The sequence below is a fragment of the Phyllostomus hastatus genome, unplaced genomic scaffold, assembly GCF_019186645.2.
Source record: "Phyllostomus hastatus isolate PE091 unplaced genomic scaffold, TTU_PhHast_1.1 phas_contig_1162, whole genome shotgun sequence".
NCBI lineage: Eukaryota > Metazoa > Chordata > Mammalia > Chiroptera > Phyllostomidae > Phyllostomus > Phyllostomus hastatus.
In genome coordinates, this window is record NW_025333537.1 from 2,830,472 (window position 1) to 2,966,401 (window position 135,930).

The window sequence follows — 135,930 nt, forward strand, 5'->3', positions numbered from 1 at the left end:
TAAACTGTCCCGTGAGGTCAGCACGCTTCCCCGAGACTAGCTGACACCCTCAGCAGCACAGTCACCCTTGCCGCACTCTCTCCCTTACACCACGCAGCATCCTTCTCCCCAGTCATCTTGTGGGGGTGGCGCTGGTGTTCCCTTGCGTCGTCTGCATCACACAGACGGGAATCCCTGAGTCCAGGGGACAGTAGGCACCCCGGCCCGCCTCTCCCCCAGACGCCCAGACAGTGTGTTGCCTCTGTCCTCTTCCCTCTTTCTCTTCTGCGGGCACTCCCTCAGCCCGGCCGGTGGCCTCGCAGCTCCAGAACCTGGCTTAGGCCAAGAATGGTGTCCATGTCCCTGGGGGCCTGGGGTGGGTCTCTGAGTTGCAGATGCAGCCAACACCACCATGCGAGACTGGGTGCTGGGCCTCTCAGCCCCTCCTCTCCACAGCCTTCAGATGGGTGGGTTTTCTCCAGCCCTTTTTGCAGATGGGCAAACTGAGCTTCCTCATGGTGAAAGCCCTTTGCCTGAGGTGCCTGCTGGTGGTGGTAGAGTCAGGATTTGAACCCAGGACCATCTGAGCTCAGTGGCACCCTCCAGCCCCTCCAGCGGCCACCTTGCACTGCCCCGTGTGCCTCAGTCCCCTCACCTGTGACTCGGGGAGCCCTGCTGGCACCCGCCTGGATAAGATGGGGGCAGATTCTGTGCAGGGAGATTTATCCTCAAGTATTCAGTCCAGTCACAAGGGAAGAAGCACACTCAGAGAGGGGGAGGAGCCTGCCCAGGGTCACAGTCACAAGGGCCTGGGGTCTGATGGTCTTCCTGCCCCAATGGACAGCAACGCCCCAGAAATCCCATCTCCCCACCTTTACCCAGAAGCCATGGAGACAGGACAGAAAGCGGCTAGAGACGATCAGCTGGTTCATCCACCTGAGTCCTGCAAGTAGCTGACTTTGGCCCAGAGACAAAGGCCCTGCCCTGCCAGGGACCTTCAATGAGGCTCTTCTGGAATTCTCCCTGGGGCAGAAACCTGAGGCCAGGTGGAGAGGAGGCCCTGCCCCGCAGAGGACTGTTGTCATGGGCACAGCCACTCAGCCACTTGCCGTGATTGCAATCTGCCGGGCACCGGCCTGGTGGCCTGTGGGTGTGGCCAGACCGCAGCTGGCCATGGGCATTTCAAAGATAGCCTTCCTCTGAAGTTGTGGCCTAGAGAGGGAGGAGGGCACCTAGGCCTGGGTGTCAGCAGGGTCCCAGTAATTCAGCAGGGTCCTGGGTGGGCTACCGGGGGTCCTGGAGGACCCTGGAATGGTGAGTGGCATTGTAAGAGGGGTGCATGGGCCCTTTCTGGAAAGAGGCCCGTGACTTTCACAGAGGCCTGGGGTGCCCCTGCCCCCACTCGGAGGTAATGAAGGTCCAACCTTCCCAGCCAGGAAGAGGCAGACACTGGGTCAGGAGGGGGACAGCCCCTTTTCTGAGTCCAGGATCCCAGCTAACAGCTTTTCACACTGTGAGTTGGCTCTATCCCCCGCTACTCATAGAGGCTTATGACTTCCCTGCTCTTAGAACAGACACCAAACTCACACTAGCCTCAGCATCTCTAGGTCTCATCCCTTACTCTCTCTCCACCCCTTGATCTCCAGGCTCCATCCGCTCCGGCCTCTCTCTGTCCTTAGAACGTGCTGCTTTCTCCCCTGCCTCAGGGCCTTTGCACTGGCTGTAGCCAGCCTCTTTCCGTGCCCCGCTCTTTCTCCCCCTCCAGGTCTCAGCACAAACATCACCTCTTCAGAGAGGCCCTCTGGCCTGCCCTCTCCCATCCAAATATCTCCCAGGGGATCGTGAGCCCCTTGGAAGGCAGGGCCTTGCCTGTCTTGGCCCTGCAGGAACCCTGGGCCTAGCCCAGGGCCTCGCTCATGGCAGGTGCTCAGCAAACAGGGGCGAGTGACCTTATTGGAATTATGAGTGCAAACCAGGGGCTGGTTACAGTGACACGTGGTCCATGGTAGACTGTCAGAGCTGGGAGGAGCTTTAAACTGCCCAGTCCCCTGATGTTATCGCTGAGAAAACCAAAGCTCAGAAGGGAGAAGGGCCTCACCCAAAATCACCCAGCAGACAGACCAGGGCAAAGGGAGAAACAGCGGCCAGATGCATGACCTTTCCCGGGTTGCTCCCGTCAGTGGGTGGCATGGGCCCTGCCGGCACTGCGACAAGGCTAGGGAACTTGCACTTGGACCTAGAAAGTGTGAGGTGGTGGTGGTGATGGTGGTAAGGGTCCTAACCCAGAACACACTTTTGCTGTCCACACACGGGTTGGCTTGAAGTCGCAAGCCTACAGCACCCATTTGAGAGGCTCCAAGTTTTCCCACAGGGCTCAAACGGTGCTCCTCATTTAGCCCTTGGAAAACCACCAGTACGTTAATGGTGGGTAACACACTGCAGCCGGAGGCTGGGGATGCTGGGAGGGGCAGACTTGCAGAGGCCGCGGTCACGGCCGCGGCACAGTGCCGACAGCGCCACCTACCGGACTCCGCGGGAGCTGCAGGCGGTCGGCGTGCGTGGGCAGAGTGAACTCATCACCCAACGCGCAAACCCACAGATATGTTTCCCCTCCATTCGCCTATTCCCCCAGCCCCTGGGAACCATGGGTGACACTGAACGATTTGGTAGTCCACGCCTGCCCAGGCAGTCTCACTGACGCGGTGAGCTAGGAACGACTGGGGTTCTCATTGTACAAACGAGGAAAGAGGATCAGAGCCGAAGGGATTTGTCTGGGGCCACTCAGCTACTCGGCCGCAGAGCCAGAGCTCCAGGACTCTGTCAGTCGCCATGCACCCCACAGCACATGGATATACCCGTGCAGTTTCATTTAACACTTACGAAGGTTACACGCTATGCTTCAGACATTTCTAATTGCTTTACAAATAGTAACATTTGCCCTGGCTGGTGTAGTTCAGTGGATTGAGCACAGGATGTAACCCATAAGGGTCGCTGGTTCAATTCCCAGTCAGGGCATATGCCTGGGTTGTGGGCCAGGTTCCCAGTAGGGGGTGTGCAAGAAGCAACCACACAGTGGTTTCTCTCCCTCTCTTTCTCCCTCCCCTCCCCTGTCTAAAAATTAAGTCCTTTTTAAAAATAGTAACATTTAAGCCTCACAACCTGTAAGGTGGGTTATTAGCAAGATTCCCAAGTCATAAGAAAGAAAATGAGCCTTTTTTGCAGTGGAATGAACTTCAGTCACTTGTTTGTAACAGACGATTACAATGTTTTGAACGACTGCTCAGTGAGGGAGGTTTAACTGAATAAATCAACAGGTCAGTAAATGAGTCAACCCTTGTCAAGCCTTAGGGCTCATTCCGTTTCCGGGCACGATCAGACTCGCCTGGCTCAGTGAGGCTGCCCTGGCAGGAGGGGGCGCTAGAACAAACATGCACATGGCTGCGGGGAGATACAGAGTCAGATGTGAAACCCTGGTGCCCCTCGATCCTGGCTGGGTCAGCCCAATGAGTCCTCTTGCCCCACCCCTGGGGGGTTCAGTTTCCTCCTTGGCTACACTGGGCTCCTGATGCCCACCTCTCAGGGTGGTTGTGCAATGAGGTGCACTGAAGTGCTTGTGCAGGGCCCAGTGTACAGCTGGCACTCAATGTGTGTTCCTTCCTCCCTGCCCCAGGCAGAACTTTGGTGAGGATAAGATAGGGAGGGCACAGATGTCTGCTGGCTTTGTCTCTGGGGACCCGCAGTGCCCCCAGCGGCCTGGCAGGTACCGAGGAGTGAATGAAGGAGGCTGTCCTGGGAAACCCCCACCTTCCACGAAGAAATTGCCTTCCCGGTTGCATTAATGTTACAGGCCCGAAGAAAAGTTCTTTTTTAAAGGAAGATGCAGGATTCTGTGAATTTGTTGGCATAATTTTACATTTCTATAAAACCCAAAGGGAAAAAATAACCCTGCAGAGCAGCTGGAGCTTAGAAAGATCAGTAGTGTTGCTATCACTAGCAATATTAGATGGAACACATCACTGCATCCGACACAGTAAAAGCAGTGCAAATGCCCATCCCCTGGTCATAACAGAGGGGGCCTTCCACACTGGGTACTTGACCTGGTTGTGCACAAGACCCTTGAAGGTGCTCCATAATTTTCAAGGTCAAGTTCAAATCCCTTGGTAGCATATCTCACACACACACAGCCTGCTCTAAGTCAAGCCACCAGGTCTTTTGCCTTTGCCTTGAAGTCTCCCCCGCCCCGTCTCCTCGGCCGGCCTCCCGCCCTTCCATCAGGGCCTCGACTCCCTGAGATGCACTGTCCCAGGACATGGCCCCTCGGCCATGTCCCCAGACCCCCCCCAGGCACTGACCACTCTAAATCGTCACTGTGGATTTACTGCTTCATCTTGCCCACTAGACTATTAGTTCCGTGGGAGCAGGGATGAGGTAAAATGAATATGGCACCTACACTTAACCCTAGTATCAGAAAAAGCATCCGCCCACAACAAACAATGTGCAAGTAGCGACAGATCACTGGGTCGGGGATGCATCAGGGACTGGTGGGGACTGCGGCAAAGTGGAGAACACGTCCGCCCACTTATCCTGCCCCGCTGAGGTGGCAGCCATCTCTCAGGTCCTGCCAGGGAGTCTGAGTTTTCAAAGGAAGCCAGAAGTCAAGACTTGGAAACGAAATTTCCCCAGTTCCTCCGTGTGGCAACCAGTTCTACCTGTTTGTCAGCCACAAAAGCCAGAAAGCAGGTCCTTGGCTGGTCCCCGGCGACAACCTCTCATCCAGGAAGAAAAATACTCAAGAACCAAAATGGCACACAGATGTGATTCCAAAATAGAGATTTGTTTATTAAGAATTATTTAGTTTCTGCATAAAAATCACCAATTGTTCCTCATTGGGTTTTTAACACACATCAGTTCTTTGGGGGTTCTTCTATCTACCCCCAACACTCTCAAAAATACAGCTCTTTTTAGCGCCGGCAAGGAGAGTTAAGGCAGCGAGGTGTTTCCTGGGGTCTCAGCATCCGGGGGGCTCGTGGTCTCCCCCGTGAGAAAATACACAGGGCGGGCAGTTTCTCAGGTTGGAAGAGCTGTCCCTGAAGAAAACAATTATGCAGAAGAATGCCAATTCCGTCATCTCTGGTCAGTTGTTTGTGCCCGATAGCTCTGACATAAAGTCCCCTTGGCCATAGCTATCAGAGGCTTGCTGGTTGTTTTCAGCTATAAAAACCTGTCTGGAAAAAGACAGGAAGAGCAGGGTCTAGGATGACATGGCTGTGAGGCCGGGCCGCGCAGCCGTGCAAGAACACTCACCAGTTTGCTCAAAAAAAAAAAAAAAATAATAATAAAATCCACAACAGGGGTCTTGTATAATTTCAAATCAAACTCCTCGTGGTCCTTAAAATACCCAAGCATCATCGCGCCAGATCCTCATGTTTAAAGTGAGGTGTATGGTCTGACAGGACTCCCCCAGACAGGCACCCCATGGTGGGAGGGGGGGGACCAAAAACCCTAGGACTTGACTCATTAGCAACATTAATTGATTTTTACCACACTGAAATGAAGGCGCAGCAGTCCGTGCTGCCGTGGAATTCAAAGGTGATTCGGAAGTAGGGTAGTTACTTATTGCTCCCTCAGGGTAGACACCCCAAAAATGACGTGTACCGAACCGAGGCCCTCCCCTGCAGACCCCAGCCAGGCTCCCGGCCGCTCTGGGGGGCGCAGGCCGGGGGCGGCCCAACGGCTGGATTCACAGTGATTCGGGTTTGCCTGTTTCTGCGAGCGGCGGTGTGCGGGGCGGCGGGTGGCCCGGGCGTGCCCGCCGCTGGGCACGCCTACACCTTGTAGTTGAGCTCGGCATTCATCTTGGTGTACATCTCGTAGATGACGTCGATGGTGGCCGTGTAGTTGACCAGGAAGAGGCGGACCTTCTCCAGGCACTCCTCCTCCGTCACGTTCTGGCCCTTGGAGAGCGCCTTCAGGAAGTCGGACTTGTAGGGCGCCGCATACAGCGCCGCCTTGAGACGGGTGAGAGGAGAGAGAGCGGTGTTAGGGGGCCTGGCCCACCAGGGAGGGCCCTGCCGGACACGGGGCTGCGCTATCCGTGGCATTGGGGGGGGGGGGGGCAGGAAAAGGCAAAGGGCGATGTGTGTTCCTGTCTATACCCCCGTGAGGGACAGCAGGAAGCACTCACCAGCTGTGAGCCTTGAGCGAGTTACTTAGCCTCCCTGAGCCTCAGTTTCCTCATCTGTAAAATGGGGGTGATCATGGCACCCTTCTAACTGGGTGGCTCTTGTGAGGATTAAGAAGGCTGTGCAAAGTGCTCAGCACAAAGCCCAGCACACAGCAGGTGCTCAGGACAGCGCCGGCCCACCATCCCCCTGAGGTCCTCAGAGTCCAGCCAGGGTTTCTGCCAGGCCCCCCCGATCAGGCCCCCTAGGACGAGGTGACTCAACAGAACACCCCGGAGAACCTAGCATGGCCCCCCCCCATGGCTGCCGAAGGGGCTGGGCACGTGCTTGTGGCAGGGCCCCTCGGTGCACCAGCCCCCCCACGGGGACAGGGGAGCCCTTCCTGAGCCTGGGGGACAAACGCAGGCTCCAAGGGGCCACAGCTAAGGAGCGGCAGAGCGGGGAGCGGACCCCACCAGCTGGCGACCCTCTGGCCTGGGGACAGAGTGGGCCCCCCCGGCTCACCTGGAAGATCTTCTGCACGATCCAGCCGTGGTACTTCTTGAGCGCCATCTCGTAGGCCTTGGTGGCGTTGACGCGGATGAGATTGGGGTGGTTCTCGTCCCGCTCGCCGTCACAGATGCTCTGGAGGAAGACCTGGATGAATCGGAGGCCCCTGCGGCCCGGCCCGAGAGAAGACAGAAGGCTCTTTAGGACACCGCCCAGTGCTGCCTGTGGGCCGGCCAGCAGCCCTGCGCACGGCAGGCCCTGACTCCTCTGAAACGGGGTGCCTACTGGGCGCCAGGAATGCGTACACACGGAAGGGGGTGGAATTCCCAGTTTCCACCTTCACCCCTGGCTTCCATGCAATGTGACCGCGGGCTCAGCAGAGCACCGTCCAAGCTCCTTGTCTACACGAAGCCTGGTGGCGGCCACTGAACACAGCCCCTCCTGGGGTGTAGGGTCCAGCCTGCCGGCTCATGTCCTCAGACACGCCAAGCCTCTTCTGCCCTCCTGCCTCTGCCAGGCCTAGTCTGCCTGGGACCCTCCTGCTACGTCCTAGAGACTCTGCTCGGCCACCCTCCTCCAGGAAGCCCTCCTGCCCTCTCTGCTCCAGGCTCTGATATCCTGCTGTCGAGATCCACCCGCCAGCCTGACACCCTGCCCAGACGGCGACACCCTAGGGGGGTCTGCACCTCCTCTGACGTGGCGCCCCGCTCGGCCCGCACCCCGAGCAGCACACAGAAGGTGCTCACTACGCACTCCACTAGCTGGCGTCCGCCTGCAGCTGCCCTCCCCGCAGCCTGGCTCCGCCCACGCCCCCCCCCCCGCCCCCACCAGGTGGACTCGAACAATCTAACTGATCGGAATGTCGCCCTCTGCTCTGCTCCGCTCCTCCCAGAGACCCACACGCCTGCAACGGGCGGCCCGGGGCGTTCCTCCTTCCGGGTCTGTGGCTCTCCCTGCCTGACGAAGGGGGCAGCTTGGCGGGGCAATCCTAAAACATGCCGTACGGGTGTGGGTGACAGGCTACCCTCCCCGATGCCCACACGGCCACGCCCACATTCTACCTAAGAAGTGTATGTTGGGGGGCTAGTCTGTGGTGGGGGCGCAGACAGGGAGTGGCACCCCTCCCGGCTCCAGGCTCTGGAGAGAGGCAACACTGGGACACCTGGGGGGCAGGGAACGGGTCCCTGGCTGCAGTGTTTGCACAGCTAAAGGAGAACTCTGTGGCCGGTGGAGAGCGGTGTGAGCTGAGCGAGAAAGCTGCCCGGCCTCTCGGAGCCTCAGTGGCCTCATCTGCGAGGTGGGGACAACCACACGGGGATGCAAGAGTTTGCTGTCAGGACAGTACGTGTAGTGGCTACGAGCACTGTCAGCTCCGGGGTGAGGTCATCTGGGTGCAAATCCCTCACTGGGGACCCTGCCTCCAGCCCACAGGATGAACCCGTGCACAAGCTACACAGAGTTCCCTCTCCTCGAGATGCTGTATTTCTGTCAACAAGTTGTCAAAACATACAAATGTACCGGGGCATGAAGTGACCAGCCCAGACGGGGTGTCTCCTGCGCAACCAAGTGCACAACCTGCACGACTGCACTCGGTCACGTGCTCCCGGGGCTACCCTGTGACCTGGGCACGTGATTGGGCCTCCTCTAAGAGATGGGGGCCACACCACGCCTAAGTCACAGAACGTGAAATGCGATCAGGCTTACGAGGAGCTCAGCACAACCCTGGCCAGGTAGCTCAGTGGGTCAGAACACCAATCTGATACACCAAGGATGCAGGGTCAACCTCCCCCCCAGTCAGGGCACATACAAGAAGCAAACAATAAATGCGTAAATAGGTGGGACAGCAGCCCTGGCTGGGGTGGCTCAGTGCACAGAGTGCCAGCCTGCGAACCGAAAGGTCATCAGTTTGATTCCCGGTCACGGCACATGCCTGGGTTGCAGGCCAGGCCCCCAGTTAGGGGCATGTGAGAGGCAACCAACTGAAGTTTCTCTCCCTGTCTTTCTCCCTTCCTTCCCCTCTGTCTTAGAATAAATAAATAAAGTCTTTTTTTAAAAAAAAAAGCAAGGGAAAATTAAACAGAAAGATGTAACATTTTAAAAATAAATAAAAATATGTGGAAGAACAAACTGACCGCTCTCTCTCTGTGAAACATCAATTAAACAAACAAAAAGTGCCAAGCACAGCCCAGAGGGCGTGCTAGCCTGCTCTGCCTCTGACCAGGCTGGGACAGGGGGATGTCGCCAGCACGTGGGCCTCGGCCCCTGGGGTGCTTGTTCCCAGCCACCAACTAGCATCGGGCAAGAAGACCACCGCGTGGAAGGAATGAGGCAACCGTCCTCCCCACCGGAGCAGACCCCCGTGGGGCGGGGGCAGGGGCGGGGCCTCCTCGGCAGCTGGGGGGGCGGGCCCCAGGGACTGACAGCCACACACGCCCCACCACCCAGGCCCGTCACCTTTTCAGCCACATCAGCGCCAGCGTGGCCCCCACTTTGGGCCACTCCGCCCCGTACATCTCCTTCTCCACCTCCAGGATGTTCTGCAGCGTCCGGAACTTGGTCGGGTCGGTGTCGTACACAGCTTTGATTTTCTGAAAAAGAGCACACGGGGTTTCTGGTTGGACGGGCGGTGCTCGCAGGCGAGCAGCCGGCACGCTGGGTGCAGGGGCACTCCGCCAGGGCCGAGAACGGCCGCCGGGCTCGTCGTAACGGTAACTGCCGGGACCTCGCACACGCACCAGCACCTGCCACGCGCAGGGCGTGCAGAGTGCTTCACGGGCGCTGCTGTCCCCGATGCTCACGGCGGCCCTGACGCTGCTCTGTCACCGTCCCCATCTGCAGCTGAGGGAACTGAGACTCAGCGGGGCAGTGCGGTGCCCAAGGTGACACAGCTGGCACCAGCCTGCCACCAGTACGGGAGTGGTTCCCGCCCGGGCTGGAGCCAGAGCCCCCGAGGTGGCAGCACCTCCGACAGCAAGCACCCGAAGTTCCGCTTGTGCGGACCAGTGCAAAGGCGCTCTTAGGGCTCAGAGACGTCCAGAAAGAAGGCGCCTGAGCGGAGCCGGGCACTTTGGGTCTAAACCCCACCTGTGCTGCTTCCTTGCTGTGCGACCTCAGCTGAGTCCTTCAGCCTCTCTGAGCTTCCTCAGCTGTAAAATGGGATGACAACAGAGCCAGGCTCAAAGGCTGCAGTGCGGTCAAGTTGTAGGCTGGGCCCTAAGGGGGCCGTCACGGGGAGAGAGGCTCAGATGCCGGGGGGCAGCGCCAGGCACTCCCAGGACCCAGGAAGGGAAGGGCTGGGCCGATGCACCGTGGACTGAGAGTTTAGTTATTTGGGCGTGTGGGGGGTGAATACGAGAACCAGTGGGTTCCTTCCAGGCCAACCCTCAGACTCAGTCCCAGTCGGGCTGTGACTGGGTGCCCGATTCAGGGGACCTAGGGGCCAAGGCCGTCTCCCATGTCCCCTTCCCGTCCCTCAGCCCAGGGGGCTTACGGCAGGGGGCAGGGTCTCGGTGACTCAGGGCAGGTTTAGATTCCTGATGGGGTGCCAGGGTCACAGCTGCCGGGACAAGTACGTACCGTGATGTTGCCACTTATGTCCGACTTGATGGGCGTGAACACCGGGGACCCCAGGCAGTCTGGGGAGAAAACGAGACAAAGGATTAGATTCCCAAAAAGCGTCATGGAGGCCTGTGGTCAGGAGTTGGGGGGGGGGGGTCACTCGACGTGTTTAGGGAAAGGCAGAGCTGTGTATAGGCGTAAAAATGTCCCCGGGCAAGTACGCTTGGTGTGCTCGGCTCCCGGATTCCTACTGCAGGACTTGTCAGAGCCTTTGCAGTGCGACTGGGATTCCCCGGGGAGCGGCAAACGCCTCTGTCCGCAACACCCTCCGCACGAGCACAGAGCTGCCCCACGGAACTCACGGCAACGGCGGAGACACTCTGTATCTGCCCCGCGGGCTGCAGGGGCCGCGGAGCACTTGGAGCGTGGGGAGCGAGACGGAGGAACTGAATCTGTAATTTTACTGAACTCTCATTCATTTGAACTTGAAGAGCCACAGGTGGCCAGTGGCTACCGCATTGGACCGCACAGCTGTGTCGTGTCTCGCGGAACTAATGGTCCAAAAAACCCATCTTGGCCAACAGGGCGGATCACTGCGAATTAGCCGGCTGGCCCGGAGGCGGACTGAGGAATCTTATGAGGTGCAAGAAGAGGAGCCAGATTTATTAAGGAGGACCTTGGCAATCACCAGCTTACAAGGAAGAAATGGGCTGATGGCCCCAAGGCTCCGCGGTCCTGAGACTCTGCATAAAAGCCTGAGAGAACACACCAGCAACAGTGTCCATCACTTAGCAGAGTGTGAACTTGGCCTAGACACCCACCCCATTCTGCACGCTCTGGTCACGTGGGCTTGGGGGGGAATCCCTTCCCTCTCTGAGCATCAGCTGTCCCATCTGGCAAACGGGACAACAGAACCAATCACAGAGGTGCTACGAGGACGGTTTAAAACAATCTGCTCCTGGGACCATATTTTGTGCCTCTCTGCAATAGGAATGTTCTTAGTTGAAGGTATTTTTCATTTCTTTTTTTAATTTTGTGATTTTTAGAGAGAGAGAGAGGAGGGTGGGGGGGAGACAGGGGAAGAAAGAAAAGAGAGAATTTATTGTTCCACTTATTTATGCATTCATTGGTTGATTCTTCTCTTTTTTTAATCCTAGTCCAAGGACATTTTTCCATTGCTTTTAGAGAGAGAGGAAGGGAGAGAGAGAAACATCGACTGGTTGCCTCCTGTAGGTGCCCAGACTGGGGACTGAACCCGCAACCCTCCGATCACAGAACGCCACTCCATCACTGGTCGGTTCTGGCACGTGTCCTGACCGGGGGACCAACCCGCAACCTTGGTTACCAGACTGCACTCTGACCCACCGAGCCACCCCGCCAGCGCCCGGTCTTTATTCTTCAGCAGCTCACAGAACACCAGGGCATCCTGAAATGGGGGAGGGTTTGAGTGAATGGAATGTGGGCCTAGGACCTGGCCGTGCCCGGAACTCTTGGCTCCACGTGAAATGTGGACGGCTTGTCACCTGCCTTTGTTCCTTTGCGACCCACCAGGCTCACCGGGCCAGAGACGTCCCATGGGTCAGGGCTCCGGCTCAGGGCTCTATGCTCAGGGCCCAGCACGGAGGCGCCGAACAGGGAACGGCCAGCCCTCTCCTGGGCTGCTGGGCGTGGGCTCCGCCCTCAGAGCCCAACCACAGGCAACCCCTGCTCTCCGTCGTCCTCCCCACTGCACCCAGAGCCCAGGGGACACAGATGCCAGCACGGGTCCCAAACCCACAGGAGGAAACACCGGTGCCCACTTTCCCTTGCCCACAGGCCAGCCAGGGGCCCCAGTGTACGGGAATGGAGGGTGGAAGGACATCTACAGGCTGAATTCCATCCAAGGTGACCCAGCACACCTGGCCAGCCATCTGGAACATTCTAATCACTGCTATGAAAAGTATATTGGAGAAACAGCATCAGACATTAGAAATGAAATACCCCATAACTGAATGCAAAGAAGGCGGGTTAGGGACAGCCTGGGTTGGCCTCCCGGCCTGACCACTCCCCAGCGGAGCAAGTCTCCTTGCCTGTGTGCCTCAGCTTCCCCATGTGGCAAAGGGGCGGTAACAGTACTTATTTCACAGGCTTGGACAAATTAAAAATTGTGCACTAGATTCATTTAGCAGAGCGCCCAGCTGTGTACACTCAACAAATGGACTTTGGTCACTTTGGTGACTTCGTATTATGACTAGGCTCAGGCTCCGTGGTCCAGCAAATGTCACCCAGGTGTCAGCAGGCTGTGCATGGGAGCTCCCAGGTCCCCCAGTTTCCACCGGGTGGGAACACACTCGGCCTGCAGCCCCCGACACACCTCTGCTCTCCTTCCTGAAGCCCCCCGTAGGGACCACAGCTCCCAGCACAGAATCCTCTGCGGTGGGCTCTCTCCTCTCCGAGACTGGGAGCAAATCTCCATGAGGCCACGCTGGAGCCTCCCCCTGGGGTGGCCACGAGGAGCTGCCCCGAGGTGCTGGGCCATTGGACCCCGGGTGCCCTGGCCACAGTGGGCTGTGTCCCCAGGGGCTGCTTACTGTACAGGGCTCACCCAGCAGGACACCTGTGGCACGAGTGAGTGAATGGATTGTGCGGAACATGGCTCTGGAGGCGCACTTCCTGCCAGGCAGTCACTCGGTCCACTTCCGCACGGTCCAGACTGGCCCGAGGTGCTGCTTCTGACCACCCGCTAATCAGGACGGCAGAGGCTACGGGAAGGGGCTTGGGCCTCGGTGCCCCTGTGTGAGGGAGACCACCCACCCGTGGGGCTCTGGGGGCTGCCATGGTGGGGGTGTCTTATGCGCAGTGCAGGCGCTCAGAGCTCTGGCCGTGATGCTCCCCTCCCGGCTGAGTTTCCAGCGCAGCCCCGCAGCGGAGAAGGTGCGGAGCCAGCGCTGGGGAGCAGCCCGCCATCTACCGTGCGCGCAGTTTCTTAGCTCTTCCCAGTGACGGGGTCAGTCAGCGCAGGCCCGTCTGCGTCTCAGCAGTCAGTCTGAGACGCAGAAAAATGCTGTCTGGCTTTCCCGGCTCTGAAAACAGCTCCTCCGCAGTTCTGAGCGGCCGTGCCCCGGTGGCGGGGAGAAAGGCTTTTTGTTTTTTGTTTTCCTGACAGTGCACTACACGGGTCACGAGGCCACCGTGGTCAGCAGGAGCTGGCCGGATGGCAGCTGTAGTATGTGTTGTGGCCACCATGCAAGGACAGAGCTTCTGCTCAACTGTGGGGCGGGGGTGTGGGGACTAACGCGTACTTCTGGGGCTGAGAGTGGAGCAGAAGCAGAGAGGGGTAAGGGGGGTGGGAGGACCCCAGAATCCACCTCTCTGCTGAGTCCAGAGGAGGTCGCCGGCAGGAAAGGCAACCCTCTGCACTCACAAGCACAAACCCCTCTGCACTCACAAGTCAGAGTGGGAGCAGCTGCAAACAGGCCACTCGATTAGGGGAGAAGCCACAGGCTGCTCCCGAGTCGGCTGGGCCTGGGTTCGAATCTCAGCTCCGACGTGACTCTGGACAAGGGACTTAGCGACGCTGGGCTCAGGTCCCCTGCTCCCCCCGGCCCAGGGTGGGGCCGTGCAAACGGGAGGGGTTCCGGGTACAGTTGGGCCGACACCCATTACAGCCTGGCCCACGGAAGGTTCTGGACTCCTGTATGTCTTTGGTGCAGCCCAAGGCCACCAAGCCCAGAAAAGTCAAGTGACTTGCCCAGGGCCACAGAGCGAGAGCCAGGCACACAGACCGCGCCACGGCTGGTCCCGCTGCTCCCTCGCCTTCCTTTCAAGAATGTTGCCACCTGTTTGGGCAAATTCCATAAAAACAGGGAAAAGCAGAAGACAATTTTAATCCCTGAACCCACGGTGGCCTTTCTGATCACTTAAACTCAAGCTGGGCCCTGCTCCGGACAGAGTGTGAGGCATCTCTAGCCGAGTACCCAGCGCCCCTTTCCCCGTAGAGCACGGCCCGGCCCGCCCGATATTGCTTTTCCTGTTTGACCAGTTTTACAGTTTCCCCAAACCTGTCTCTTTTATTGCCAGCAAAACAGGCTCTTTAAAACGCCACCCAGAACATGCCGGGAGGAAGGGAGGGGACTTGGGCTTGGGCAGTTTTCTAGCTCCTCATCTCGCCCCCGGGACGGTCTCACGGTCTCGCAAACACAGACAAAGTGAACACAGAAAACAAAAGAAAAATCAGATACGATTCTACCATCTATGAGCTCTAATAGGCAGGGATTGTAAATACGGCTAAGCCTTGGTCGTCTGGAATGGGTGGCAAACGGCCCCTTCTGTTTAATACAGAAGGTTTTTCCAAGCCCGCTCCTCAGCCCAGGAGGCATAAGAAAAAGATCAATAAACCTGATTACAAACCTGAGAAACCTTCTATCTGGAGAAGTCCCGTCACCAATCAAAGCCAAACAACAAACTGATAGGGTGAGAGGTTGTAAAGAGCTCGAAAATCAGTAAGAAAAAAAAAACAACCCTCTAGAAAAACGGACAATCCACAGAAGAAATGGAGACACTTAACCTCAATACTGGAAAGAAAATAAAATTAAGACACATATTTTCCATCTACCAAATTTTATGAATGCACCAGCCTTCTCTAGTAGAACCATTCTGGAGAGAACTCATCACAGCAGAGTACAGCAAGCCATTTGCGGTTTTCTAAACAGGGCCGTCATCAGAAATAGGAATTATGATAAAGGGGTGACCCAGCGAGGTCACAGGCCGCCCTCAACCCTTCACTAAGTGGCTGTACATGGCACGTCTTCGGGTTTTTAGGAAAGCTTTGTGTGATTAAAAAAAAAAAAAAAAGGCCCTTGACAGCTGACGGTCACTTCCCCTTGCTGGGTTTCTGCTGCATACTTGGAAGTGGGAAAACAAAGGCCCACCTGCGTCAGCGTCACCTGCAGGATAAGAGGAGGCAGGCACGGAGCAAGCATTCCATGCACGACCTCTGTGACAATTCTGGCTGGTGGAGGGACACCTAGGACTTCCTGCCTGGATCTCTGCCACAGTTCACATGGCCCAGAGAACAGCACCCCGCCCCCAACGCCAGCAGTCACCACACACCACCCAGAACCCCTCGCTTCCCCTTTTTCTGGCTTCGGCGTAGTTGGGAAGCCCCGGCCGGCTACTCCCCGAGCCAGGCCACAGCGCACATCTGGAAACTCCGTGTGAGTCGCCCCCTCAGCACCTGCCCCTTCAGACGGCCACCCCTGACGACAGGGGATGCTCCTGACACTGGGCAGCTAACGAGGTGACCGAATCGCCCACCCTCTCATCTCACCTCAGGGGCACTTTTCATTCTAGAACAAAAAGCGTTCCGTTTTTAAGGTGCACAGCTTCACTTTCAGCCTGTGTGATTCGGGATGGGAACACCTAAACCAACCCTAAGTGCTTACCTCAGAAAGGAAGGCCGGGCGGCCGGCATCACACGCCAGGAGCCTGGTTGGGGGAAGCTCCACTTCAAATTCAACGCCCCCCCCGCCCCCCCGAAATAGCTGGGTAATAAGGTTTCATTATTAAACGCATGGGGGCAGATTACCTTTACAGTCCTGGGTTACGGGTTCATAATGGGAGGCACTCGAATTACCGCTGATGGCGATGAATCATTTATTAATCGGCGGGCATGCGGGGGAGCCGCGTGCGTGCACGTGCATCGCGGCTCAGTTTGCGAAAAGGCCTGCTTTGAAGGATGAGAGCCCTGAGGATGCCCGCCTTCCTCAACTAAACCCCCCTCCAAAGTCTCCCATCTAAAGGGGAAAGAAGGTTCACAAAACAGTCCAAAGTGTGGCTTTTAAAAATCACCCCCGAGACACACCAACTCTTTGCCCAAAAGCAGCCTTGGGTTGGGAATGCAACGGGGCAGTGATTTCTCTTACTTGGTGTGGCCTGGGAGAAACCAATCTCTCTGCAGCCCAGCTTCTTCATCTGTAAACAGAGACTAGAGATGCCCCCCCGCCCCCTGCATAGGGCTGCTGTGAGAATGGGGTGAGGTTGTTTAATTAAAGGGCGAGCAGTGTCTGGTGCCTAGTCAATGCTCAATAAAATAGAAGGTATTCTTCATGCTTATCACTATTATTACATCATCATTTTCATCTTTTTCAATAAGCAAAGCTTTTCTTTAGAAAGGAAATCTACAAAAGAATGATCCAGGGGTTAAGAAATCAAAGGGAAAAGAGAGGACGGCAGCCCTGGCTGGTGTGGCTCAGTGGACTGAGCGTGGGCCTGTGCACCAAAGGGTTGCGGGTTCGATTCCCAGTCCAGGCACAGGGCCAGGTCCCCAGTAGGGGGGCACGTGAGAGGCAACCACACACTGATGTTTCTCTGCCTCTCTCTCTCTCCTTCCTTTCCCCTCTCTCTAAAAATAAACAAATTAAATATAAAAAAAGAGAAAGAAGAGGATGGGAAGGAAGAGAGGTAGGGAGAGAAAATGGTATAAACGGACTGACATGAGTAAAATCAGCAGCAGTCCTTCTGTCATAAAATAATGACCTCAAATGTATCCCAGGCTACCAAAAAAAAAAAAATCTCAGAAGGGTGTGGAGTGAGAAACTTGGAGAAACAGCAATGCAGATAATGAGTTATTTCTCAACAGGAGGAAGCATGAGTTGACTGCGTAACCACAGGGTAGAAAGCAGGTTTTTATAGGACCCTGGAGAGGACTAATCTGCTGTAATGACTTTTAAAAGCTTGGATACAGTTAACACTGACAACAAATAAACAAAAAAACCCTGATACAAGTAACACTGGAAGAATGTAACAGAAGGAGTTAACATCCACCCACCCAGGCCCTTTTTTAAACTGAAACACTGAAACGCAGACTGGAGTCCAACCTGTCCATCCTAATAGGCAACTTGAAACACGCGCATGTCAAACCAGATGGCCCCTCCCACCATTTCCGCTCCCGCTTTCCTCTCTCGGAAGGAGGCTTCCAACATCTCCGGGGTGTGCTGGCCTCCCTGGCTGCAGCGTCACTTTCTGGCTGCGTGACCCGGTCACATCCCTTCACTACGCTGAACCTCGGTTTCTTCTTCTACAGGATGGTGCCAATTCCTTCTAATTCATAAGATCTTTATAAGGATTGGAACTGTGACATCAGCTGGCTCGATGCTCGACACGTGGGAACCACTCAAAACAGGAGATCAGCAGGCTATGACAGGGGCCGTGTGTATTTTGCAAAGCCCTTTGTCACGTGTCCTTTCCCTTCCCTTCCAGTTCAGCACTGGCTGGGGCTCTGCCAGGGGCTCTGCTCTGCCAGCGGCACTGCTGTGCCCTGACTTCTGCCTCTAAGGGATTCACATGGGTGGGCGGGGGGGGCACTGCGCCTCTAAGCAGCCCTGTGCGGTGGACGCCACGTGGTCGAGGAATGGAGGGAGGCAAGTGGCCAGATGAGCTAGCAAGTGACAGAGCAGGCGCCTGGGTCTTTCCCCTCCTGCACGTCCATCTGTTCCCTCCAGGAGTGGAGGCCAGACCTCAGCCCCCGACCTCAGGACCAGGCTTTTCTCAACACAGAGGATCAAGAGGATCCAATGCCCGTCACTGGGGACAGGGCGGGCAGGCGCCATTGGTCTGCACTCTGGCGCTGACCTTCGGACGTTGTAAATGAGGGCACCTAAGCTGGCCGCAGACTTCAGCAGCCCGGCAGCTCAGCTGGCAGCTGGCCTTTAAGACCCAGACCTCCAACTTCTTGGGGGATCCTTCTTTCCCAAGGGCTTGTGTGGCAGGAGGGAAAGTTTCTAACAGCCTGAGACCATGAGGTCTCCCCCACCAGCCCTCCTGGGAGGCCCAGTGTCCCCGGCTCACAGAAGGCTCAGACAAGGGCAGAACTCAGACGGGACACACAGCTTCGGCGCCACAGAACCAGGACTCCGGCTCAGCCGGGCTCAGCTTCGTGCCCATGCCCATGATTTCCTCCGCTTGCCTCTGGTGTTCCGAGCACGGGCTGCAGTGGACCACGGACCCAGGTTCAAAGTGACTTCTCCCCGTGGAGACGTGCAAACAGACGGCTCACGGGCTGTTCCACAAGCCAGACAGCCCTCTCATCAGCTGTCCCTCAGATCTTGCCCAGGCCAGAGGAGATCGTGAGCGTGACGCACCCATGTGGCGTCTGGCACACAGTAGGTGCTCCTAAAGGGTAATCCTCATTCACTACTTGCAAACGGACCTCCCACTGATGACGGGAGTCTGCAGGCAGTTTCCAAATCGCAGAATCCACTGCAGAAAGTGTGTATATGGCTTCTTGGCCCCACAGGACACCACTTCTTCCTCCTAGAGGTGGCCCTCCCAGGCACACAGTCCATACCCTGCTCCTCCAGACGCCAGTTCTCAACACGCACCCAACCAAAACGGTGCCTGGCCTGCTAAGGAAAGAGGGGTAATACAGGCTCTTGTTTCTCTTTCTTAGGATACTCCACACAAAATACAAAATAAACACGTGTTGGTGTAAACCTAAAAGCCAAAACACTGCCCAGGTGCAACCGGCGGCCCCACACCCTGGAACGTGATTGTTGCGGTGGGGAAGCCACTGCTCCCGAGGAAGGGGAGCTTCTCACTCACAGGCCACGGGGTGCGGCTGGGGCTGGTCCCAGGTGGTTCATGCAGGTGTCCCAATTAGAGGAAAACCTGGTCTGTTCAGGGCCCACCCACGGACGACTTCCACTCCCCAGTCGTTCACATTTGCATTCAAATAAGCAGGAGGTGTGGGCCCAGCCTGGCCGGCCAATTATAAAGCACACGCCTCAGAGGAAACCTGCACATCAGGTCTGGGGATCCCAGCAGGGTGCACAGGCGCCCTGGTGCCTGCACACGCCTCCGGGGGGCCCAGCAGGCCAGCTCCACTGGGGGGGTCTCCTTCTCCCCAGGAGTCGGGCAGCAGGCAGGCTCGGGGGCAAAAGCACTCCTCAGGAGTCCGGAGGCCTGAGTCCTCGTCTGGCTCTGTGGTCACGTGCTGGCTGTGTGACCCTGGGCGAGTGAGTCACCTAAACTCTGTGGGCTCTGTTTCTTTAAAAATATATATATTTATTTATTTTTAGAGAGAAGTGAAGGAAGGGAGAAAGAGAGGGAGGGAAACATCAATGTGTGGTTGCCTCTCACGCGCCCCCTACTGGGGATCTGGCCTGCAACCCAGACATGTGTCCTGACTGAGAATGGAACCGGCAACCTTTCGGTTTGCAGGCCAGCGCTCAATCCACTGAGCCACACCAGCCAGGGCTGGGCTGTTTCTTGGTTGTAAAGCAAGAAGACAATTCTGTGCTTCTGGGCTGCTGTTGGTGGCCCCAAAATAGAGCAAGCACTGAACCAAAGTGATGGAAAACCACTCCTGTGGGGGTTATTCTAGGACTGAGTGTCAGAGGCCTGTCAGGCCCAATTCGATGCACACCCATTTATTTGAGTTCAGAGGCCCCTGGAATCCCAATCTCAGGAACTAAGAGGTGAAGAATGTTACCCGCAGCCCCTGCATCTTTGGTCTCTCCGTAAACAGTGACAGCAAACAGGTGTCATCTCATATGACTCTAACTGACCCCGAGTGGTTGTGCTGAGACATTGAGGCCATGCCTAGACTCAGAGGGGAAGACAGTATCATGATTGATTAATAATGTCTGCCACAGGGGCAGGCTATGAATTATGCACTGTAATTCAGAAAGAAAAAGCAAAACACTTTTAGAAAGAACTCAGAAAACATGGGAACGGAACGCACAGCATTCGCTCCGCAAACCGGCACTGGAACAACCCCCAGTCTCAGAATGCGGTGGGTTCTGTGGCAGTCGGGGAAGACTTTCTAGATGAGGTGACCGCTCAGCTGACTCCCTCAGGATGAGGGGAGCCCAGCCAGGGAAAAGGACGGCAGCGGGCCGGAGAGACGTGGCGCGCCAGGCAGGGAGACGGACGCGAGCAAGGCTCCAGACGCAGGTGACGGCCTGGTACCTTTTGTGGAGCAGCACACAGACAGCAGCACAGACTTTCAGGTGGGGTACTAGAGAGCCACAGAGGCTCCCAGGCAGGGAGCGACGAGACAAAATGACATCTAAGTCTCTCCTTTCCGCTCCCTCTGCCCTCCAATCGTCGATGCTCCAGCACAGCTGGAAAACTGACCTAAAAGATGAGGAGCAGGCCTCACAGGAGTCAGCTGCAAGCTGATCGGTCCGAGATGAGATCCGGTTACGGGGTCAAGGTGGAGAAAGAAGATAAACAAAGACCTGGCCTCTAAGCGGACTGAGTAAAACCTGCAGGACTCCAGCAACTCAGGCCGGAGACGTGGAGGAAGGGCGAGCCCAAGATGGGGGCGCCCAAATGATCGGTAACCATCCAGCCCAGCCAACGCTACCACAAACCAGCCCAACGAAGCTCTAAGAAATGTGCTTGCTCCAGCGATTTCACTTCTAGAAATGAGAAATAACAAAAGATATGTGCAAAGAAATAAACATAAGGATGTTCGCTGTAGTGTTGTTTACTAGACGGAAAAGGAGAGGGAGAGGAGCAGTGTGAATGTCCCACCGCGGGGGACTGGGCACATGGGTCACGGCCACCGTCAAAGAGTGGGATTCGAAGCCGCTCTGGAGAAGATGATGACACGGGAAGATGACCGAGCTGTACTGTTAGGTGGAAAAAGCAGTGTGTACACTCTCCCTTGGAGACTGAGAAAAATGCATCTGGAAAGAAAATGCTCTAAAACGCCAGCAGAGATTTTCTCTTTAAAAAGCCCCATCTCGCCCGGACCAGTGTGGCTCCGTTGGATGGGTGTCGTCTTGCAAAGCAAAACCTTGCTGGTTTGATTCCCGGTCGGGAACATGCCCTGGATTGCAGGTTTGGAGCCCTGTTGCATGCATGTGAATGGCAACTGATCGATGTTTCTCTGTCTTTCTCCATCCCTTCCCCTCTCTCTAAAAATAAAAAAATAAAATCTTTAAAGAAAAAAACAAAGCCCTACCTCCAAAGGCTGTGAGAGGATTAAGTGAACTGACCCACTTAGAACACTCAGCACATAGTAGGTGCTCACTAAATGGCAGGGAGATTCCTATCTGTCACTTCTTCTTGTCAATTTTCCTTTGAGAAACAGATATGCCATGCAAAATTAAGTACTTCCTTAAAACACAGCTTTCAGCCCATTTCCCTATTTCTATCGAGAGCGGTGGTTCTCACCCAGGGGTGATTTTGTTTCCTCACAGATACTTTTGGTTGTCCCACCCTGGGCAGAAGAGGTACTACTGGCATCTGGTAGATAGAGGCCAGAGATGCTGCTAAACATCTTACAAAGCACAGGCCGGTCCCACCACAAAGAATGATCTAGCCCCAAACGCCAGCAGCGCCACAGGACGGAAACGGTGACTGGGAGGAAACTGTCGCTTCCCTGCCTCTCAGACGCCTTGCACCCAGTTTCCCAGAGCTCCTCCATTCAAGACACACCCACCACCCAGCTCACCCAGGTGACCAGACACTCCTAAGATCTTTCTAGACAAAGCCCCTGTGTTGGAGCTGACGGCGGATCTCACTTGACCCCCTAAGTCCCAGAGATGCTCCCATCCTCTTAAAACGTAAACCTTCAGGAGAAACTCTCCCCCCAGAAGAGCATAATGGTTCAAAATGGACTGCCACATTTTTTTTAGAGTGCTAAGTATTACCCTCTGTGGGCCAACCCACGGAGGCTTCTGTGTAAAAGGCGCCTTCTATCAACAGATGTGACAGCCCACAGCACGTGACTCGCAGCAAAGACAAGGGTCCTTTGAGATCAGGGAAAGGGGGGAGGGGATGCTCTTCGGCCCTGGCCCAAGATCACCGCTGGCTCCAGTTGCCACCATCCCCTTTCCTCTAAAACCAGCCAGATAATCTTATCAAATAAAGGCGCACTCCCCACCCCCACCACCACGCTTAACTGATGGGTGACCCTGCAGAAGGTAAGGGAAGAAAAGGCCACAGAGCTTAACTCAAGGCCTACCCACCTTGGCACTGCTAACATTTGGGGCTGCATCGATTCTCTGTGGTGGGATGCCCAGGGCATTGTAGGATGCTTTGCACCGCCTCTGGACTGTACCCACTAAATGCCAGTATCATCCCATTGCGTCGTTACCCCCAGCCCTCGGCTGAGAACCACTAGCTTAAACCGATTCCGGATCCTCATCTGGGGTAAGCTGGCTGTGCTGCAAATGTTCATGGAACCAAAGAGGGGGAAGCCGACACATAAACGAACAACTCCTTAAGGCTACAGCCAGTCAGCTCCCAAACCCTTGGCTGGAGATTCAGTGTTATTGCAACACTGTGATACCAGCAGTGAGAATGGTTCGTACACTTAACAAGTACCAACTGAGCACCTACTACGTGCCAGGCACTGTTCTGGCACTGGGGACACTGCGATGTACAAAAATGAACGAGATCCTGTCCTCAGGTTGCCTACTCAGGTCTGCGAATCGTATGAACCAGCAACTGCACTCATTCAAACATTGATCTACTGTATGAAGGAACTAGAGCTGGATCCAGGAACTTAAATAACAACACCTCCCACCAGCCCCAGCTAAGATCTACTCGACACTAAGGCCGCACACCTTTAGACACACCACTTCATTGACTCCTCGCAGCTAGCCCTGGAGATCAGCATCCCCATTTCACAGATGGGGACGCTGAGGCCCAAGAGGTGGAGGACAGGACTCCAGGTAACCAAAACCAGCTGTGATCAGCCCTGATCACCCACTAGGGATAAAGTGAGTGACTGCCCTAAGGGCCAAATCCCTTCAGTCCAAGTCAGTGCTAGGGTTCTGTCCATCTGTGTGTTTCAGCTGGACTCTGCCCTGGGGACTGGTATCATGCTGCAAGGCCACCAAATGAACCCACAGGGCAGGACACAGGGCAAGCCCATATGGAAGAGGAGAAAGCAGAGGCTCAGGTTGCATCCTGTACCCAGGATCCAAAAGGCAAAGGGCAGGGGCAGATGGTACTGTCTTCTATTTCCCATTTTCCATCCAGGGCCCGGCCTGGGCTGAGGGAACGCAGGAAGGAGGGTCTGAAAGTGGCTCAAGGAGCACCTTCCCGCAGCCCTTAGGCCTTCCTGGAAATGACATATGGGGGGGAGGGGGCTTCTTTTACAGCCCAAGCCAAGTACCCTGTGTCTGACATCACCCCACGAAGCAGCCCCCACCCCCAGTCCTAACCTCTGTTCTACATGGAGGAAGGACTTTAGGGAGTTCCCTCTAGGAAGAGACCCTAGAGTTTTGTGACTCATTTCCAAAACTCCCTTCTCACGCTGCCAGGCTTCCTGCCCTTGGGGTGTGTGTATGTGTGTGTGTGGGGGGGGGGGGGTCTTTGGCGTGCAATGGGGAGCATTCTGAGGAAAGAAGAGCTCACAGGTCCTCTGCGGGAGAGACTGGGAGAATTTAAGGAAAGGAAAGCGTTAGGAGGGGGAGGATTCATTTTAAAGGGAGGGAGTTGAGAGCCATCCTTAAAGGAAGGAAATGACGAGGCGAGGGATAAAGGGACTTGGGGGAGAAGCGGTGGGGGGCGATGCGGGGGCTGGAGGACTGCAGACCTGGCAGCCCCTGGAAGTCACCTGATGGATATGGTGGAATGTGAGGGGTTTGAGGAGACGGAGGGTTGGGATGTCTGGGAAGAGATGGAGGATGTGACCAATTGAGGAGGGAGGATTTTTGAGCAATCCAGAATAAGAAGAATTTGGGGGTGCTTGGAGAAGAAAAGGGGGTCTGGGGTGCCAGGGAAATAGGATTTGAGAAGTTCAGGGCAGGGATGATTCGGGGATGCTCGGGAGCAGGAGGGTGCGGGCGCCTCTGGAAGCGCTCCGGGGCAGGGCTGCGACCGGCTCCCCCCTTCACCCCGGCTCACCGAAGAAGGGCGGCAGGTGGGACACCGCCTCGAGGAAGGGCCCGGTCTCGATCTGCTTGTCCGCTGGCAGCGGCTTCAGCAGGTGCTCGGCCAGCAGCGCCATTTCGGGGTCGAGGCCCGCGGTGATGCCCCAGCCGGCGCCGCGGGCGTCCACGCCGCCCCCCCGGCCGCCGCCGTCAGCGCCGGGGCCGTCACTGGCCGGGCCGTCACTGCTGCCGGCCGCAGACTCCGGGGACGCCAGCGTCGCCACTTCCGCTTGCGCCGTGCCCGCGTAGCCGAGCGCTCAGCGCCGCCCGCCGGCCGAGCGTCTAAGGGGCCCGCCGCCTCGCCCGCCCCGCCCGGCCGTGCCCAATCCTCGCCAGCCGTCGTGCCCACCTGCCCAATCCGTGCCCATCGCCGTGGGTCTCCGCACCCCCATTGGTCGGGGGGCGGGACTGGTTCGTCTGGGCGCGGAATGCGCGAACTGGTGATTGATTCCAGCTGCGCCCAGGTGAGCCTCTGCTAGGTGCGTTTCCTGCCGCCCCCGGCGAGGTCTCCCCAGCCCGGGGGTAGGGGGGTGGGCAGGCCTGGGCCGGGTCCTCCCCTGGTGGGGGGCGGGGAGCTGCTCAGGTCCTAACTCACAACCCACACACCAGCCCAGGGCACAGCCCAACCCAGCCAGCGCCCCTCTGGACGCCTGTTTACCCCAACAGCCCCAAGTGACCTGCAGGACAGTTATCAGGTCACAGTTCTTTTTAGCTACAACCAGCGGGGAACCTTGATTCTTCTGCGTGAAGGATCACCCATTGCTCAAGTCACAGGCCAACTCAGCCATGCCTAACTGGGACTCCTGTTTCCTGAAATCTGGGGTCCAGTCTGGTCCCAACAGCCCAGTTTACAGTCCAACTCCACCACCCGCGACAGGGCGCCTGCTTCCCCGAACCTGACCTCACCCCAACCTCCCAGGATACTTGGAGCACAATTCACCTCAGCCACCTCCCACCTAGATGCTTGTGTCCTAAAACCCAACACCCACCCTCTCCAAAAATCTAGCACAAGGTGGTTGAGGGCCTCTCATCCATTCCAGAATAGATACTCGTTGCGCCAGCGTTTTGGGCCATGCTCTGGGCTGGGTAGGCATCGGCCATAAAGTGATGACATCACAGCAGAATCCCTGCGTTCACGGAGCCGACATTCTAGATGAGGACACAATATGATACACAAATAAATAAAGACAATTTCAGATATTGATGAGTATAAATGAAAATAAAACAGGGAAGTGAGGGCGGATGACTGAAGGCATGGCTGAGCTAGGATGTAGGGCCTTAAGAGCAGAAAGTACCTTTGAAGAGGTGACTACATTTAAGCTGAGACCTGAAGAAGCGGGAGACAGCCAGTGGCTGGAGCCTTTGCAAAAACCCTACAGTTCAAAAGAGCTGGGCGTGTGCAAGCAACCAGGGAGACGAGGGGAGGAATTGAAGTGGTGGGAGCCGAACTCGGAGAATTGAGCAGGGGCTGGAGTATGTTGGATTAGGCAGGGGGTGGTGTAGAGCTTGGATTTTATCCTAGCAGGGCCATGAGAAATCACTAGTGCCAGAAAAATAATGGCTAAGCCTTATTAGATATTTCCAATGTAATCTTTCAGGGTGCAGGTGAGAGAAGGGGGTGCCCCAAACCAAGGGCAGGGCCCAGGTACAGCCAGGGGGTGAGAGGGTCTGGGGTGACAAAGCTCTCATCTCTTCTTGCTCATAACCCAGACCCTGGCAGGTGCCACCGGTAGAGCTCCCACTGATAGGCACCCGAGTCATCAGCTTCGGCTCGTTCCCACCACACCCAGCCTCAGCACCTCAGGCACCCTGAGATAACATCTCCTTGAAGCATCCCCGGCCTGCCCGGCACCCTGACTAGTGTGCCAGGCACACTAGTGTGCCAGCTCCACCCGCCTCTCAGACACCTCTGTCATTCCACAGAGATCACAACCCACAGTGGGACCTCCAGCGTCAGGCACCCTGATTTCTCAACTTGCATGGCTGATACCAGAAATTCAAGTCTGGAAGAATTCTCTTGCCCTGGAACATAATTTGATAGGCCGAAATAGGTCATGGCTCTGGGTCTTGCTTTCTCATAGTGTATGACAGGGATGGATCCGGAACTGGGGGTCAGGCTGGCAGTGTCAATGGTCGCTGTGAGCGGGGTGTTGTACAGAAGGAGGGGTGGGACTGGGGAGGACCGGGGACCGCACGGCCCATCTGCAGGGCACTGTGGCTGTTCACCAGGCCAGTCAGTGCCCAGAGCCGCGAGCATTTCAGGTTTCTCAAGAGATGTAAGAAACCTACATCTGAGGGTAAAAATCTCCTGATTTTTAGATGTTGGCCACTAATTCAAATTTAAAAAAACACACACCAGGTGAACCACACAAAACATTGATTTCCTTTTCTTTTGACACACCAAATTTACAGAGAAATGATGAGGACCATTGAAGTAACTTTTTGTTTCTGAACCACTTGAGCATACGTTGCTGACACGATGCTCTCCTAGTCTTAGGCGTATTTCCTCCAGACGAGGGTGGTCCTGCAGAATCAGTGCATCCCTCAACGGAGGAAATGAACACTGATGCATTTTCACCCTCTAGTGCTCAGACCTCATCAAGTTTCACCATCTGCCCAAATGGTGTCCTTTGCAGCAAAAGGGTTCACTTCGAGATCTCATGTTGCACGTAGTTGTCCTGTTCCTTGAGTCCCCTTCAGTCTGGAACATTCCTTGGTCTTGGACTCTCAAGACCTGGACACTTTTGAAAGGGCGGTTACTGTGGAGACTGTCTCTCAGCTTAGGCTTGCTTGCTGTTTCCTGTGGATCCGATCATGCATTCAGGTCATGCCTCTTAGATTAGATGAAGATTGTGGATTCCGTGCACCATGAACTATCTCAGAAGCACTGTTCCGTCCTCATTGCATTATAACAGATGATACATGACTTCAGTTTGTCCCTTTATTAATGACATTAACTTTGACCACTAGAGGAAGGTGCTGTCTTCCAGGTTTCTCCACAGTCAATCTGTCTTTTCCTCTTTGAAACCAAGAAATATTTCACTAGGAGTTACTTTGAGGCTAGGTGATATCCTACCTCTCATCACAATTTTCATCTATTTATTTCCATCAGCACAGACTCTTGATTCCATGGATTACAATCCATTATTATTACCATGGGGGGGGGGCAAACTATCCTAGAACTGGCCTGGGACAGCCCCTGCAAGCTGGCTTCGTGTCCTTTTCAAGCACTTCCTTACTCTCTGGCAGGAGACATCCTTGCACGTTCCCTGCCCTAGTCCTGAAATCAGCCATTTCTCCCAAGGGCCCAGGTTCCTTTTAGTGGAGAATGCGATTTAGAACCAAGACCCACCTGTGCTTATTATCATCCTTGGGAGTCACTGCTCCCAGATGCTCTCTGGGTGAGTGTGGACGGAATTACACACGTGTGCACACGCACAGGTGCACATCTATATCCTGTGTAGTGTCTGTCTCTCGGGTCATCCGTCTATATTGAAAACCAGCAGTTCACCCGAACAGATCCAATTTCAATCCACATCACAGAGCTGATTGCAGTTTTTTCCCTTTCCACCGTAACAACTCCCTTCGCGGACAGTGAGAGACCGGGCATTCCCCTTGGTTTTAATCTGTTCCCTTATTTGACTAATCCCCAATATGTAATGATGTTTTATTGGTGCTGCTTTCTCCCCACTCAGGCTCTGACCCCCCCCCCCCACACACACACCTACCACCTTTCCATGAGGATGCCCTCCTCACTCACAGGAGCTCTGGCCACTCAGCCTAGGCCCCCCTCACCATGCTCTGCTTATCCTGTCAGGCCATGACACACCCCTGTGTGGATCGGCATGTACCCCTCCCCCCATTGCTGATGCTTACCTCACTGGGACCCACCTAGCGGGTTTTGGATTGAATTTTTCTTTTTTTTTCTTTTTTTTAAGATTTTATTTATTTTTAGAGAGGGAAGGGAGGGAAAAAGAGAGAGAGAGAAACATCAATGTGCGGTTGCTGGGGGTCATGGCCTGCAACCCAGGCATGTACCCTGACTGGGAATCGAACCTGCGACACTTTGGTTCACAGCCCGCGCTCAATCCACTGAGCTACGCCAGCCAGGGCTGGATTGAATTTTTCAATTGTTCAAGAAGGGAAGGGAGGGGAGAAGGGAAGGGAAGGGAAGGGAACGGAAGGGAAAACACAAACCTGTGGCAAGTTGGCTTTAGCAATGGGCCACGAGTCCCCACTTTTATAGCTCACGGTGCAGGGCAGACATTCACATTCAACGGATATTTGTTGCGTGTTTACTCTGGAGCAGGGAGGACAGAGGATTAGAGTCACTGGACAGTAAACAAAGTGTTGTGGGGGAGATGCCGCCAGACACAGAGAAGCAACTTCATCCGTTGGGACTGTTGGGCCATCCCACTTGCTCCATCGGTTGCAAACCCGCCCCCATAGGCGCAGAACCAGCTTGGCCGGTAGAGTTACCTCCACCGGTTGGAACTGACTCAGTGGGGATGAGGTGTTTACCCTTCAAAGTTGCATCATGTTCCTGAACCAGCTCCACCCACTTTTAATAGCTTCTCCCCAAACTGAATCATTAAACGCTGGTTACTCAGCCCGTCTCTCCCCAACAGCGTCTGTTGGAATGAACAAAGTAGGCCAGGTTCATGGTCCTTTTAACATGTCATCCTGTTACTCAGCTGCCCCACATGCAACATAGTAATAATGTAATGACAGGTAACATTTACTGAGCACTGCCCCTGTTTAAAGCCCAATGTCTCCACTTCCTAGCTGCCAGGCTGTGGGCAAGTCACTTCCTGTAGGAGTTTCCTGTGGCTGCTGCAACAATGACTACTGACTTAATGGATTAAAACTACTGGCCTATTCTCCCACCGTTCTGGAAGCCAGGAGTCCAAATCCACTTCACTGGAGCAAAAGCAAAGCATCTGCCGAGCTGACTCCCTTGAAAGACTCTAAGACTCGAAGAGGTGTCAAACTCACTTTCATGGGGCGGGGGGGGGGGGGGCACATCATCCTTGAGGTTCCCTCAAAGGGCCAGATGTAACTTTAGGACTGCATTAAGTGTGACTACTCCTTAACTAGGGGCAAGGAGCTCGGAGCTGCTGTTGGGTAGAAACAAGGTGCCAGGCCAGATAAAACCAGGTGGAGGGCCATGTGTTCGCCACCTGTGCTCTAGAGGAAAATCTCTCCTTGCTTCTGGCTCCTGGTGGTGCAGGTGTTCTTGGCTTGTGGCTGCATCCCTCCGGTCTCTGCATCTGTCTTCACGCGGCCTCACCCTCTGTGTGTGAAGCCTCCCTCTGCATGTCTCTAATATGGACACTTGTGATGGCACTGTGGCGTTTAGAGCCGCCTCGGATGATACTGGATAAACTCTCCATCTCCAGAGCCTTCACTTAATCACAGCTGCAAAGACCCCTTTCCCAAATGAGGTCACATCGGGAGGTTCCGAGGATTAGGACCTGACTTCCTCGGGGTCTTTTACTTAGGGGCCATTACTCAGCCCACCACACTTCTCTCGGAGCTCCCATTGTCTCACCTGTAAGAAGAGGGTGGTTACAATGGTAACTTCCCTCGGGGCTGCTGTGAGGTTTCAGTGGGTTCACGTAAATCAGGCCGCTGGCACACTGGCGGGCAGACAGCCCTCAATGAATGGTGCGGTTACTGCGCATTGATTGCTTGAGTTATTTCTACCCAGCGCTGGCAATTGTGGGGATAATTGATTCTGATGACATCATCCCTTTCACTGCCAGGTTTTCAGTGGGATTAAATGCGCCAAATGGGCTCTGTTGAGGCTGCTCCTCTGGGTGTGCAGAGCCGCGGTGCCAACCCACCTCACTGTTTCGCTGGGCCCGCCCGTCTGCTGCTTCTCCCGAATTAACGAAAAAGAGACTCCCACCCAGCAGGCCCGCAAGCTGCCGCCCCAGGAAAACAGAGCAGCCACTACAGCGAAATGTCTGAACTTTTTTTTTTTCAGTTACTGGATGAAAATTGTATGTTGGGCATTTAAACAGCACAGAGTAGAGAGAGATGAGAAGGAAATGCCACCTTGGCCTTGAACCTGCATGGGCAGCCTCAGGGGAAAAGCGCCCTAAGGAAACCCCACCGTGTCACAGCCGATGTGACATCGCAGTGACAACACAGACGATGTTGAACTGAAGGACAGAAAGGTCAAGAGATGGCTTTCTTTATTCCCTTCGGTTCCACAATCGCTTCTGGAGCTTCCCTCTCAGACCAGGCTTTGCTGGGCTCTTGTGGCTCAAAGACGGTGTCCTTCAAGGCGATCACAGCCCCCCGTAGTGTATTTTATTTTTTATTTATTGATTTTAGAGAGAGAGGGAGGGAGGAGGAAGAGGAGAGGAAAAACCCATTGATTTATTGTTCCACTCATTTATACATTCATTGATTGCTTCTTGTATGTGCCCTGACTGGGGATCGAACCTGCAACCTTGGTGCATCCGGACAACACTCTAACCAGCTGAGCTACCCAGCCAGGGCCGCTGAATGTACTTAATGCCACTGAGTTGCACACTTCAAAATGGTTAAAGTAGTGGATTCTGTGTTATGTGCATTTGACCTCCCCTCCTCCCCCAAAGCCACATACTGGTAAAAAAGAATCGTGCTTTCAGCACTGCTGCTCTAGAAGAGTTCATCCGTGGGAGTGCTTCCTGCTGGTTGAAAAATGACTTCAGCAATGAGACCCTTGATTTTATCTTCTAAAAAGGAATGCCACCATATGCACACACTACGTTTTCTTTATCCATTCACAATTCTGCCCCGGACACTGAAAATTTTGTTAAGAGGGTAGACATCAAGCAATGTGTTTTTTACCATTAATTTCTTTTTTAATCTTAAAAGGCAGAAGAAACCCTGGCTGGCGTAGCTCAGTGGATTGAGCACAGGCTGTGAACCAAAGCATCACGGGTTTGATTCCCAGCCAGGGCACATGCCTGGGTTGCAGGCCACAGCTCCCAGCAACTGCACATTGATGTTTCTCTCTCTCTCTCCCCCTTCCCTCTCTAAAAATAAATAAATAAAATATTTTTAAAAAATTTTTAAAAAAGGCAGAAGAGAAAGAAAGGAAGTCCAAGCTGTGGGATGGAGGTCTAGGGGTGGGTTAACTCCGTCTCGGCCATCACCATCAAGCACCAAATTCTTCTCTCCTCTGGCCCTGGGACGGTCCCAGCTTCATCAGGGGGCTTCCTCCTGTGAGGTGGCGGCTGCAGAACCAGGAGTCTCCCGCAGATGTGACAACACCTCAAAACCACCCCCCTGCACTCCTCCCCTCGAGTGTCAGGGGGCAGAGCTGGGCCCAAGCCCACCCCCAGCCCAGCTCGAAGGGTCAGTACCCCACTCCAATCGGGGTGTGACCTGAGGGGGAAGTTGGGGGGAATGGCTATGTGTTCGCCAGCTGGCAGGGAGCAAATTCACACTCTCCAGCTCCTTCCCCCTGACACTGGACAGAAGGAACTTCACTCCGCATTGACAGAGGCGGGTGCTATGCAGAACATCGTCAGTATCAGGGCAATTACAACACCCACACTTATCACTGATGCGGCCCTGGGAGTGAGCCAGGCACTGGGTCAAGGCGACTGGTAAAAACAAACTGGTACTGGGATCCTCCTTTTACAGATGACAGAACAGAAACTCAGAGATACGAGATGATTTGGAGCTCAACGGAGGCTCCCTCCTCCCTATCAGGCTGGCTTTGAAAAATAATATGAACCCCCAGAGCGTTAGTGCCATTCCATCCGACAAATGTATTCCGGCAGGTGGAACCGGGTTGGCTCCCTGAGGGCTCTGAACGGAAGGTTCTGGAACAGAATTCCATTTTCCAGCTCCCTCTGCACAAAGGAGCAGGCCTGTCAGACTGAGGTCTGAGGAGCCCACCTGGTTTACAGAAGAGGCGCCAATGGAGGCAGAGCGGGAGGTCCCGGCCACACGTCCAAAGAGGGCAGGCTGCCTGCACAGCCTTCTTTCAGGGCGGTGACCTCCAAACTGGGAGGGACAGGTGAGCGCCATGGGCCACAAGTGCTTGGAAGGATGTCACGGCCTCCAGCTGAAAAAAGAAATGATGGCATGACAGTAACTAGAAGTTAATCACGATGAAGGGCACGTCTCTCTTTCCTCCGGTGGCAGGTAGAATCATGGCCTCCAAAGATGTGCATGTCCGAAGCCCACCACCTGTGACTATGTTACCTGGCATGGCAAAAGCGATCTTGCAGGTGTGATTAAGCTTGAGATGGGGAGGTTATCCTGGGTTTCCCAGGTGGGTACCAAGTCCGTGAAAGTGGAGAAATGGTCCCGGCTGGGGTCCCGGAAGACACGGCTGGGGAAGAGCAGTCAGAGGAGGATGTTCGGGCCAGGAGCCAGGGCACTGGCAGGCTCTGGAGTCCAGAAGGCAGAGAAGCCCGTTCTCCCCGAGGGCCCCCAGAGAAGAAGGCAGCCCTGCTGACATCTTGAACTCAACCCTGTGAGACCCGAGTGGGACTCCTGTCCTACGTCATGGACACAGCATGTTGTTAACATGGGAAACCGGGTGCAAAGCATAGGGACCTCTCTGTATGATCTTTGCATCTTTTCCTGCAAATCTAAAAGCTATTGTGAAATTAAAAGTTTATTTAAAAATACAGATGCCGGGGAGGGGAAAGGGATAAGGGGACTAAATGGTGATGGGAAGAAAAAATACAATAAAGATTAAATTTTAAAAATGCAGGTGCCCAGGGCCCATCCCTGACCATTTAAATCAGCACGTCAGCCTCAGGGGTCAAGCAGAAGGATTTCAACACTCTCTCTAGATGATTCCCATCTGCGGCCGGGGTTGAGCACCACCCATGCTCTGAAGCACCTCCTAAAGCATCTGAGCGTGATGAAAATGCAGGTTGCTATGATTAACCAACCAAGGCACTTTTTTTTTAATTACACAAGTAATAGGGACCGTCATAAAATTGAAAACCCAGAAGGAGATTGAAATGAAAATCACCCCTAATCCTGACCCCTAGTGATACCCACGGTTCTTTGGCAAATGCCCTTTCACACTTTTTTTTTTTCAGGGAATCCCCACATTTACATTGTTCCCATCGTTGTTACTATTAGAACCCAAAGCCAGGGCCCTGAGAGGCAGCCCTACAGCCCCAGGGTCTTCGAGCTCGCCCGCCTCTCTCCTGCTGCACCCTTTGTTTGCGGCGAGGGTGGGGGCCCAGCCCGGGTGGGAGGCTGCGGTGGCTCGTGTTGAAATGCTTCCGAACCAGCGCGGAGTAAGTGCCCTGTGGCAATGCCACCTGCTAATTAAGGGAGAGCATTGCGCTGTCACGTTGCAGCTAATGGGGAGCGGCTTCTGCGTCATCTCCCCATTCCTGTTTTGCCCTCCTGTGCCAGGACACCCAAAGACACACATCCAAGCCCCTCGTAGCTGGCCCAGGGCCCAGGGTGCGCGACATCCACCTGGATGATTTCCTGCCAGGGTTTCCCCTCGCAGCCTCCCCGAGGGCCGTAGTCATCCACCTGTCACTAAATACTCAACGGTGCTGAGCTCTTTAAATGGCTCATTGGGTTCACATCTGGTGGCCTCTTTTAAGAGCTACACCTGCAAAGCATCGCAGGTTCGATTCCCAGTCAGGGCACATGCCTGGGTTGCAGGCCACGGCCCCCAGCAACCGCACATTGAAACCGCACATTGATGTCTCTCTCTCTCTCGCTCTTTCTCTCTTTCTCCCTCCCTTCCCTCTCTAACAATAAATAAATAAAATCTTTAAAAAAAAGAAAAAGAAATGGATATAAAAAAAAAAGAGCTACACCTGCAAGTCACAAGCTCCCGGGAAAGCAGAATGAGGAGAGATTTGAGAAAACTCTGGAGGCTGGGCCTAAGTCCTGGCTCTCGTACACCTTGCTGCGTGATCTCTGGAGAGTTGCTCGACCTCTCAAAACCTCGGTTTCCTCATTTGCAAAGCAGGGGCAGGAACCTCACAGGCCGGAGGGAGGTGTAAATGAGGGAATCCATCCAAAAGCACCTAGCACGTGGAGGGTATTCAAACAACGGTAGTTCCTTTTTCCCTTTCTTTTTGCTTTATTTTTTTTAGGAGATAACCCAATTTTACCCTCTATCCTTATTATTGTACGAAGATCTAGAAATACGAGATGTGTAAAGAAGGAACAAATGAATAGTAAGCCAGAGGGCAACAGAAAGAGTTTAAATTTGAATTATTTTCTGTGATATTAGAATGGAACCCCCTTCAAAGCCCAGGTCTGCCTTTGGAGTGGATTTTGTTCACTGGCCGAAGTCTGCTGTGAAGTTAAGTGTTCGGTGTTTTGTCTGCTCTGCTGGCTCTGGACAAAACCTCCGAGGTCTCCCAGAAAACGAATGTTAGTGGACGTACTGGTTCTTTAGTAAATAGTTGCCCTGGGAGGCCTGGGCTGTGCTGAGCTCCGCCAACTCATCCTCGGAAGTGTCATCCACCCCCGCCCCCTCCCCCGCTTTCGCTGTCAGTGACAGTTGAAAGTGACACTGACCTTTTCTCCAGCAACGGTCAGTCCACACTAAATTTGGCGTCTGTCCAATCAGCCTTAGCTCCCAACCTCCAGACAGCTTGGGGAGAGACTTTGCATCTGTATCTTCTTTTCCTACTTAACTTCTTCTCAGGAATTCAGCAAAAGCTGTGTCCCCTTTAGCGGGCAGCTCGTGCCGCAGTCTCAGGCGCAGGGCCCTTGAGGCGACGGGAGGCTGGGCCCCCGTGCGGGCCCTGCAGAGGAGCCCAAGGCGGCCAGGTCAGGGGTGGGTGGCACTGTGTACACCCCAGAACAACCCCAGGCCGAGGCCCCTTGGAAGGAGAAGGAACAAGTTGGGGAATCAACTCATTCATTCTCAACAAAAGTTGAATGAGCACCTACTGTGCCAGCGCTGGGAGGACAGCAGGGAAGAAGGGAATAATGCCTGCCCATGCGGGCTGCTGAGAGGGCCCAGGCCCTGGAAGGGGAGCTGGGTTCAAATTCCGGCTCTACCGCCTACAACTTGGGTTCCTCGGGGCAGGTGATGCTGCTCTCTGGGGTTCAGTGTAGGCAACTGTAAAATGGGGTTGGTAAAATACCTCCCAGCGTCCCTGGAAGGAAAAAGGGAAAGACATTTGTAAAGATGCTTGATGGGCTACAGGCAGGTGCGTAATCACGAGGCTAGAAGGTGAACGGTGAGGGGCTGGTGAGATGCCACCCAGCAGAAGAGGCCCAGAGGCCATAGCCTTCAGCCTCGGGCTTCCAGGACGAGGCCCATCAGGCCCTAGGCCCTTAACTAGTGGAGCACGTGTGGTCCTTTAAAGCCATTACACAGATTAGAAAACTGAGGCCCAGACAGCAGAAGGGCCCCATGCAAGAGGTATAAAATCAGGACCGGAAGCCTGGTCTCCCCGTGACCCATCTCACATAATTCGGAACTTTCCACCACACTCGGGGAGTCCCACCAACAATCATTTATGTGTTGGGCTCTTTCGTTAAGTGGGCAGCGCCGGCTGGGCCGATCACCATGGGTGGTGGATGCCTCCCCTACCCCCTGGGTACACAATATTAAAACCGGCAACGAGCTTGGCAAAAAGGGTAGGGGCTGTGAGGACGGTAACCCTGGGGAGTCCCACGCACCGGGCAGGGCAGACCCTGGGCAAACATGTGTCAGGTGACGGGAGACGGGAAAGAAAGCACGATTACCCAAGATGCACCGGGTGCTCTGCTGCTGTGTGCTCTCCGTGTAAACCTTCATCTCCTTTAAACGGGGCAGCCCTAGAAAGTAGCACTGTTGAATATCCTTGTTAAAAGGTAAACTGAGGCACATTCAATTTTTTTCCCAAGAGTTTATTTGAGCATACACCAGATTGAACTGAGCAGCAGCAAACTGATGATGGGGAAGAGGCTTTTGTAGAGAATGTGCAGTAGGGAAGCAACGAAATCATTTGATTGGCTACAGATTAAGCAGTTGCCTTATTTGGGCAAGGCAAGTTGGCCGTTTGTGATTGGTTGTTCTTCAGTTTAATTTTCTCGGATTCTAGGGCAATGATTCTGGCCTAGGCGTTGCTTTGCTTGCATAGGCTCCGGGGGCAATTGGAGCCGCCCCTGCCTAATGGCCTCCTTTCAGTTATTTTAACATCCTCATTTCACAGACGAGAATGCTGGGAGGTGAAGTGACCTCCCCCACAACCCCAAGACCCCTCCAACTAGCGTGGTGGAGGTTGGAATACAGGCCCCATTGTTCAAGGATACTATACTGCCTCCAGGAAAAACAGAGAAACGAATGACGGAACGGAGGAATAAAAGGAAGAGAATGGGAAAGTGAAAGAAAAGAAAGTGAATTTGTGGGTAATTTTTAACATCTTGTAAATGGGATGATTGATACATGAAATAAGACATATAGTACACATGTGTCATAAAATATACTAATAGAACACACACCCTTGAACCAATCTAAGGCAGTCGAAAGTTACCAGTAAAACCTATTCCTAGTTACGCCAGTGGTTCTCCCAGCTGGGTGCACACTGAACGCACCTGGCAATCATTTTAGGCAACCACTGATCCTCTCAGAGAACCTGATGGGATTTGCCTGGAGTTTGGTCTGGGCAACTGGATTATCATTATTATTATTTTTAAAGCATCTGAATTTTTAGAACCTCCCAGGTGATTTACGGGTGCAGTCAGGTTTGAGAACCACTGCCTTATACTCCTCTCCTACTGATCCCATTGATTTCCCCCCTCTTCACCTTATCCCCGAAGGTAATCATCCTGAATTTTGTCTACCCAATGGATTTCTTCCCTTCATCCTTTCTTGTTTCCAGGACTAGCGACGTTTGCGGCTGACCTCCCGCCCACCACGAGGCGGCGCCAGAGGAAAAAACACAGCCTCATCTCTCAGCGCGGTTCGGATCGCGCTGCTGGCCACTTGGCCCTCGCGGCGCCCCGTCGCGGGTCTGTCGCCGGGGCAACAAGCTGGGTAACCGCCGCCTTTGGGGTTGGCGGGTTTAGTTGGGTCCAGCGGGAGCTCGGGCCGTGGGGCTCTTTGGAAACTCCGGGGCACAGAGTAACGTGAGTCGGAGCGTGGGTTCAGCCGGGAACAGGCCTGGGGGTCGGGGCCCGCGGATGCCACCGCAGTGGCCTCGCGCCGGAGGGCAGCGTGGCGAGCACCCCGATGGACGTCCCGGACGCGAGCGCAGGGCACCAGTGCGGCCCGATCCCGCGCCCGCGCTGCTCCCGCCGCGCTCTGGGGCCCACACGTCCTTCTGTGACCCTTTTGTCATTATGTGTTTGTTGAGGTCGAGAGAGGGATGCTACTGGTTCAGGGAGCCGCCCAGCTTGTTGGTGGCCGATCCAGAACCGGAAGCCTAAGTTTCTTGACGCCTGGCGGGAAGATTTATCCACCGGCAGCACACGGGGCAAGGAAAAGAGAAGGTCAAACCTGCCAAGTCTCGAAACAGAGCTTATAAACAGGCAGCCGCGGGCTAGACTTGGCTCGTGGATGCAGAGTATTCCCCCCAGGTCTGGAGGACTCTGAATTTGAGGCTTGCTGGCGACCCAGGCCTTTTGCTGGTTCAACAGACGTTCCTTACGCACTGTAATAACCAAGTGCTTTTAGACCTGCACATGGGGACAGCTTTTGGGTCGGGGAAAAGGTACCCCAGTGAGACTGCTCCCTGCTTTCAAGTCTCCACTTGGGTCCCCAGACAGCTCCGTGACCCTCTCTGTGGTCGCAGTGTCTCCATCAGGACCATGAGAGATCTGTCCTCCGTGTTAACCCAGAACACTTCCCAGGTGTGACATCTGGGCCAGGCCTCTCCTGGGGGCCGACAAAGCCAGGGCATGTTGGTCCCAGCAGTCTAGAGCCTGGGTCCTGGTCTCAGACGGACAGGAACTGGGGTCCCAGCTCTTTTATTTCCTCATCCTTGCTTTGTGATCTTGGGCAAGTCACTTTACCTCTGTGAACTTAAGTTTCCTCCCCTGACAAATAATGGGGTGATGGTAATGCGAAAGGTCATACATATCAAGAGCTGAGTGCATAGACATGATCCTTAAATTACGTGAGAGCATGAAAGTCGCAGTGTGCCTGGCCCAGCATTGCTGGGACCGGTTCCCTGCCCCTGCCCAGTGCCCTTAGTGATGTCTCTACCACAGTGGGGTGCAGTACATGCTTGTTTAAATCTACGATTTGCAGCCCCAAGGACAAATCATTTAAAACATGCTGACGCTTGGGGCCTACACTAAGACTGTTGGATGTAGTTGGTCTGGAGTGGGGCCAGGCTCCCCTGCAAAACTCCAGTGCACGGCTGCAGGGAGAGGCCAAGCGTGAGGGGGTTCCCCAGGTGGCCACGAGCTCATCTTCCTATCACTGCTGCTCCTAGATGGCACTCCCCACACTGCCCTCCTACTGGTGCAGCCGGAGGCTCCAGGATCAGCAGGCGGCGCGACAGCGACACCGGGAGCAGGAGGCCCGGCTGCGGCGGCAGTGGGATGAGAACAGCCGCTACTTCAGGATGTCGACCGTCTGCAGCTCCAAACAGGCAGAATGGAGCTCCACGAGGTCCTACCAGCGGAGGTAACTGTGGGGTGACCATGATGGGATGGGGGCGGGTGGCCGCTCACTGGCCAGCTGTAAGGACCCGGGAAGATGTGGCTTGAGAGCGAGTTTTCTCGAGGGTGTTGCTGATTGGTGTGATTGCCTGCCAGGTGGTGTCTTTCCAACTGGAAACGGAAAAAAAGATCATCAGTGAAGTAATGCATTTGCACTGAATAAAATGATAAGAAATATATGTAGAATCTGGAAGTTTCCTGGTAACCCCACACCCCCAGCCTGACTGTATATCCTCACATTTGTGTTTGTGTATAAATACACATACACACTCATAAAAATACATGTGAAAACACGGAAATTAAAAGCAGAGGCTTTGGAGTCAGACAGATCTAGATAGAAATCCCGACCATGTCGCTTGCCGCTTGAATGAGCCTCAGTGTCCTTATCAGTGAAATCGGGCTGGAACAGAACCTGCTTTGTAGGGTTTACATGATGGACCATCCATGGTTTTACCTGGTACATGGTCATTGCTCAAATAATACTAATACTGTTATCATATGCACACATAGGTGTATTATAAATTTTCTTACAGCAAAAATAAGAGTCTGTTGTGCATAGTGTCCGGTGACCTGCTCTGTTAACTCTGGCTGGAGGACCCCTCTCCCACGCCGTCAGGCTGTCCATGCCGCAGCCTCTCTACCCACGTGGCAGAGTGGCTGTAACGTGACTGATTTGTGTGGGGTCCCCTCTCGCCCAGCATGCATGCCTACCAGCGGGAGAAGATGAAGGAGGAGAAGAGGAAGCAATTGGAGGCCAGACGGGAGAGACTTCAGCAGCTTCTGCTGGAGGAGCAGGACCTGCTGGCCAGGGAACTGGAGGAGATGAGGCTGAGCATGAACTTGCGGGAAAAAAAAATTCGGGAGCAGCACAGGAATCTCAAGTCAGCCCGGGAAGAGCAGCGGAGACTGGTATGTTCGTGTCGCCCGTAGGGGCCTCCCAGGCTGGTCGGTGGTATACACGTGGGCCACCCCTGGGTGCACTGGTCTGATGAGCTGGCAGCTAAGTCCAGAGCCAGGCAGGGAACGTCCTTACTCCATTTTTGTAGATTTTTTACATTTACTGATCTTTAAAGAGAGGTAATGGGGGAGAGAAGCATCCATTTGTTGTTCCACTTACTAATGCATTCATTGGTTGATTCTTGTATGTGCACTGACCGGGGATCGAACCCACAACCTTGGGGTATCTCGGGATGACACTCTAACCAACTGATCTACTCGGCCAGGGCCCAAGTTGTTCTTCATTTGTGTGTTTTGGATGCGTTTTCTTTGTTCTCCGTGGCCCTTTAAACCATTACATCCAGGTCCTTTTTCTCTCTTCCAGTTCTGTGGTCCCACAAGCCCTGGGGCTGGTGTGTTTTATCTTCCAAAGCAGTTGTGTGGAGCAGGGAGCCCAGTCTGGGTTTTTAAGCCTGCTATCCATTGTAAAGCAGATCTGTAACATCTGTGACCCGTCTGTAGCATCGATTTTGGCACCCTTTCGTCACAGAGTCATTTGTCAGTGCCACCTGGTTCCTCTCGGGTCTGGCTCCCGGAGCCACGGGCGCAAGGCTGGGGGGTTTGCGGGGCAGGCGTGGTGAGGAGCTCTCAATCTGAGCTGACATCAGATTGTGGGTTCTCTGAGGTACGAATGGGTTGGAAAAGTGACGTCAGGCTTCCCTCTTCGTGTTTTCTGACAGATTGCCGAACAGCTTTTGTACGAACACTGGAAACAGAACGACCCCAAACTGCGAGAGGTGAAAACCAAGGAGACCCCTCCGCTGACTCACCTAAGTGGATGAAATCACATTTCATGGCTTGTTTTAAACTCGCACCTTGTGCTGGGTTGAGACGGGCGGGAACACTTGAGATACCCGAAAAGAGCATCACGTAGGAGATCTGGTTCATTTCGCTGTTTAGTCACTGTCTGCTGAATGTCCGCTGTGATGTCCACCTGGGGGGCTACAGAGGTGCCCCCCCACTCCTAGGGTGCTCCCAGTCCAATGGGGGAAGCAGTGGGCAGCTCGTTACAGTGTGGGGTGCAGGGTGCTGGGCAGAGCTGGGAAGGTGGGCCTCAGCGCAGTGCCCCCCACTCAGCTGGAGGGCAGGCAGGCGTCCCAGAGGAGTCGCTGGGGTGGAGGAGGTTAGAAGGACGTGGGTATTCACTTGATGGTGTAGCAGTGAGGAGAGGACATTCTGGGCAGCGGCAACTGCGAGAATGAGGCCTGAGTCACGAGAACAGGACTCGTCCAGGGAGCTACAAGTGGCGGGGGGCTGGGAAGTCAGGGAGGGAGAGCCCCAAGAGCAGAGGCTGGTGAGGCAGGTAGGGCCAGACCTCAGGCAGCCTTGCATGCTTTCCCTGGTAGCTCGGGCAGAGCCTGGATGACTTTAAGCAGGGGTGCAATGGGATCCCAGCTGCGTTTTGGGGAACAGCCACTCCGGCAGCAGTGTTGCAGTGGGTGGGAAGAGGCAGTGCCAGTTGGGGGCTGCTCCAGCAGCGAGGTGAGCGATGGTGAAGGCTCGAACTGGGGGTGGTGGGAGAGAGAGGACACATCTGGGGTCTGGAGAAGGGAGGCTGGGCTAGAGGGCGATAATCCCCTCACCGATCTCAACCAACAGTTTGTGCACACGTTGGCTGGTGCTAATCTCCGTTTTTTGTAATTACGTGAAGAAACTGCCAGTCACCAAGTCACGGGGCATGTCGGTGCTTCTGAGTGCGGGCAGTCAGCACGAACTATGGGGAGACGCTTCTCCCTGGCCCCACGGTTGTCAGCTGAGTGGGCCCTCCAAAGGCATTTACTCAGAGAAGCTCATCTAGAACATTAAGTTGGTTGCAAAGGTCCATATTTGCAAGTTGAGAAAGAAAATTCAGTTTTTTACAGTTTTCCAAATAAAAACTTTTGGACAGAGTACTGTAGTTCACTTTTCTCATCTAAAAGATTCTCTAAAGCCCCAAGCTTGTTGCATCCACTAGGGCACACTGCACGTTTTCACAGCTGCTGCTTTGCAGAGGTTGTGGGGGCCGGCAGGGGCTGCGCCTGGGCCTGCCCCTCACCAGCTGCTTGCTGCTCGCTGAGGCCCCGCCTGCTGTGGACCAGCTGGATGGCTTCTGAGATGCTGTTCCCATTTAAGCATCTGCTGACCGTTCTTGCTGAACTCCAGGAAACTGAGGGGACAGTTTCTGTAAATTTGTTCCAACCCTTGAGACTGGTTTAGAACCCTGGTCCTTCGGTTTTCTGGCTGACTGGCGTTGGGGTCATCGTGTGCTCCCTCCCCAGACACGGGGGCCACTCTGGGTCCGCACACGAGGAAGCCACGGTCACGGTTCAGTGCGTGAACATCTGCTAGATGAACCAGTGCGGAAATTAATTCCCCGCCCCCTCTCACCCGCAGATTGAATCGGACCTTCACAAGAGGCACGTGACGGACGCTTGGGAGCTGCAGAGAGAGGAGAAAAAGCAGGTGCGGTGTATCGCCGGCAGTAGCCCCCTGTGCTGTAGTGGGGGCCTGTCTCCACGTCTCTGACTTTGGTTCTCGTTTCCAGTGCTCTTGACTGGGGTCTCGGAACAGACTCCCACACGCGCTCACACTGAAGGGTGGTTGCCCTTGCACACACTAGTGATCCCTGTATGATCACTGCCCGGTGACAGGCCGGCTCATGGTGGGGGGTGTGCATCTCAAAGGGCGTGTTGGTTGGGGGCGGTCTGTCTCCATAAAACGTGCATCGTAAGCTTCCAGCCTCGGCTTACACACCTCCACGAACCTGTTGCTTTGCTCCTGGGTTCCTTTTAGAAGGTATTTTGGGGAGCCCTTCCTCGGTGCCAGGCTGCATGCTGTGTGCTTCCCCAGCTCTGTGTCAGGGGAGCAGGAGTCGGTCCCACGGCTCCCACAGGGAGCACCAAGCGCAGGGCCACACAGCTGAGAGGCGGCCTGCTCGGGGGCGGGCGAGTCGGAAAGAGGAGCTGGGCCTGCGGCCAGCTGCATGCCACAGGAGCTGGTCTTCCCTGGCTGCGCGTCCCGGGTGCTCATCTCCCAGGTTCGTTTGGCCCCGCGTAGCAAGAAGCCTCGGAGAAGGAGGAGAACACGCGGCAGGAGAACGAGTACGAGACGGCCCGCAGGGAGGCGCTGGAGCGCATGAGAGCAGAGGAGGAGCGAAGGCAGCTGGAGGAGAAACTGCAGGCTGAGGCGCTGCTCCAGCAGATGGAGGAGCTGAAGGTGAAGGAGATGGAGGTGAGGGCGCGCCACGGCCACGCATGCCCACGCCGCGTGGCCTCCTCTCGGCTGCTTGCGGTTCTAAGGAGACCGTACTGGGGAGGTGACTCTGAGAAACACAGCAGGGTTGGGTTCTCCCTTCAGACACGATTGCCGTCAGTGGTTTTGCCATACTTCTGGCTCGTGTCATCTTCCCAGGTGCTAGAATGTTTGCGACATGGAGATAATACCTGTTCTCTCAGGTTTGTTTTGAGGCCTGCTGTCTGAGGGCCTCCTTAGCACTGGGGGTTTCCCACCAGCTGAGTAGACTTGACCTAGATGTTCGAGCACAGCTCTCTGGCCAGCGGGTTGTGAGTCTCACGGCACAAACCGTGAGGGTCTTCGGTCCAGGAGGCTCTTCCGGTTCCGTGAGGGGAGCACCCCCTCCCCCAGACCTAAAGGATTCACGAACTTGGTCTTAGTGCCCACCACTTACTCTGGGTGCTAAGCGCTGGGCTGGGCACTAGAGATACAGCCATGAGCAAGGCCCACGGACCTGGCCCTCACGGCAAAGGCAGGTCAGGTGGAGGCGGCAGGTGTTGAGTCACAGTCAGGCAGGGACAGTACAGGGTCCTGGGGAAGCACAGAGTGTGGGGCGCGTCCTTGTCGGCAGGGCAGGGAAAGGCTCTTGCAAGAAGTGGCTCGTCTGAGTTGGAGTGAGTGAGTGAGTGAGGCTGGGGCCAGGGTCTCAAGGGCCCAGCGATGGGGGGTGGGGGTTGTGGTCACCAGGGGGCCGGGCCAGCCCTTGCTGCAGAGGTCTGCTGACAGTGGAGCTGAGAAACGAAGGAAGCTCCGATTCTCACGGTCTCAGTGGGGGTTACTATCCTTGTAACCACAGGCCACCAAACTGAAGAAGGAACAGGAGAATCTGTTGAAGCAGCGCTGGGAGCTGGAGAGGCTGGAGGAAGAGAGGAAGCGGATGGCAGCCCTCCGGCGGAAGGCGGAGCTGGGGTGTGTCGGGCAGCGCGGCCCCTCACTGCTGTCCCGGGCCCCTCGCTTTCGCACACGCATTGGCGCCCCTGAAACCAGAGGGCACAGCCCGTGATAAGTAGCTGCCTAGCCTCTGTTTAAGCCTTGTAAGATGCTGACGGCAGCCTATATTTTGCCTGTTTTTAGACGCTTTTTGAGACATCAGTATAACGTGCAGCTCAACAGACGGGCGCAGCAGATCCAAGAGGAGCTGGTGAGTCTGGAGAGAGAGCCTGGCGTTCCTCTCACCCTCTTTCGGAAAGCACGTTTCCCATTGCTCAGTAACGAAGGAGTTGTTCCCTGGTAAGAAGTAAACATGAAGTGAGATGCCCCGGACCAGCCCCTGCAATCTCCGCCCTGCCCCGGGACGTCCGTTTTAGCAGGTACCCTTCTGGATACACGTGCACACATGTGCACATCCAGGGAAGTGCTGGTTCTTTAAAAAGTGCACCTGAAGGTGCACTCCTCCGCATACCTACCTAACAGTACATCTCACGCTTTGTGGCCAGGCTGCTTAGACTGAGCTTGTTCTGTGTCACTAGCTGCTCAGTATTCCCGTCAGGTGCTTAGATGGGCTCCCTCCCTGAGAGGGACGAGGGGGCGAGCCAGCAAACCCGGTTCCTCCTACCCCACCTGCTGGCATCAGGTGTCCTCAGGCAGCAGCGCCACGCGGCTTTTCCCGAGGATGGCCTCCCTGTCTCAAGGCCTCCAGCGTCCCCTTGTTCTCCTACAGCGTCCCACGGCAGAGATGTGCAGAACAGCCACTTCCCTGCCCACGCGTGTGGGTGGCTTCGGGTTTTCCCTCCTGCGGCGCAGCTGCAGGGAGCATTTGGGTGTCTGTCTCAGACCCCTGTGGTCTGTGTTCTTCGAAGTGCAACTGCTGTCAGATGGCATCTGACAAGCTCTGCCACTGGGTGCGTCTGGGGGCAGGGACGTGCATGCGGTGGCAGAGGGGTCTCCCTGAGGCAGAGAACAGCTCCCGGGCCTCTGTGGAGTCGTTCTAACCCATCCCAGCATCTCCCCGCCTCCCCTTGGAGAGCACCGGCAGCAGTGCAGGGTCCGGAGAAGGGTTGGGGCTGGCAGGCGTGGAGGCTGTGGCTGCCCACAGTGCTTCTCCCCCCTTCCTCCAGGAGGCGGACAAGCGCATCCTGCAGGCGCTCATGGAGAAGGAGGAGGAGAACCAGCGCGCACAATTGGCCCGGCGGGAGCAGGCGCTGGCCGACGTGGCGTGGATGAAGCAGGTCCTCGAGGAGCAGCTGCAGCTGGAGAAGGAGCGGGAGGCAGAGCTGCAGATGCTGCTGAGGTAGGCGAGGGGCGGCAGCTGTCCGGGCCGCACACGCCGGGTCTCTGCTGCGGTGCCGGGCACCCCTGCAGGGCTCCGGGAGGGTGCTGCCCACCGTTCACGAGGAGCACATCTTCGCTAGGGCCTGGCTTGTGGGGGTGTTTCCTTCAGGTTATTTAAGGTGAAAACTATTAAGGTTCAGAGAAAGGATCTATTTGTCTAAAATCTTAGATGTTTGAAAGGAAATTGTTATAAGTTATGGAGATGTTGCCTGCTCCTTAGGTCTGTATAAATGAGTCTGGACCCCAAAAATTAACCTAGTAGATTGAATTAACAGGTAACCGCCACTGAGCACTTACAGTGTCAGATACTCCAGCCAAGTGCTGGGTAGGCAGGTCGCTCATGCACACCAGGCACAGGGCGAGCTGGCCGCGGCCCCGGGAGTGTGGCCACAGAGCTCAGACCCTTGCAGTGGCCCCCGACCTCCGACCCCACAGCTCCCCAGAGTCCGGACAGTCCCATTCACGTCAGCATGCGATGGCCTGGCTGCAGGCCATCCCAAGTGCCTTTTGTGGAGACGGAGTGTCAGGGCACTTCAGGAACTTACTGTAGCAGCGCTCTCCGTGCACCTGCCCCTCACCTGTTTGAAGTCTGCGCGGGCGTTTCTGCGAAGGCCGGCCCCCGGATGTGTCTGCCTGATGCCGCGGAGCCCTGTTGGCCCTCTAGTTCCCTCCTGATGTTGGCGGGGGTGGGAGCCTGCTGTCACTGTTCTGTGCCCCCCAGGGAGGAAGCCAAGGAAATGTGGGCGAAGAGAGAGGCGGAGTGGGACCGGGAGAGGAGCGCGCGCGACCGGCTGATGACCGAGGTAATCCCCGCCGGGCCGGGCGTGGGCCAGCTGGTCCCTGAGCCGGTGACCCGGAGTTCGTGACCTCGTACTGACCCTGCCCGATGTTCTGGGAACAGAGTCCTCTCGTGCTATTCTAAATGGACTTTTCATATCATTATAAAAGTGTAATGGAAGCTTATTAGAAAAAAAATTCAGTAGAAAAAGTCACCCAGACCCCTGTCACCTACATGGACGGGGTCACTGTTCCCACCCGTGTCTCTGTTCCTATAGAGAACGCTTTTACCTGCGTATCCCTCCGTGCACAGTGCCGTCTGACTTGGAGCGCTCCAGCGTGCTCCCACGTCGTCGTCTTTGTGAATATTCTGACGGCTGCGTAATGTGTCATCGTGTGGGCATCTGAGAGTTTGCTTTTCCCTTCCCCTTTTGTGGGCGTGTTTGTTTGTTTTTTTCTAATTTTGAGCCATCACAAGAAATACGTCAGTGAACATCTTGGCGTATGAAGCTTTTCTGTACTTAGGGTTTTTTCTTGGGGTACATCACCAGGAGTGGACTAAGGAATGTACGTGTATTATTTGCCATATTTAAGTAATGTGTATGAGACACACACCAACTAAAAGGAAATCTTTTGGGGGAAAAAGGTCTTTGTTGTCCATGTATTGAAAGTTAGGGTAAAGCGGTTTTAAATGGAAATCATATTTTGTGCATGTTGGTTCACAGGATTTTGGAATCTGTGGGAAATCGGGTCCCAGTTGGGCTTTTGTGAACACCAGATATTCTCCAGCATCCTTTGATTTTCCCCATTTAAAACGTTCCTCCCAGTTGTCACCACTTTACGTCTCCCCTCCAGAGACCTCACTGTCGGGTGTGGCGGTGGCTTCTGGCCGTTTCCCGTTCCCGACTCCTGGCAGGGTCTGGGAGGGCGGCAGGCCGCAATCCTGCTCTGGAGCCGGGTCTCCACACACAGCAGGTTTCTTCATTCCAGGCGGCTGGAGGGGTGACCCAGGCCCACCCCGGCCACCTGTGTGGCTCACGGCTTGTGTCTGTGCTCTGGAGCCCAGTGACGGGGAGGGAGAGCCACGTGGCTGTTGTGGTTCTGGGCCCCTGGCCAGGGGGCCCCGTCCCACCTCCTTGGAGCTCCTGGTGCTCAGCTCTGTCTCCAGAACACACAGTCTGTGGACACTGTGTGTGTGACGGGGGTGGGAGGGACCCGTGGGTGACACCATTTGGACGGAGTCTGGAGTCTGGACTTGCCTACGTCCAGCGTGTTTGGGCCTCAGGCTGAGGATTAGGCTGGGGCTCGGCCAGGTGCAGCCGCGGCGTGGAGAACAGGTATCTGTTGGAGGCACACTAAAACCTTCCCTTTTCTGTGGTGCCGAGGCCAGGTCCTGACGGGGAGACAACAACAGATACAAGAGAAGATTGAGCAAAACCGACGGGCGCAAGAAGAGTCCCTGAGACACAGGGAGCAACTCATTCAAAACCTCGAGGAGGCACGAGAGTCAGCTCGTCGTGAGAAAGAGGAGAGCGAAGAACTGAAGTCAGCCAGGAAGCAGGAGCTGGAGGCCCAGGTGGGGCCCGGTCCGTGGGCGGCAGCGGGGTGAGGGCGGCGGCAGGCCCTGCCGCAGCTCCCACACCGTCGTGGCACAGGGTTCGGGGCCCTCACTGCCTGGCGCCAGCTGCCTGGTCTGCGAAGCCCACGTCGGAGAACTCCGTGCACCCGTTTTATTTCCGGCTGGAACCCTGCCCCTGCCCCTGCCCGTGGTGGGTCAGGCTGCAGTCCGGCTCTTCCCGCCTGTGGGGGCGAGGCTGCCGTCACTGCCCGCCATCTCTCTCCTGTCTGCACCGGAGAGCATGTCGTTCACTGGGCCGCACTTGTCTGCCTGTTCAATTCGGTGCCTACTAGGTGACACAAAAGAGCCTTCCAAGCACGTGGCCACACCCAGAGCTGTTTACGAGGCACACATTACCACGCACGTGACCTCTCCAGTGCCGTAGATGCCCTCCCCACTTATCGGCACTCCCATCACTGTTCCTTTCCCCTGACGCTCCAGCCAGGGCGGGCCCTCGGGCTTTCCCTCCCGACAGAGGCAGGGCTCTGCCTGGGGCCTGGTCTCCGGCTGACTCACTCTCTGTGCCCAGGTTGCAGAGCGCCAGCTGCAGGCATGGGAAGCGGACCAGCAGGAGGAGGAGGAGGCGGCGGCAGCGAGGCGGGCAGAAGAGCTCAGCGATGCCCTGCTGCAGCAGGAGGCAGAGATGATGGCCAGGCAGGGGTTCCGGCCCAAGGTAGGGAGTCTGCAGGGGATGGGCCGCTGCTGCCCAAGGACTGTTGAAAGCCTGGGCCCAGCCCTGCTTCCCTGCCGGCTTGGATTCTTCCTGTGGTGGTGCTTTCGTGTTTCCCTTTGCTCCGCTGGTGGGGAACCTTGACACGGGGTCTGTGCCAGCCGTGGGGGGGCCTCGAACAGCCCTTGAGGTGATTTTGCGTTCGCTTCTGTCACTGCAATCTGGGGGTCGAGGTGCCTGTTGACCCTGTCTGGGGACAAACAGCAGCGTAAGGAGAGTGCGGCCCCAGCTGGTGAGAGACGAAGGCGGTGTGTGCCAGGCCCTGACTGTCCAGCCGTCAGAGCCCCTCCCCGTGGTCTGACCCCTCCCCTCCCCATGGGCTGACCCTCTCCCCTTCTCCCCTTGTTGCCCTGCCTCTCGAAACTTAAGTGGCCCCTGTTGTAAGGAACTGATGGCCGAAGGAGCTGGGAGCTGACTGAGGGCACAGCAGGCGTGTCGCCTCTGCCTCTCCTTTTTGGGGCCACCCCGGTGCTCTACGCACTGCGGGACCAGGAGGCCGGCTCCGCTGTGGTCAGGCAGCTCAGAAGCCGATGAAACCCCCAGGGCCGGTGCTGCGCCGGCTGCAGAGCAGTAACGTCCTCACTGGCTGGGCTCTTGATGGGCTGGGGACAGCATTTTAAACCTCCTCAACCCCGGGCCAGTGAGTGTCTCAGGATTAGGTCGTCACGGAGCACAGGTGAAAATGTTACTTAGGGCTGGTGCTTTTTTAAAAAGTCACCAGGTGACTCCTTGGTGGCGTAGGGTCAGAGCTGTTCCAACTGTCCATGAAAACGGCCGTCTGTACCATGCTGTCAGCTCCTACTTAAAGTGGGTTAGCCCCACACCCCAGAGGCTGCTGATCTGATCAGTCTCGTGCTTCCTCTCTTTTCTCAGCCTCATGGACACCCCAGAATCGCTTGGAACTGACTTCCGCGGCACTGTGGGCACAGGGGACAGGATGCCGAGGCCTTCGCCATGCGGCCGCCGGACAGGTGGACAGCGTCCCGTTCCAGGGTGGGGTCACTGTGAGATGGTTCAGCGGGCCGCTCGGGTCCTCGGTTGCATGGATCGAGGGTCTGGCCAGGCCTCTGGGTGTTGTGGATGCGCAGCACCCAGCAGGGGGCCCTTTCCTGCCTTATCACTCAAGAGCGGGGCTCTTCCAGGCGCACGCTGATGGTGCCATGACAGTCCCGCGATGCATTTGTCACTAACGTAAGCTGCGGAATCTATGCCAGGCGGCCCAGTGTGTTCCACGACGGGCTCTGTGACCTCCCGTTGTCTCACCCTTAACTGCCAACCTCCAGCAAAGCCTCCGGCTAGTGATATAAGGGACGTTTTTTAACTTTTAAAATTGCCATTTAAATTTAACTATTCTGTTGACGACAGACACGTAGGTCTTCGTGTAAGTTTATTCAGGGTTAGTAATTCAGTGGTGCTGAAAGCGTCGCATCTGGTTTTGTGACGCAGAGAGCTTTGAACCTGAGACAGTCCGACGCGGTCCACGGACGCTTCCGGGCAGGTGGTGAGACACGCCCCTCCTCCTCCGGGGAGTGCCGTGTGCTGTGGGTGGGGGCAGGAGGAGTGACCCCGACGTGCGCTTTCCTGAGCCTCCAAAGGTGACCTCAAAGGGTCGTTTGGACAGCTGACCTTTTGGTGCAACACTTTGCACCTCTGGTGTGTTAGCAAGGTCTCAGCTCCCAACAGCCTTCGGGGATTTATGTGCCCAGAGGAAGGGGCATTGGACTTGAAGAAACTACATCAGACTGAGCCACAAATCAGCCAAAACTTTCTCTTCCCTCTGGTATGTCGCTGTGACGTGGCTCTAAGCTAATCTCTTCATAAACAGCTACGACGTCCTCGCAGCGGCAGCCACGCTCGCTTCCCACTCTGAAGGTTCGGTTTTCACTCTGTTGTGTTCAGGATGCCGCGTTGCACTAAGGCACAGCTAAGCACCGTCCCAGGTCATCGAAACCAGAGTTCGCTTCAGAGTCCTGCGTCAAGGGCTGTGAAAACAGATGAGGCTGCAAACTGCCTGCTCAGTCTGTTCCTCACTTTCTGGTCTCGCATTTCTTTGGATGCGACGCGCACTCCGCCACCCCGCCACCCCCAGCACCGCGTTCATTGTGCGCGCTCGTTTCTGTTCCTGTTTCGGAGGCTCACCGATCGTGCAGTGCAGTTCTGGTTTCACCACGTCACTTCCGGGGGTTCTTACCGTTGCTCTTACTGATGGCGGCGAAGCAGGCTGTGCAGTGATAGATTTTCACTCATTTAATCCACATCTACGGGTCTCGCTGTCCTCAGTGCCCGGTCACTTTTTCTAGGTCACATTCACTTTTCTTGGAAAAGTGGCGCTGTCTCCCCTCTCATTGCCCACGGAGCCTCTTCTCCACCGGGAATTACCATCATACGGTCTGAGCTCCAGCCTGGGGTGAGGCAGACAGAATGCCCGGTAAACAGGCACTCAGGTGTTTCCTGAAAATGCGTAATTTCTTCGAATTTCTTGTTTTTGAAGCCAGCCGGTAATCTTCCCTATCAGCATCAGGAACTGTGTTACACTGCTTCTCCATCCTAATATAGTTACATGTTATCTCTCTGAGATGTTTCTAAATTTAGAGCTTCCACTGTCCCACGTTTCTGGTACGGCCCACACTCCGCTTGTCTCGTATATGCTTTGATTATGTCATGGCTGTACATATGCATATTGGTTTGTTGTTTCAAGCACTTTTTTCTACTTACTGCAAAGTTAATGATTAATACTCTTCTACAGATTCTTCTATAAAGTTTAGTTCCTTTAGAAAAGATGACACTGAGGCCTATACTGACATAAAATGATTTGTATTTTGTTCTGTGAGTACAAACGTACTCTTCCTGCTCATTCAGCACCTGCTCCCCCTGGGGAGGTGCAGGGTGCGGCCTGGGGGGCGGGGCCCGGAGCTGAAAGGGACAGTGACAGCAGTGGAACCGGACAGGAGCGAGCAGACGGCGCCGGCAGGCACGGGGCTGGCTGTGACTCATGGGACTGAAGGGGCCACTTGTACAATAAATACATTCAGTGCATGCCTGTTTCTCTTACGGGTATGATGAGTGTTTTTTCATGATCTGGGTGTGCAGGGAGTTTTACAAAACACAAAGCCTCATACAGCCTCTGTTTCTAGGTAGAAACATTCCGGGCAGAGATTCCCCAAGCCAGGCAGCACTGCCCTTCACGCTGCAGACTTGGTACCCATGAGCCGAGCCCAGCACCCTGGTCACCATGAACACCTATGTTTCTTACCCCTTCTGGGGGGAGGGCACGCATGGGGCTCTCTGGGCACTTTGGCAGAGTGACTTGGGCCTTTGCCCATTAACAGCCCAAGGAGTGCCGGCCTTGAGGCCCAGGCCTCCTCACCACACAGGCCCTCCCCGGGTGACGGGAGCCAGGCCTCTGGCTCCCAGCGCCTCCTCCCCATCAGGAGCTCCTGCACCTGTGTCTCCAGGCCAGACTCCCATATCTCCACCACTCTGACATCTCCACTGTGTCTCAGGTGCCTCAAACTCAGCACAGGAAGGCCAGCGGATGATCTCTCCTAAACCTCCGTCATCAAACAAGCAGCAGCAGCAGCAGCCCCCCAGCCCCCTAGCCCCCTACAGTACCGAATGGCCCAGCGCCCTCCAGCCCACTGCATGGGCCATATAGGCCAGGGGCACTGCGTCCTGCCACCACGGCCTCCGAGATCTCCGAGCCCGTCGCTTGGTCCCTCTCACCGCCATCATTCCTGGCCACCGCCGACCGCTGTCCAAAGTCACACGTCCACCTCACTTTCCTCTCTGTCCTGCAGACAGAGGCCTTCTGCAAACGTACACCTGAAATGGGAATTTTCCGTCTTCAACGGTGCCCCCTGCAATTAGGCCCAAATGCTTCCCTGGCTCCCAGGAGCCCTCGCTGAGAACGCCGGCCTGCCTGCCTTCTGGCCCAGGAAATATGACTGACAATCAGATCAGTACAAAATGTTCCTCCCGGCATTAGTTACAGCGGCAAAAACTGATATAGCCCAGGTGTCCAACAGCGGGAGATGTCCCAAGTTTGCGTTTGGGATATTATACAGTGCATTAAGAAGAAATAAAGTGCTTAGACTTTTTAAGGTTCTAGAGAAATGTTCATGCTGTGTTAAAAAGCTCACCTGACCTGTGTGGCTCAGTTGGTTGGGCATGGCCCTGCAAAGCGCAAGGTCGCCGGTTTGATTCCCGGTCGGGGCACACGCCTAGGTTGCGGGCCAGGTCCCTGGTGGGAGCGTGTACGAGAGACAGCCAGTTGATGTTTCCCTCTCTCCCTTAAAAAGCTCAAAAACAATATTTTCATAATTCCATTTTTAAGGGAATAATATCATTTTGCGAGTATTTCTAAAAGTTGGGATAATGGCTGTTTTTATTTTGGGTGCTTTTCTATATTTTACACAGAGAATGTAACCTCTGAAAAGGGGGGAGGATATTATTTAAAAAATAAAAAGGCAAACAGTTACTTCCCACCCTCTAACAGGGCACGTTAGGGACCCGTCCCCAGGCTTGGGGGTGGGAGTCTTCAGTCGGGCACAGTGCCCCATGACGGTGTCTCAGGGCCTGAACAAGGTGGAGGGCACCACTGAAAAAAGCATATTTCAACAGGTCACACGTCATATGATTCCATTTCCATAATATTCCGGAAAGGACAAAATCTCAGAGATGGAGAAAGGTCATGGTTGCCAGGGGACAGGGTGTGACTGGAAAGGGACAGCCCCAGGGACGTGTCTGGTGACACAGGGGTCTGTATCTTCATTGTGGGAGGTGACAGGAACCTACACATGCGGTAAGTGGCACAGAACGCCCCTCCCCCATCACACACACACGCACGCACACACACACGGGCGCAGAGGACCTCTGTGACGTCAGGTCTGTGACTGCGCCGACATCAGGTGTGTCGGCGACACTTTGATGACGTGCTTCAGCCGTGGAAGATGTCACCACTGGGGAAAAGTGAGTGAGGGCACAGGGGACCTCTGGGACATGTGAGTCTAGGAAGATTCCAGAACGAAACACAACAGGGAGGTTCCTTAAGACACAACACACCACAGGGAAGAGAGTTGACCGACGGGGCAACATCACAAAAGCCTGTCTTGGAGAGACACCTGAGACGGGCAGAAGACGTGCCGCAGAAAGGAAAAGGACGTTGGTGACCAATGGGGAACACGGGACTGGGACATCTTCAAAACCTTTGTGAGTAATTTCCGGAAACCCCCGAGAATCTAATGGAAAAATGGCTCAACACTCAAACTGCCACTTCACAAAAGAGGAAAGAAATCTAAATGGCTAGTACACGTGGAAAAGCACACAACCATGTAATTAATCAGAAATGCAAATTCCAAGGAGACACTAGAACAATGCAAATGAAGGGCACTGGCAACACTAAAACAGCTTATTGCCCACTGTTGAGGAATGGGAAACCTCACCTTCCACGGGTCCAGCACTTGTTTGGAAACAATGTTACTGGTGTGAAGAAGCTCCTGCTCTATATCCCTGGAGGTCCCCGCACCGAGCTACAGACCCCACAGAAACACGGTTCCAAAACACAATGTTCACAGATTTTTTTTGTGACTAAAAAGAACCACCCAACAATAAAATACTAGAGAAATACATTGCGGTGTAAACAACGGAAGAATACCACACAACAGGGGAAACGCACTAACCAGAGGTGTACACTCAACGTCCTGCAGTCTCACGGTGTTGAGGGAGAGAAGAGGATACACCGGTCGGGCCCCGTTTACATGTCTGGAAACAGGCACAGCCAAGCCCTCGCTGAGGGGGAGTGGGTGCTCGGGCGGTGAGCCGAAAGCAAGGCCGAAATGAGCACTCAAGTCTAGGAAGGAGGGACCCAGGGGACCTGAGTGGTGGGGACACTGGTGGCCACTACATGGACACGTCCGATATGTAGATGTGTCTGTGTTTTGAGTTCCCGCGATTGGGGGCGGTGGCCTGCGCCGGTCCAGATTCTAGTCCTGACGCCCCACCTCCCCGGGCCCCGTTGTTCATCTGCGGGCTGTGGGCAGTGGCGACGCGCGGATGCAGAGAGACAAACACGGAAAGCACGAAGCTCACATGGCCCATCTGTCCTGCCAGGAGATGCCACCCGGCCCCGGGAAATAACCCGCCGGCTGTGGAAGCACCCTAGTCTCTGCCCTTGGACTTGGGCCATAGTTTCCTCTTGTTTGAATCGGAAGAAGCAGGTCAGACTCAGGCTGCACTGCTCCTTCTCCACTGAGTCAGGCTCTCACCCTCAGTGGGGGGAGCGCTCCCTCTACTCGGGGATGGGGCGGATCCCCCCAACCCTGCCAATACCATGCCCCGAAGGGGGCCCTCCTGCTTCCAGCACCAGGCACAGGCCTGCTGCTTCCGCGTGGCCGACTTGGGGTGAACCATTGAGTCATGTGGATGTGACGTCCCCGGATTCCTGAACTGGCTGAACCGGGCGGCGTCCTCCACTCACAGCGGTCTCCAAGTGCCTCCGTCTGAAGCAGACAGAAGAGAGGAGGGGTATCTGCGGACAAGACAAGGAACTGGAAGACACAAACTGGGCGGCCCAGGCTCTGGTCCTTTGAGCCCCCCGCCCCCCACAAGACCCGCAGAGCCCACACAGAGACTGGCACCCCTGCCGCCCTGCGCCGACACTCCCAGGCCAGAGAAACGTCCGGAGCCGGGAGCCACCACGTCTGTGCCTGTGTCCCTCCCACCTTACTTCTGCAGAGGCCTCGGCCATGGCCATCCCCCACCCTCTTCTGCTTCCAGAAGTTCTGCTACCTGCCTTGTTCCTCTGAGCCACTTGCTATGACCGCCCTGCGGTTAACACGCTTTACCACTGGGCTCTGAGGGCTACACCTCAGTTTCCTCATCTGCAAAATGGGGGTGGTTTCCGTTCCTACTTTATGAAGCTGTCCTTACCCCAGTGGCTGCCGACAGTGAGCTAGTGTTGCCGCAGCCCCTGGGGTCTGAAAGGAATAGGGCGGGGCAGGGTGGGTAAGTATTGTTGGAAGAGGGGCTCCTGGGAAAGGAGGGCTGGGAGAGGGAAGCAGGTGGCCAGGAGTGGCGCAAGGGGAGACTGGGAGGCCAACCTTAGGTCCAGGTTGGAGGTGGAGGTCTGCGTGAGATTCCAAAACTTCCCTGGTGTGTCTGTCCTGGGGGCTCCTCAGGAAATGACAGACCTGGGGGAAGACAGGGCTTAAGGGGCTAAGCCGAGAGAAGAGATGAGGGGTAATTATTTGGGGGTTCGGAAAGGGGGTGGAGAGCTGGCAGAGGGGAGGGGCAGGATTCAGAGAGGTCCCTGCTACAAGACCTGGGAGGGGAAGGTTGAGGAGGGATCCTGAAAGGGAAGAGAAAGAGGAAGATGAACCCCACGAAGAGAAGGGGTTGGAGGGGTGAGCAGAGGGAGTTTGGAGGAGGAGGAGTGTGGTCCTCAGGAAGGGGGCTGGGCAGTTCCCAGGGTGTGGGGGCAGTTGGGGGGCTGGGGAGGCAGCGCAGTCACCCAGTGCCCAGGTGTCCGTGTGTCGGAGAGGGAAGGTGGGGGTGGGTGGCAGGGGAAACTCGGGTTCACAACGCCTCTCCTGTCCCCAGGGGCCCCTCCCCTGGGGACCTGCTCCACGCAAAGCTGACACATTACCCCTGTAGAGCGATGGAGGAGTCTGACACACCGCACGGGGCTCTGGCTTCTGGCTCGGTGGCTGGCTGGCAGAGGTGGGGAGCCCTCGGCCTCCTCCACCTGGCACCTGCCGGCTCCTGGACAGTCTTGCTTGCCAGCCTGCTGGGCAGCGGGTCACTCAGGTGGTCAGTGAGCCGTCCCTGTGGCAAAGCCACCCCTGCGCAGCCCCAGGGACGGGGAAGGGCTGCTCGAGGTGCTTGGGAGCCAGAGGACAGTCCTTCCAGGTGGTCACTCAACCACTCAATGAACGCCACGGGGTCCCAGTGCCTGGGGCTCAAGGGGGAGACACAGCCTCCACTCGGGCCACCAGCAGCCTGTGCCCCATGTATCCAGTGAAGCCACGAATTCACACGGTCTCACGTCGCCCACTGGCCCCCTCTGATCTAGAGAGACTTCAGGGCCATGTGGGCCTCACCTCCCCGAGAGGCCACGTTCTCTGAGACTCATCACAGACTCTGCTAGGATCAAGAAAGCTCAGCCCGGCCGACCAAGACAAACTGGACTAACAGTGACTCACACGTGCCCTCCGCCCTCCATGCGGGGCTCCGCTCCTCGAGTGCACCCTTCACCTGTGCCGCAGAACTACCCCTCCTGCCCCACCGGGCTGCGTGAGGGTTTAAGCAGTTACTCCGCATACACAGCCCAGCACGGGGCCTGGCTGGTAACTGTCAGCTGCAATTAGAATGATTGTAAAAACATGTTTACAAACAGAAAGGCACGGAGCCGCGTGGTGGGGAGTGGGGCCCTGAAAATGGGTCCACAGCCCTGCTTCTGCGAGTGCGGTCCTGATCAGCAGCCTCTGTGTCCCCGGGGACCCTGTTAGAGATGCCACTCCCAGGCCCAGCCCTGCCCTGGGAGGTGCTTCTCGGTCCGAACTGCTGGACCACAGGGAGGACACTCCATCTTCCTCTAGACTTCCTGCTTGGAAAGGCACCTGTGAGGACCAGGTCCTGCCCCACCCCTTCTTCTATTTGCGAGTCAGAGCCCCAAGTCACCTCTCCAGAGAACAACTACTGGGGACTGAGGGTGACCCCGAGGAGCCCAGGTATAAATCTATATTCCACAGTCCCCCATGTGAATCTGCACAATGGGACCTGCTCTGAAAGATAAAAAGAGACCGATGGCCATAAGAGACTAAATTAAAGCCCTGGCTGGGTATTCAGTTTGTTAGAGCATCATCCCAATACACTAAGGTTCCAGGTTCCATCCCTGGTCAGGGCACACACAAGAATCAATCAATTAATGCATAATTTAGTGAAACAATAAATCAGTGTTTCTCTGTCCCATCCCCTCTCTCTCTAAAAATCAATAAATAAAAATAAAAAAAAAAAAAACAAAAAACAGAGGAGAGAGACTAACCTCATGACCAGATCACCTGGTAGGAGGTAAGGGCACCTGTGCTCGGCCAGCTTTCAATGAATTAAAAAAAATTATAGTTAAGGCGTGAATACATCATGATTAGATACCTGCGACTGACACCCTGACTGACACAGGACTTCCTTGAACAAAGCTATCGGCTAACTGCACAGGATGGGAAAGGACCTCGTTCCTGTGAACCGAGAGGGCGTCCTGGGCAAAGCATGTTCAGTGCTGTCTCAGTGAAGATGGGGCTGGGGGGGAGCACTTTCTCGGAACTCGGACAGAGTACCTGGGAGCTTCGACCAGCTGATGGGAAGCACCGAATCACTGCAGAGACACACGTTATAGAGCCTGTTTATTGCATAACTAGCAGGCACAAGTTCCGAAACAATTTTACAACGCTTACAGGGTTGTACAATAATTACAGGAATAGAATGTACAGTAAACATGAAACACAACTAAAGAACAAAGGGGGACACAGATAAAACACATTTGAATAAAAGGCATTTCGTTTTTCCTATGCAGCATTTCCTTTTGTAAAGACGAGGGTGACCTTCAGCTGGGACAGGGGAAGAAGGGGAACGGCGTGTTCGGAAAGCTCACGGCTGCCGTGGACAAGCACGTGCTGGCCTCACTCTCGGCTCTGCAGCTTACACCGCCTGAGGAATCGGACAGCAGCTCCCGAGTCGTGCATTTACAGTCCCAATTACATGAAATGCTGTACTTGATCTTTGGGCCCGATTGTTCTTTGGCAAATAAGAACTATTTGCATTCTGAGGCAGAAAATGACGTCAGTTAAAGGAGCTTAGGGGTGGAGCTGTCTCCTCTTCAACAAGTGAGAGTTTTGTAAAGTGCACCTCTGTCCTACCAGCTTTGGGGGTGGGGTGGGGATGGGAGAGTAAAGGGTAAAAAAACGACGTTAACGGACACTAGTGCAAGCCTATGGAACCCGTGTGCAAAAAGCAAGTGAGCAACCGTTCAGACAAGGTGCGACCTGCCCAGGGGACCAGAGCACCCCCGATACTGGATCTCAGATGAGGATGGGGAAGCGTGAGGCTGAGGAAGTGTGTGGGGCACTCAGGCAGCAGGAAGCCCTGCGGCCCTCCGATCCCCACGCGCGGCTCCACCCGGGAACTCCTTCCCCAAGCCGTGGTACTGTGGGTGAACAGCAAATTCCGTGCTGGTCTTGCAATTGGAAACGCTTTGTTGGTCCCCACGTTCCTTGATTTCTCTAGGGCACGGGTCCTTGAGTTCAGGTGAAGACCCCGCTTCCCCCGCTGTGGATGACTCATTAGGCAGCAGTCTGTCCTCCCCAGGAGGCCACGGTCACCAACTCGAGAAGGCTGCGGGCCCTTCCTGAGGGCTCCGCATGTGGGGCAATAGGAGGGCGGGTGTTTGCAGGAAAGATGAGGGACAGCTGAGTGAGTGCAGCACGCAGGAGGTTTGCAGATGGAGCTTACACTGAAGTTAGAAGACATCCTTCGAGCAGGTGTCCCCTCAGCCTCCGACAGGAGCATGGAACTTAGGGCTGTGCAGACGAGCCAAGTGGACGAGTCTTCTCGACCAAGGAGACGCAGGCCCTTTCCCGAAGTCACCCAGTGTAGCAACGCCCGGAAAAGGCACCCATGCACAGTTAGTTAGTGAGCCACACACCAGCACGGTGCTCCTTTTGTGACAGTTTACGGTCAAGCTATAAAGGTGATTGAATCAAACAGTTTTGTGAAAGGACAAGATTATTTAGCACATTTTTAGGCAACTAGGATTATCCTGACTTTTCTTCGTGTGTGTGAATGAGCACTACGGGACAGAACACCTGGGTGAAGGGAGGACTGAAAGCAACCTGACACAGCACAGGGTGGCCGCACCACGGGTAAGGCTCAGACATTGAACCAGGCGTGACCAGGGAAGCCAGGACTCACACTACAGTCTACAGGACCCCAGGGCAGAGGCTGTGAGCCTGGCGACCGGAGCTCACCCACGTGTGCTGAGAGAATGTTTAGCTCAGTCGCCAACACTTAGAAACTGAGAGATGGCACAAAAGACATCCGGATTTCTGGAGTCTCTTGAGAACGGAAACTCTGGCAACCCAGGCCCACCTTCCCACATGGCAGCCTGATGGGGCAGGGGCGCTGCTGTGCCCACTGGGTGTGCCCTAGGCCCCCCCGCTGCCCCACCCGGCTCCTGGCCCGGCTCCTGGCCCGGCTCACTTCCTTCGCCTTCCTCACTGCTGCCTGGCCTCCGGTCCCGGGCAGGGTCTGAGCCGCCCCACACAAAACAGCTGTAGTAAGCAGGTACAGGAAATACGTGTTAGCATTCAGAACAAGAAAGAGCTCTTCCGCAACTTAGAAAACAATCTCAGCATGTTCTAGAACTTAAACCTGTACTCTTTCATAGCCTTGGGATAGCTGGCAGTCAGCCAGAACGTACTCTCTCAGGATATCTTGAAAGCTGATGTCCAATTTTTAAGTACCGGCAAGATCATGGAAAAGAAATAAACTCAGATGATTGTATACATCTTACAAGAAGTCCTTAAAGGCGGCAAGCTGTGCGAAGCCGGTCATGCGAGAAAGCTTTAAGTGCTGAAAGGAGTGACCGAGTTTCGGGTGAGAGGCGAGAGGTACGACACGAGGTCAGGGAGCAGCCTGCCCCTCTCCCCGCGGTGTACGGCAGTGAGAGAGGAGTGCGGTGGCACAGAGCGAACCGCGGCCCTCGGGGCCGACGAGTGCGACGCCGGCCCCCTGTGGTGAGGGTGAGGCTGAGCAGCAGACCATGTGGGGTGACACGGCGGTGCTCCTCCCTGGACATGGCCAGGTGACACGCGACATGGAAGACGAGTGCTTATCTGACGCCACGGAGACTTCGGGATGACAGTAAGATAGAAACAGACGGAGGATCAAGACAGAAAAAGAACATCTGATAGAATAGGTCAAAGGAGTGGGGCAATGCACTGTCTCCTTCAGAGAGAGCGTCAGCTGCTTAAAGCAGCGGCACAGCCCTGTGCCCGCGCACGTGCCTGGAGAGGCTCCAACCTCAGCGAGTCTGCGGTAGGTGGGAAAACGCACTCATTGCACAATGCTTGGTAGGGGACAGATAATGTCGGGTTTTTTTAACCTAACTCTCTCAAGAAAATGTTTTACTAAAACATACCATTTAGTTTTGACCACAGGCGGGGAGTTTGAAGGACTGGAAAAGTTGTAACAAACTTGCAACAATGAAGCTACGCTTTTGGATGTCTATGATCATGAACTCACAGTCACGAAATAAGGCAAGTGGGTTAAATTAATAGTTGAAAATTTGTTAGAAAACATGCAAAAATAATACTGAGTTTTAAAAAAAGTTTTAAACTTTCATTAAATGAAAGTTTCTGGTAAAAATCCAACAGTTCCGTGTCTCAATCTGTAGCCGGACCCTGAAACGCCTGGAAAACAGCAGGGCCGGCGCCCCGCCCGGTCAGTTGTTGTTCTCTTTGGTGGTGATGGTGACCAGCTGCTTGGCGGCCTTGGCGATGTCGTACGCACACTGGATGACCTGCTGCGTGACCAGCTGGATGTCCGTGGGCGGGCCCGAGTCCCCCGGGAGGGTCTTCTTGCACTCGGACTGGAGTCGGTAGGCACTGGACGTCAGTAAGCGAAGGGAAGTCCTCACCATGTCAGACTTGGGTTTCTAAACAGAAAACACAGCCGCGGGCCGTGAAATGCAGGCGGACACCCAAAAGCAGGAGCAAGCATTCTTCTGGACACCACTTCGGCTGTTCCGTGGTGGACAGCGGTTTTGCCGGGCACTTTTTCAATGGGGGTTCTCAGAACACCGCAAGCTCTGCAGCCCACGGTGCGAGACGCTGAAGCGCTCTGCCTCAAAGGCCAAAGTGCATGCGGTACTACTTTAGTAGTATGTGCTATTCTGAGGTAGTTTTTGAAAACTATTCACCCACTTGAGTGAAATATTCCAGATAAAATTTTATTCTATTAATGCTTGGCTTTTTAGCACTGGGCTCAGACATTCTTGTCTTATTAAAACCAATATTCATGTAGAACAAACGTATTTCAATGTCCCATATGACTGTTTGCAGATCTAAGACACTTTGTGCTACAAGTTTAATGCAATATCGAGGCCATAAGGAATTTCTTGTACTTCATGTAAAAGGGTCTGAAACAAGTAAGTAGGAAGTGACTTACTTTGGGGAATAATGCTGCCATTTCTGTAACAGCCACGTGTATCCTCTCCGAGCAGGGAATATAACTGCAAGAATATTGAAGAGGTTATTCAAAAACAATAAAATAATTCAGAGGCAGAGAATACTCAGGGGCTAGTCACAGGTTCCATTTATATTCCCTTAATGAAGGGGCTGAGGCCTAGGCTAGCCCACTGTGGATCCCACACCAACAGAAGGCGTCTGGTTTTATCAGGGTCCCCCCATCCTTCCTTAAAGTTTATTCAATCTTCCCTGGCTGGGTAGCTCAGTTGGTTAGAGTGTCATCCTGATATGCCAAGGTTGTGGGTTCGATCCCCAGTCAGGGCACATAAAGGAACCAACCAATGAATGCATAAATAAAGTGGAACAATAAATCTCTCTTTCAAATCAATAAATTAAAAAATAATTTTTTTAAAGCTAGTCCAGTCAGTGTGACAGAAGCAGTCTCTAGGTATGAAATGGACAACACACACTCCCAGCCAGGTGTGGCCACAAACAGCCTGTGAGGATATTTCTACCTCCTCAAGCTGGTCATTTATTTCTCATCTTCCCAATTTCTTAAAAGCAAAAACAAGGATTTCCACGCAAGAGGCCACAGAAGTCAACAATAAAGTATAAAAACAATCTTTAGAACTGAAGCTTATTCTTCCACAACCACGAGTCTTTTAACCACAGGACATTTCTAAATTCCTTCCATCGAATGCGTCTGAACTGTTGAGAAGTCTGAAGCCTTACTTTGGATAAAGAGGAAACACTGACATCAGCTTCATACACTAGTTCACTCACTCACCCACTTTCCCGCAAAGCCGCCATGACTCTGTAATAAAATGCTATGAGCACATTCAGCACTGTGCTTGCTGACAAGCTCGAAGATAACAAAAAAATCTGCAGGCCACATCCTTTCTCCCGGGCTGCCTGGCTCCCGAGGGCCCCCGAGGTGGCAGCACAACAGATGATGCTTCAGGAGCACGACTGCACGCCACGCTCCATCCTCAGTGCTTTGCAGAGGCTCCCGCCATCCCCCAACAGCCCAGTGAGGTTGGCACTACTGTCACACCCATTGTTCACATGAGGAAACTGAGGCCCGGAGAGGCAGAGAACCTGTCCAAGATCCTACAGCTGCTGAGAGAACAGAGCTCAACCCTGGCCGTCCAGCCTCCAGCCCGGGGCCCTCACTGCCGTGCCACAGGCTGCTCCTGGCATCAGAGGCAAGGAAGTCACACTTTTTTTCCTTTTTTGAAATAGCAAGAAGCCTCTTTCCAGTGATGACTGGTGATTCTAACTTCTTAGGTGATGAGAACTGGAAGATTTGAGACTTGGGTTAAGTGGCGGTTCTTAGACACCACACTGCCACCGGACCAGAGCTTTGCTTCGAGAACCAGCCCACAGAACCCGTGAGGGAATGGATATGGGAAGAGCACTTAAGGAGCCTGCTTGAGCGCTTTAGGAAGCACGGTATGAATACAAAGGTTTGGCCTTACACAAGAACACGGCTGTTTTAAAATTTCCCTTCTGAGAGACAGGGCCAAATGCCAGTCAGCATCTACCCTCACACTCAAACTTTCGAGTGACTTTCTCCCCCATTTGTTAAGTCAGGAAGTTGGCTTCTGCTTCAAGATTGTCATTAGCAACCTCTGTACTTCATCTTTGTAAGAAATCTAGTATCGAAGTTATTTTAATAAAGACTGCCTACATTTTAGTTACTACGTATGGTGCCAGGTTGAGTGCTACACTTATCGGGGGAATCACTTAGTAAATGAACTAAATGTCTAATCACTATGCTGTATATACCTCAAGCTAATATAAATGAGATTAAATGTCAAACTGTAACTGAAAAAACAGCTTATTAAGAAAAAGACTTCCTACATTTTAATGAAACCATCATATTTCCAGAAAATGGTTTATATCATCCCAAAATGCCTTCAAGTGGGAAATCCTCACTTCCACCTTTGTGAGCAATTAGCACCACACGCCACGTAGTAACAAAAACGCCCACGCATGAGGACCTAGTTAACTTGTAAACTTCAAGGAGCAACAACCCGTCTGGTCACAGAGACGCTCAGAGAAAAAGGCAATGTCCACAGCGACCCCTGTATAAATGTTTCTTGAAACTACGTCTGTTAATATCACATTAACTGAGGACCGTGTCTAAGAGTTTTATGTTTTGCTGGTTAGGATTTTCATTTTGATCCAAAAGTATAATTCACCTTTCCCCCTGCTACATAGAGAAGAAATTTTCCCTAAGGACATCTCTCAAAAACTCACTCACTGTAAGATAGTTTAGAAAGTCCTCAATAAGCCACTAAAAAAAGCACACGCAGGTTAAAATGAGAAAAGTCCTCTTCCTTCATCAGGAGTTCATGTTCACAACTTCAAATTGTTACCTTTCCTCAAAAAGGCTGTTGTGTATTATATGTAGTAATCCTGAATTGTGTGTAACTGTGTGAGTGTGAGACAGAGAGACAGAGACACAGGCAGAGAGACAAACAGGGAGCTAGGCGGGACGCCCCGGGGACAGACCCAGCCTGAGGAATGGCAGGGGCGGAGGGAGCTTGCTTGGACCAGGGGACCAGAACCAAGCCTGAATGTGCCTGCGTACATGGGCTACTGGTTGACTTTGGATAAGCACAAGCAACGAATCAACAAGAGGAGAAAACACAAGGAAAAGGCATGGGTTTATTTTGTACAAAGCAAGGTTATAAATAAAAGTGTCTTGAGTATGTAAGTAACCAGAGATTTTAACAGAACATCAAATAATTTGTAAAATATAAATTCTCTAGACCAATTCTGGCTTAATATAAAAAAATGAGCTAATGATTAAAATCTCTCATCATTCTCTCATGGTCTTAAAAAAGAAATCAGCCCTGGCTGGCTGGTGTGGTTCAGTGGATTGAGCACTGGCCTGTGAACCCAAGGGTCACCGGTTCGATTCCCAGTCAGGGCACATGCCTGGGTTGTGGGTCAGGTCCCCAGTAGGGGGCATGCGAGAGGCAACCACACATTGATGTTTCTCTCCCTTTCTCTCTCCCTTACCCTCTCTCTAAAAGTAAATAAATAAAATCTCAAAAAACAAAGAAAGAAATCAGATCATAACATTTCTTGAATAAATTTGTACATTAAAAAAAAAAAACTTCCCAAATTACCAAGCACCATATTGTGATTTTTGAAGCCAAAAACGGCTGCAGGGCAGATATTTATATTTTTGACAACTACCAAGGAGAACAATGCAACCAAAGCACTTTTTTTTAAGTTTGAAATCCAAGCGTGGCACTTCTGAACTGGAGGGAATGAAAAGTGAGGCCCATTGTTACACGGAGGCGGAGCACTAGGAAAGGAGTCCACCTTGGTACCAAGACTACTTAACCACTGGACTTGGAGAGCTGTGAGGCATTTTGCATTAGTAATAAGACAGAGGAGTTGGGGAGGAGAGGAACTGAGCACCTGTGGCACGTGAGGCGTGCAAGCGTGCGAGAAAGAGGATGTGCTGGGAAGGAGGAAGGTGAACAGCTATGAACTTATTGTGGAAGGAGCCTGGGAAACTGCAGGTTCCTCCTTTTCTCTCGGGACCCTCCAGCGGTCCAGCCATAAAGACTGATCCTAACTCCGATCCTCTGACAAACACTGACCCTTCCTCTCCTCCCGAGTGGGAAACGCCGGCATCGGACAAGTCTGTGCCGTGTAATAGGTGGTGGGGCAGAAAAAGGGAAGGTCAGCAGACAGAGCCGGGAGAGCAGAGAGCGCCAGACGCGGCGCACCATCACGTGAGACAGGCGCGCAGAGAGCAGAAGGAAAGCGCAGGGCTGTGGCCCTCGAACAACCTTTGTCCGTGCAGGGCACGGAGAGCAGTTCGCCGCCGAGGGCCCTCAACTTCGCCAACCTGATAAAAAGGAGGAGACTGTTCTTGGGTTTTGACTAAACTGTTGCTTTCTTTGACCAAACTCAATGGGATGATAACAAACCACGTTTCATGAGCGAGTCCAGACCAGGCCAGCCACGTGAGACTAGGATGCCACCCCCCAAAATTAACCGCCTACTTTAAGTTCCCAGAGGAGAGAAGGATGAGTTAGAACGAGAGCCAGCCCCTTCCTACGGTGAGAAGCGACTCTGCCAGATATGACTCTGCTCTGAGTGAGCAGTTATTTGAAGGCGATCTCATCAACTTGCATCTGTAAACCACTTGTTTCTTAGACGTTTATACACGCATACATGTACACACACAAGCACATGCATAGGCAGAGATACAGGAAATCAGGTTCATTTCAAAATTCGTGTCACGTCAGCAAACTTCTTCCCAGCGAAGGAGCTCCCAGGGAGCAGCACCGCCGAGGAGAACGAGGCGCAGGCTCTCTCTCCCTTCTCCCCCCAGAACTGGGAACACCACGGCCCCGACCACGCAGCAACTCCATTTCTAGAGACATTTCAGGGTACTTTATAAGAATCAAAAATGGAAAACACCAAGTAAAAAAAAATAGTCAAATTTACAAATTTGTTCTCAAGCCTGATTTGTAAATCTGAAAATTTCAAAAACCTTTAAAATCAGGGCCTTGGAAAAAAAAAATCCCTGCTCATCACTGGAGCAGCCTCTCTTCCAGGGCATGCACACACTCTCCCCGGCAGGATTCTAAAGCCCCTTACCTGTCGTGTTTATTTTCCTGGGCTGCTCTTAAGAGTTCCTGGATGTTTTTGGTGATCTGTTCAGTTTTCCGGATGACGTCTTCGGTGCTGGGGAGGACGGGGCTTGGGGCTGTGGCAGGTTCTGCTAGATCGGGTACTGAGCCATCACCTTGCCACATCATACTCCTCTGCCTTCCCTTCCTGCTTGAGCTGTGAACATTAAAGAAGATGCTACATGTAACAGGTGCCTAGCAGCTCCTCCTCTGCTTCTAGGAGCCCCTGCATCTGCATCTGTTGAACGTGACAGCAGGCTGCTTCTGTGGTTTCCTTCATCCTGCCAGGCAGGGGACTCATGGTAGACTGTTTCAACAAGCAGCCCCAGCTCACATGGAGGCTACTGCATTTACCACGGGGCTGGAAATGATGGCTCTCGTAGAGAGGGTGCAGATGGGGAGAGGGAGGGAATAACTGGAATGGGGAGGTTGTGCCATTATAAAGTCATCCCTGCCCTGGCTGGGTAGCTCAGTTGGTTAGAGCTACTATCTAACCAAAGCTACTGTCCTGATACACCAAGTTTTGGGTTCGATCCCCAGTCAGGGCACATATAAGAATCAACCAATGAATACATAAATAAGTGAAACAACAAATCTATGTTTCTCGCTCTCTCCCTACTCCCACCCTTAAATCAATAAATAAAAATTAAAAACAACAAAAAAAGACTTTATGGGTCTGAAAATAGAAAAGAGGGTGCAGGTGACGAACTACATTTCCTGACTGCAGCCTGCCAGACCTCTGGTGTAAGAGCCCGACCCCCGGTGCATCCTTCCTGCAGATGTACCCCATGTCGTCTGGGTCCGTGTCATTGGGAGTGTTGTCGTAGTCACTCTCAGGTGTGCTGTTCTGCTTCTCCAGTCTGGACGCCTACAAGAGAGAAAAGGCGTCCCCCATTGGTATGGAGCACAAGACACTTCTGGGAAGTCTTCCCCAGGAATCATGACCTACTAGGCCACATGGCTTTTATGGCCCAGATCTCACCTGGGACGGGGGCCTATCCTTTATTGAAAAGTTAGTAAAAGATGAACAGTGGATACAGAAATGGTTTCTTTCCCTTTTTGTACCATTTTCTTTTTAGCTCGATAGCTACTCCATAAACAGATCCTTGGTACAAACTAACACAGACACACAAGGCAACATACCCACACTTAGTCCTCTCAGGAAAAAGAGTTTAACTAAAATATCCTGGGAACACATTTGAATAACAAACATGGCAGCACCTATATACCCACAGACCCGCAGTGCCAGAAGCTGCCTGCAGATGGTCTAGTCTAACACCAGATGAGAAAATGGAGGGCCCATCTGAAAACGATACGCCCAAGGCCAGAGTCAGCAGAAAACAGGACCAAGAATCCAGGTCTCCTGTTTTCTCCAGTGTTCCATCCAGGGGACCTGAGGGTCACCACTGCTCAAAGCATGTATGGCTTTCTAAGAACAACCCTCAAGAGTCTGTATGCGCAACACCAGAACCAGTATTGCTATTTCACCGCCGCATATTGTTTCTGAACCAAAATGGATTAACCCAGTGTGATACTTGGTTTCCAACCCCTTTTATCAGTTTTGCAAAAACACCCAACCCTGAAAATATAAAGATCTGATGCAACTGAGATTTAAAAGAGGAATGCTAAACCTGTAACAATCCAAATGGCAGCACTAAGTTTAGGACCTTGCAGGGTGACAAACTTTGAAGAGCACCACATTCCCTTGAAGGGGACTATGTTAGTGCTTAAGTGTTTAATAAAAGCATTTTCCCTTAGTATTTATTTTACCCATAATATTTGAGAAGTTCTTTATCTAGAACAGAAATCAGTGGAAGCTGATTTAAAACCTACACTGACCTGGCTGGTGTGGCTCAGTGGACTCAGTGCCAGCCTGAAAATCAAAAGGTCGCTAGTTCAATTCCCAGTCAGGGCACATGCCTGGGTTGCAGGCCAGGTCCCCAACAAGGGGTGCATGAGAAACAACTTTGCATATCAATGTTTCTCTCCCTCTTTTCCTCCCTCCATTCCCTCTCTCTAAAAATAAATAAAATCTTTTTTAAAATAACCCTAAACTGATTATTTTGCAAAATACAAATCTAAGCTATTTCCAGCTCTATAACTTGAATTTATTCCAAGTTAATCAAACATGTGACCTAGGAATTTTATTAATGCTGCAATAAAATGTGGCTAAAGATATAGCTGTACAGTTGACCCTTAAAGAATACAGATTTCACCCCAGCTGGTGTGGCTCAATGGATTGAGTGCCCGATTGCGAAGCAAAGGGTCGCTAGTTCAACTCCCAGTCAGAGCTAATGCCTGAGTTGCAGGCCAGGTCCCCACTGGGGGGCACATAGGGGAAACCACACACTGATGTTTCTTTCCCTCTTTCTCCCTTCCTTCCCCTGTCTAAAAATAAATAAATAAAATCTTTAAAAAATATATAGGTTTGAACTGCATGGGTCTACTTACATGCAATTTTTAAAAAATATTTTATTTACTTTTAGAGAGAGGGGAAGGGAAGGAGAAAGAGAGGGAGAGAAACATCAATGTGTGGTTGCCTCTTGCACTTCCCCTACTGGGGACCTGGTCTGCAACCCAGTCATGTACCCTGACTGGCAATCAAACTGGTGACCCTTTGGTTTGCAGGTCAGCACTCAGTCCACTAAGTCACACCAGCCAGGGCCACTTACATGCCATTTTTTTAAATTGAGCTGCACAGTTCAAACCCACGTTGTTCAAGGGTCAACTGTAAATTAAGGGCCTGTTTAAACATATGGAGATCCTATAATTCATCTAAAAGAGTGGCCACTTTAGAGTTAAGTCAGTTTTAAGAAGGTCTACATAAAACCTATTTGCCCCTTACTGGTAATGCTGCCTGGCCCTCTGAAGGCCCTCATGTGAACAGGCAAGGCAGTCAGCCCCCAGATGGGGAGACCCCTTTTTCACATTACATTTTGCTTACTATCCCCACGGCCTCTCCTTCCTTTCCCAGGGCAAATGCTGTCTTTCTCTGTTTGCTGAGATCTTTCACATTCCCCCGGAACGCTGTTTGGTCCCAGCCACTAGACACCTGTGCTGGGCCCCTAAAATTAGTACTTTACCCACTCAGCTTCATCTGGCAAATGATTGTAAGTGTTAGCCTGGAGCCACAGGGAGAGTTTCAGTTCTGTAGAATTGACTGTAACTTCTAAGATCCCTTTGTTTATGTCTCCTACAGGCAAGCAGGTCTGCTTCACTTGCTGCCTTATTTTGGCCGGGCTTTATGAACCAATCAGTGAGCTACTGGCTACGTGAAGTTTGGACGGAAGATGAAAGGCGGGCACTGCGTCCGGTGCAGGGAACAGTGAAGTCAGGCTCTTCGGGAGGTAATCTCAAAAACAAAAACAAAAGCCCAGCTTACCTTTCACAGGGAATGTCTGACCAATCTTTACATTTCTTTTCCTTTAGTTTTTATATACACATACACATGGCTGAGTGTGCACGTGCGCACTCATACAAATACGTAAATGCAATGGAAAAAATTTGCATTCAAATAATTATTCTGGAAAATCCACCCAGAGCTGCTCCAGTGGAAAAATCTAGGAAAGAGAATTAAGCCCAGAAAATCCCACATTTTTACAATGAATCTTTTTGTATTCCTTGATGGAAACTTGGCACTTATGAATCAAATGCACTCCCCCCACAATGATCACAAGCACTGAGTTTCACGTGAACACTTTAGAGGAGGGCATGCGTTATTCGGGTGTGCTTCTCGAACGCTGGAAACAAGGCACGGCAGTCACCACCCAGAAGACCGGGTACTTACAGATGAAGTCCTTCACTGTTGTCAAAAAAACACGCGTACAGGACTGCAAAGTAGCCAGCACTTAATTTTGTGAAAATCATGGTAAACATGCAGAGGTAAGATCCATTAGTTAAAAGTGCTGCTCTCCCAAAGCTGTTAATAGGAAAGTTACCCTATAGCAAGCTGGTGCTGGTTCAGTTTGTTTAGCAGATTTGCGATTTTTTTTAATAGACATGCCATAAAAACCTAAACTCATGTTGAAGCATCCAGGAACATTCAGGATTATCACTTTAAATGACTTGTTAATTTTGTAGAAAACTCCATCTCAGCAAGTAGTCCTTGCCATGATTCCCAAAACTACCAAAATAAATCTTGGGTTTTTAAAAAAATTTCAGTGGACCAAAGTTTACTTGACTCATTAAAATTTCAAATGAAATGTTTCATTTCTATTAACTGTCCTTAGCTTAACTGAAATATCATAATTTAAAAAATGCAGTTCCATTTAAGAACTTCTCAGAAGACTTGAAGTGTAACACATATCAAGAATTATTTTTAACAGACTACTTCAAAACTGCAGAAGAGAACCCCCAAAGGGCCTCGATGGGCCACACGGCTCTGACAGTCCTACTGATGCGCAGGAAGTGGGCAAAGGCCCACTGCACGTCCCCCGTCTGAAAAGGTGGCCCCACACCCACAGCCACCTTCCCTCTCCTCACCTTGTTACACTCCCCTTCTGTTAAAAAACAAGAGTGAGTGAGGGACCTGACTGCAGATCTTCAAAGCTTGTGCTCTTTCCACATCTCTCCCATCTTGCCATCATGTCCTCTTCATGCATGAAAGTATTTTTTAAATTGACAGCGCCTTTGGGAGCAGGGATGTCACCTAAGTCCCTTTCACTGACTTACCAAAAGGCTGGATATGGAGGAGGTGCTTAATAAATACTTACTGCCTGGCTCTCCTAAAAGGAGCTTGCCTAAACCATGGACTGTTGCTGGAGAATAAGTTATACAACAGAAAGAGGGACTCGACCAACTGGTAAAGAGAATAGCTTCACACCAGCAGCCACCAACACCTCCGGTTCTGCTATGTGCGCAAAGCTTACGTGAGATGCAGGGGCAGCAAAACCCTGGTTTGTCAAGCAGGGTGCCGATGTGAAATATGTTGAAGTTAAAAAAATAAAGCAGGCTTTAATGTTTCAGTTAGTCCAAATATACTAGTTTTGATCTGAAAACGGAAGCTCTGAACAAATCTGAGTTTGCCCTAGTACAGTATTTAACCAGCGGCCAGCTAATTTTCCGACTCTTTAACATGACAGCACACCCAGAGTAAATGTTACAGGGTAGACTGTGGATAGTTAAATAGTTAAACAGTGCACGGAACAGAGTAATGTGGAGTTAGACAAAAGGGAGGCTGCTTCCTACAGACGTGCGTGCGTGCGTGCCCATGCACACTGCTGTGCTCGTGACACACCCAGAGGGAAGCGCTGCCTCATGCGGGGCAGAAGGGCAGTTAGCTAGGGACGGGAGGGACCGGAGGGACAGGAGGACCAGAAACACAAAGCGCCCAAAAGCACGGCCCCTCCTCCAGAGAGCAGACCATTCAGAGTGTACTTAACCCTTCGGGTGCTTTCGTCCCTGGACCAGGACAGTGTGGAGGGGAAGGAAGGCAGAGACGAAGAGGAGGTCACAAGTGCACTCCTCCCAATCTGCAAGGGGAAAAAGAAACACACTCGGGAAAACACAAACGACAAAATCCCTACCACCTACCCTGGCTTCAGCCCAGGTTGCTCGGTCAAAGAGTCCTGAAAAGCTACTCGCTGTGTGAGACTGGTGCTGAAATTTCTCTACAGGCGGCTGGCTGTCCTGCTAGACTAGTCAATGACAGGTGACCAGCGATGTTTAATCCCTTAGTGAAATGTTTCCTGGAAATTGTTCCAAATTTCTAAAGCTATTTTTTCTATAAGGGCGAAGATAATACCTAGCATAATTTGTCAAATTTGCTGATAGTTTAAAAAAAATAAATAACTGTAAACAAATATTTGGTTTTAATCAGGACAGATAATATGTAATGAAAAACTATGAATGATTAAAAGTTGGTATATGTTAACAATCTATTTTTTAACAGACATAAAATTAATTTTGCAATATTATGACATTCTTATATTCTAAATGTTTCTAAAATAAAAAAGCACTCTATGAAAACTAACAAAGGTTGCTTTTCCTAAATTTTGTTTTGGTAATACAAAAATAGGGTTCTTAACTTAGTTCAATGACATTCCCACTAAACCAAATGTATCAAATGAATTGTTTTAGAATGTTCAGCTCAAACAACTTAAAAAGTTGAAGTAATGGACTCCCAATTACAATATAACAACACTGTAATTTTACCACACTAAAGCTGGACAAAATTAAACTATGGTTTAATTTATTAGGTCATATATATACTTTACTTTGGATTCACTCTGAGAATCTTTCAGAAACTCCTATAAAATCTGACTGAAAAATAACTGTAATATTAAAAAAGATAAACATTACTATTACTCTCAAAAACATAACATCAGTTCAAAATGTAACATTCTGTCAAAACAGATTTTTAAAATAAATCAATCTGAAAGAAATACATTGTTTGAAAACCTCACAATACTTATCCCATTGTGAAATAAGGTATTAGTCTCCTGTTACAGAACACAATCTTCAATCTTTGGAATACAAAACTTGTACAATCGATGTAGAGTTTTTACCCCTCATGCTTGTGAAATCGCAAAGCCCTGCTTTCTGCAGGGAGGGGAGGAGGTGGAGGCAGAAGCTAAGCAGGCGCGCCGGCCACACACGCAGAAGCTGTGGAGGCCCAGAGACTTCTATACCTACCCCGTGTGTCCAGACCACAGAGGCCACCTGCTACACTAGGAGCAGCAGAGAAGGACCTTGAATTCTAAGGGCTCCAGTTTATAACGTGGCACATACCTGTCTACCTCAAAGACGATGGCACTTATGCTGGTGATCTTTACCATTTGTTTTTGTTTTTGGAAATGAGGAAGCAAGTTTGTTATAAAAAAAGTCCAGCCCTGGCTGGTGTGGCTCAGTGGATTGAGTGCTAGCTCGAAAATCAAAGAGTCACTGGTTCAATTCCCAGTCAGGGCACATGCCTGGGGTCAGGTGGGCCAGGTCCCCAGCAGGGGGCGTGCGAGAGGCAACCACACATTGGTGTTTCTCTCCCTCCCACCTTTCCTCTCTCTCTCTAAAAATAAATAAATAAAATCTTAAAAAAAAATTCCAATACTGGCTGGCTGGGGAAGATATTATTGATACTAGGGAGAAAATGGGGAAGGGAGCTGAGCAAGAACCAGAGACCCCAGCCTTGTTGGAAAACTGGCTAATGGCCCTGTGTGCCTACGGTGCTCCCATAATCATCTGTAGAGACGTTAATACAGCAAACACAATGACAACTCTCATAGCCCAATTTGGCACAGCAAGACGTGGGCATCTGCAGGTTCAGAAGAGGCAATGCAGGAGTCAGGCTGGACAGAGAGTGAATAGCGCAAGCGCCAGTGGTGTTACTTACGTGTGCAGGGAAAGGCTGGAGTCTTGTCCTGTTCTCCTCCGGGTGGCTCACTTCTCCCATTGGGAGATACGGTTTCTGACCTGATCCCGTCTCGTACATGGACATGGGCCTACTGCCCCGGGCAGACGGACGTCGCTTTAAGGACGAGTGGTTGGAAGTGTCTGTGTACTCAGAACCAGTTTGCACCTGATATATATTGGTTGTAGCCTGTTTCCTGAGGTTCGAGTTTTCACTCTGGAGTGTTTGAAGCTGAAAGAAATGTTTGGCAGTGGGACTGTGTTTTCCAATAGCAAGCAGAAAGAGCAAACACCAAATAAACACACAGAATTACCAGCTTTAAACAATAAGAACAGTAACAACTAGCTGAGTTGAAGGTAAAAGGCAACTATAAACGAGAACTCTATCTTTTGGAATGAATGAAATGCAATCAACTCACTTCATCACTGAGGCATATTAAACAGCTTAATTTCTGAATGTGGAAAAGTTGCAGTTTGGTCTTTGTAAACATGAAACGTCTAACCACTTCAAGTTTGGTGATGGCGGGCCTGGGAAATGTATGCAGGCAAGCTGAACTCTGGATTATCCTAAAGCTGTTTCTAGCAAGAGCTTGAGATCATTAAGGCATTGCTAAGGTAACTTGCTTTTCAGATGAGCCCTATGCAATTTGCAAATGCCAAAAATGCCGGCAGACACAACGGAAGCAGCACAAAATTTACTGGAGTTGCTGTGCAAAGCAAGAAAGACAGTGAAGTTCAGCTTATGAAAAATCAGATCAACTACTGCTTCCCAAAACGCCAACAAGAAAAATTATGATCACAAGTTTTTATTACATAATACTCTTGATATTCCAAACAATGTAGCACTTTTTAAAAAATAGAGGGAACTGGATGATGGCACGTTTGCTATATGAACATATCACAAAGAAAACTGAAGACCTATTGAACTATGTTAACATCTTCATCCGAGTGCTCCACGCAGCAGGCTCGCTTCCCTCTGGTGATTGATCAGCTTCCAGTCACGGCCGGAGTGTGTGGCCTCTCTCTCCTTTGGCTTTGCCACCCAAAACTGCAACCACGGTGGTGTCAGCTTTAAACAAACACTCTAACCTGCCTGGCACCACCCGTTTTGGTTAGAGGCTGTCACTTGGAGACCCTGAGTGCTCTTTCCATTCCTCACATGCAGGCTGCTTCACGGTGTCTGATGAATTAGTTTAGGGATCAGCAAGGATTCGTGTTACTCTGTGGCGTCTGGCATTTTAAGTGCAATTAACTGAGTCCATTTTGCAGAGTGTCCTTCCCCTCTGGTGTTCCTTCATCTTCCGTGACATTTTATAAGTTGGGTGTGGTGTGAGTTCAGCTGTCTAGTCTTTGACAGAGATTGTAAAATCTGACCGAATTCCCCACCAAGGCCAAGGCTTAGGTCCGCACCAAACTTATATGCGCCAGAAGATCATTACTTTTTCAATAGCAAACCCATTCAGTGTTAGGAGTTACTTTCATTTTTATTTATAAAGCACCGATCTGTGAAAAAGACACCAATAGTGGCTGCTCCTCTTCATTAATTAGCATCTTTTCCAAGCAACTGTTAAAATGTGAAAGATCAGATACAAATCACGCTACTTTGTCAACTATACATAAAAAAAAGACTTTACCTATCTTTGAAGTAAAATCAATACATCTTTACTGAATAAACATTTCCGCATACTTTATATTAATAGTGCCAAGCTTTTGTGAAAGCTTGGCTTACAGCCTCTGCCAGAGAAACACCCTCATCCTCAGCTTTCCCGAAGAGTGGTCCACTAAGGAACGACGGATTGCTTCGGCACCACACGGGCTTTCGGGGTGTAACTTTTACCGGCAACTCCCCTTCCAAAGAAGGAGGAGCTGCCAAGTGACAGGCAGCCACTGAAAATTCCTACATTCCAGGACACAGACAGGCTTACGGTGCAGGTCAGACTGTACTGGGGAACCTGCACCCTCAAATGAAATGGTCGAGGTCCAAAGACGGAGGAGCATAACTGACACGGGCCTGTCAATCCAGGACTGGGGTGTCTGGTCACATATCTATGTGAAAACCTTCTCTTAGAGTTGTTTAGACAAGGCCTCGAAATCTGAAACTCTATCTTAAATCTTTGTGTGTCTCTGAAACATCCAGTCTGAATTTTGCTTGAAAGTTTTTTGATGAGCACAAGTTCCTGGTTTCAATTTTTAAGAATTTTAGTATTCTGTATTTAGAGAGATGTCCTCGGATAAATCTGAATGATGCTTATCTTAATAAGAACCAGGCTACACTTTTTTCGTTTGGGAGGAACGTAACAGGAAACGAAAAGTTACAGATAATTCAATATTTTCAGAAATCAAAAGCTTTTTCTAAGAACTGAGAAAATAATCATGAGCAATAGCAAATAATTTCACTCTGCATTTCTTAAAGACACTCAAGACATTTGCTTTCAGAGGTAGGTTATCTCTGGCAATTTCTATAAGTACTAAAAGAAGCATTAGAGAATTAAAAAAATTGATGCTTAGCAGGTTGATTTACAGTGGCAAAGTCAGCATGTTTCAGAAAAAGGCACCTCAACAAAATTATTAGTTCAATTAATGGGTCAAACTATAATTCAAAAAACAAAAGATAGCTGAGAAAAGACAAAGGAAGTGCAAACCCTGTATAACATGGCTCTCGGTCTGTGTCGTTCTCAGAGGCACACCAGCCCTAGGCAGGGCCAGCGCAACACAGACGGAGTGTTTGTTTAAAATCTGCCTGATCTGCAGGCACTCCTGTCCCCTTCTGATGTAGGCAGTAGAGTCATTTATCTCATAGGTCTCAAAAACCATCCAGAACTCAATGCTCCTAGGCCAAGCCCAGGCAGGGGCACTGCAGGGCGCTTCCCTGCCAGGCCTCGGGTTAGTGCCGCAGGCTTCCTGCAGGGAGCATCGCTGTCAAGGGCCCAGCCGCAAGGAAGTGCGCCGTGTCCTCTGTTCCTGACACTGACTCTGAAGCACTGCTCCTCAAATGACTTTGTTCTGTTTCTGTTTAAGGGAAGTGCACAAACTTTCATGTCGTAGAGAGCTGAATGATGGGATCAGTACCCACAAGTTTGGGGCAGAATTTAGAATTTTTAAACTTCCCTTTCTAAGAACCCTCATAAAAAATTACATATATAATTCCCACCTTAAGCAAATTACTTGCTACCATTAAGCATATATCTCTTACTTTCTTAAAAGGCAATGAATGAGAAAATGCTGAGCAAATGGGGTTGTTTCTTACTAGTGTACAGCTCTCACTAGTGCAAATAAAATGCTTATATTCACTGAGAGCCTGCTCTGGGGAAGGCCCTGCTCCGGACTCGAAAGACACCCTAAACTAGTGGTTAAGTACCAGTGGGAAAGTGGGGGAGTGGAACAGGGCTGCCAGGGCGGGGGTGAACTACTCAGAATACGATGAACAGGGACAGCACCCCTTGCACGGCGTGGGGTGGGGTACGACGTGGAATGCTGATAAACACATGTACCTGTCCAGGGCTTTCATCTGCTCTGTCTTTCCAGTACAATGAGCAATAGAAGACTCGCATCCATGGAGTGGCATCCAGGATCCCAGCAAGCACAGAATAGTGCAAGGGTTACTATGACTGATACAAATACTTAATAGGTTGTATGTTTCTTCTATTGGGAGGCTTACTCTGGATTTATTTCTTATCAAAACTACTTAATCTGAAATATCCGAATACACACTGCTTCCAAAAAGACAGCTTGGCCCAAAGATCTTTAGGTCTGTTGTAATAACTGTTTTTCTTCCCTCTGACCACAAGCATGGTGCCTGGGATTCTTCCTTATTCTATGGGGTTAAAGCGTCAATCATCCTGGCATTTATTAACATGTTACCTTTTTCTGCATAATTCTCAGCTCGTCACTCAAGTTGTTATTCACCTTCATTAGCTGTTGTATCTTGGCCTCAGAAGCCACTAGAGCGTTTTTGACCTCCATAAATTCCTGCACAGTGACTGGTCCATCTGATAAATCTGAATCTAGGCTCTAAAAATAAATTGGGGAAAATGTTCACAATCTGAGAAGATAACATTCAAGACTAAAAGCTAAAGAATTTCAAATTCTGACCATGCCAGCTGGATTGCAAAATTAATCAAACCAAATCAAGGCTTCTGAGGATAATGCAAAAATAAAACATGACGGTGGAGTTACTATAATATTTGAAAAAATTTGAAGTCAGCATTTTCTAACAGAATAGCCAGTGGGGCTATAAATCTACTCTGACAAAGACTCTCTAAGTGCACCTGTCTTATCTGCCTTTCCTTACTTATTCATTTTTCTTTTTTATTCCTCCTTTCATTAATTCATTCATTCCAACAATTTTTAATTGAGCATCAGGCTGTGTTCTAGGGGCTTGGCATATACATGAAAATAAAATAGACGATTCCCATTTCCATGACATTCATATCCAACAGAGTGAGGGAGACAAAAATAAGTAAGTATGTAGTATGACAGGTGGTACGTGCGGTGGCAAGTAAATAAAACGGAGAAGGGGAAGGGGCAGGGGAGCCAAAGGAGAGCTGACGGTGGGTGCGTTTTCATTAGTCAGTCTGGGGTGAGCCTGAGGGAGGTGAGATGTGAGCAACAGCCTACAGGAGGTGAGGACGTTAGTCAAATGGCTGTCTGGAGGAAGATGGTTCCAGCCACGGGCAGAGCTCAGCTAGGGAGCGAGTGTGCAGGGCAGAGAGGCGTGGGAGGCCGTCAGTCCACAGAGGACCCTGTCATCACTTTTGCTTCCACCGAGTGAACCTGGTACTGCTGGGAAAACTGGGTAGGGTTGTTTCAGACAAGTGACCCTTCCTGTCCTCTCCACATTCCCTGCATCTGCCAATGGCACCACCATTCTCACTGTCCTGTGAGCTAGAAATTCCCAATATATCTTTTCTAAGTCTGCCCCCCATCTTCAAACATCCAACTAATTGCCAAGGCCTATCTTTTCTATCTTCCTGTTCATCCATTCTCAAATGTTTGCTGAGCCCCTCTGTGGGGCAGGTCTGGGTCAAGGTCCTGGGGATTCAGCAGAGGGTGGACCAGCCAGACCCCTGCGGCCCATTCTCTGGGCTCGCAAGCTACCACAGTGACCTCTCCCCCATCTGGACCCTCCCAGCCCTGAAGTGGCCTGGCCAGCTCTTCAGGAATACCCTAATTGGGTTCCTTTCCTCTACTCTCTGACCCTCCACAACACTCCTCCCAAAACAGAGGATCCCAAATGGCTAGCCATTGTCTCCTGTCCTGCCTAAAAGCTTCCTGGGCTCCGCACTGCCCGCCGGGGCCCCTGCTCTTCAGTCTGGTGCAATGTTCCTCCGTGGTGTGACCCCCGCCCTCTGCTGCAGCTTTCAGTCCCGCTCCTCTTAGGCTGTCTCTACACATCACCGTTCCCCCCCAGACACCCCTGTCCACTCTCTCCTCCTAGACCACCCTTCCCTGCCTCTCCACGTGCCTACCCCCATGCATCCTTTAAGACGTGTTAAGAGCCATCCCATTTACAAAGACTCCCCTGATACTGCTTTTCAGCATCAAGTGTGTCTCCTTTCCCCACCCGCCCCCCCGTTTATGCTGCTTATGACACATACCACTGTGTGCCTTTGAATGCAGCGATCTCTGCTGTTATGCGGTGACAACCTCCCAAGAAAGAAACTAGATCAGATCTCCTTCAGGAGCACATTCAGAGAAGTCACTCGGTAAACATTTGTTGAAAAGTGAAACACACCAGTCCCTCCTCACAAGTTTTATAAAGTCACAACTGCAGCAGGGCTATGTGATTCAGCAACTGACTCAGGGACCAAGGACCCCCTCTTTTAAAACTATTTGCCTCACTTGACCTTTGCCTGGCCCAATCTCGCTAGTGACCCGAACCTAACTCCACAGCACTTTCACAGGGCCCGCCCTCAAGTGATTTACCAGGCAGGTGGTTCTGCAGGAGAAAACATTTCTGCAAGAGACACGGTCTCCCTTTCTGTGTGCCACCTCACCTTCTGCCTGTGTGCCTTGCTTGCAGTGGCTTCCAGATCCGGGTCTTCATCTGATGCCACGCTGTCATAGTCCGGCTGGTCATTATCTTGACTCTCAATACTGTGCTGGTTATTGATTGTTTTTAGTATGAGCTCCACATTGTCTATCAATAGAAGCAAATAACTTTACTTCAGGCTTGAAATAAACTTTTCCCCCAAAAAATCTATTGGGAGGATTTTTGGATTTAGTCATTTAAAAGGCTGAAAGAAAAGGACAGAAACAGCAGTATTATATTAACACCAATATAGAGATAACCGAGCAAGTTACAAACCAGACATACAGCCTCAAGCCTACTATAAACTGCACTGAGAGATTTAAGCATCGCTCTGAGTTTCTTGCCAAATGTGGGCAAATAATTAGGTGGTTTATGAAGGGGCTGCTCAGATGAAGGGAGCAAGTTCCCAAGCTTCTAATCATTCAGTGAGACAGAGTATAGCTCCACGTCACGAAGATAAAGCTGTACTAATGCATGCTGAACTGTGATTAATAAGACAATATCCAGACAAGATGGAAAAGGCCCTGACTGGTGTGGCTTAATGGGGTGGGCGACCTCCTGCAAACCAAGGAAGGTCGCCAGTTCAGTTCCTGACCAGGTCCTGGTTGGGGGTGTGCAAGAGGCAACCTACGGACGTTTCTCTCACACATCGGTGTTCCTCTCCCTCCTTCTCCACCCCTTCCCCTTTCTCTGTAAATAAAATCTTTAAAAAAATGATCAAAAGGGAACTGTTAAAGTGGAGCCCAGAAGGTAGGTGCTCAAAGAACAGGCATACTGCTATTTAGTCAGCCCGATGCCAGTGAGAGAGAGAAAAAAAAAAAAGAATGACCCAGCAGACATACACACACAGTCTACAGGGGAGCAGGGATGAGTTTATAGACTCTAATGCATTTTGAATTAAAAAGTTCACCAATTACCCAAGCCTCTCCAATTTCTTTCATGCAACGCAAGCTAACCTCTAACTTCCAATATCATTTCTGGATATTTTGATGGACAATATCTGGGTGATAAATTACGGTTATGTAAAAGGAATTTAATTTTTAAAATTTATATTTAAAGTATACATATCACCTGATTAAAGAATAAAGATTCAACACAGAAACTTTGAAACTAATGAATCATTTACAGCCACTGACACAGTTGCTCTGTGCCCTAAGCACACACATACGGTCGTTATTTGCAGTAGCTACGATTTATAAAGTTGCTGTGAAGCCTGAATTATCAAATAGTGAATACCTGCCATGAGTGGAAACACAGGGTTAGGTTTCTGCAAGTCTCTGGCATAACCTTGCTTTATGTGTGTTGTGTTTAAAGACACCTTTATTTTATAAGATTTTGTTTACTTATTTTGAGAAAGGAAGGGAGAAAGAAGGAAAGAAACATCAATATATGGTTGCCTCTCGCACGCCACCTACTGGGGACCTGGCCTGCAACCCACACGTATGCCCTGACTGGGAATCTAACCGGTGACCCTTTGGTTTGCACGCGGGTATGCAATCCATGGAACCACACCTGCCAGGCCAAGACATCTTTAATACATACTTTGATTCCCTAGCACCAAACTCCCAAGCAGCACTAGAACTCAGGCCTAAATGAAGCTTATCTAATACACGCATTTTCTCTGTAAGGCCTATCACAGTCTTCTTGTGCTTATGTACCCTAGACAGCACTTCAGCACTACACTTGGGGGCCGTTTTAAATAGTGAAATCACCAACAAAAAGAACAAAAATGCGAAAAAATATAACACTAAATGGGCCTTGAAAAGGACACTTGTTTACAATAGGAAGGCTGAGACAAAAGGCAAAGTGTGGCCTTATTCGATCTGGGCTGGGAACATGAGTTTTCAGTGACTGAAGTTTGACTCAAGTTTCTGGACGCGCTGCACGTGTCTGCAAATTACCAGGGAAGCGCTGTGAGTGCTGACTTAAGGTTACAAATGCATGTCAGTGAGCTGGTGGATTCGCAAACACAGAACCTGTGACTAAAGAGGGCTGATCATAGGTTCGCACTTACATCTGGTGTAGCCACTTGTATACACGTATGTATATAAATTTCTTCCTTACAAAATTGGGATTATACTGAACCTTTATTTTAAAAATTATTATTCTGTCATTACATATTCTCTGAAAAAGAAAGTGTGTGCACTATTCAAATATGTGACTAAATGTTTCTCTATTATTGTTTCTGATGTTTTCAGTGTTATAAATATATATATAAAACATCTGATTATTTCCCCTCAGTTAACACTTAAAAGTGAAACCATCAAATCAAAACAGTACGTACATTTTGATACTCCAAACTTATGATGAAAGGACTCCTATCATTGCACCTTCACCAAAGTTTAATAAGCTTTCTTAGAACTTGTTTACTCCTGGCTGAACCAGTAAAATCAAGAACAAATTGTCAGTTAATAAGTATTTACTGTCACTGGGGAATGTGTTGTTGACTGAAAACTTAATTTTTATCATGTTATTTCTTCTGTTTAAATGTTTTACAATAAAATGTGTTACTTTTATTTAAATTTTATGCATTGATTTTAAGAGGGAGAGGAAGAGAGAGAGAGGGTGGGAGGAGAGAGAAATACATTGATTTGTTGTTCCACTTATTTATGCATTTATTGGTTGATTCTTATACGTGTCCTGACCGGGAATCGAACCCATAACCTTGGCATTTAGGGACAACGCTCTAACCAACTGAACTACTTGGCCAGAGCAGTGTTATTTTTGTAATTAGAAAAAACAAGGATACAGTTTTGGGGCCGAATGAAGCGTGTTCCTAAGCATGGAGACAGGACCCCGAGCTGCTGAGCCAGACTGAAGAGGGCACCTCAGAAATAGGCACTAGGTGCTCTTTTATAATTTTAAACCACAGTAATTCTAACTGTAGACATCTAAAATCCATAGTAGCAAATTTTAAATATCTACAAATCAGCTGTGCGGCTAAGCAACAGCAGGTGAACTGTAGCTGCAATCCAGAGGGCTCATTTTTGCGGCAGCAGTGGCGGAGTCCTGAGAGCACAGTGACGGGCGGGGACTGCTGCTGCTGGAAGGACGGTCCTCTCCAACAAAACGCAGTGACACTCCTCTCAAACAGAAGCGCGAGCAGAGTCGCTGAAGCAGCCAAGGAGGGTCCTCCAGAGCCAGGAAGCTAACAGTGCCCTTCCTTAGCACCAGGGGCATTTTCCTCCACGTCCACTTTTCCACACTGAGCCACTACTTGGGGTTGAACACTCCTGATCTTCATCACTTTTCATTAGAATTTGGTCATCCATGTTGGTATGGGATGGAATGTAGAGTTTTGGGGGGACTGGGGGGAGGGGAAAATTGTCATCCCTCCAAAACGCTATTATGAAAACACAGGAACAACATGTAGAGGGACATAGTGGCAGCTTTTAGGAAAGCTGTGATGGAGCAGAGAAGAGCTGTGAACAAAGCTTATTTATTTCCAATAAACATGTTTTAAAAGATTAGGAAGAAAAGAGGGCTTATTAAGTACTTAAACAAGATCTAAGTGAGACTTTCGGGTTAACTTCAGGATGCAATTTTATAGGAATAAAGATAGGTGACTCAAGGGGAAAGAAACCATATATATATTTGAAGAGCAGTTAATAATGCTGAAATACTGACAATTTACCAGAGCTTCGAGGGGTAAACTTTTTGTCACAATGTAGTACCAATAAAACTTAAAGGCTTTCACTAAGCTATCCTGTTGATGACTGCTCTAATTACTTTATAACTTTAAATCTAACATGAGAAATTTAGAAGGTCAAAGAAGCAAACATTTAGAGGCTTGAAACAGTTACCTTTTGAACTAGAGAGAGGACTGCCTTGCTGTCTCCTCTTGGCATCACTGAGAATGTCAATAACCAGTGTGGCAAACTCGTGAGCGTTAAACCGGGCTAATTTCTGTCTGCCCTGGGGTGAGAAAATAATTGGAAATACTCCCAAATGCAAAAACAGACGACAAATAGTCACACACAGGCGGTGGGACTGCTGTTAGACTTAAGCAAAGACCTTCCAGCGCAATCAAGGTATCACCAATCATGGCATCAACTGGCCAGAACATTAGCATTTCCTTGCAATTGGTTTAAAACCAATTTACATAAGAGAACTATATAACATTTAAAACCATTTACATAAGAGAACTATATAACATTTAAGTTCTTACAATACATATTTATTTTGGGGAACAAAGTGGTAGTACTTAAAGCTTTTTTCCTAGTATCAAGTCAGTTTGGAAATAGACCTAGTAATGAAAAATTAATTCAGAGGGAAAATTTTAAAATTTCAAGTTAAACAAATAATAATCTACAATAATGCTGGGCCTCCATCATTACCTAGAGCCATTAATCAATAAAAATGCCATCCTAATTTAATCGGCTTTTCTCCTCTTGATGGGTGCTGAGGCTGTTTTTTAAAGCTTTATTATTACATACAGTGCTTCAATGAAAATTGTTGTTCATGAATCTTTATATTTTTATTTTATAACATATTCCCAAATAAGGAATTCCCCTGTGAAGGGATGGGTACTTAATTTTGGGGTTAACAAACTGCTTTTCTAAAGTCTGCAGCAGGTCAACGGGTTAACAAATTGCTTCTCTGAGGTCTGCAACAATCTGAACTCTCGTCGGCAGCATGAGAAGGTCCGCCCTACCAGCTCCTTCCAGTCGGGAGTGCTCCTTATCGCACACTTTCCTAATCTGACTGACGAAACTTTCATCAATGCCTTCAGGTTGCTTTCCTCGATTACTGAGGTCAAACATTTCTTCATATTTGAAGGCCATTTATATTTCCTCTGCAAATTGTTTTATGTTCTCGCCCAGGCATCTATTCATATCTACTATTTTTCTTATCAGTTTGTGAATTTTGTGTGCATATAAAGGCTATCAACACTTGACACAATCAAAAAGTTTAAAACACCTGTCCTGGAAAAATAAAATACCAAGACATCAGCTATTCTCAAAATATCACAACTGGTTACTTTTCACACTTAGCCACTTGCCTGGTTCCGTGTGGAAGAGTACTCGGGATTGACCGGAAGGAAGGGGACGACAGTTGTCTCGGTCACCAGGGTGCTGTGGTTTTGCGTAGCAAGCCAGACTAGCCAGAGGAAAGAGCCAGAGATAGAATCTCATCACCATGGGTACGCCGCTGCTCCTCTGAGAGCCCCGGCCCCCACCTTCCCAGGGAGACTCAAGGAAGCACACTCCTAGGCCGACATACACAAATGTAAATGTTCACACACGTGTCATCAGGACAGTAGAAACTGGGCAAGTAAAACACTCAGGCTGGCAGCTTGTCACTGCCCACTTACAACAAGCTCATTAGACAAAGCCACACGTGAAGTCACCTGCGTCAGTCTCTCGCCTGTCAACTTCATCGTACACATCCATGGCGAGTTCTTCAAACAAATGATTATTTAGCTGAAAGTAAAAAAAAAAAAAAAAAATACCAGGAACACAAGGACAAAAATTAACACCAGCAGAATGAGTGAGGACTGTGACTTATTCACCCTTTTATCTCCAATCTTTTAACCCAAAGCCAGTGCTTAGTAAACACCCACTGGAACACAGACAGTAACATTTGCGGAACAGTACAGATCCTTTAGAACCACCTGCTGCCTACAGCAGCCTCACTCCTCCACGGTGCGCAGACAGAGCTGCGCTGTAAGGGAGCACGTATCTCCAACACAGGCTCCAGTACTCCACTCTGTGGGTGATACCGCCCTTTAAGTCTCCTCTTTTGCTCTTGAGAATGTTTGCCAGTGCCCCCAGATATAACGGGTCATAAACCCTTGGCAGGATAAAGATGCCAAATCATGGCATTTTGAGAGGACAGAACATGCCATTACACAAAAATATCACCAGACCTTGGTTAAACCTCTCTGCTAACGTCCTCAGTAGCAGTCCACCGCTCCCCAGGACTGAACATCCCCAACAGAGAGTAGCCTGTCTGATCAGCATGCTGTGCAGGGCCAGCCAGCAGAAGGCTCCCCACACAGACTAGGTGCCTGCCTGGCAGCAACCTGGACAGCCAGGGTCTTCCCAACCCAGACGAGGCTAAGCCCTTGCCAGAGTGTCTTTGGCTCTCTCTGGGCGTTCTTCCTCATGAAATGCACCCTGACGCCTGATGGCTGTTACTTTTTAGTTGACTGCTTCCCATTCTGTGAGAGCAGACAGAACCTCTCTCCTGCGTCCCACACGTCCACAGGCGGCACCTGGCATGGAGGTGGGGTTCCGCACATATCCAATCACACACCGACCACACAGGGTCTCATACAGCAGTTTTAAATGCTGGCTACATAGACCTCACAGGAACTCATCAAAATGGGTACAGTACAGTGTTAGGTGAAAAAAAGCAGGTATAAAATTCTATAACTATGCTTGAGCTTCAGTGGAAAAAATATGTATCTGAAACAAGAATTAGAAGAAATATACTGAAATACTGAGCCTGCATCTATTAAGCGTATGGTGGACAGGGTGATTCCCCATCTCTATTTTCCAAATTTTCTCTAGTGTGGTTACATCACACTTCTAACAAAGTAAGTTCTAGATAAGGCGATGAGGCTTGGAAACTTGAATTTGCACCTTAAATATCTAGTCTCTTTCCTCTTAGGAGCTATAAGCCGATGCTATTACCACTGACAATAACTGCAACAGCAATGCTCAGTGAGGGCTTACATCTGGGGGCTGACATCCATGCAACACTCACAACGCCTCCATGAAACAGGAACTGCTATTATTCCACTTTACAGATGGGGACATTGAGGCACAGAAGTTAGTAACTTATCTAAAGTCATAGAGCCAGTAAGTGACAACAGGTCTGAGATGCAAGTTTAAATCTGTCACAATGTTAACATTTACTAATTCAAGGAATACATTAGTATTATTACATTTCTCCTGGCTTTTCAGAAGGGAGGGAGGGAGGAAGTAGGTAGGTAGAGATGGAGGGAGTAAGGGAGATACCGTGGGATAAACACTGCATTGGCACTTATAATATGCCGTGAGGCATCCTCCTTCTCACCCGTAAGAAGCAGACCACAGGCTGTGGTCAACAAGAACAGCAGCTCACCCTCCCTATGAGGCTCTGAGTGGCCACCCCTGCTGCACCATCATCTCCCTTTCTAGGAGAGGAAGCCAAGGCAGAGAGAGGCTAAAGAGCCTGTCGGACCTGAGACCTGCACCTGACCGGTCTGACCCAGAGCCCGAGTTCTCGAGAGCTGTATGCAACTCGGCTCCAGATGTCTACCTGGTGCCTGCCACACGCTACAGCCAGTGTGGGTGAAACCCCCGCTTTCGTGCAGCTTTTGGCCTAGCAAATGTAAGAGAGTCAAAAGGAACTTGGGTTTTCTCTATAATGCTAGGATTATTTAAAGTAAAAGCAGGCTTACATACTACAAGTAAAAGGAAATCACAGAACATTTAGGGCTACCTGACTCCAAAGCTCATCATCTTAACTACATGACCGCCATGATTTAAGAAAGGCGATACAACACAGCCACACAAAACCGTAGATATGAAACACAGAGACACCAAACAAATTTCATAAAATGCATTTATTTCATATTACAGTTGAATACTAGTAATGATATATTCATTTTATGTAATATATAGTGCTTAATATTGTATGACATTCTAGTAAAGGGCCTTCCGTGAAAAGGGGAATGAAGAGGAAGTAAAAAATTATAGGAGTTGCGATTTCAGTTGGGCTTTGGGAAAACGACTACTTACATTGTGAGGGTGGTCAGATTTCAGCTGCCTGAATAGTGAAAGGGATGGGAGCTGGGAAGGGAGAATGCTACAGAAAAAGAGGAAAAGAGGGTTCCTGAAAGAGGACTTGAAGGTGGCAGCTAACGGCCTGAGAATGCTACCCCACGATGAAATATTGGTGTGTGTACACACACACACACACACACACACACACATGCGCACGCGCGGGAACCAGATGGGAGGTAGAGCAGGAACTGAGAGGTGAGAGTTGGGTAATGCCCTCACAGTTACAAAAGGAAGACTCTGGGTTGGGGTCCAGAGAGCAGTAAGAACAGCTGGGGAGAGTCACCTGGTGGTTAAAACAGCTGAGGAAGCACCATGGTGAAGCTTCATTTGTGGGACTAAACAAAGAGAAATCGTTCCCAGAGAGGGAGATTCCTGATTAAGCCTGAGGTGGGCAGGCTGGAAAAAAATCTCATATTAAAGTGAGGTTTGACCTGCAGAACTGAGCAAACTCTGAGCACACACCCAGGGCAGGACCACCAGCTTTTGAAAGCATGAATTTATACAGCTCTGATGAATGGCATGGGATACGAGAGTGTTAAAATGGTACTCACGGTTCCAGCACCTGCTTTTATCAACCTCTAGCATCCTATAAGACTACAGGAAGTAATCCCAAGAACTGTGTCCCACTTACTCATTTACATTGGGAGAAACAAGGAGCTCTTACAAGGAGAAACAACTTCCTAATGTCAAAGGAACAGTCTTCTCATTTAAAATGAGAAAAATGGCATTATTTGAAGCAGATCCAATAAACTGGATACACCGAACTGAACAGTACTTCTAGTCTTCACACTCGATCATCTGCTTCTGATTTAACAACAACTGAGAGTGTGAAACAACCATCTGATGCAACAGGTAACGAGACAAAAACAGGTATTCACAGGGTACAGTTCCCGCACTGGAGTTCACTAGGAAATAGATACTCACAGATTGAAGTTTCTTCTTAGCAGCTTTTGCCAGTTCAGACAAATCCAGGCTGCTAAGAAAATGTACAAAGCTAATAAGGACATAAATAAAATCATTTGCATGAGCTCTGTAGAAGATAAAGACAGCCAAGGGATCAAGATATTAATTCAAGTTCATGACATGATCAGAGCCAAAAATCGATAGCCCGATAGACTCTATGAGGAAGCTCTGAACAACTTGGTGAAAGTAACTCCTTCTAGACATAATCATGTAGCATGGTTAAAAGAAAAATCATCACCTACTAACTAAAAGGCAAAAGCTAATGTGATAAAGCCATAATTTTTAAAGTATCAACAAAAGCATGATAGAATACAAAAATGGCAGAATGTGAAGAACCAGAATGGTAAGATTACATCTGGAATAGCAATTAATCTTTTCATGAACTCTTGACAGTACTTGTGCAAAGATAAATTAAGGGTTCATTCCTGCAGCCTTCAACTCAGCTGACCTTACAGACCAGGGGTCGGCAGATTATGGCCCACATTTTATTTAGCCCAGGAGCTAAGAATAGTGTTTACATTTTTAAATGGCTGGTTAAAAACCAAAGGAAGAATATTTTATTTTATAACTTGTGAAAGTTATATATGAATTCAAATTTCAGTACCCAAAAACAACATTTTACTGGAACAGGCATGCCCTTCATTTACGTGGGGTCCAAGGACCCTTTCATCTACAATGGTGCAGCTGAGTGGTTGTGGCAGGGGCTGTCTAGCCCACGAAGCCTTCAATATTTACTATCTAGCCTTCCACAACAAAAAAACCTGCCGATCCCTCTTACAGACAAAGATATAGTCTTTTGTGATAAAGAAGTATTCTTTGAATATAATCTATGGATAAGATATACTGTCACAACTGGCTAAACTGACAATATCACTGACTCCATTTTTTTATTAGTGAATGTGTTACTGGTGCTCTTGCAAACTTAAGTTTCATGTGGTGGTTTACTTACAGCCGTCTTATTTCCAAATTGTATAGCCATAAAAGAGAAAAATGTATGGGCTTTGTTAAACACACAATATTACACACGTAAACACTATACAACCAAGGAAATACTAGTGACAGATAAAACTGACTGGTATTTCAATGACCTTACCTGTCTGCCATTTGAGGTATTATAAAGTGCTGTCCATTTTTGTGATCTGAAACAGAAACCAAGCCAAAATTTTGTTCATATAAATACTGGTAAGATCTGAAAAGGAACATCACCATTATTTTCCCAATTTATGTTTTGCAATTAGTATCTTCCTTTCATTATGAATTATGCACGGGAACAGAAGTTGCCAGGTTGGCTATAAACTCCCAAAGAACTGGCCAGTAGCAAGGACTGTATACTCATTTCCTTCTGGTACAAAAGTCTAGACATCATGAAGCAGAAAGCCCATGGTCACCCTAATCCTTATGCTTTGTGCATCCCCAGTATAACTGATGACCTTCAGCCATGAAAAGAACACCTGGGGAGCTGAACTAGCTCAGAGCAGGTTTCCATTAGCTCTCCATGTGGCACGGGTGGATCTTCCTTAAGCTTTAGCGGCTCACCTTGAAATCAACCAATTAGTATAAAACACTCAGGGCTGGGGGAGGTGGTCTTGGCAGATCCAGGCAGGGGCTCTGTTTCCTACAATGCTAGCTGACTCCATCCTAATCCACCTTCTGGAAAACACTGACCTCATGCCAGTGAATAAAGCCACTATAAGCATTCACATACAGGTTTTGCTGTGGCTCAGTTGGTTGGACGTCATTCAGCAAAGTGAAGGGTCGCTGGTTCGATTCCTGGTCAGGGCACACGTCTGGGTTACGGATTCAGTCCCCAGTTGGGGTATGGACCAGAGGCAGCCAATTGATGTTTCTCTCTTGTCATCAATGTATCTCTCCCTTCACTCTCCCTTCCCCTCTCTAAAAGTAAATAAAATCTTTAAAAAAACTTAAGAGGAAAATGGTCTGTTATTTTCATCCGAGTACTTATCATTTGTTACTCTTCTTTCCTTCCTGAAGTTACAAGGTTCCTTCCGATATCATTCCCCTTCTACCCAAAGAACTTGCTTCAGCATCTGTTAGAGCAACTAATTCTCTTATTTTCCGTCATTTTAAAATGTCTTTATTTTGCCTTCATTCCTGAAGGTTATTTTCAGTTAAAATGGTGTTCTGGATTGACAATTCTTTTTTTCCAGCACTTCAAAAATATTGATTTCCTTTTCATATCCATGGCTTCTGATGAGAAATCCACATTTAAATGTTCTTCTATATCTCATTTTTTAAAGGTTTTTAAAATTTATTAGAGAGAGGGGAAGAGAGGGAGAAAGAGGTCTCCCTCTCTTTCGATGTGTGAGAAATAAATCGACTGGCTGCCTTTCACACGCCCCCAACTGGGGACCTGGCCCACAGCTGGTCCTGGCCCTGTGCCCTCCTGACTGGGAACTGGACCAGGTAACATTTGGTTCGCAGACTGGCACTCGATCCACTGAGCCACACCAGCCAGGGCATCAATTCACTTGCTCTTTTCTTTGTCATCCCTAATCTGCTATTAAGCCTATCCGGTGAGTTTTAAAATTTTAGTTAATTGTATTTTCCAGTTCTAATATTTCTATTTGGTTCATTCGTATATCTTCTATTTCTCTGCTGAGACTTCTTGTATTTCTACTGGTTTCCAGATGTTCCTACTTTGAAGAGCTTTAAAATTTTTGTCTGATAATTCCAACAACTGTTATCCGGGGCTGATGCCTGCTGACTACCTTTTCCCTTACAGTCTTTGGGACTGTCCTGGTTCTTCACATGCCAGGTCATTACGAATGGTATCCTGGACATTCTGAGTATTATGCTGAGAGACTCTGAGTCTTCTTTAAGTTCTGTGGATAATGTTAGTTTTTTTGTTTCAGCAGGCAACTGACTAGGTTCTGCCTCCTGGGCCAAGTGGTGAGAGAACAGAAAGAAAAATAAAGCAATCAGGATTCCCCTAATGCCTTTGGCCAGAGATTTCGGCACCTGCGCTGCCACTGCTTTGCCACTACTGTAGCCACAGGATTGACTCGGGGCCACGGCAGGGGAAAAGGAAGGAGGAAGAAAACCCTGAAGGAATCCCCCACCTCTCTGTCCTGTAAGAGTCCCACTTCCCGCTCTTCATCAGTCAGAGAAGGCTACTTTGCATCTGTTACACAGCTCCAGGTTTTAGGTTGTCGTGGAGGCCATGTCAGAAGCAAAACAAACAGTACATTCACCACCAGCTTGATGGTACTTTGAGTTCCCTAATCTACCAGCTGGAGTCCTTAAATAGCTACTCCATGCATTTGGGCCAGGGTTTTTAATTATATTCAGGAGAGGCAGGGTGGGGTGTGCTTATTTACTCCACTGCACCAGGGACTGGAACCACATCAGGGGCCCTTAGCTCTAAGGACAACCGGGGTGGAGAAGCGCTGCACACATGCATGTAGATACTCTACACCGGGGGTTGGCAAACTTCTTCTGTAAAGAGCCAGATAAATATTTTAGGCTCTGTGGTTATATGGTCTCCGTCACAACTACTCAAGCTACTTCACTCTGCTGCTCTAGTGCGAAAGCAGCCATACACAACATGGAATCAGCGTGGCTATCTTGCAATAAAACTTCATTTAAAAGAATGAGTGATGGACTGGATCTGGCCCACAGACAATGGTTTGCTGACCCCAGTTCTACCTCACAAATAAAGACGGCTAAAGGCAAAGTTCACTTTTGGACTTTTTCCCATTCCTTAGATAGCAGAATTCTCCAAATAACTACAAGCGATACTTTGCTCTCCCATTCCTAGTCCCATTATGGACAAGAACTGTGCCCTTCGATGCTTCAGACAGGCACTACTCTAGAGCTATAAAAACTTAAGTTATAAAAACTAAAACTTGAGATGACTTGACCAACATCTCTTACATCTACCGAAATGCTTTAGTTATCATTTCAAACAGAAGCCCTTATTCACAATTTTCTGGGGGACACGTGACGGCAGAGGTCATAAGCAACAGCGTCCCAACTTGTTTTCCCAGAGGCTGCCCGACTGGAGGTGTGGAGAGGCGGCCGTCCTTTCGCTCACCTGGTTTCCTGCCGCAGAGATAGAAGGCCAGCCTGTCGGTCAGCTCATACTGTATTTCTACGAGGCGTTCTGCCAGCTCGTGGTGCCCTCCTTGCCTACCGAGAGAAAACAAAGTACCATTTATGTTGCTCGCCAGCCACTGGCTCTGGAATAGAAAAGGACAGAGACATCCCCTGAGACACCTGAGCGATTTATCAAACACGCCTTTTTACAATAATCAACCCTTTTGTGTGAGGTGAACTGTCAAGGTCTACTTTGTTTCCCACATGTATAAGCTGCTTTCACGATCTGAACTATCCCCTCTCCTTTATTAAATTTACAAGACAGAATACTTAATAAGGAATTCAAGGACTTATGAGAGGGATGAAACATTTCACCTAATGAGGTAAAAGACAAAACTAATAAATGGTCTAAGGTAGAGATTCTCAAAAATTAACTAGAGTGCTTTAAAAAATGTACAGGTGACCAGGCCCCCTCCTTGGATATTCTGAACCAGTAAAGATGGGATAAGCGTGGACACCAGTATTTTAAAGGTCCTTCCCTTAGATGCTTCTGATGGAGCCAGCCTGACTCGGGGTGAAAGTTTAGCAACCACGTGAATTGAAGTCTTCAATTCAGAGAAAGATCAACCTAATCCACACCTGTAGCTCCTTTCACCTCCTTATTTTCAATTTCCATAACAGAAAATATTAAGTTTACCTTTCTTCACTCATGAAATACATAAGCTGCTTTAAGTCCTTTTGGTTATATATAAATTATAACATTGGGAGATCATTATATGCAAAGTACCCATGAAAAAAATTCCAAGGTAAGTCATAATAAATATCATTTACCGAGGGCTCTCTTCCTTCTAAAAGATATGGTCTAGTTTCTCAGTTTCTTTTCCTATCATCTAAGGACTACAAAATAATCTCTAACCTATCTTTGATTTATGTGATGCACATCTTGTTTTCCTTTTTTTTAACATCTGTAAAATCAAGAAGTATCCTAGATTGATGGTACCTTATCATTTAATTGGCCAAGTTTTTTCTTTTTTAGTGGCATATAAAATAATGATAACCCGTACAAACGGGGGTCTTAGATCTCATGAACTACTGTATTTCTCAATCCCTTAGCTTTGATGTTTCCAGACACACTCTGCACTCTGCAGTCAGGTCCCCTGCTGTGGCAGGCAGGCCTTGCCCAGTCCTCCCTCCTGAACTTGACTCATGTCTTTCTTCTCACTTGGAACGCCTGAGCTCTTCCGTCACACACCCAAATCTAACCCACTCTGACCGCCTAAAAGGAAGTTTTTTTAACGATATGGGCCACAGTGAAGAACCTATATATGCCTTTTAAGACCAGTTATCCATTTTGGCAACAAATTCCACATTATCTTGCCCCACGTAACTCCTTCATGCATTTATGAATCGTCTCCTCCATGGAACAGTGAATTCTGGGAAGGCAGTTTTGTCATTTCACCCATATTATCGTCTGTTGAACAGAGTGTGAGTGCTTTGCAGTTAATAAAGTTAATTTGGAAAAAGGAGAAAAGATGATCCACCCTCTGTCACTTAAGTGATCTTCAAGATTAACTTATGAACTTATTTATTCATTTTTCCAGCATTTCACACAATTTTTAAACAAAGAAAAATTTGAAGAAAGCACATAGTCGTCCACTACCTAAAGACTAGGATTAACATCTTACTATAACTGTTCAATCATATATCTACCTACTCGTACACATTTGTTTTTAAGTTTAAGCAATGACTAAAAATATTTAAAAATTGAGGAGTGGGTTCTGCCATTCTTAGCACTAGATTTGGACTCTAACTACGGCTCAAATAGCATAGCATTATGAAGGATCACAAGGAAGACTGGAAGCTAGGCAGACTGGTTATGGTTCCACCTTCCCTGATTTTGCCAGGCTCTGAGCTCATATTCGTTTGAAAGGTCATCTGCAAAATAAGCGAATGTAAATCTTTAATGGGGTTAAATGTTAATTACACACAATTTAGCAATTTAATGAATCACACACAACATAAATAAGCCTGAACAGAGAGAAGGGACAAGAATCCAGGTCTCTAACCGTGCATAATCAACAGGAGTTTTCCCACTGGAGTCCTGTGTGCCCGGGTCTGCTCCGTACACTGCCAATAATTCCGCCTGCAAAATCTGTCCTGCTTTAGAGGCAACATGGAGTGGGGTGTTTCCTTTTTCCTAAGAATCATTAATAAAAAGTAGACCAAAAAGCAAATTAAATAAAGAAACAGCTACACAAACACAACCCACTTAGTTTCAATTTAACGTGTGGATCAGTTTAAGCTTTCTTACAGGGTGAAAGAAGTTGGCTTGTGCTCCTAAAGATAACAGCCTCAAACAGGTTTCAAGGTTCCCTGTTCTCACGCTTGAATGGAGTTGCTGAAAAACACACAAACAAAAAAGAATATCGTTGAAAGTGTAAAGAGTGATGTACTGGAGCAGCTGGCAGACCGTTTCAATATAGGCTGCATTAGTGATACTCAGCTCAGTAAGGTGGATGAAGCAGTCTCTTCCTTGCTGGTCACAGCCAGCCCTGGGCGCTAAGGTGGGGTTAGGCCTATTTTACTGATACGGAAACTAGGGCTGGTAAAGCTGATCTGCCCAAATGCAGGACCTAAGTGGCACAATTATACCTTGAGTGAGAGGGAATAAAAGGAGGTGGCTGAGCATGGCTCTGAAATCTGACAGACCTGAATTTCAAACCATACACCCTTTAAGCCATGTGACTTTGAGGAGGTTTATTAAGCAATGTGAACCTTAGTTTCCTCATCTCTAAGATCCTGATAGTAACACTCACTGCCTATTCACAGGGTTACTATAAGGAGTCAGTAACATAGCAAAGTGCTTAGCACAGAACCTAATACGTACGAAATGCTCAAAGAATACAGCTGTTGTTATAATAATAACTATTCTTACTTATTGTTCTTATTTGACCTAGGGCTCTAGGGCTTCCTATCCTACACTGTGCACACTGTGGGGCTCTGCCTTATATGCACCCTCTGTACAACACTATTCTCGGCCTTGTATTCAATGCTCTTACACAGCCTTTCGGGGTGGGACCTGGGCCTGTTGTATACCAAAGTCTGTACCACTGAGGACAAGTGCTTATACATTTAGAAGATGAGTGCCTTCCTTCATGTCTAACCTCGAACTGTCAAAATGCCATAATCCTTATCACAAAGAATAAAGATATCTACTCTAACATCTGTATCTAAGCCTTATTTTTTTAAAACTGTGGTAAAAACAATACCAACTCTTATTAATAAATGGAAGTGACCAAGAAACAAAGAAATAAACATTTCTATACAAAGTTTAAAATTGTGAACTGGGAGTGCCAATGCTGTGTGCGAGCATTTGCTAAAAGAAGTGCTTTGAAAATAGAGATGCGTGTTTCTTGTAGCATCTCTCAAAAACAGGTGAAGGCTCAATAAAGAAAACCATCTACTCGTTTTACAAGTATAATAAAGCATCCTGTGTACCAGAGCTTTAAGTCACACCCTGCTTCCTGAAGATTCTACTCAGTATACAACCTAGAGACCTAAAGAAATCCCACAAACTTTCTAGTCCCTTCTAGAAACTGCAAGGGTTCCTACTTCAAAATAAAACAAAGAACTTATAGAAATATAATTGTCAAACCATATCTGAAAAACACAAATAGTTTTCTAGATACTAATTTTTCCCCTCTGCCCTTACCTCTTCTAGCATGAATGGCTGCTATCTGAATTAACATTAAAGATAAAACCAATTGCAACAAAAAGCTATTATCAATTATTTAGTGACTACACGGCAGTTTTTGTTGTTTTCCTTTTTTTCCTTTTAAAGTATTTTTTTGCAAACAAAACAATACACTGTTTCATCCAACAATTTTAGAGATTTAGAACTGCAACCCACCTTGCTAAGATCTTTGGCAGTCACACTATCGTCATCCCGGCAGGGCAAGCGATGAACAAATGCCAACATCTGATACTTGGCTCTGATGAATTCTGCTTTATTAGGACTGGTTGGAAAACAAAAAAGAAAACAGTTCACTTGCAGTTCAAATACAACATTCCCCATTTTTCAGGACCCGCATCCCCTACTCGAGAATAAAAGGAATACTGAAATAAGTCTGTAGCAGTGGGTAAGACCTGAAGTTTGAAAACATGTATCAGTCATTATAATGACCAGGACTGCAGAATGCCTACTTTTTATAGCCACTTTTTCCCCCTGTGTAATTTTCTTAACTGACCCAGCAACCTTGCGAGGAGGTGGCATTTCACCCTGGCTTACAGGCGAGCTGTCAGGCTGACTAAGGCCCAGAACCTAGATTTCTGGTCTGACGACCTCTTGTTTGAGCACCTAAGCTTAAATCTGATTACACCAACAGCCTCCAAACCTTAGTCTCAAACTGGAGAAACCACTGCCCTGTACTGGGTAACCATGCAAAAGAGATGGTTCTGTGCCTGGCCTTGTTCTGCATTTTTAATGGCAAAGAGCTCAATGAACAGTTCGGGTAAACACCTCTTGTGCTGCCCTTGTAGACGGTAGACAAAAATACCTACACTCCTTCAGCGGGCCCCTGGTGTTATGAAGAAATAGAAGTATTTATAAACATTCCACTCACTGTACTTTATCCTGTGGATTAGCTTTACGTCTTCCACTCATAAGAGAGGCAGGGTCCAGCAAAGAATGCTCCCATATAGAATTAGCACCATTATTATATAAGGTTTCAACCATCTAAAACCAAACAGTATAAAAACCATATTTTAACTTCTTTAAACAAATATTCAGTGACTGAGCTGGAAAGCAGAGCCCCGTTACAAACTCTAGCACAACTGGCACAGCACGTGCACCATTACTTTCAGATTTAAACCATGAAAGATGAACCTGTACGTAGAATTCCGGTTTGACCAGCAGGATAGCTAAATAGCTAAATGGGTTGGACTGTACTGTTCTCACAGATTATGAAGAAAGAGCAGTTTGACACCTAGGGCCATGTTTCCCAAGACTGATTGTCCAAATACTATGTGCAAGATTCTTAACAGCCCATGTACTATCTAGACTACTCAATATTTTCCTTTAAATCCACTCATTTTTAAAACTTTTACTAGCAGTTATGGTTTGATGTGCTATTATAATTTTCTTATACACACTAATGCAACTGCCAAAATAAATTTTGGAGTATTATCTATGTCTGTTTTGAGTACCACTGGTGGTTCATGGGCCAGACTTTGAGAATGGCCGATTTGGCATTTTAAACTACTTATCTGTAGACTTCATTCAGATCTTCTAATAAAATCTGTAAACACAGACCTGAGAACAGTAAAAAACCACCTGCACATGAGAATAAGCTGTTAGAAACTTGTGAGTAAACGCTATTAATAAGCCGTATCTTCCAATTTCATTTCAAAGTGGGACTACTGACCCGGTCCCATCTGTTTTTTACATTAGTGCAGACACTGTGACACCAGAGACCCAAACCCACTTGTTCTGGTCCCTTGGTTTGCACAGGCATGTTTAGGGAACAGGTTGTGCAGCTGTCAGAAATGTAGTAAAATATGTACTCAAGACAAATGAAAGGGAAACACGTGCTTAATTCTTAGTTCCAATAGAACTTGAAGAATGTGTCCCCCAAAATAGAAGTACAGATGACATGACACTGGACCCCAAATAAAACCACACACAACACTTAGCAGTGTTAGGCAATCAATCAAAACATGTTAACTGAATCTAGTCTCTAACTAGTAACAAGATCTTTAAGAAAATTTAAATCAGATGTTGCAGAAATTTCTCAGGAATTTTAGTCCATGCTTCTATCAAAACAGGAAAAAAAAATGTCCTAAATATATTGGTGGGTACTGAAGGATAAGTACATTAACAAGAAGTTTGTAAGGCTGTAGCTTTCAGAAACATTCATCATTGTATGTGGAAAACATAGACTGTTTAAAACCAATTTCTGGAGATAGTCTAGGAAGTCAGCAGTGAAACAGTACCAAGAAATTTAAGACAGTTACAGCACCTCTATTCAGTTATGATTCAAGCACTGTTGCACGATTTAAGGAGCAGTAGAAATGTTAGTTGCTAAAGCAGTGAGCCCTAAAAGCAAATTACAAACCATGAGAAGAATTCTTCCTTTACCTGAAGCAATGTTGGAGGCCACGGCGTGTGTTTAAGATGTCTTACTTGAGAGATATGGCGCCCTAGACTCCGATGGACACTGCAGCACTCATCACATATAAAAGTCCCCCGATTTACCGATGCCCAGGAAGGATCTGGGAGGGAAAAAAATCTCAGTGGCGAAGATATCAGTTGGTTGCTTTACTGCCAGGTGGCAAAAGGTGACTGAGGTAAGGTGTTCCAGGAAAACAAGACATTTTTATTGTTCTAGTATGTCAATCAACAACATATCAAGCTGGTGAGCTGGTCTGATAGAACCACCTATCCTGGCTGATTGGGCATGATGTTAACTGAGCCACAAACATGAGTTGAAGCCCTACATAAGTAGCTATCTCCTTTCTGGTTCAGGGCCGCAGTCTGAAGTCCTAATGGGATCTGCTACCTCACATACATGCCCTTTCATTCAACATAAGAAGCAAGCTGAGAGGATACAGATGCATCATTTTAAATCCATCTCCACAGATGGCAAGATAATATCACTGTGACAGTGAATAATCCACACAGCATTAGCCAAAGAAAATGGTGAAAAGACTGCTACAAATCTCTGCCCATCTGCTTAGCAGAAAGCTGAGAGGGACAAAACTACCCAAGTGCTCAGCTGTTGCGGTTCTGAGGACTGGGAAACCTGGCCTCCTCCACCAGGGGGATGTTCTAGGGTATCCATTTGTTGTTTTAAATAAACTACTGAGTCTAATCTTGCAACTGATCTGAAAGAACAGATATGTAATCACAGCAGCTTCATGGAAGCAAAGATATAATACAAAAACAAGTAATACTTTTGGTGTATTACTTTTTTCCTATGAAGTCCCACAGACAACTTCACTGGACACCTATTGACAGAGGTATAATTCACACTGATAAGCAGTAAGAATAATTCACACTGGGTTATGTAAACCGAAAACTTGGAAACAAAAATAAAAACAAACAGAAAGACAGACCTACAATTCATCAGAGTCACCATGCAGTGACAATAGGTGCCACTCAAGCTGCCTGGTCTGAGAGGTATATTTAAAAATTCTCCAATGTCCACAAAAATCTCTAAAATGCATTTGCACCATCTTTACCATTTTTTAACAGTTTATTCAAGCCCTTTCCAACCATGCAGTGAAAAGTTACGGGATTTCAATCAAAGATGAATCTGAGGAGTCTGAGCGTGTGGTGGTTAAGGGGACTGGCTCTGGAGATGCGCAGTCCAGGGTTTGAAGCCCAACTCTCCTACTTCTCACACAACGATCTGAGCAGGTTACTTTCTTTCTTTTCTTCCTTCCTTTTTTTTTCCTTTTGAGCATCCTCACCATGGATCAGATGGGAATAACAACACATCTCAGGATAGTGGGGATATTAAAAGGTAAAGTTGTTTGCATGTAGTAAGTAATCAGTAATGTTAACTGTTATAACTTTTCTCAATTATTTTCTAAGTACCATTCAGATATTTTCAAGAGCCTACTGAAATTCATGACCACTAGAAAAGTTTTTGATTGTTAATACTTAGAGTGTTGAATGTTTCAATGTGAACACTGTATTATTGTAGTAAAAGTCTCCGTTAAACTCAGAGTAGAGTATATTTTAAATGAACTAGATTCATTGAAAAAAAAGTAAAATATTTACAAAGATGTGATCATGGTTAAATGTCTGCCATGAAACAGAACAGAAACAAAATAATTCTAAATAATTCACTGTTACCCATTCCAAAAGACAAAAATTGGAAACATCAATATGAAGGGTCCTCCTACACATAAAATTGCTTTTTGCGGTGTGGTACCACTCACTACTAGTGACAAAAAAAAAAAAAAAGCCTTTTGGAATCACAGCTTTGGCTTTCACGCATCTATTCAGCAGATTCACAATATTCTTGGAGCACATTAAAGGAACAAGACAACAAGGATTTAACACCCATTAAGCAAGATTCTCAATTAATTATTTTCACATCATGGATCAGAATTCCATGGAAAAGATATTAGGATGTTAACAGTAAAATCGAGTTTGTATGAATGATGTTGAGTGAAACCCTTCCAGTGTTTCTGAAGCTTAATGCCAGAGCTACTTAACCTGGGTTCCAGGAATACATAAAAAAAAAAAAAAAAAAAAAAAATAGGCTTCAGAAATGTCTGTGACCCACTGAGAAATCCTAACATAAATTTTGTACGAAAGAGTAAGTGTGCATGCATTTGCTGGAGAAAAGGCCTTAGCATTCATCAAAATCTCAAAGAGATCCCTAACCATAAAGGTAACTGTTTCAATAGGGTTTTGAAGAAAAAAAAAAAAAAAGCAGCACCAATTCCTGGCTGCTCGAGTTCACAGAACATTTCAAGGTAGCCTAATTACATTCAAAACAGGAAGGAAGTGACTCAAGTCTCTGTAGATTTGGCATGTAAGACAACTAAAATGATACAATGGAAGAGAAAATGTTCTGAAACGCACAAAACGCTGCAGAAGTGCAAGGTAGTAGTTAGGGTGGCAACGGAGCCAAAGTTTTCCTTTGCCCCATATGGCCCACTGAGAACTAAATATATGGGTTCCAAGAGGAAGTCTGACTCTAGACTCATGTGAATCGAACACATTCACAGGCAGTTCAACTGAAAACAAGCAAGAAAATAAGGAAGTGGAACAAACAACGTTTTTTAGAGAATACAGTGGAGTTTGTATAACCCACACCAACTTGGTTCATAAAACATCTTTTTACTCCTCCAGCCCCTCCCTATCTTCAGAGAAAACTGGCTAGCATCACTGGCACTACGCAGGCCAGGAACTAACCACACGAGGTTAGAGTTATCACAGTACTGTTCAAAACCGACCTGCGCTTCCATATGACAGGACGAGCTCCAAACAGTTGCAAAAACACTGCCGCTGGAGGATTTCACTAAGATTGCTAATTGGGCGCTTTTGTGCCAAGGAAGCCATCTTACCTTTGAATTACTTCCAATTCAAAGCAGATAAATCCAAGCACCGAAAACATCTTAAGACACCTGTCAATTCAGTTCCGACTGCTAAAATGGTCCTGACCTCTAAATCTGAAAATTATACATGAAAGGAATGGTTTGGGCCTTTCAACGCCCCCAAATGCCTACACTGCCTGAACGCCCAGTGACTTTGTGTTCGTTTTGTAAATTACAATTAACCTACGATTTAGAATTCAACTCTAGCTGTAAGGGGCTACGCAAGTTCTGTACTAAAGAATACAGTACGAACAGGAAAAAGTACTTAAATGAGACGATCTTAGGAACAGTCACTGAATCTTCCTAATAATCACTGACTGTAGTACTCCTCATTATCCCCATCGGAAAACCGAGGAAATCAAGCCCCGGCCGAACTAAGTCACCAGCCCAAGGTCACCCAGAGGCAAAATCTAGTTGTAACTCAGGCGGTTCAGATGCCAAAAACTGAGATACGCATTGACTCCTAAGTGCCGGGTGCGCGTGCCAGACCCCCGGCGTCCAAGAGATTCTCTCCCGCGGAGGGGGAGCCGGAACGTCAGGAGGGGGGAAATCGTGTCCGGGTCCGCGGGACAGTCTCGGTGGAGGGAAGCGTCGAGGGGCGCCCACTCCGGACAGGGTTCCCTGGCGGAGCGGCGGGGCTCTGGCTTGGCTGGGGGTGCCGGGGAAGAGGAGGTGACACCTGCACCTCTGGGGACCGCAGCTGGGAGGACGCTCGCATTTTACTTCTGTAATGGGCCTTCCTGTGCATTGCCCAAGCCCCTTCCTGTTGAAGAAGCGGCCCCGGCCCCGACACCGCCCCCTTTCCGCAAGGCCTGGGACAGGAGGGACAAGAGGAAAGGGAGGGCGGCGGCCCCCTGCCCGCCCGGCTCTGACAGGCCCGGGACGGCTATCGTCCCAAGGCTGCCCCCGTTCCTCCGAGTCGCGGGCCCGGTCACGGAGTGTGGGGCTCGGCCTCCGGGAGCCGCCTGACCCGTGGGGGCGGTCCCGGGGCAGGGGTCCCAGTCGGGAGTGCAGAGGGGAGCGGGCCCCGCCGGAGGGACTCACCCGGCACGCTGCAGTCAGCGCACACCTCGCTGCTCCGGAGCCGCTTCGACATGGCTCCCGCCTCCTACCTGTCGGGCACCTGAGGCCCCGGGACAGCGAAGGCAGTGGCGGCGGCTGTAGCGCTTCCGCTCTAACGGGTCCCCACCGCGGCGCTAGCGGCGGCGCCTCTCCCCTCAGCGCCTCGCAGCCCAGGCGCAACACGCACGCGTGCGGAGGGGCCCTTCGGCTTTGGGCAGTCATGTGACCGGAAAGGGCACGTCGCCTTGTAGCCATTTTGAGTGAGGGCAGCTGTGTACGCTAGCGTCTTAAGTCCTGCTTATAAATCTTGAATTTGGGTCTCTTTCGCTAGGAGAGAGTCGCTTCCTCCCAGCACTGATTACTACTACAGAAAGCAGCAAAATCTAGTGAACAGAACTCCGTACCCACAATGTAATTGAGACAAATAACAAAGTCACTAGTATAACTTTGGCCAAGTTCATTTATTCTTTACTTTATTCAACAAATTTATGTTGAGCACCTACTGTGTTCCACACACTGTTCCAGGCAGTGAAGAAACAGCAATGAGCAAAAAAGGCAAACTATTCTGTCCTTATGAATAGTACATTCTACTGCAGTAGACCTACAATAAAATAAATAAATAAAATAAGAATTTGTTAGCTGTTTCTTTAGGTCGCAGTTTTAGTCTCACCTGCAAAATGGAAATAATATATTATCTAGCTCTAAACCTCGATTTGCTTTTGTATGGCCTGCTACTTAAGAATGATTTTTATAATTTTAAAATGTGGAAAAGAAGAGGAAGAGGAAGAGGAAGAAGAATATTCAACAAACTGCATATGTGGCCTGCAGAACTAAATATTTACTATTTAGCTAAGGACAAATGGAATAATTCACAGAAAAATGCTGTGTGCCTGCCCCATAGTAGGCCCTCAATAATTGTAGCTCCTATTATTATTGGTATTTGGTATTACTATTATTTTCTAATCACAGTTTGTTTCTTTGAGAATAAGAATAGATAACCTACAGTAGTTTATAGGATACTGTGAGGTAAACACAATGAGATGAATTTAATCAGTGTGAAGGAGAGAAGTGGCCCTAATACTAATGAATATTTATTGTGTTTGTTATATGTGTCAATTGAGCACAAAAGAGGCAGGAGGCTTTGACTACAAATAAATGACAAAGATTTATTCGAGTGTCTTAAGTTCTTCATTCCTTCCTAAATCCTTCAGAGGATTATCTACAGGAATTTCTATCTTTAGGCATTGGTGCATAACTGGAAAGTTCAAAATTTTAAGTCCTCAAGCTCAAGCTTCTTAAAGTATTCTATTCCTCATGCTTCAGCCCATTTGGTCTGGACCAGTTTTGTCAATTTAACTATACAGACTCCATTTTAAGTCAGATTAGCTTTACTGACTCGACCTTGTTGTCTTCACTCATCCTTACATGTAAACACAGCTATGAGCTCCATTCAGCAAGTATTTGGATGCCTCTTACGGGCCATGTACGGTTTCGATTTTAGGTACTCTGGCAAGCAGCCATTGTGGTGTTTTCCAACTAATAAATGAGAGAGATGTTCAATAAATGTGGGATGAAGAAGAGAAAGATCAAGTTGCACACGGTTTCTGAAAGGATAGGAAGTCCTGGAAGAGGTCTCAGAAGCTCTGGTCTTTGGTCCCTCGCTGCATTTTCATAAACGTGTGGTGTGGGTATAACCACACAATTCCCAACAGTTTACAGTTAGAGCCTCTCTGGGTACTATCTTGCTGCTCCTGCATCCTGTTCTGGATGGTAGACTCACAAATCTTCTGGACTCAACACGCGTAGAGAATGGATTCGGCCAGGATTCTCAAACAGCTGTTGCAGGCAGCTGAAAAGCTGAATGTGCACAAGCAGAGGAGGCCGAGGGTAAGCTTTCTGGATGCATTAAATAACTTTGTCCAGCTACATGGTCTAGTTGCAGACAGCTGTGCAGAAAGCTCAGGCTGGTGAGTAACTGTACATTGAGTTGGTTCCCTACTGAATCAAGGAGCTGTAGTGTCACAGGTTGAAAATCAAATGTTAAGTTCATTTGAAGACTGTGGTCTAGTCTGGGTATTATCTATTAGTCCTTTCAGCCATAACCCAAAAATCAAACAGCTAGCTTCACAAAGAAATGACACTCGTATGTGGAATAAACCACCACCTTAGTTAACTGAATCATAACTTAGTTTGGAGTTCAGATAGAACAGTGGTTTTCAACTGGGGGCGATTTTCCTCCTCCACGGGACAATTGGCAATGACTGGAGATTTTCCCGCGGAATGCTACTGGCATCCAGTGGGTAGAAAGGCCAGGGATGCTGCTCAATATTCTACAAAGCATAGGACAATCCTCACAGAAAGAATTTTCTGGTTCAAAAATGTCCATTCCTTGAGAAACCATGAGCTAGAACTAACCCCGTATGATGCAAATATTTAATGCCACTTCCTCCAGGGTTTATAGTTCCCTCTTCAAAACTGGTGTTGCCCACTTCCAAAGTGGCTTCTGACCAATCACGGAAGCATCTGCCCACGTCCAAAAAGGCTGCAAGGGAGTCAGAAGCTGGAATGGTTTGGCCCAAGCCCTGTTGTCACCCCCTGACCGCAAAGTCGTTGGAAGTAGCCCAGTTGTGGACTGAACCATATGAGGTTGCTGGAGAAGGGGAAAGGGGCTGGAGAAGGGAAAAAGGGTTGGAGATGGGTAGACTGAGTTTCCCATATCGAGATCCTGGGCTAAGGGAGAGAATTTTAAATATTTTGGGGGATTATACTGTATCTGCTGCTGTGAAGTTGGAGGTGGGTGGAATTGGGTGAACCCGTCGCCGGCTGGCTCGTCTCGCCACCCCCCCCTGCGTGGAGTGCAGTGGTTCGCTCCCAGCACTTCCCCGTTTGGGGCAGTTCGGTCCCCAGAAGTCGGTTCGCGAGCTGTCAGCGCGGGCGGCAACGCAGTGGGGCGCGGGGTGGGCGCGGTCGATCGGGTCCCCGACCCGACCCCCCGACCTCCCGCGCTCCCCACACCTCGCCCACTAGGCCGCTGGGCTGCGTACCGCGCTCCTCACTCGCTCGCCTCTTTCTCTCTCGCTCCCTCTCCGGCCGCCGGGCGGGCGCCGGAGACCCCGCGGGGGCTGAGGCTTGGCAAGCGGGCGGTGAGGGCCCGGCTGCGGCCTCCTCGCCATGTCCTCGGCCGGCGACATCAGCGCCCACTTCCCTTTGCACCTCCTAGTCTGGAACAACGATTACCGGCAGCTGGAGAAGGAGCTGCGGGGCCAGGTGAGGGGCGGGGCGTGGGTCCGCCCCCATTGAGGGAAGGAGGGGGAAATCCGAGGTTCCTGAGCCCCCTGGAGTGTCTCTCCAGCCCTCTACGGTCGGGGCTGCGCAGACCCCTACAATTCTTCAGTCGTGGGGCAGTAATCATAACAGGACATGGACTGAGCTTTTGCTGGTGTGCCAGGCCCTGTGCCGAGGGCGTTATTACATTAACTCTTTGACTTTGCAACAGTCCTAGGAGGTAGGTACTATTATGATTACGTTCGACAGAAAGGGAAACAGGCGCCCAGAGATTATGTGCCTTGCGCATGGTCGCCCACCTATTAAATACCAAGTCGGGATTTTAACTGTGGCCCGCTTGTTCCAGAGCGCACGGTTTTAACCAGTTAGGCTCTAACAGTCTATCCCAAAGGCAGAAGAACAATACACACCCCTCACCCCACCCACCCTTTTTGTAAGGAAGGGCTTGGTTGGGTTTGCAGTCCAGGTTGTAACTCGCCCTGTGAACTCGGTGAACTTTGGCGGGGCATTTTTTCCTCTCCGGCCCAGGGAGACTGATGCATCCCAAAGTTTGAGAATCACTGGTGCCCAGGATCCTTAAAATCCCTTCTTGTTCTGAGGTATGTTGATTACTTGTCTTTTATTTACTGCCATCTTTTTAAAGCAGTGATTCTCAGTCAGAGGTGATTTTGACACCCCCCCCACCCAAGAGGCCAGGGCTGCTGTTAAGCATCCTACCCAAGTGCACCAGATAGCTCTCCACAAGCAAGAATTATGTGGCCCAAAATGTCAGTAGTGTTCTACGTGAGAAGCCCTGCTTTAAAGATATCTCAACAATTCTGGGAGTTATTGGTGCCTTCAGATTGCAACCTAATGAGCTTAGCAGCTAGAATAAGGATTTATAGTTATTTGGTATAATTGTTCACGTTGACTTCACGTCCTGGTTTTTTAAGAGATCAAAATTGACACTGGTTGTCAAGGAAAGGTAGAGGGAAGGACCATTGGTTGTCGTTTGGTTGGTGAAAATTGAACAAAGTCAGCATCGCCTCCTTTGATGAACAGTTGCTGCTAAACCTGTGCTTGTGCCCCGCCGTATTCCTTTTAAATCTGCTGAACACCCACTGAAAGTCAAAAGTCAATTCTCCATCCAAGGAGAATAAAGTTTTATTGTAGGTTCTTGCTCTTCATGACATCATGCCCCCAGAGTGCATGATTCACCATTAGGCCTCCTGGTATACCTGATGGGTTCATTCCATTTCTGTTACCGAGGGAGTCCTCCCTCGTTTTGCTCTTAACTCTGAGCCTCACCTTGGACCCTGTAAACGTGACTGGACAGTTCTGGTTTTTAGGTCAGCTGCACTGTACATCTGCACTTCCTCAGTACTGGGGCTGTCCAGCCTCTTGTGAAATAGCGAGATAAACTAACTACCAAGTCTCAGAACTCACATCCGATTTGATAGAGCATTTCCTTGTCATCATTGAACCACACTCTTTCTATACTGATTTCTGAAAACAGCCCACTTTCTAGCCATTGGAGGTGAGGAAGAGAGTTTCAATAAACTGCAGTTTATACTTATATGAAAACGTGTTGGATAAGAACAAAGTCTTGGTCTATAATCTAAAAGTGTGATACAGTTGAATTATCTCTTCTTCTTGCAAGCTGTGATGAAAAGTGTTCATTGAAAGCTCTCTATGACTCTTGAAAAACGTTAAGGGCTCTTGCGATGAGAAAATTCTAATTTTGCGGCAGATTCTCCTGGAGTAAGTTGGTCCTTAATGCCTTCCACAGTCAAGGAGGTTGAGGAAGACTGTTCTTACTTTCTAGTTATTTGGGTTTGACTTTGTTATTGGTTATCACTGTAGATAATTTCACGGTATACCTGTTCCCTTTGGGGAAGAGGTAGTTAAGATGTGCTCATGAAGAAGATCCAGTTTTGATCCTGAAAGTTAGCTGTTTGAAAGGCTGGAGACGGGCTGGCTTCAAGCGTGTGCTACTTTGTGCTCAGAAGGGGCTTGGAATGGATCAAGTGCTCTGCTGTTACTGTTCTGAAATTCATAACTACTTTTGAGTAAGGGGCCTTGCATGTCTAGTTTTCACGGGGCGCTGCAAATTCCGTGACTGGGTCAGGGTCAAGAAGTTGGTCACTGATTTCATTAAGATACGAGGCAAGGAATATTTTGTTGTCTTCCTATTTATTGAGATCCTCTCTTGATTATGAAACAGCTGCCTACTTCTGTGACTTGGAGGCAGCTGGGTGAACAGCCAGTACCAATGCTGATTAGGTTGTGAGAATGGGGATGTTCCTTACCCTTGCTGAATTGCTTCCTCACGTAAAAACGCATCAAGTAACACTGAAAGCTTACTGCTTTGCCGGGTGCTGCCCTGAAATGGTTCATGTGCAGTTTTAGACTGAACTCTCACTCCAGTCCCCTGGGGTGGGTGATGTTATGATTCCCAGCTTACAGATTAGGAAACTGAGGCTCCCTTGTATGCTTAGCCAGTGGCCGAACCAGGGTGTGAACCCGGAAGGTTGGACTCTGCCCTAATCCTGTATTCTTAACTCTCCCATTCTACCTCTTTGACTAAAAGCACCTTCGTTTCAGGGCTGTGGAAAAACAAGGCAGAGAGCCCGTCTGAAGACGCAGGCCCAGAGTAAATGGGCACAGAACCATTTGCCATGGTGGCTGCTGTTACCATGGTCATCCTCCATATTTAGTTTCTTTTACGTATGTCCTAGTTTTTCTCCAAGGAACGCATATTGATTTCATGATTAACACCAAAAAAATTCCTACTACCCCAGCCGTAAAACCAGCTGTTCCACTTAATGTTTCATTTGCCAGTAAGTTTCTGCTGTCCATTCCTTCATTCCTTCCATTCCACGGGTGAGACTGGAAGCAGGCACGCTGGTAGCTGGAAGAATTTTATTTTGTTCTAGCAACAGCAGCACAGAAAGAATCAAGTTTATTCAGATGAAGCTGATGAGTACGTGCTTCTGAGTGTGAGTGGATCAGCCCCTCAACCCACCGTCTTTCTCGTAGCTGGAGTTGCCTGTTTAGTAACTCACTTTGTCAGCTGTGAGATTGTTCCAAGCGTTCAACGTTTGCTCAGCAGGGGCACTTTATTAAGTGCCTCTTAACCTGTCAGCTTTACTGTCTTTAATATTCATCGGAGCTTTGAAGTTGGTTGGTGCAGGTAAAATGATTTGTGTTATGGTTATGTCGTTTGTCACTTAGTGAGAGAGGTCTGTTAAACATCTTTGGCCTTCTCACCGATGCTGGGAGAAGGAACGAAGGAAAGGGGACAGATACAAAGGTCAGTCAGTGCACCTTAGACAGGGGAGGGAAAACCCTCGGACCGGGTGGGGTCGAGGGTGGCAGAGGAGGCCTGGCTGTCGGGCCAGCCCCCAGTTAGTGGGCGAAGGCATGAAAGTCAGGCAAGAGGAAGGGAGCGGCCCAGGCAGCAGCAATACTCGGAGCCCAACAGGGAACCACCCTGGGGTGCTCACCCAGCCTGGGGCAAGGCTGGGTGAGGCCACTGAGTACACATTCAAGTCAGTGCCTGTTGGCTGGAGGCCTTCTGTGAGCCAGGGGCCGGGCATCCAAGAGGAAGAGTCTAGAACCTACTCTCAGGTGCTCCCCCTCAGCCCCCAGGAGCTCAGGCTCACCTTAGGGCGCCAGGCCTGTGGATACCTCCCCCCCCGCCCGCGACTTGGAGTCGGGGAACTAGTTCAGGCCACAGCTGCAGAGGACCAGAGCAGTCTGAGACTGCCCTGAGCTGCCCCCAGAGAGGTGACAGTGACAGTTTATAAAGCATTTGCTTCATGCTGGTACCAGGGCACAGAGGGGTTGAGTAATTCACAGAGGCTGGGGAGGACCCAGAAGTGGGCCTCAGACCTAGCTCTGCAGCCTGCACTCGAAACTCGGCCTTTGACTGCCTCTGAGGACAGGGTGGCAAAGAAGTCTTCGAGAAGAAAAGTTGGCGGGCTTAAATTACCAAATGACAAGGAGATGTGCAGAAATCTCATTCCTTTCCTTTTCAGGGGGCACTATTATAGTTAAAAGGGGTGGGAATTTTTAATTTGGTACAACTGATGATTGAAGAAACTTAAAGCAAAAACGATTGGTTTCGAAAGTGAATTCCAGTGAAAATTCCGAAAGCTCTTGCTCACTGAACTCACCTAATGAGTTGAAGACCCTAACCCTCACTATCAACTGTAATGAAATTTCAACAACCGTCTTTTAGGAAGAAAGTGGCAGCTTGTATGAAACTGCACAGTGTGGGTATATGATGAGAAGAGTTAACCCTTCTTAGTAATGTGGTTAGGCATTGTGTCTTGACCCTTGCAAGAACTCATTCTTTATTGCCCTCATTTTACAAGAGAGCAAACTGAAATTCAAGAGGAATTAACCTATCACACAATATATCGATGACATGGTTTTATATACTACAGAAAACACATGTACACATTGATTTTTAAATATACTTATTGAGACATAATTCACATGTCATGCAATCCACCCATCAAAGTTTATTATGCAGGGTTTTTTAGTATACTCATTGAATTGTACAACCATCACCATTATCAAATTCCAGAACATTTTCATAAACCCCAAAAGAAGCCCCACACCCTGTAATCACTCCCCATTTCCCTCAACCCCTTAGGCCCTACACAATCACTAAGCTTCCTATCTCTATAGATTTGCCTGTTCTGGACACTACATGTCAATTGAATTGTACAACATATGGCCTTTTCTGTCTGGTTTCTTTAACTTAACATGATGTTTTTAAATAAAGATTGCATTTATTTATTTTTAGAGCGGGGGGAGGGAAGGAGAAAAAGAGGGAGAGAAACATCAATGTGTGGCTGCCTTTCATGTGCCCCCTACTGAGGACCTGGTTCACAACCCCTGCACATGCCGCGACTGGGATTTGAACCAGCAACTCTTTGGTTTGCAGGCCAGCACTCAATCCACTGAGCTATACCAGCCAGGTTAACATGATGTTTTTGAGGTCCATCCATGTTGTGGCATGTATCAGTACTTCATTCTTTTTTGTAAATGAAATTCTTTTTTAAGAAATATTTTATTTATTTACTTTTAGAGAGAGGGCAAGGGAGGGAGAAAAAGAGGGGGAGAAACATTGCTGTGTGAGAGAAACATCAGTGTGTGGTTGCCTTTCATGCCCCCAGCTGGGGACCTGGCCCACAATCCAAGCATGTGCCCTGACTGGGAATCGATCCGGCAACCTTTCCTTTTATAGGGCTATGCCCAACCAACTGAGCCACACTGGTCAGGGAAGGGCAGTTTATTTTTACCCTTGGTGCTGCTTACCCTCCTTCCCTGCAGCCAGTGAGTGCGATGTTCTGGATATCTTTGGAGGCTGCAGTTAATGCATGTCCAAAAACTAGCATCTCAAATCAAGACAAAGCACATGTTCTAAGAAGTATTATGGCACTTAAAGTTTGTATATCCCAAAAGTCCATGGTAGTTTATTGTGTCCTTGGAAGAAAGTTCAGAGCTGCTCTGGGGAGGCAGGGCCCAACCATCACACTGAGCTCGCACCAGAGCAGCAGGCTCTTGGCTCTGGAGACCCCGTGCTGGTGCCGGAAGGAGGGCCGGCGTAGGAAGGAAGAGGAAAAGCTAAATGGGTATGTCCAGCACCTGGAAGGAAACCCTCAAGGGGAAATGGACTGATTGTGTATGTGCGTGTATGTGTGTGTGTGTGTATGTGTTTGCATTTATCTATAAACATGTCCACATACATGCCTGGCAGATCATGCTTCTTGTCCATAGGACCCATGGATATAGCTACTCAGGCCACTTGGAGCTCAGTACATGGTAACGAGAGTGGTGTTTTATTCCGACCCAAATGATCTTCTGTACTTTCAGTTTTGATTAAAGGCCTGCACTTCCTGTTCCACACTTGAATGCTGATATGTGCTTAAGAAATCCCCTGTTTCATTTCATAGGGTGGGTATACCTCAAGAAAGCCTTATTTAGACTTAATTTGAGTGTGGTTGTTGGTGATCTGAGGCCTATAGCCAGTATTTATTTATTTATTAGGCATTTAACTCCAGACAAAGAAGAACTCACTAACTATCATCTGTACTTACAGCCCCCAAACTCATATTTCAGCTGTGCCCACGTGCAAACATTCTTTGTCATATGTTGCTGTAATTAATGTCTAAATACTGATTTCTGTTTTTATACTTACACGATGTCTCAAACACATTGGCACATTTTTACATGATATTTCCAACTATGTGAACGCCAGCGTCTACTTTACAGAATGTGGAGGCTGTGGATCCCCGAGGCCGGACCTTATTGCATCTTGCTGTGTCTTTGGGACACTTGGAATCAGCTAGAGTCTTGCTCCGACATAAAGCAGATGTTACCAAAGAAAATCGCGAGGGGTGGACAGGCAAGTATGCTTTGTAAATTATTTATTTATTTAAAAATTTGTTTACTTAAAAATTTATTTATTTAGAGGGAGAAGGAGGGCGAGGGAGACAGAACACCAATTTATCATTCCACTTATTTATGCATTTATTGGTTGATTATTATTTGTGCCATGATGGGGGATCAAACCAGCAATGCCAGTGTATTGGGCCGATGCTCTGACTAACTGAGCTACCTGGCCAGGGCTTAAAATTCTTTTAAAGCCCTTTGTTTTAGTTTTTTTTTTCCAAATACAGGCCAGTCTCAATCACCATTGTCCTCAGAGTCATCTTTATCTTAAGACTCTTTCTCTCTCGGGACTCGGGACCAGGGCGAGGAGATGAGAGCCTTGGATGCTGCTGGCCAATCTGCAGCAGCACAATGGCCTGGATTGTGCCCTGGGCCAGAGGCCCTGGTGGAGAGCGACTACTCCTCATCTAGAAAGCGGCTCTCAGTGCAGACCCTCTCCACCACACACAGCCGGGGAGGCCGTATTCCCCGAGCCAATGTGATGGGAACTCCAGTGACTCCACCGGGACAGGAAAAATCAAAAGGAAATTATGGCTGGAAGTGACCCCTTCCAGGGAAATCCTGGCATTTCACCTTTTGTGCAAGTTCTCCTGCTCTTGGTCAGGGTAGTTTTGTGTTGACTGAGCCAGGATGTGTCCCAGCACAAGCCCTGCCTGCCTGATCTCCACGTGACCACAGTGGTGTGACCACGTAGTGAAAGCCAGCTCTCTGAAGACATAGCCAGGGTTTCATGACCAGCGGTAAGAGGGGGATAAGGAGAGGATGACAGGGGTTTGATCGAGAAGCTAAGACTACTCTTTTGTTCTCTTTTTACCTACTTAAGAGCTAGCAATAAGCCCTGGCTGGTGTGGCTCAGTGGACTGAGCACCGGCCTGCGAACCAAAAGGTCACCTGTTCGATGCCCAGTTGGGGCCCGTGCCTGGGTTGCGGGCCAGGTCCCTGACTGGGGGCGTGGGAGAGGCAACCGATTGGTGTTTGTTTCTCTCCCTCTCTTCCTCTTCCCCTCTCTCTAAAAATAAATAAATAAGTGTTTTTTTAAAGGAGCCGGCAGTAAGTCAGTCACACATGATAACGTGGAATAGCAGCCTCTCTCCCTCCAGGAAGAAAACGTTGGTCTTTGAGCTCTGGAGATATTTTTCAGGCTAGCTTTGAAATTTGTCAGCAAGCGTGGGAATACTGGGCGATAACATTCCTTGCACCTTTTCGTTCCCCAGTTTTGCACGAGGCGGTGAGCACCGGGGACCCCGAGATGGTGCACACGGTCCTGCAGCACCGAGACTACCACCACACGTCCACAGCCCTCGAGGCGGTGCCCGAGCTGCTCCAGAAGATTCTGGAGGTACTCATCACATATGGCATTGCCCTCCTTTGAGTTACACGCTGGTACGGCAGCCGGAGACACAGTCTGTGACATTCTTGTGTGCTTTCCGGAAGAGTTTTGTGAATCATGAGTAAGATGTATGGAGTCCTAAACAGCGTTATCTCTTGCTTTCCAGCTTGTCAAATGTAGGGGGTCCTCCATAAATGGTGTTTTTAGGTCACTAGCCTTGCCCTTTGAAATGCTACCTAAAAGTTAGAACTAAGACAAATGAATGTCAAATAATGAATTTGTCGAGGTGCCCAATTTCTTAGAAGCAGCATCCCGAGCAGAGGTCATCTCAGCACGGTTGCATTGGGCGTCGGGGAATGGGCAGGGTTTTCTGGGTCTGCTGTGGTTCACAGGTCTGTGTGCACCTTCTCCTTGTCCCTCCCGTCACTTCTAGCCATCAGTGTTCTCTGCTTTCTAATCTCTCGCTTCATGTTATGCACACATTTTGGCTTTTGGGAGGTTTACCTGTCTTGCAAATTAACGTATATGGGCTTGGTTACACTGGGCTCGTGCCTTGTTTGGATGATGGTTGCCATTCTTCACGTAATTTTTGTTACCTACAGAAACCGACTGGCCAGTCAACTACGTATAATATCCCCAGGGCAGCAGGAGACGAGGACGCTTCAGTGGTTCAATTTTCACCCCATTTATTCTCAATTTAAGCACAGAAGTGAGCTTCCCAAAATACCTCCAAAGATAGTTGTTCCCTAATCGGCTTTACCACATTACTCAGAACACATTTCTTGAGAAAAATGAACAGTCCATTGAGAAAAGGAACAGTTTTGCTAGAAATTAGACAAGTTACTGCTCATTATCGGAGCACTCTTTCAAAAAACATTTCTGTGACATGCAAACTACATCCTGCCCACGATACTGATTTTCCACGTCCTGCAGAGACACCTTCCCTGACAAATGAAGTAGTTATATGCAGTGTTTCTAAAATAGGTGTGTGTTTGAGTTTATGACGCTCACATGGATTTATCATTCTCTTATCTAACTCACTGCAGGAGGAAGTAAAAACATCATTTATCCATTTGACAAAACAGAAAATGACTTACTTAACATGGAGTCACTTCTCATTGTAAAAATTCAGTGTAAGGGATTCTCTCTCTCTCTCTCTCTCTCTCTCTCTCTCTCTCTCTCTCTCTCTCACTTGCATTGCTCCATAACAGTGCACTGCATTGAACTGTGTTCTCTGCGTGAAGTTCAAGACCGCCCATAAAAGACCTGCGTGCTTATTGGCACCAAAGGCTGTTGGCATTGTCTCATAACCTGCTCCTCTTTCTTATCCGCTGTCCTCGGAGAGTGCTGTCGCCCATCCCTGGTCCCGTCATGTCCAACCAGGGTAGATTCTTGGTCTTCCTGCCTTGTGCTCCTATGGAAACCATGGCAAGACCTTGGAGGTGGGAGGGAACAGAAAAACACCTGGAATATCTAGCATTTCTCTTCTTGGATGGTAACTGCTGATATTAAGTTGGATGGTTCTTACTTAAAGTAAGTAGCTCTCCAAGAACCTTCTTTAGGAATTCACAGAAGGTCAGAAAATCGTCTTTAAACGGCGTTGCTGTGGTGGTGCCAAACTCCCAAAAGCCAAATTTTAAAAGTTTAAGAGGAAGGTGGGGGCAAAAGTCTTTTGTTAACCGGAGGAAAATGTCAACTTCCTGGGGAAGTGATGCCTAGCTGCCTCCTTTTGGTTTCACAGAGCGGTCCGATAAATGCGGAGCCCTTTTCCGGAACACAGAGCCTTTGACAGTCAAGTTCCCGGTGTGAACAGACGTTCCTTTCTCGCGGCACAGCCTGCTGTGCGCATTGGCTGGCCGAACTTCAGCCCATCCATCCTCCCAGGCTCCTCTTTCAGTTACTGTTACAACCCCCACTGAGCCCCTAAATCAGATTGGACTTTTATCTCCCTCCAACCTTATTGCTTTCAGTTAACTGTATTAACTGTCTAGACACTTTATATCAAGAATAAATCACAGCCTGAGTATAAAGTAAGCATTTACTTGGATGGGTTTGCAATGTCTGTTTTCTTCTTATTTTCTCTGTTCTCCCGCCCTGCCCTTCCCCCAGCCTGCCCCACTAAAAGACCCTGTTTCCCCTTACTAGGTTTATGTTCAGTTAATAGTACCAAGGGTAATTTCTTTTACCCCTTTGTCCTTCAGACTCCGGATTTTTATGTGCAGATGAAATGGGAGTTCACCAGCTGGGGTGAGTGGCTGTGGGCTTGTAATTTATTTCTGTTTCCAAATTTATTTAGCCTGAATATAGGTTTATTTTTCCTTTATAAAAGTTACATGTACTTTTTTTTTAATGTAGGAAATGCATAGGTAAGAAATAAGGAAAAATAGTCACCTATAACCCCGCTGAAGCAGAACTACTGTTAATGCTTTGGGTGCTTTCCTCCTAGTCTTTGCCCCGCACGGGACTTTTCCTCCCACGCGTCCATAAATACAACATGTAGAGAACTCTGTCTCTCCTGTCATTTCAAGCTGATGTTTACCCATATTATTTATTCTTAAAAGGTTAATATTTTAGTAAGATTTACCATAATTTATTCATCTCCTTATGTGTTTCAGCTTGATTCTTTTAAACTTGTTATTCTAAGGAAGATGATGAGATGAATATTGGAATAGCTGTTATTTTACAAAATGGATGTATTTCTCCAAACTCTTATGTAAGGCAAATTGGCTGGCAGTCATTTTCGTAGACGTTCTACTTTTGTTTCTTGTAGATCAGTTCATGACAGTTCCTAATCCCCAGTTTTCAGCTGTTTTCACTTCTAGACTTCCCTTTCAGGCAAGAAGTCAGATTTGTAATAGGACACTGAAATGAAGTAAAAATCTATATAAAACAAGAGAACTTCAGATTCTTCTATGAAATGAATGAGTTTTTTTTCCTACTGCAAAGAAGCACTCTGATTCCCGGTTTTGTTAAAAAGCAGCACATTGTAGATATTTTGGATGGTGGCTGTGACAGTGTGGTGGGTCACGGCCATATGGCAAGAGTAGCCTGTGTAACCAGAAAGGCCAGATGGACACACTCTAGCTCTGATGGCAGGCGACGAGAGAGGCTCGTTTTGTGATTGAGACTTCATTTAGAGCTTTCTCTGGACGAGACATAGATCTCCACTTTTACAAAGAGCTGTAGAGTGACTTCCCGAATCAAAGTGTGGCGGCCAAGTCCGGTCCTTTGGGAAGGCCACCGTCTTGCCACTCCCACCCTTTCGTTAAAGCCAGAGTCCCGATTTCCCGGGCTGGGGGTTCCGCTTGGCCCTCGGGTCTTTCTCAGCGCCGCGCGTCTCTCCTCCAGTGCCCTTGGTTTCCAGGATATGCCCCAACGACGTCTGCCGCATCTGGAAGAGCGGCGCCAAGCTGCGCGTGGACATCACGTTGCTGGGCTTCGAGAACATGAGCTGGATCCGAGGGCGGCGCAGCTTCATATTCAAGGGGGAAGGTGAGTGAGGCCGTTGCAGCGATCATCGCGCACGCCGAAGCAGAGCGGTCTTTAACCACAAATCAAGTTCACGTTCACGTGCCTTGTTGGATCCTTTCTGGGCGTCTTTTTGTTACCTTTTTCAGTTACTCATCTCTCAATTCCTGTCGTATCTCTTATCTATAGAGTTCTTTTCTGTGTATTATTCACGACCCAACGTTGTTCACCTCTTGACATATATCTTCTCATGTCTGAGCCTTTTGGTACAAGCCTCTGTCTTGTGTCTCTTTATATTCCCTCCATAATCAGGCATGGAACCCCCTCCCCTTATGGAGGGTGAGAAATGGCATGGCTCACCCAGTGTCATGTATAAATAGTTTATATTTTGTAATCATGTATTTTAAAGAGTTACCTATTTATTTTTAGAGAGAGAGGGGAAGGCAGGGAGAAAGAGAGGGAGAGCAACATCCATGCATGAGAGTTAGATACATCATTCAGTTGCCTCGGCACGTCCCCAACCAGGGACCTGGCCTGCAGCCCAGGCGTGTGCCCTGACCGGGTATCGAACCACAGGCCTTCCGGTTCGTAGGTCAGTGCTCAATCCACTGAGCCACACCAGCCAGGGCTAATCATGTATTTTAAAAAGCACACAGATACATGTGTTGTTAACAAAGAATGCCAATTATTTTGAAAGTTTGTGTCTTTGGGGAAGATGGCCCAGAGCCTGCTATGAGTTGGGGGGAGTTGGCCGGGTAATCCCCATGCAAGTAGGCAATGGACAACCAATAGTCTTTAGGTTTTAGCAGGTGGTACCAGGGAGGAACATTGGAAAGATGATGCATTTTAACACATGAGGCTTTCTTGTTTTTGCATCTTACTTGCATTTTGCTTAGTCGTGTCCTGGTTTCCATTAACAGACAACTGGGCGGAGTTGATGGAAGTCAACCATGATGACAAAGTGGTCACCACGGAACACTTTGACCTTTCCCAGGAAATGGAGCGCCTCACTCTGGACCTGATGAAGCCAACAGGCAGGGAAGTTGAGAGGCGGCTCACAAGCCCAGTCATTAACACCAGCCTCGATACTAAAAATATCGCTTTTGAAAGGTACGAATTTGGCTTCTGCATTTTAGTATCTCATCCCTTACTGCCATCTTTAGTGGCATGTATGTATTGATTGGAAATTAGGGGTGGCTTGGGAGTTTTCTAATAGGGCAGTGTAAGCACGAGTGTTTCAAAGTGAATCTGCTGTCACCAAGTGGAAACCGTAGCTGGCATCCTTCATCATGTACCATTTTTATAGCACATTAGCTGAGTCTTGGAGAAATGTCTTCATGTTTTTTTATGGGCCCTTTCTAATGAATTTCACTTGAATTTTATTTTTGTTTTGGTGTTTGGGGATCCACAAGGCTCCCTGATCCTAAACCATGGAACTCTGAGTTTCCAGAAGCTCGCACTGATCCACTTTTGAATGTGATTATACTGATTATTAGTCAGATTCACAGATTTCATATCGTTAAATATAGTTCTCACTTCCCAGCTCCGCTACTGGGAGGCCTAATAGTTTAGAGCAAGAGCCCGGAGGGGGTTTCAGTTCTACTCCAGATTCTGCCTGCAGAAACCTCAGAGAGGCCTGTGTCTCAGTTCACCCGAGTGAGGACGCCGTGTCTGGTCACCCGCCTCTGGGCTGTGCAGAGGCGTGTGGGGCCTCCGCAAGGGAAGCAGACACCGTCACGGCTGTCCCCCGAAGTGCGTCTCCCACGGAACACGCCGAACCGGGGGAGTCTGTAGGGGCCCTGAGCGTGTGCCCAGGATGTCGCATCCAGATCCCGGGAAGCCAACGCAGCGTAACGTGAGCTGCTGTGGGCAGAGTTATCCTGGATGTAGGCTTCCCGTTCTCCTCATAAGTACACTAACTGCCCTCCTTCTTCTCTCCTTCTTCTTCGTTTCCAATGTAAAAAGTATTGACAGAACTGTGGGTTTTCTGTTTAGTCGAATAGAAGACTGGTTAAGTGCCCTTTTCCTTTAGTTTAGATCGAACTGTGGAATGAGGGCGTTTATTGTAGCAGAAGAGAACACGAAAACAGCAGGTGTGCTGCTCCTTTGGTGGGGGAACCCCGCCGAGGTAGGATCAGTGCCCCCATCACCAGCCTTCGCTCACCGGCCTCCCCAGCTGACGGCCATCATCTTCCAGGGACAGCAAGGGTTAGGGACTGACTGAGGTGTCACCAGTAAAGGTCTTGGGGAGACATCTCCAGTCGTTGGCATGTGCCTCTGCAGACAGGGAGGGCGCTTGCGCTTAGGGCTCTGCTTGCAAAGCCGGAAGACGGAGGAGCCTGCCTTCACCGCCGTGTCCTGGCAGTGGTGACAAGAGCTGGAAGAACGGAGTGTCAGCAGCAGGGCTCCTAACCCCCTGAGCATCTCTGGGCATGGCTTTGTCCCTCCGCATGCCTGTTTCCTCCACGGGGAAAGAAAGAGCAGTGGACTTAGAGCTGAGGTCTCCGAAGTCCACGACCCTAAGAGGTCATGAGAAGAGCCACAGTTCCCTCTAGCTCCTCAGCAGAGGTTCTAGTTGTTTGTTCCTAAATGCAGTTTCTGAACAGAGTGTGATGGTTACTGGCTGTTACCCACAGCAGGTAGATGGGAAATGACGTCATGTTCCCTTTGTCCTGAGGACTAAGTTGCATTTAGTATTCGTGTGGTCACAGGTTTCTCAAATGGTTCAAGCTTATCCTCCTTTTGCTACTGACGTTGAGTTGCTGAGAGAGAATTTCTAGAAGATAGCTGCTATTTTTTGTGGTACTCAGAATTAAATTACGTGATTATCGAGCTTCTCGGGCATTGAGTAATGATTTCAGGCACTCTGGAGTGTGAGGTTTTCTACGTAGAAAAACTGTGCATACCTACTTCTCTTTTTTAAATTTATTTTTTATTTAAAATTTTAAAAAATATTTTATTTATTTATTTTTAGAGAGGAGAAGGGAGGGAGAAAGAAAGGGAGAGAAACATCAATGTGTGGTTGCGTCTCGAGTGCCCCCTACTGCGGACCTGGCCCACAACCCAGGCATGTGCCCTGACTGGGAATCGAATCATCAGCAACCCTTTGGTTCGCAGGCTGGCACTCAGTCCGCTGAGCCACACCGGCCAGGGCTGCATACCTACTTCTTACTGGCAGTATGAGTGTTCATTTGATTGAATTTGGAAGATATGGTAGTCATTTTCATCCATTTCTTTTTTCTAATCTGTTACTTGGGGGCTGATGCTTGCAAATTAATGTCCTTCCTGCATAAATTTTTGGCCTAATATATACCCTCTGATTGCAGTTTGGGTTTTTCCTTTCTCTGAAAGATTATGCTCTGCTCACCTTAAAACATTGCCTTACCACAATAGCTTTTCCCCAAATTGTGTAGCAGCCTCCAAGCCACGGCACTTGCTTCGCGGCCTTTGGTGGGGTGGTCTCAGTGGGGACAGGCAGAGGTGAAAATGGCAAAAGAGGGAAGCTGGATGTTCTCTTACCATTTCCAGACGCCTCTGCATGTAGAGTTAACCAAGTGCAATTATGGTTATAAACTAGGTTGTAGACACTGGTCTTAAAAACGAAACTGTCCAAGGACTTCTGGTCAAGATGGCGGAGTAGTGGACAGACTCTGTGAAGGAATTGGTGCCCGATTAGTGGATGTTGCCATCTGGTTTGGTACTTGTTCAGATTACCCCAAAGGGGATGCCTCTACCGGATGGTATCATTATTGAAGAACTATCGAAATAAGTTCTTTATTTTATTTACTTATTTTTAAAGAGTGGAGGAGGGAGGGAAAACGAGAGGGAGAGAAACAGCGATGTGCAAGCGATATTGTACATCTATTGGTTGCTTCTCACACGCCCCCCAGCTTGGGACCTGGCCTTCAGCCTAGGTGTGTGCCCTGCCTGGGAATCGAACCTTTCAGTTCGCAGACCGGAGCCCAGTCCACTGAGCCACACCAGCCAGGGCAGTTCTTTATTTTCTGAAAAACAAACAACACTAACCTGTCAGAGAGTGGGAATGGAAGAGGGAGTGGAATAGTCAGCATCGTGGACAGAGCAGATGGAGGGGAGCGAGGAGCGTGGTGGTTCCCGGGGAGAAAAGCGCAGCTCTGCTTTCCCAGCACGCGTGAAGGGCGAGGTAGAGCAGACCTGGGCATCTTTTGGTACTTCGGACGACCGCGTGCCAGAAAAGGATTACTTCCCACTGCAGTATCGACAGACAAGGAACAGGGGTTTGAATTTGTTAACCAAAAGGAGTATCTTGGTTTTTAATTATCAGTAACTAAGAGGGGGCTCTGGTTTATTAATCAGTTAGGTGTGACCCCTAGCCCCCTGCACCTACAGGATTATTTTGTTTCTGAAATGCCACTTGGACGTAGCTAGAACTTTGTATAATCCCTTTAGGATTTCTTTCTTTCCCTCCAAGGTCATGGTGTACTAATTGTGAACAACTAATGGGAAAATTACAGCTTTGGTCCCTTTCTCTGAGTGGCTGTAATGTAAAACATAAAACTCCTTACACTCCGTCTGGCCTAATTTCATCCACCGAATCCCATTAATAGAAAAGCAACCTCTTTGGGAACACAATATGCAAATAACTGCCTACCTTCTTGGTGAGTTGGCTGACATGCGACCATTCCTGGAGCTTCCTGTGTGATGTCCTCCTTCACTCCAGGGTCAGAGCAAAGAGCAGGCAGGTGCCCGCACGGGGCCAAGTGCAGCAGCCACAGAGGAGCTGGGACATGATGTCCTAGACAGAGGGGCGGGCTGGCTGGCCTCCCCTGTGAGTGGTAGCCCTTTGCAGGGTGTGCTGCTTTGAAAAAGAATCAGAGCCTCTTGGTTACTTGGTTCCTCAGTGCGTTTTTCCCAGGAGTGGGGTGAGTGCAATAACTGGGTTTTCGGGCACTTGATCAACGCTGCCATTGCTGCTGGGATGCTGGGCTACTTTAAAAAGAGTTCCACAGAGCTGGGATCGAAGGCCGGGCCGAAAAACTGTTTTTAACACCCTTTCCCCCTGCTGCACCAAGCCTGATAAAATGCGTGACTGACTCCCAGGCCATTTTGCAGGTATTGATGGTTTCTCCAAGCAGCTTGCCACAGTGACGAATTCTTGTCCCCACTCTCTCCCGAGGAGCAAGATGGTCTGTGCCTCCTTGGTCTAAGAATTCCTCGACTGAGACGTGGCTGCTTATGGGGACGGCCACTGACATCCGTGCCCATAGTTAAGATGACCCAGATAAATGCTCTGACCCAGATACCACCTTGCGGCGAGCCTTGGGACGCTGGTCATCCTCACTCACTTCTTTAGGGCAGCTGTCCAATAATTGTCACCACCTTTGTCACCTGTGCTGGCAGTTTTTTTAAAGAAGCCAAGAACAGAGGTTTTCTATGCTGGGATGAGGCAAATTGATTAATAGTTGGGTGGGGGCGGGGGATGCTTAAGCCATCTGTCATTGATAACATCCTTTGGTGGACAATTGGGCCGTGATTTCCAGGTGTCCTTCAGTAACTTAAGCTGGGGGAAAAAAACTGTAAAGGCTGCAGGGATGAATCTGAATGGCATATTGTACATGTAGAAATTTGTGGTGTTCACTTTTTATCAGAACTAAATCCGGATTCTGGGGCTGGAGGACAGATAAAGCAGAAGTTGTTAATGGTTACGAAGCAAAGGTAAAAGGAAACTCTTAAAATAAGATTTAATATAGCAATTTAGCTTCTATGCAAATGAGGAGTCTGTTCAGATTTTGTCATGCATCTGTGCCATGGAGATGCTCTGGGGACTAAGTACTGTCTAATGTGTCTGTCACTTGGATTTTTATCTCACTTGACTTTCAGAAAGTGGGATAGCGTGTCCCAAGGAGGTCTCTAGTTATGCCAAAGAGAAACAGTGTTGTAGAGAAATGAGTACAGGTACCAGTTATTCTGGTGGGAATGATCAGAAAAAAGAGAGAGAGAGAGGATTAGACTTAACATGATTGTTCATCTTTTTTAATAACCTGAGTGGGTTTTAAAAAAAGAATCATAAAGTGGCTTTTATGAGTCCCCCCTTTTTTTTTGTTAGCCTAGTTGTAACCAATTAGCTTACAGCCCACCTACGTGACATCAGTGAACTTAGAACACAGTGGAGACGACAGCTGGCATTTTGTCCACTGGACAGCCCTGTCTCCTGGGCCTTCCTTGGTCCTGCGGTCCAGCACGGATTGATGGCTCCGGGTGGAGGAGCCAGGCAGGACCCTCTGGTGACCTCTGAGCCCCAAAGAAAGCTTATGTCACGCTCAGCAAGATGCATTCAGTAACGGTAGTTCCAGCGCTGAGTGTGTGTTTCCTGAACCTTTGAATGTATGGCAGACACAGTTAACTCTCTGTTCACTGAGATATTTCATTTTCTAGACACCCCCAGTCAACCTTGTTAACAGAGCATCCACTTTGGTAGTTACAGTGATTTTTGTCAATATCCGGCATCCCTTTTTTAAATAGTGACTCGCTGGTTATAAAGATTATCGGTGTAGAGAACCTTGCGTTCACTCCTTTTCCCTTCTGCCCAGCAGATGGCTAAGTCAGTCCCGTTATAAGAGGACCAGAAATCAGTAGAAGTACTCAGGACAGGCTTGGATGCCCTGGCACCATAGACATCCAGGGGGGAGGCCTTAAGTGCAGGGCATTCTTTGAGAGCATTTAGCAACAAGAAGGGTCAGTAGGGAGATGCAGCCTGTCATTGTTAACTCCTCAGTATTTAAAACTCTCAGAGAGGCAGAGTGACTGCTGATGCATTTCTAAGCTGATCGCTTATGTATTTTCTCTGAAGGACCCTAATGATAACCATTTCTCATTTTTATTTTGCTGGATTTTTTTTTTTTGGCTTCAGCATTCTTGCTCTTGCTATGCTTATTTTTTGAGTTTTGATTCCCTGTGTCACTGTTTTCTCTTGCACACATCTCTCAAGGTTTACACAGTAAATAATGTGAGTGTGATAACCAAAATACGGACCGAACATCTGACCGAGGAAGAAAAAAAGAGATACAAAGGTAATCCTCCACACCTTTTTAAGCCCAGAGAGAACATCTCTGGGCTCTATTTGGCTTGGGGGTTAATGTGATTGGTTGTGCTAATCCTCACTCACCCTGACTCCTTTTTATGAAAATGCCCTTAGTTTGACTCATTCTTGGAGATGTTGCTCCTTCGTTGGCTTCACTTGTAATTAAAGCCATTCACGAGGGCTTGTTTGTGTGTTATAAAGTACAGTTGTTGGATGAAAACGTAGAAAAGGTTATTGGAGAATATTTGTCACTGGTATAAGTGATTTGGTCCGAACTTTCACGATGAAAGAACTTGGGCTCTGAGCCAAAACGCTGCCAGTACGTGGCGGCCACTTCCTAGCTCCGTCAATGGCTGGTTGTATGGCTTTGTGAGGTTACTGACCCCCTGTACCTCAGTTTCCTCAAAAATGAAATGGAGGTGCTCCTAGACCTTCCTTAGGGTTATTGGGGGGATTAGATGGGTTACTACATGTAAATATTTAGAGCAGTACCTGCAGTATGTGGCTAGCACACAGTAATCGTTAACTACCACCACCACTATTGTTAACTACCACCACTATTTAACTGTAACTATCACCACCGCTATTGTTAACTGTAACTACCACAGTACTCTTACTGCAGCTTGACAGAGGAGGAAACTGAGGCTTAGGAGCCATGGGCGGCGACCAACCAAGATGAGATTGGAATCCAGATCGGGCCCACTCCCAAATCCAACCTCTTCCCATTGTTCTTCTGCTTTAATTCTTGTAACTGTTGTTCATCCAGTTTAGAGATCCTAATAAAAAGTGCCCTGCAGGGAATACATTAGCTGATTGGTATGGTGGATGATTTTATGAGCCTGTCCGTAAATGGATTTCCTGATGCAGGTAGCTTGAATCAGAGACTTTGCGATACGGTGAGAATGTTTTCCTGCAGTCACAAGTAAAGTATGATATCAGACATTAAACTTTCCCCCCCTGCAGCGGACAGGAACCCACTGGAATCTTTGCTGGGAACTGTGGAACACCAGTTTGGTGCTCAAGGGGTAAGTTGAAGCAGCGTGCTTTCAGCGCGGTCAACGGGTGATAACTTTTCTGTGCTGGGGATGGCATTTCCCGAGTGTCGAACAGCCCGCTCTCTTCGTAAAGGCTAACGAGTCCTCCCCAGCTGGAATTCGAGGCATGCTCCTGGAAGAGAATTAGATGAGTGAGTCTTTAAAAATAAAGACTTTTAGGGGAGCGGTAGCGATGATAGAAATGGGGTGCTTTCTCTCTTATGTGTTACAAACTAGGCTCTCTCCATAAAAAAAAAGAGATATTAAGAAGGATTCAGACTTTACATTTTAACAGAGCACCTTGAGAAACATTCCCTCACTTGATCCTCACAGTAACTGTGTGGAATTGCTGCAGCGGATGTCACTGAGGGTCAGGAAAATGAAACCACCTTTCTCTGGTGTCACGAGCTAGAGAAGGACAGAGCTGGAACTTCAGCTCCAAGTCGTTCCGCTCTCACGAGCTTTCACATATCTCTCTCTGTCTTTCATAATCAGGAGATAAAAATGCAGAGGAGAGAGATTTTGAAATGGAGAAACCCCTCAGACTTGCCACGCAGTCTGGGAACACCTCTGTAGACTTTCTGGTTCTGTGCAGTAACTGAATTAAAGCATGTCAATGACCAGAACGTCCCTCCTGGTCTGTAGCCGGTTCGCACGCCCCCCGCAGAGGCCGAGTGCCCTAGGCCTCCGCTGGCGGGCCTCACTGGGCATCTCTGAGTCCCCTGCGTTCTGGCTCGGCAGGACCTCACCACAGAGCGTGCCACGGCAAACAACCCTACGGCCATCACGCCCGATGAGTACTTCAACGCAGAGTTTGACCTGAGGGACAGGGACATCGGGAGGCCGAAAGAGCTGACGATCCGCACGCAGAAGTAAGAGCGGTTCCAGGGCCGTCCCCAGCCTGTGGGCCCCCCCGTCTGTTTCAGAATCTCGCTGTTCTCCGGTGTCACTCTCCGTCATTCCGCGGCCCCGCTCCTTTGAAAGTGATTTTTAAATCACTTTATTTGACAAAAGCTAACAGTAGATTGACCATCTTATTAGAATTGACCATCTTATAGATTGGGTATAAGAATTCTCTGTTTTACTGCCAGCAAGCTTCAGCAGATCAAATGAAATGCTTCCCACCAGCTGGCAGTTTCTTCATGCTTGCTCTCAGCAAAGGCTCTTGCAGGTTGTGGTGGCGGGCACTTTCCTGGTTGCTGGATTTCAGAGCGACCCAAATTCCTCCTAGTCTAGTCCGGCCATAGCTCGGAAGTGAGAGGGCAGACAACTGGGAAGACGGGGGAGTGAGGCAGCTGGTGCTGTCCAGCCTACTGCATGGAGTTCAGGCTCCCGACGGGTGGTGACGCCCCCGTCTCTCCTCCGTCAAACCCTGCAGGTTCAAAGCCACGCTGTGGATGTGTGAGGAGTTTCCTCTGTCCCTCGTGGAGCAGGTCATCCCCATCATCGACCTGATGGCCAGGACTAGTGCTCATTTTGCAAGGCTGAGAGATTTCATCAAATTGGAGTTCCCTCCTGGATTTCCTGTCAAAATAGGTACCGTTAAAGGAACCCCAGGGGCACTTGCAGATTCTGCCCTTTTCACGGGTGACAGACTACACTTTGGGGGGTTGGGCCCCTTTAATCGCAAAGAGCACGCAGCAGGCTCAGCAGGGGAGGAGGTCAGAGTGCTCTGGTCTGATGTGGTTTAAAGAAGTGTCGTGGTCCTCGGTCCTTGTGCACATCAAAATTAGGAGAGGTCCCAGCTCTCAGTTCTGTTTATTGAAGGTGCTGACAGGTGTAAAAGGCATAAGAATGTAACATAGTCATTGTTGCAATATCAGACCTTAAGTGAAACTTCCAATTAGGTCGTTAGGACAATTGACACCAAGGTCCTTTGACACACAAATATGTTTTAGGGCCTGAGGTAATGTGCACAATATTGACACCGTATACAATCCATGTGACTTGTGAGGCATCCACGTTTTGGATAGTTGTACACACGTGACACTCGAACCCTGGCTCGATCACTCACTCACTGTGATCTAGGAAGAGTTGCCTAACCTCCCTGGACCTCAGTCTTCCTGTCTGTGTACGGGGAGGGACTGTATGAAATCACGCTCCTAAAAAGGACTCGGCCTGCTACCGTAAGCATAGTAAGCGCTTACGGCGAACTCCTAAATGATGGCTATTATTATTATTGTTATTCCCACTCAAGTTATTTATAAAAGCTTTTATTTTGTTAGAAATTCCCTTGTTTCACGTCTTGAATGCGCGGATTACGTTTGGAAACGTCAATGGCTGCAGCACCGCTGAAGAAACTGCGTCTCAGAATGTAGATGGGACCACGGCCAATTCAGGTAAAAGAAAGTTGGGGTTTGTGATTCATAAAAAAAAAAATTTATCCATTTAGTCATTATACTTATTATTCTGTTTGAAATTGGAGTATCTTGTAAAATAGATGTTTGTGGTGAATCAAGAAAACTTTAGATTTAGTTTAGATTAAGTGCAACCAATTTCAGAATATATATGACCCTACCTACATGAAGAACACAACATATTCTTTTTTTTTTTAAGATTTTATTTATTTATTTTTAGAGAGGGAAGGGAGGGAGAGAGAGAGAGAGAGAAACATCAATGTGCAGTTGCTGGGGGCCGTGGCCTGCAACCCAGGCATGTGCCCTGACTGGGAATCAAACCTGTGATGCTTTGGTTTGCAGCCCGCGCTCAATCCACTGAGCTACACCAGCCAGGGCTAAGAACACAGCATATTCTTAAAAGACGACTTTATTCAGATACAATGTGTATGCTCTGAACTGCTCTCAGTTTTAGGTGTGACAGGTCAGCGTGAAAGTGAAGAGCACAGCCAAAGTAACGAGCATTTCTGTCACCACCCCCCAACTGTCCTAAGGTTCCTTGGCCGTCAATGCATTTCATGTTTGGGATGCTATTGTAAATGGATTTATTTTCTTAATTGTTACCTTCCACTGATTCATTGCTAGTATATAGAAATATAATTGAATTGTTTCAGTTTTTAAAAATTGTGGTAAAATTTGTTTTGTGTCTTAGGCTAGTTGAAAGATACACAGGTGTTTGTTTCATATTATCCTTATTATTCTAAGTTTACAGACATGTATTACTGTCTTTTATATGTTCACTGTATTTCATAATAAATGAAGGAAAAATAAAAGGACACGTTGTTGGGACCGTGTGTATATACACGTCACGTTCCTCAAAGGACACAGAGTAGAACACTGTCACCTCTGGAAGTCGGATATAGGAGAAAGGGTATAGGGAGAGACATCTTCATTTTTCATTTTATAGTCTTTTATATTTTTTCTAATGACTGAATTAATTTTATTACTAAATAAATAAGGAAAAAGAGAAAAGCAGTATTCTGGTACTTTTGTCCATCAAGATTATTCCTCAAAATCTCTCTCATGCACTAGCAAACTTCTAATCATTGTAATACTTTGCGTAACTTAAAAAATGTGTGTCCAAAATAAAAGCCCTGGCTGGCATAGCTCAGTGGATTGAGCTTGGGCTGCGAACCAAAGTGTCACAGGTTCGATTCCCAGTCAGGGTACATGCCTTGGTTGCAGGCCATGACCCCCAGCAACCGCACATTGATGTTTCTCTCTCTCTCTCTATATCTCCCTCCCTTCCCACTCTAAAAATAAATAAATAAAATCTTTAAAAAAAAAATGTGTGTCCAAAGGCGGAGTGGAGGTTTATGTTACTAACCTGGCCACTGGCCCGCCCCCTTCTCTGTTCCAGCTTCCCCCACTGCAGACTTCGAGGTCGATCAGTCCGTGTTTGAAATTCCTGAGTCTTACCACGTTCAGGACAACGGCAAGAACGTGCACCTGCAGGACGAAGACTACGACATCATGCAGTTCGCCATCCAGCAGAGCCTGCTGGAGTCCAGCAGGAGTCAGGTGCCTTTCCCGGAACCAGTGCAGGGTGTGGGGGGGGGGGGTCTCACCCCGCCCTGGCCTCAGTGTGCAGCTGACCTGAGAGACTTACTCTGAGTCACAGCCTTGGCCTATTTATGGCATTTGCAGAGATTGTTTTATGTTTTCTACACCTGGTCTTTTCCAAAAGGTTATTACACGGGGTGAGGCAAAAGTAGGTTTACATTGTATGTACACGAAACACAGTTTAGTCTTGTGCTGTTGCTTATTGTGTGGTGTGCCCTGTGGGCCGCTGCGACCCTGCTCCTGCCCCACCCTGTGGGAGGTGCACGTCTCCCACGCAGTCTGTGCGGCCCCAGCAGCAGCACTCACGGGACGTCTCCCGACAGACTGCCCTTGTCCTCGTGGCCACCCGCGTGGCCGATAACTGTGTATCCTCTGGGGCGCACGATGCCCCGTCATTCTGTGGCCCTGAAACAGTCAACTCCTGCTGGTTCCCACAGTCCTGTTTTCTCTAGAATGTTCTCTGTGTGTCTGCAGTCCCCTAAGAGGGTGTGTGGATTCTAACCTGAACCTCCTCCTCAAGGAAGACCCGTCGCTGTGTCGCTGTGTCGCTGTGTCTGGTTGCTCAGTAAGGGTGCAGTGAAAGTGTTGGTACAAGGGGTGTAATCCCAAACTCTTTGAGTCTGTAGCGAAAAGGGGAGCTAAGAACAGGACAGGCCAGCATTAAGAACAGTTGCCTTTTGTTTTCTCCTGTGGTTCTTCCTTCTGTCCCCTCCCTCCTGTGGCTTCCTCAGGCTCCGGTTTTCAACATTCTGGTTTTATTCTCAAGTCGCAGAGCTTGAGTCATGTGGGCCCCACTCTTGCCTTCCTATGGAGCCGTTCTCAGAGCCATTCAGTTTTCCGAGGCCGCTGGCCCAAGGGCCAGACCCCAGGGCAGGCATGGTCCCTTTCAGAGGTCCCCTGGGAGAAGACGCAGCCCCTGGACATCACTGTCAGTCCAGCACACCTTCTCTTTCTTTGTATTTTTTCCTCCAGTCAATTCCTACATAAACCCGGTTGATCAAAGTTTTGCAGAGGGGAGTAGCCAAAGTCACAGACGATAGATTCAGTTATTCACTGCTTAACGATGTATAGTGGGGGCGCGTTCTGAGAAATGCATCGTTGGGTGATTTTGTCATTGTGCACACATCATAAAATGCGCGTACATAAACCTAGATGGCCTAGCCTGCTACACACCTAGGCTACATGGCCCCTCGTTGACGGAAACCCTGTTAATGTGGTGCACAACCGTATAGAAGGATGTGTTCTAACCTCGCTCTAAAAGAAGCACCTGCTTTGTTCATGTGAACTCTGCCCAAGGTTAGCTGCTTTTAACAGACTGACTTTGTGTCCAGCGTGAAAAGCTGTTAAGCAAGGTGATGTTCCGTATACTGCCTGGCACTGAGGCATCAATCTGAAGATAACTCAAGTCCCTATTAGTTTTTTACGCAGCACAATCAACAGTGAGCATGTAAATATTTTTTATTTTGTTCTCGCTGCTCTCATTTCCTTATCGGTATGACACCTATTCCTTCTAAGGGTGTTCACATCCTGAACGTTTGTTTCTCCTAGGACCTTTCAGGATCAGCTTCGAATGGAGGAATCAGCCAGACACACATGTACGACGCCCAGTATGAGAGGTAACCGACACAACTCCCAGCAACCACACGGAGGTTGGCACAGGCACTCTGTACACGTGACACTGTGCCCGGCAGGGGAGACTTGACTAGGCGTCTCTCCTGCTTCCTCCTGTGGCCGAGTTTCCAGGAAAGGGTGATAGAATTGCCGGCTTCTTCATAGGCCAGTGCTGTCGGCAGACAGGCCCCAAGGAGATAAATGTTTTCTGATTGGTCTGATCTGCAAAGACTGTGTGTGATCCCACAGGGTCTATATGCCTTTGGTGGGAAGTTTACAGAATTTTAAGGATGATGCCATTTGGGGGGAAAGCCATCTCAGAGATGATTAGATTTTTTTAAGGGAGGAAACCAGAAAGCTTTGTTTTACAAACCATTTTTTTGAAACTTTGGGCATATATGAAAACCTGTTGAATAATTTGGATTTTGCTTCAAAATACACCCAAGTTCAATTCCTAGCCCCATCACAGAGGAGCTGGGTGATCTTAGGAAGGTTTCTTAACCTCTCTGAGCCTCAGGTTTCTCACCTATATACAGCACCTGGGCCCCAGAGTTATGTGGGACCAAATGGCATTGTGCACACAGAGCGCATGTCAAGTACCAGGCATAGCATGCACCTGGTAAGCAGCTACGAAATGTAGTTGCTGCCGCCGCTGCCATAGCGATGATCATAATCACTGTTTTTCCCCCTCTTTTTCCAACCCAGGGCCATCCAGGAAAGCCTCCTCACCAGCTCCGAAGGCCTATGCCCTAGTGCCTCAAGTGAGAAAAGCCACTTTGATAGCGACTTGCAGCTGGCCATGGAGCTCTCTGCCAAAGAGCTGGAGGAGCGGGAGCTCCGCCTCCGGGAAGAGGAGGCGGAGCTTCAGCAAGTCTTACAGCTGTCTCTCACTGAGAAATAGACCTTTCTGCCCAAGGGCTGCACAAAGCAGGGGCTCCGGGCTGCACGCATGGGTGCTACAATGCCAGGACCCTGAGGCTGAGAGGCTGCACCTCTCCCGTGCACAGCAGATGGCAGCTGTCCCCTTCTTTATGCAGAGGTGCAGGACCAGGCACTCCCTGGTCCGTCCGTAACACTCCCCCGTGAAGGGGCTGGGGATGGGCAGGCCACATCCCCAGGCTAAGGGGAGGAGAGCCTTGTCACTTTCCATGAGCTATATTGGCTTGCAGGTCACATTTTTTCTACCAGCTTTAGATGAATACCCCAACCCCCCCGCAGGTCTGTATGTTCATCTTTACCAAGGAGTGATAACAAAACCAGTTATTGCAGAGTCAGGGTGCTTTTATACAGGAGAGCAGCAGCCTTCGTAGAGTGTGGTTTGTGAGAATTTTTGGTACTTCTCTACAGTTCTCCAAAGAAACGGACAGCCTGTGCCGATCTGCTCTTTTGTTTTTGCCTTTGTGTACAGGGTTCCTAGGACACCATCTCTGTTCCTCTCGCATCTTCACCTTGTGCCATTCCGTCCCTCCCCAGCTAGCTTCCAGGAGGAGAGGTGCACAGGATCCCTTAGATTAGGGTTGCCTCTCTGCATCAAATTAAGATACACTAGTGACCACGGATGTTGCCTTAGCCTTAAAACTTACTAATAATTTCCAACCACCTCACTTCACTTACTGAGGGGTCTGATTTGAATCCGTCAAGTTCCTTTGAGAGCAGGATCCTCCCAGGCCAAATCCAAGGCAGCTTAACCCTGGCCCCGAAGGAACAGCTAGGAGAACCTGAGCTGCAAGCGAGCAGGCTGGCCAAACTAGCAGATAGCACAGAACCAAACCAGCGTGTGTGTGTTCCACGCCCTCTCTGCTGCGGGATCCCCATGCAGAGGTCCAGGAAGCCCCTCCGAGCACGCGCCCTCGGCTCGCTTGAGAAGAAGGGGTGGAAGTCGGAAAGGGAGCTGCAAATGGAACCCAATGGCTCTGCATTCAAAAGGGAAAGTGATGATTCCATGTTGCTTTTTAGAGTTCAACATCTTTCTGGATAAATATATTTTTTAACAGAATCTTTTTATTATTTTTAAGAGAGAGAAAAACTATACCCATCAGTAGCAATACAAGGTTATACATTTTAACCAGATTTTCTCAGGCCTTTTTTGGATACCTTTAATAATTAACTATTTTGTCTAACCCTTCTGTAAATAACTGTCGCAGGACATACAGAACCCTGGAGAATACAGCCAGCCGGCTCTGTGTATTCATTCCCACAGGCTGCACTGAAATACCCTGGTAAACAATATCCTCCTCTGTTTCACGTCCGTTTCCTATCTGTTGGGCTTCTTTTGGGAGGGGAAGAGAAACAAAGCTACTGTTCCAGTTAACATCTGTATTACACAGTTAGCATTGCCAGTGAAATGTTCCTAGCCAAAAAGAAATGTGCTTTAAAAAAAAAAGGATTTTATTTATTTATTTTTAGAGAGAAGGGAAGGGAGAGGGAAAAAAGAGAAACATCGATCAGTTGCCTGTTGTAGGTGCCCCAACCTGGGACAGAACCAGCAACCTAGGCATGTGCCCTGACCAGGAATCGAACCAGCGACCTTTTGCTTTGCCAGCGACGTCCCACCAACTGAGCCACACGGGTCAGGGCAAGAAGTGTGCTTTCGATTCTATGTAACCGTCTGTCTCTTTTGTCATGGTCTGATCCAAATTCCTTCTCTGCACACCAGGCCAGTATATGCAGCATCACATTTGTTTCAAATATATACCTTGGCATTTTGTTTACTTAGTATTTACCTTGAGTGAGGACACTTCTTGGGAATGGCTGCAGTTAGGTCACATTGTTTACTAAGGTGAACCATAGGTATTCTCTCATTTGCATTCCATTGTTCTGCTTCCTGATGACTTTGTCCCAGGAAGTCCATTAAAAAGGTACTGAGCTTTTCGTCAGCCTGTCTGCAGCATTTTTCATGTGTGTTCACTCTCCTTTAAAATGCAAATAAAGACTGCTTCCTTAGAGGACGCTCATACGGTGTATCCTAGACAGCCTTCGAGTCTTTTTTCCTTGCACGCTGTCTTCCTAGTCACTGAGTGAACCCACACTTCCTGTTTTGTTACTGGAGCATTAAAGTGCCCTCCCAGCACTCAGTCGTGTATTCCAGGGTGACACGCCCCTCTCGGCCTTCCTTCCCCATCACACAGCCCAAGTGCCCAGTGCTCCTCGTTTCAAATGGAATCTGATGCAAGCCAGTGTCAGGGTTGCTGCTGCAAGACCCTGCAGCCCTCCTCTTGGCGATGGACTGGCTCTTGTGGGGTCAGGAAAACCGAACCGAGTTAAGGACTCTCATGTGACTGAATATGCCCGCACCTTTGAGGCCAGCGTGCTTTTTGAGGCTGTTCTCATTAGTTCAGATGATAATCAGGGCTTCCAGACTTACCCTACACCGAATATGCTGGTAATAAAGCAAAAACAAGGCAGTAACTAGTAAAAATTAAAAAATGTTTGGTTCCAGAAATCAGGCCTTGGTATTTCTGAGAAAGTGAAAGTGCTGCTTTGCTTTTTGGGGAAAGGAAACAGCAATACTTTGAGCCAGGGGGCACTAGGAAGAAAATTGTTACTCTCGTTGAGATGCAATACCTATGGATGATTTCATTCAAAAACTAAGTTTCCTGCTGCACACAGATGACATCAAAGACAAGCTGTACTATGGGAACTTCGGCCCCTGTCTAGAAATATGTGTGATTCAACCCTGAGATCCAGCTGGAAAAAAATACATTCATAATACTCCAGAGCTCCTAAATCTCAAGCAGCACTTGCAGACTACATTACCCCCACTTTAAAGAAAGTTGAGATTAGTATTTGCTAAAATAACTCATTCTTATGATTAGTGTAAATCAGATGTGTTCATCTACTCACTATGTATGCCGAGTACAGTTCAGTTTATAAAGTCTAGGGTTCGACTACTGGCCTCCCCTGTACTCTCAAAGATGGTCAGGAAAATAATTCTGTTTGAAGGTACTAATTGGTCAATCTCTGGTACATAAAGGCTTTCAGTATATGAGGTCTGTCCAGAAGGTATCCAGCCATGTAATATGAAAAACATATTTATTAAAGATACAAGAAACACTGTACACATAGGAATGATGCCTCAGTTCCCTTCAAAGTAGGCACTTGGGACCTCACACAGCTCTCCCAATCGCCATCAGCTGCCCCATCGTATTTGCCTGAATCTCATTAATGGTCTGAAATCTCATCCCTTTCAAAGGTGATTTTAGTTTTGGGGAAAGCCAGAAGTCACAGGGCACCAGATCTGGCCTACAGGGGGGCTGAGTCACCTGGGTGATTTGATGTTTCGTGGAAAAGCTCTGCCCAAGACACTGCATCAGCAGGCACATTGTTGTGATGAAGCTGCCAGTCACCATGTGCCCGTAGCTGCAGCCTTCTGAATCATCCAGTTTCTGCAGAGGAATGTTCAAGCTTATCACCATATCTGATGCAGATTCGTTGCTCTACTCATTCAATCATCTTGAATTTGACAGCCACAGTATACGGGCCCATATACCACCCCTAGACTCGTAGAGTGAAGTCATTGTTCACACATGTCCATTCCAGTCCAGTCTCCTTGGCTGCCAGGTTATATCGATGTCACACAAACCATTCCCATGTTAAGATTGATTGGACTTCTCTCCCCCGCCCCAAAAGAGCTGATGTTTTTATCTTCGCTTGTCTCTTTGTAATAAGCCTCTTTCTACAGAGATTATTTGTCTTTAGCTTGAAATCTCCTACTGAACCGATGGTAACATCTGAATGAGGCTGTAGGCTGGGTTTTGGATTTCTACAGAAAATAACTATTCCAAGTTTCTTTTTTCAGAAAATGAACATGATCCTACTACCTGGCCGGTAAACACACAGCAGGTCACAAGGTTTATAGGCCTGGCAAGTTTTCACTGTTTCTTTTCAAAATCCTAAAAATGGCAATAAACTTTTTGGCAGCACATCAAAATATAGCATTCCAGATGAGGTGGGACTTAACTCTGGCAGTGCCAGTCTCTCAGAATCCCACCCACCCCTCCTTCCAGTCAGTAACCACAGATTTCCATGGGAGAGGCTAACCGCAGTAATCCCACCTTCATTTGTGTTAGTTTCCAAATGATTTCATCTTCATGGTAAATAAGAAAGTGCGTGTCCCCCCATTTCACCGATGAGAAACTGAG

The 135,930-nt window shown here is 49.4% G+C and overlaps 4 protein-coding genes across 14 annotated transcripts; 2 read left to right on the forward strand and 2 right to left on the reverse strand.

Annotated features, from left to right (window-relative positions):
• Positions 1-4,794: 4,794 nt before the first annotated feature.
• Positions 4,795-24,343, reverse strand: LOC123823444 (glycolipid transfer protein). Its single transcript, XM_045846198.1, has 5 exons — positions 24,057-24,343; positions 10,227-10,285; positions 9,105-9,238; positions 6,666-6,816; positions 4,795-5,987 (listed from the first exon to the last, which is right to left on the reverse strand). Exons 1-5 carry the CDS (start codon positions 24,157-24,159, stop codon positions 5,805-5,807), a joined length of 630 nt encoding a protein of 209 aa, XP_045702154.1. The 5' UTR covers positions 24,160-24,343; the 3' UTR covers positions 4,795-5,804.
• Positions 24,344-36,998: 12,655 nt separating this feature from the next.
• Positions 36,999-51,390, forward strand: LOC123822837 (trichoplein keratin filament binding). Of its 2 annotated transcripts, none has more exons than XM_045845008.1 (13): positions 36,999-37,058; positions 38,461-38,654; positions 39,388-39,598; positions 40,366-40,422; positions 42,059-42,127; positions 42,722-42,895; positions 43,755-43,867; positions 44,033-44,099; positions 45,016-45,188; positions 45,951-46,032; positions 47,397-47,582; positions 48,154-48,297; positions 49,228-51,390. In XM_045845008.1, exons 2-13 carry the CDS (start codon positions 38,461-38,463, stop codon positions 49,258-49,260), a joined length of 1,503 nt encoding a protein of 500 aa, XP_045700964.1. In that variant the 5' UTR covers positions 36,999-37,058; the 3' UTR covers positions 49,261-51,390. The 2 variants fall into 2 exon arrangements, with proteins under 2 accessions (XP_045700964.1, XP_045700956.1); XM_045845000.1 differs by having other exon boundaries at positions 37,048-37,150.
• Positions 51,391-57,732: 6,342 nt separating this feature from the next.
• Positions 57,733-102,770, reverse strand: GIT2 (GIT ArfGAP 2). Of its 10 annotated transcripts, none has more exons than XM_045841282.1 (20): positions 102,578-102,770; positions 98,559-98,692; positions 97,045-97,157; positions 96,333-96,438; positions 94,734-94,820; positions 94,489-94,619; positions 92,421-92,515; positions 89,460-89,505; positions 88,328-88,376; positions 84,979-85,051; positions 84,631-84,728; positions 83,432-83,543; positions 79,594-79,736; positions 77,459-77,608; positions 73,581-73,829; positions 71,635-71,724; positions 67,039-67,121; positions 66,222-66,410; positions 61,570-61,633; positions 57,733-61,057 (listed from the first exon to the last, which is right to left on the reverse strand). In XM_045841282.1, the coding sequence occupies exons 1-20, from the start codon at positions 102,627-102,629 to the stop codon at positions 60,845-60,847; spliced, it is 2,277 nt and encodes a 758-aa protein (XP_045697238.1). In that variant the 5' UTR covers positions 102,630-102,770; the 3' UTR covers positions 57,733-60,844. The 10 variants fall into 10 exon arrangements, with proteins under 10 accessions (XP_045697238.1, XP_045697243.1, XP_045697231.1 ...); XM_045841287.1 differs by having other exon boundaries at positions 77,504-77,608; positions 88,328-88,379; XM_045841275.1 differs by having other exon boundaries at positions 88,328-88,379.
• A 2,732-nt stretch (positions 102,771-105,502) lies between these two features.
• ANKRD13A (ankyrin repeat domain 13A) lies at positions 105,503-133,757 on the forward strand. The gene is made up of 15 exons (XM_045843118.1): positions 105,503-105,862; positions 112,148-112,280; positions 113,542-113,666; positions 115,859-115,904; positions 117,006-117,149; positions 118,046-118,235; positions 122,753-122,819; positions 124,093-124,174; positions 125,149-125,210; positions 125,961-126,091; positions 126,598-126,755; positions 127,445-127,558; positions 128,976-129,136; positions 130,727-130,794; positions 131,495-133,757. The coding sequence occupies exons 1-15, from the start codon at positions 105,767-105,769 to the stop codon at positions 131,688-131,690; spliced, it is 1,773 nt and encodes a 590-aa protein (XP_045699074.1). The 5' UTR covers positions 105,503-105,766; the 3' UTR covers positions 131,691-133,757.
• The last annotated feature ends 2,173 nt before the right edge of the window (positions 133,758-135,930 follow it).

What these genes read in the sequence shown, in the direction of transcription:
- LOC123823444 (XM_045846198.1), bottom strand. Translation starts at nt 24,159, where the DNA reads ATGGCGCTGCTGGCCGAGCACCTGCTGAAGCCGCTGCCAGCGGACAAG. An exon ending in CCACCTGCCGCCCTTCTTCG is followed by an intron (nt 10,286 to 24,056) that starts GTGAGCCGGGGT and finishes TTTTCTCCCCAG; the next exon opens with ACTGCCTGGGGTCCCCGGTG. An exon ending in ACATAAGTGGCAACATCACG is followed by an intron (nt 9,239 to 10,226) that starts GTACGTACTTGT and finishes GCTCTTTTTCAG; the next exon opens with AAAATCAAAGCTGTGTACGA.
- LOC123822837 (XM_045845008.1), top strand. Translation starts at nt 38,461, where the DNA reads ATGGCACTCCCCACACTGCCCTCCTACTGGTGCAGCCGGAGGCTCCAG. An exon ending in GGGAAGAGCAGCGGAGACTG is followed by an intron (nt 39,599 to 40,365) that starts GTATGTTCGTGT and finishes GTTTTCTGACAG; the next exon opens with ATTGCCGAACAGCTTTTGTA. An exon ending in TGAAGGTGAAGGAGATGGAG is followed by an intron (nt 42,896 to 43,754) that starts GTGAGGGCGCGC and finishes TTGTAACCACAG; the next exon opens with GCCACCAAACTGAAGAAGGA.
- GIT2 (XM_045841275.1), bottom strand. Translation starts at nt 102,629, where the DNA reads ATGTCGAAGCGGCTCCGGAGCAGCGAGGTGTGCGCTGACTGCAGCGTG. An exon ending in CTGCCAAAGATCTTAGCAAG is followed by an intron (nt 94,821 to 96,332) that starts GTGGGTTGCAGT and finishes TGTGTTTTTCAG; the next exon opens with CAACTCCATTCAAGCGTGAG. An exon ending in ACTCCTGTTGATTATGCACG is followed by an intron (nt 92,516 to 94,488) that starts GTTAGAGACCTG and finishes TTCTCTCGGTAG; the next exon opens with GCAAGGAGGGCACCACGAGC.
- ANKRD13A (XM_045843118.1), top strand. Translation starts at nt 105,767, where the DNA reads ATGTCCTCGGCCGGCGACATCAGCGCCCACTTCCCTTTGCACCTCCTA. An exon ending in CTTCATATTCAAGGGGGAAG is followed by an intron (nt 117,150 to 118,045) that starts GTGAGTGAGGCC and finishes TTCCATTAACAG; the next exon opens with ACAACTGGGCGGAGTTGATG. An exon ending in AGAAAAAAAGAGATACAAAG is followed by an intron (nt 124,175 to 125,148) that starts GTAATCCTCCAC and finishes CCCCCCCTGCAG; the next exon opens with CGGACAGGAACCCACTGGAA.